The sequence below is a fragment of the Ascaphus truei genome, chromosome 3 (genome assembly GCF_040206685.1).
Source record: "Ascaphus truei isolate aAscTru1 chromosome 3, aAscTru1.hap1, whole genome shotgun sequence".
Lineage (NCBI taxonomy): Eukaryota > Metazoa > Chordata > Amphibia > Anura > Ascaphidae > Ascaphus > Ascaphus truei.
In genome coordinates this window covers 208,891,567-209,035,745 of record NC_134485.1, presented here as the reverse complement: position 1 = coordinate 209,035,745, position 144,179 = coordinate 208,891,567, and the positions used below count along the sequence as shown (strand labels likewise).

Sequence of the window (144,179 nt, the reverse complement as noted above, 5' to 3'; positions counted from 1 at the left end):
CTGGGCATTATTGAAATCCCTGCTCTCTGATTGGTTAAAATTCCAGGCATTATTCATTTATTAATGCACGGAATTTTTTGGCAACTTGCCAACTCACCTTTCAGAGATGCAGGGAGAGTGCGCTTAGAATTTGAAATAAAAAAACTGCCAAATTTAAAACTAACAGTAATTACCTTTCCTGGTGCAAGCACCAGCTTCATCTCCGTTCCTCTCCTCTCACACAGCATGGCAGCATATGCAGACTCTCTCTCAAAGTTGCTAGTGCTGTCAGAAGCTGGGGGGTCCCAACATGTAACTTTGTTACTTGCAACAAAGTAATATTTCTTCCACAGCTTGTATAGCTTTTGCTAAGGTAATTTGTATTTGTTTTTTTTATTTAGTTTCTAGTTAAAATCACTGTCCCTCCACTTCTTCCCCCCCTCTCCCCCTCACCTCTTCCCCCCCACTATTCCTCCCACACCTCTCTCTTCTCCCCTCCACCTTTCTCCCCCCTCTCCTCTCTCTTCACCACCATCACCTCTCTCTCTCCCTACCCCCCACCTCTTTCTTCTCCCACCCCCCTCATCTCTCTTCACACCCCCTCACCTCTCTCCCCTCATTTGCTACTTTACATTTTTTTCCTACACAGGTGCATCAGCGTAGTTCCGATGTATATATTTCAATAATAATGCCCTGGCTGGGTTAAAGTCCCTCGGCTTTGCCTCAGGCCTTCAACTCTTCCAGCCAGGGCATTATTGGCCAGTAATGCCCTGTTCAGAGGGGATTATTACTTAACTAATATTTCATATCACTATAAATTCAAAATGATAAACCATCTGGTACTATGATAGAATGTGGGAGCAGACCAAGGGAAAAGACAGAAAAATAAATAAGCATAAAAACAATCATGCCAAAAAACGATACATGCCATATTTAAAACTAGTAGAAAATGTAATTATTAAATCCCATCAATAAACTGCTGAAGTAAATTAAACAAAGTACAACAGAAGTGCTGACCATCATCACTGATGTGCAATACATAGTCCCAAGCGTAAGACCATCGTCCTGCCCCAAGAAGAACAATGTTCCTCAAATAAAATGCAACAAGTTATATTCACTATTAACCCATGTGGATACATGGTTCCAAGTTCCAGTACCTCAAACGCGTCTCTCCTGAGGAATAGCTTGTGATGATTACCATCCCTCCTGAGGAATAGCGTGTGATAATTACCATCCCTCCTGAGGAACAGCGTGTGATGATTACCTTCTCTCCTGAGGAATAGCGTGTGATGATTACCTTCTCCCCTGAGGAATAGCTTGTGATGATTACCTTCTCTCCTGAGGAATAGCTTGTGATGATTACCATCCCTCCTGAGGAATAGCGTGTGATGATTACCTTCTCTCCTGAGGAATAGCTTGTGATGATTACCTTCTCTCCTGAGGAATAGCTTGTGATGATTACCTTCTCTCCTGAGGAATAGCTTGTGATGATTACCTTCTCTCCTGAGGAATAGCTTGTGATGATTACCTTCTCTCCTGAGGAATAGCTTGTGCTGATTACCTTCTCCCCTGAGGAATACTGTAGCTTGTGATGATTACCTTCTCTCCTGAGGAATAGCTTGTGATGATTACCATCCCTCCTGAGGAATAGCGTGTGATGATTACCTTCTCTCCTGAGGAATAGCTTGTGATGATTACCTTCTCTCCTGAGGAATAGCTTGTGATGATTACCATCCCTCCTGAGGAATAGCGTGTGATGATTACCTTCTCTCCTGAGGAATAGCTTGTGATGATTACCATCCCTCCTGAGGAATAGCGTGTGATGATTACCTTCTCTCCTGAGGAATAGCTTGTGATGATTACCTTCTCTCCTGAGGAATAGCTTGTGATGATTACCTTCTCTCCTGAGGAATAGCTTGTGATGATTACCTTCTCTCCTGAGGAATAGCTTGTGATGATTACCTTCTCTCCTGAGGAATAGCTTGTGATGATTACCTTCTCTCCTGAGGAATAGCTTGTGATGATTACCTTCTCTCCTGAGGAATAGCTTGTGATGATTACCTTCTCCCCTGAGGAATAGCTTGTGATGATTACCTTCTCCCCTGAGGAATAGCTTGTGATGATTACCTTCTCCCCTGAGGAATAGCGTGTGATGATTACCTTCTCTCCTGAGGAATAGCTTGTGATGATTACCTTCTCTCCTGAGGAATAGCTTGTGATGATTACCTTCTCCCCTGAGGAATAGCTTGTGATGATTACCTTCTCTCCTGAGGAATAGCTTGTGATGATTACCACCTCTCCTGAGTCTAGGGACCAACTCAGTTACCTGGAACTTCAAATTGATACAATTCATGATCAAGTTCCAAAAAATTTAATTTCAATGGTGTCTCAACACGTTTACATCTAATTAGATCATGTGTTGGCAGATTCGATCTCTAATTCTTCTCGTCATTTCTCCAACATATGCTTTGCCACATGGGCAAGTGATCAGCAAGACCCGCGCCCCCTTCCCCCAAAGAATAAGAATGACAGTTATAGAAATCCTTAATATCATATTTTCTCCCAGTAAGGGGATGGCTAAATATATTGCCTTTTAGGACGTGAGTACATTGTGCACAATTCAAGTAAGTTAACGTGCCATGTTTTGGAGAACCAAGGAAACGTTTCTGTATTCTACCAGAACCCAAACCTGCTCTCACAAGTCTACCAGTCAGATTTTCAAGCCCTATGGTATCAAAGAGAAGAATCACATTGTAACAATGACCAATGTCTATGGAAATATAAGCAATATCCTCGCTGTGTGTGTTATAAGTACGAACAAAGAAACCCTAGTGGGCTATTGTGAACAAAACTTTCCTTGATACAGCATGTATGTTTCCTTATACAGGGCACTGCACATTAATTATATAGATAGGCAGGGCTGCATGCAGCTTTCCTGGGGCCAAGGACTACCATTTCCAAAATTATTATATGAGGTGCAAAGCCAGTCATTTCAAAAAGTAATTATTTCATGGGCAAAAACTAATCAAATAAATCAGCACTCACCTGGGACAATGTTGTTCACCAGTTTGTTCGCAACAAAATATCGGAGGCAATGAAGATGTATAACAAATCATCAGTGAAACTGGTTCAAATTTGTGTGTGTGACCTTGAGCAAGTCACATTATCACCCTGTGCCTCAGGCACCAAAAATTGCATTGCTAAATCTTCAAATCAGGAACTCATTATGCCTGCAAAGTTCTATGTACAAAGTTGTGTAAATCAGTGGTCTCCAACTCCAGTCCTCAAGAACCCAAAACAGGTCAGGTTAAGGGTATCCCTGCTTCAGCACAAGTGACAGTCATTTTGAATGAACCACCTGTGCTGAAGCAGGGATACTCTAAAAACAGGGTTGGTCTGCTCCACCTACAGTATCACATGGTGCAATGAGGAATGGGAGACGCTATCCCTGGTCTGCCTGGCAACACGACAGGGGACATGTGATTGGATGGAATGTTGGAGCGGGCTGTCAGTTTTAAAGACAGAGAAAGTCCAACTGCCATTCTGAAGTAGTGACAGAGACAGACAGAGAGAGACACATCCACGGTGATAGTGAGCGGGGCTTAAGAGACAGTCTGACAAACACAGAGGTGACTTGAGGATGATTGTGAGACTGCTAGCTAAAGAGAGAAAGTCAGAGACAGCCACACAAACATTTTCATACAGAGAGGGGAAGAGAGATTAAGATACTTGCCGGGCTGTCAAAGCTCAACAGGATAAACAGACATCCGGGAAGCCGGTGCCTACTACTTAAGTGTCCTTGTAACACACACACACACGCACTCAACAAGCCTGCAACATGACTACACACCATGTTGAGAGCAGAGCTCCAACACGGTGCTGGAAATACAGCACAGCGCCCCAATTTGTTTATTTACATGTATATATAGTGTTGTTTGTTTTTTTCCTCTCTGAGTAGGGGCCGAATGGTTATGGTTGCCCTAACTATAAAGCACTTGCGAATATAAATATGTAACCCCCTTGTAAATGCAGGCAGCTGACACACATACAGTAAACTGCTCCTTAGCTGCAATAGGAAACTATAACTGCCAGCATGCTGTGCTGCAGCAGGGAGCCACTTCCGGGGCAGGAGGATGTGACTTGTGATGGACAGGGCCTCAGCCAATGAGATTGAACTCAGAAAAACGGGGCTATGGGAGAGTCCTTGAGGAGTCCCAGGCAGGAGCTACAAGGGGATAGCTGCTACAGCAGGTGTGCACGAGCCTAGATGAGTTCAGGCTCGATCAAGTGTAATCCGGGGCCAGTCTGTGTTCCACTAAGAGAGAGCGAGCAATGACTGAAGGGAGCGCAGTACAGCGTGCGGCGGGCCCAGCCACACGGGGTAGCGATCACCGTCGGAAGGGGATCCTCAACGGTTGCAGTTAAACTGGTACAGAAGTATTTTGCAAAGTACAGGGCTGCTGCACTTTGTTACATTAAAGAGCTCCAACGGTGTGTCGGCACCATCACATAGGCCTAGATACCCAGGATTGGGTGGCCGCATTCTCACTGACACACACCCACGCAGCGTTTAAGTGTAATATTATGTTGATGTGCTGTTATACACTGTATGACTGTGGTGATCCTTTTTTAAGGATCAACAGTTTCTCTAGTATCTATCTTAAAGTATTCATAAGATCACACCCATATTTTGTTTGTTTTCCGTTGTCTGACCGCAAGCCACATGTGGCATACCACTTAGACATAAAGGATACCTCAGCAACAGGTCTCTTCTGGTTTTTGTTGTTTGATGGGTCTGACTATGGTGTACTTAGGGAGGATGAACTCAGGTCCCACCCCGACTGTCACGGGAGACCAGGTGTATCAATACCTTTTTATACCGGGATCATTGATTGAGCAAACCAAGGAGGTAAAATAAATTATAATTTATTTCAGGAAAAGACACACACAATGTAACACAATTTACAGGGTTAACACACTTACTCGGAACGGGGCTAACAAATAAAATAGTCCTTTAAACGAAATTCACTAAAATGACCTCTGTAGGAGCCCTTTCCAATGAACGGAAGGTACTCACAAAATCCTGGAACGGATTTCGGCATGCAATGCCAGCTGCTACCGCTACGTTCTCAAAAACAGGACTTAGAAAATGTTCTCACTCAAAATCTTTGAGGCTGGCTCGCGTCTATTCAGCACAAAGCATCTTTGAATTTGCCGCTGATGGTTTGGCTCTTGTAATCTGCTCCTCTGATTGGCTGTAAGGCTCCTTATGGGTTTCAGTGTCCCATTCACAAACCTCTACAGCCTATCAGAGTGTGGGAATTCTCCTGCCAGCCAATCACCGATTTGCCAGCATTGCAAAGGCCGACTGGGCACCTTTTTTCATTCTGCAAAGGGGCATGCGGTAACCTGGCACCTCTACCTCTTTGCATACTGAGCACAACCGCTGTCCAGGCTCCACAGTCTGGGCTCTGGCAAATGGTGGCCGGATAGCCCTGTGTTAGCCCAGGATGCGGGTACTCAAGCAGAACTGCAGTACCCCTCCTGTTCTAACACCTTGGCATTCCTGGGGCTTTCAAGTCAGGACTCCTAACAGACTCATAGGCACCAAGATTGGTAGCCATCTGGTCTCTCAGAATCCAAGACTTGGAAATCCCACAGTTCATTCACAGGTTATCAGTACATATATCTATTAAATATAACGCTTTAATAAAATATACTGTGTCCTGTACTTTTGTGTAATAAAGAGGTGTAAGTCCCTGTTCTGGTGTCAGGGATGGAGTGAGGGTATATATTGCCTACACTCACTAGCCTCATTCTTGGCACACTCTACAAATAACTTTTAAACCTTTTACATACTGTACAAGAAATCACTCTCAGCTTTATCCAATAGCTGGAGCATCCCCTGAACCCCTATACCAGGTTCAGAGTAGCTGGGTGTGTATCTGGGCACCCCTTCTTAGGCCTCGGACATAGTAAGCGCTTAGGTGCTGCTGCTCGCTCTCGCCTGCTGCCGCTCGCTCTACCAGGAGCTTTTTGCTGTCCTGACAGAGGAGACAGCAAGCGCTTGGGAGGCGGGTATCACTGTGTGTGTGTGTCACTTGGTAGCTGTCAGTGTGTGTGTGTCACTTTAAAGTGGTCTGTGTGTTTGTGTGTCACTGGGGAACCTGTGTGTGTGTATATGTGTTTGTGTGTGTGTGTATATTATATAATATTTTAAAAATTAAAAAAAAAGACATGTTGTGAGAATAAATTATTTATTAACATTGTGCAACTTTGATAAATATATTCACACATGCACGCGCACGCACACACGCATACACATGCATACACACACACACATGCATACACATACACACACACAATGCACACACACATATATACACACACACACATGCATGCATGCATACACATACACACACACACACACACACACACCCATGCATACACACACACACACACACACACACACATGCATACACACACACTTACACACACACGCATACACACACATACATACACACACACACACACACACACACAGGAGACATGGATCAGGCCAGAAGGGGGACAGACCGTCAGGGGGCGGGCCGGGGGCGGGCGCGTCACTGGCCGGGGGCGGGCCAGTGACGTCACGGAGCTGGTTCGCCCTCATTGGGCGAACCGCTCACATGACCGGCCTGTCTCGCCGGCAAGCGGAGGAATTTTAAATTCCCCTAAGACCTGCGCTTCCGCAAGCGAGCGGAAGCGCAGGTGAGCCCCTACTAAAGCCGCTCTAATTGCGGCTGTAGGGGCTCAGTGCTGAGCGGGAGCGCGCGTCAGCACGCTTCCGCCAGCAAGCGCCAAACATGGCCAAGGCCTTATACTGGGATCAAGAAGATGTAATCATAGCTCTACCTTAATATTCACATAGTAGGATATATTGGCGGTGCATGGGGAATGAATATGTATTTTTACAAAAAATGACCAGAGAAGCAGTCACAAAAAGAAACCCACTAGTTTGCACACAGCCTTCAGTGAGATAGACAATAGTAGGGAACTGATTAGTCCTAACATACAAGTGATGAATGAAGCAGGGGGGATACTGCACCGACACACTTTATTCGAGCAAATACCCAGTATGTACCTGGCAGATACCTGGAATGCGCCGCTCCTCACCTCTAACAAGCCCCGTTGCATTTGCCTTCCCAGCCTGGGTTCATGCCTGGCTGATGGGCGGCTGATCTGTTAAATGATAATGATTAGGATTTAATAGGCTGCAATGCTTCGCGTGTCTACCAGATGGCATAAATTCATGAATTGTAATGCAGTATATATATATATACTGTGCAGTATTGCAGCCAGTGGGAATAAAATGCTTCAATCCCTGCCTGGAAAATAACTCAATGCACTCGGGCAGAAAACAGTCACAAACCTCAATACACCCGGGTATACCCGAATTCGTGGGACTAGCCGAGCTCGAATAAAGTGTGTCGCCAGTGTATATATAATCCAGAAAAAACAATAACATTTTATTAGTTACTTGTTAACTCTTCTAAGTGAAAATATGATCAAATCAATTAAAAATGAAACCACTAAAGTATGCCTTGAATAGTTAACCTCAGTTGTTTTATATACGAGGGTATTCTTATTCAAAACTAAGCAAGGTCCAATAATATAGAGCTATGCTTGTGGAGAAAGCACTTAAACACGGAGCGTCTATTTATTATAGCTCAGGGGTTACTAGGTTGCCAATACATAGTGTGTATACTCATATATGGTCCTCTTATATACAATGTATACATCAAAACATCTGCAACTCTAATTGTAGCATATTGTCCAAGATGTCAGTGAACAATCAGTTGCATAACATTTCCCATGGTACAATGACCAATAACAATAGCAGTGGACTGTGTAACAGATAATCGTTATAGTTACACAAGGGGTTAATACCCCTATTGGATACAGAACGTTATTGGTAAAGCAACCAACTGTTGCATATATTACATATCTATAACCAACTGTATGTGGCTACAAAGAATCCCTTAGCCTTGCTGTATTAAATTCCAACAACAAAAGTACTTGTGGCTGTGTTAGTGTCTCATTCAGTTTGTAACTCCAGCAACTGACATCAGTCAGTACAACGCTAGACCCATGTATTCAGAGTACTTGCGGCTGCTTGAATGTATTACTCAGCATACAGCATACTGCTGCGACACACTTTATTCGAGCAAATACCCAGTATGTACCTGGCAGATACCTGGAATGCGCCGCTCCTCACCTCTGACAAGCCCCGTTGCATTTGCCTTCCCAGCCTGGGTTCATGCCTGGCTGATGGGCGGCTGATCTCTTAAATGATAATGATTAGGATTTAATAGGCTGCAAGGCTTCGCGTGTCTACCAGATGGCATAAATTCATAAATTGTAATGCAGTATATATATATATATATATATATATACTGTGCAGTATTGCAGCCAGTGGGAATAAAATGCTTCAATCCCTGCCTGGAAAATAACTCAATGCACTCGGGCAGAAAACAGTCACAAACCTCAATACACCCGGGTATACCCGAATTCGTGGGACTAGCCGAGCTCGAATAAAGTGTGTCGCCAGTGTACATCTCCGACGGCTGACGTCATCAGTCGCCTAACCCGATGATCGTTTCGTGCCGTCAACCAGCACTTCTTCAAAGGGGAGGAGTGTGCCTATACTCCTATCAACTGGGTTTATATACCCCTACAGAGAGGTGTGATTGAGGACGTTTGTAATAGACGTCACTAATCCTCTTCATTTAGTTTTTAATAGCCTCATAATCATCCTTAAAGGATGTTAACACAACATTTTAATTCTTAGTTATGTATCATGAATAATGCATGTTTCTGTTTTCTTACAGATATGGAACTACTAGAACGTGAATGAACCAAATAAAAATGAGACAATATTGTAAATGAAACCCATATTTACATCCAATCAAGAGGACCGGCAGAAAGGGACCATTTATCATGCAAATGTGTGATCAAAATGTGACCCATATATAACAAAATAAAAAGAATAAAATGATTGAAATAACGTCTATTTCATGTGTTGGTCCTTGAAATACAGTCAATATCAGCTTATGTTGAGTTTATCCTGAGGTGTACTCCCTAGGTGTACCTAAATTAGTATGATTGTGTAGAAATGTAATCTCTCTACGTGGGCCGCCCCTAGAGGTCAAAACGGTCCTTCTAAGAATTTAACATATTTAAGCTTTCTAAATATAGGATCATCATAGGACATAGGTGAAGATTGCCGAAAACATATATTTTCTGGGGCTAAATGAACGGAGAATAAATAAAACCCTCATTCAGTCCCAGAGGACTTAAGGTCTGTAACTTAAAGATCCACTTACACTCTTTTTGTAGGAGATGTTTGTTCCAATCTCCTTTGCATGGCCCTTGGGGTAGCAGTTCTATCCCTTATACTAGGGATACCCTGTATGGTTGCAGGTATACATTAACCCCTTCATGTCCGTTTACCTTGTCTGGATGATGCTGCAGCAGGAATCCTGGCGGTAAGTCGTAAGAATGTTTTCAGAGTCAGAGTTCGCCCAGAGCAATGTGCTTGGCTGTATCCAAGAATCTCACTCGATTCCCGGATCCAATTTTTGGGGTATCCGAGAACTCCGATACATAGACACATTCTGTAAAGACTTTCTCCGGCAAACCCACCCTGAAAAACTTACAGCCTAGAAATCTCCCGGTCCCAGCATCTCAAGAAAAGCAAAACACAAATAAATCTTTAATGTCACATAATTTGCACACAGTCATAGTACTGCATTTCTGACATCTGGATCCAAGAGCTGACACTCTAGGACCTCAACACACAGATCAGGGGTAACCAAGTGGGCTTAACCTTTATTAGTGAGCCTGGTTAACCCCTTCACCATTACACCTCCCCCCGTAAGATGGCGGTTGTGTTACGACCGCCTAGCCTGGCAGTTTAACTGGCCGGACACGTCTTGAGGTTGTTGACCGACTGGGACTGTCCTGGCGTGAAAGTCCATCGGCATTGCCGTGTTCACTGCCTTTCTTATGCTGAATGGAAAAGTCAAATTCTTGCAGGGCAAGACTCCAACGAAGGAGCTTGCCATTTTCCCCAGACACCCTTTGCAGCCAGCTCAAGGGGTTGTGATCCGTGATCACGGTGAAGGTACAACCATACAGATAGGGCTGCAGCTTTCTCAGAGCTCACACAATAGCCAAACATTCCTTTTTAATTGTGGCATAAGCCACTTCCCTGGGCAGTAACTTTCTGCTCGGGTATACCACAGGATGCTCTCCCCCCTCCTCCCCACTTGACTGAGTACAGCACCGATACCGTAATTGGAGGCATTGGTCTGCACCAAAATTTCTTGGAATAGTCAGGGGCTGCCAGGATGGGTGCACTGGCCAGCGCTGTCTTGAGTGCCCGAAACGCTGTTTCACAGGCAGGAGACCAGGCTACCAGAACTGGGAGTCACTTCTGTGTCAGATCTGTCAAGGGTTTAGCCACGGTGCTGTTCTGTGGGACAAACTTCCTATAGTACCCAGCGGTGCCTAGAAAAGCCATAACCTGCTTCTTAGTCTTGGGGACTGGCCACTGCACTATAGCCTCAACCTTAGCAGGTTCAGGCTTGAGGTGCCCCCCAACCACCCTGTGCCCTAGCTACAAAACCTACCTACTAAACACTTGGTGGGTTTTAGTGTGAGCCCTGCTTCCCTAATTCTGCTCAGCACCGCTGCTACATGAGCTAGGTGACGTCCCGCTAAACACTGCGATGTTGTCCAGGTATGCCCGTGCAAAACCCTGCATCCCTTCCAGTAATTGGGGAAACTTTCCTGAGGGTAGCTATGGATATAGTGGGACCCCTCATGATCCCCAGTTGGTCTGGCAAGCGTTACATACGGTGGTGGACTTTGCCATCAGGTACCCTGTACCTGTACCACTTGCCACCATCGATGCTAGGGCAGTGGTAAAAGCATTGCTAGTTATATTCACTAATGAGATTCTAACCGATCAAGGGTCGCAATTCATGAGTGAATTGCAACAGTGTCTCTGGGATGCGTGTGGGGTGAAGCATCAGCGTATGACCCCTTACCACCCCCAGACCAACGGGTTGAGCTGCCGGTAGTTCTCACAGAAGCGGGTGCTCCCGTCCTTCTTAGGTACTAGGACTACCGGACAAGCCCAAGGGCTCTGGGATGGTACAATTACCCCTAGAGCCAGCATCTCCTCCACTTCCCTCTCTATACTATCCTTCACTTCTGCTGATACCCGATAGGCATGCTTATGCAGAGGTCTCAGCTCACCGGTGAGCACTAGGTTATCGGTGATGTGTGTTCTGCCCGGCTTCTCGTGAACAGAACCCTATACTGCTCAAGTATAGACCTCACCTGTACCTACTGCTGTGCGCTGAGCTGGGACCCTATCTCTACCTGCGCTAGAGTGCTACGGTGCCCCCCTTCCTGGATTCCCCTAGGAGGTCAGGCAGAGCATTGCTTGCCGGTCCCCCATCGGTGGGCTACAAATAGCTAGCACTGAGCCACACTCGGTACAAAATACTCCGTAAGCATATTGAAGTGATAGGTCCTATTTCTTCCTGTCTCTTCATCTAACTGTACAACATAATTGGACTCATTCATCTTTGAGAACCGTGTACGGTCCAAACCAGGCAGCTATTCATTTTTTCTGCCGAGTGGGCTTTAGAACAAGTGCTTGCTGTCCTGGGATGAATGACCAACTACGGGCATTCTGATCAAACCAAGCTTTCTGCTTGGTCTGAGCCTCCCTGAGAGATCTGATAACCATTATCAAAAAGGATGGAAATGGGGTTCGAATAAGAAGATTTATAATAAACAGATTAATTACCAACCAATAAGAAAAGAGGAGATCCCAAAAAAAGAGAATCTCAACCCAACAAAAAAAGTGGAAAGAAAATTAGAACCAAAAGGTGGATTAGAAAAGTCACCTCCCAAGGATGAGCAAGAAGCCTCAACCTCCAAAAAAGATATACAATATCAGACGCAAATTAAGGAATGGGAGAAATGTTGTTCAAATGATTCCCCTGCACAAGAGGGAGCATGTGGAGGTACTAAGAGAAAAACTACTTTTTTTAGACGGGAAGAAGTCCCCCAATACATGGGAGACCAAAAACAGATATGCCCCATTAGCAGAGAAGGATTCGAATCCAAAATTAAGAAGGGAAAGAGATTTAGGGGAAGTAGAGGAGGAAGAAAGAGCGAAGGTATCAAGAACAAATCATCATTGAAAATATTTAATATCAGTAATAAAGTATTAGATGAGGCTCAATTAAGAGTAATAAGTAAGGGTCTGACTTTCGCACCCACCGCAAGACCAAGTAGTTCTAATTTATTCATTGATGCTAATAAATTTTTACCTAACTTGACTCTGAAGAAGTTCTTTTTAATGAAAAATTCTGATAATGCAATTTTAAAAAATAGTACTATTATCGATCCACCAAATATCGATAAATATTAACATACAGATTTGAAACCAAGGTCTAAGTTTTACCCTAGTTTTATTAAAGGTCATCATTTGGAAGTTTTTTACCAAATGTTAAACAAAGAATTTGATACAATCGCCAATAGTAATAAATCTTTTAAAAATAATTTAACAAAAAAAGAAAGAGAAGCATTGGAAACACTCATCGATGATGAAGAATTGGTTATTAAACAAGCCGATAAAGGCGGAGGAGTTGTGGTAATGAGTAGAGAATATTACATTAATGAATCTAATAGGATATTGGGAGATGTTAAGACATAAAAAAAAAATAAAACAAGATCCAATCACGACTTTTCATAAAGATTTGGAAACATTACTCTTAAAAGGAAAAAACAAAGGTATCCTCAGAGAGGAAGAATTTAAATATTTATGGGTAGAAAAACCAAAAATCCCTATATTTTATTTTTTACCGAAAATCCACAAGGACATACAAAACCCACCAGGAAGACCTATAATTTCCGGTATAGATTCTATGAGCTCCAACCTGTCAGAATATATTGACAAATTTTTACAAAAATATTTTATTACTGGCAAATCCCATCTTAAAGACACAGCACAAATGTTATCAATTTTAGAAGAAATACAATGGGAAGACAATTATATACTTGTGACATGTGATGTTTCATCTTTGTATACATCCATAGATCACACACAAGGGTTCGAAGTGATCAATAGAATTTTAACTGAGGTTAAAAATTTGGATACGGAACAAATAGATTTTATTGTAGAAGGGATACATTTGATATTGTCAAAAAATTAATTTAGGTTCAATCAAGAATTCTTTTTACAACTTTGTGGTACCGCAAAGGGGACCAGGTTTGCGCCAAGCTATGCGAACTTGTTTATGACCATCTGGGAAAACGATCACATTTGGTCTTAGCATGAGTTTGGCGCAAACCTGGTCCTCTGGAAGAGATACATCGATGATGTGTTTTTAATCTGGAATGGCGATGAAGTTTTATTAAAACAATTTTTAGAGTATATCAATATTAACAATTTGAATCTTACATTTTTATCCAATTTTAGTAAGACTAATGTGGAATTTTTAGACCTTGTTATAATGCTATACTGTATTGACTAAAACATTTATCAAATCTGTAGACAGCATTTTTATTGTAATACTGATTTTGATTTTTTTTGCTCTTTTTCTCCCTTCATTCTCCTTTATCCTTTTTCCCATGTCCATTTGAGTGTTAATACCCTAATCACCCAGCCACCAGTCACATAGAAGTATTGCAACTAGTTTATATATGTATTAGCTGGTATTAGGTATTAGATATAGTTTTTATGTATTTTTTATGGAATATTGTATTTTAAATATGTTATTAAAGTTATTATATTATGTATTGTTAAAACATGTTAGCTGTTATGGATCGAGTGATAGTCCCGCCCACTGGCCAATCACAAGTGTAATAGCCCAACCAATGGGAAACTGAAAATGATTTCCTCATCCAATCAGAACCCTATAGGGTTATATATATATATATATATATATATTTAGATGTATGACGCAACAGATACGACTCCTGATGAAGCTTAGAGACAAGCGAAACGCGTAGAGTTGAACTGCAGCAGTCTACGAGTGTACCCAGTACCTTCCTGATCAGTTTGTCCCATTTCTGCGATCGATTCCAACCGTAAGTGACGTTACGTGATTCCAACAGCAGGGCTGGCGGTGAACACACGAGCTGCGCATCATTATTTTTATGTGTCTATGCACATAGTGCAAAATGTAAGTGCAATACTTATTGCCTCAAAATATATATACATACTGAACATGCAATGTTGCACTAAGTGTGTCATCTTTGTCATTGAGGGCTTATCCTGCCGAGACCTGGTACTTCCAATTGAGAGAATCTTCAATTCAACACGATTATACCCACTGCTGATATTTCATTGGGAAATTGTGAGTCCCCAACTGTGATTTATTTAGCTGTCTTTTCTGTAGAACATACTACACTATATTATTATTTATCTGCCCACATATGGTGATATCTGCGCTCCCCACTAGCTCCTTTTCTACAATCAACGACAGGAGAAATTGGATCTTCTCCGTAGAGAGTTGAGCTGCGACGTTCACTATATTTTATATTATTCACTTATACACACAAGAGCACTTTAATCACCTTTATTATAAGGTTTTAATATATTATATAATCACTTATTTGACCCCTCTATAAGAAGCGCCTCATACACCTTTTTTTGCACTCCTCCCTGAAATTAGCCTGTGCCAACCCCATAAGCATTACTAGCTGGTCTCTGAGATCTATTACATAATGAAGCGCAGAAGCCTCAGTATTAATAGTTTCCCTTTCCCATCCCTCCTGGAAAAAGTCAAGAGGCCCTCGTACCCTGCGACCATATTGCAACTCAAAGGGAGAGAACCCAGTAGATTCCTTCGATACCTCTCGGAATGCAAAGAGCAAATGCTGTAGGTGAATCTCCCAGTCCTTCCCTTCAGCCTCTATAAAAGCTCGCAGCATCTGCTTCAGGGTACCATTGAACCTCTCACATAAACCGTTGGTCTGGTGGTGGTAAGGGGTCGTACGCTGATGCTTCACCCCGCACGCATCCCAGAGACACTGTAGCAATTCACTCATGAATTGCGACCCTTGATCGGTTAGAATCTCACTAGGGAAACCTACTCTAGTGAATATAACTAGTAATGCTTTTGCCACTGCCCTAGCAGCGATGGTGGCAAGTGCTACAGCCTCAGTGTACCTGGTGGCAAAGTCCACCACTGTATGTAACGCTTGCCAGACCAACTAGGGATCATGAGGGGTCCCACTATATCCATAGCTACCCTCAGGAAAGGTTCCCCAATTACCGGTAATGGGTTCAGGGGTACCCTCACATGATCACCCGCCTTACCTACATGCTAGCAGGCACCACAGGTGCGGCAGAAATCTGACACAACCCCTGGTGCACCCGGCCAGTAGTAACACTGCAACAGTGGTATGGAGTGGGCTACCTTTAACAACTGTTGCCTATACTCCCTCGATACCACTAACGGTCGCCTACCGGTCCAGACCCCATCTAGAGCCATAGCCGTCTGCACTCTATATAAGAGCCCGTGGTGCCACGAGAAATGTTCTGACCCATCGCCCGAGTTAGGCTTGGATGCCTGGAGCCTCATGCACTCCAAGCTGGGGTCAGACCTCACTGCATCCTTAAACTGTGTCCCTAATTTTGGCCACCCCTCCTTATTCTCTAAGTCAGTGAAACAGGTAAAGGGGAAGGTAAGTCAGTACACTGTCTAAACCAGGTTAATAATGATGATGAGGTCCTACGACTCAATGAAGAGATAAGAGCCATGAGAGATTGTATGGATGACCTGGAGAACATGGAACGCAGGCAGAACCTTCAAATTCGCCACATTCCAGATACGGTGTCCGCGGATGCCCTGCAACCGTATTGCAAAAGACTTTTCTTGTCAATTGAACCCCAACTACAAAATAGTTGATGGACAGAGCTCAGAGCGTTGGGTCCGAGATTTGATGACCCCAGAAGAAGTAGAGATATGGTGCTGAGGCTGCATCAATAAGCAACTAAGGAAAAGATTATAAGGGGGTGCAGAAATGGAGGTTCAATCAAATTCAAAAATGTCCCCATTCAGATCTTCCAGGAGCTGTCCAGGCTGACAATAGAAAGGCAAAGACTACTACTACCGGTGACAGCGAATCCCTTTTTCCTGGAGATTCGCTATCGGTGGGCCTCCCGTTCCACCTAATAGTTAGCCATGGATGGAGGTTTCGCTCCGCTATCCTGAGGAATCAAAATCTTTTCTGTCAGCGCTAGGACTGGACCCCAAGACAGATCAGGTCAGCAGCGAGGATCTCAAGGTGGCAACACAGAGGATGAGCGACTGGCTAAAGGGGCGATGGACCAAGGAGCAAAGTCCTCTTAGTGTTCACCATATTTTGGAAGATTCAGTGTGAATCCGTGGTGGACTCTGACCAACGAGTCTGCATTCCATGGCGGATTTGTATAAGAACTATATTGATAAATCCAAGGCACTTTGTGAGGAAGGGTTTACATCACACAACTAGAGCTGCTACACAGAATAGCAGAGGCTGTGGGTTCTGATGTCTGACACCAATACTCCCTTCCTCACAAAGTGCCTTGGATTTATCAATATAGTTCTTATACAAATCATTTCAGATCCTATGCTTTCAATTAAGTGAAGCAGGAAGCATCATCATTGAGGCTGCTGTGCTGGCAAGCAGGAGAGTGTGGAGTTCCCTTATTCGGCGTCCATCTTGGAGAGTGTTCCGAAGCTAGAGGGAAAGAAATTACACATCAGGGAGCCCGTGAGGACCCCCACTGCTGCCGGTGTCTGCCCCACTTGGTCACACATGCTTATTTATTCCAGTCCAGCTGTAAGTAGGGTTTTGGGTTTTAACCCCTTGATGACCCGCTGCAGCAGGCTCCATTTGTTTTATTAAATAGTTATTTTTCTTTCAGCTTGATTGTTTTATGTTTGACTTCTGTTAAGTGTTTCATGTTTGTCCCATTTTAACATTACGTATTACACTATTATTTTTCTTTGTTTCTGTCCCTATGTCACGGACCCCCGAATTGGAGATCTTCAAGTGATTGGACCATCTGGATTATCTTCCCTTCCATCTGTTTGGACTCTATTAGGGACTTTGGACTCTTTTTTGGGCGCTGGTCTGTATATGTTCCTTCTGCGGGGTATACAGTATGTGGTGGAAGGGAGGCCTGCATGCCCAACGCCAGGACACCCCTAGAAGGGCCATATCCCCGCCAGGCCACATAGGGACGAGTGGCTGGGAATACTCATCTTACCTTACAATTTAATTTTTGTTTTTCTCCAAGTTCCTGATATGGGAAAGTCCCATCCATATTTTTTCTCCCCTTGTCTACCACAACCATCCAAATTTTTAGAGCACAACTTCGCAAGAGATAGACACGAAATCGGGAATGACTAGTCATTGAAGTTGAAGTTGAAGTTAGTGTCTATGACTGTTAAGTTCTGAATACTAATGGTAAGCGTAGACTGGCCCTAAAAGAATTTAGCAAACTGAAAGCAGATAGTTTTTCTGCAAGAGACGCACTTTGACACGCAGGAGCCCCTAAACACTTTTAGCAGGACATACCCTGTAGCGTTCTATTCGTCTTTCTCCAGCAAAAAAAAAAGGGGGGTCGCGATCCTGATAAAACATAACATGCTGTTCCAGACAGTGGAGGTTAAAAGAGAACAAGAAGGGAGGTCCCTTGTGGTCCATGGCCTTCTTTCAGACCTACGGATCACACTAGTGAATGTCTATACGCCTAACGAGGGCAAATTGATTTTTTAAGGGAGATATTGGAGTATATGGGAGATAGCCGAGAATATTCATGGATCCTGGGAGACGACTTTAACATGGTCCCGGATCCGGATAAATCCACACATCCAGGACAGTCACATTCTGCAATGACATATAGTGAAGCAAAAAAATAAAAACGCTATATAAAGAATTTGGTTTGCTTAATGCCTGGCGTCATTCACATAAAGGGCAGAGAGATTATTCATTTCCCCACATGATTCGTACTCTAGAATCGATAATGTATTGGTAACTCCCAATATCCTGGAAGTATTGGCTCACTCAGATTTAGGGCCTATTACGTGGTTAGATCATGTTCCGGTTGCAATTATGTTTGACCCCCCATTTGCCAAGATTCAAATCATTCCACTGGAGGATGAATGATTCATTACTAAATCACCCGGAGATTAGCTCACAAATTGGAGACTCACTTAAAAACGATTTACAGATTAAATATGGGTCTGTAGAATTGATAAATAAACAGTAATGTGCTGCACACCATTAGATGTATAAACAAAAAGTATTATCAGTGCTGCTGGTTCAAGGATACCCGTCAAATCATCCGCTTTGAACAATGAAAAGGAAGGATCTAGCGCTCCACGGATTTTGCAAAAATATCAAATTTTATTGCGCCATACACAACGACCGTTTCGACCTTAGTAGGAATTTTCACATGAAAAGACCTACTAAGGTTGAAACGGTCGTTGTGTATGGCACAATAAAATGTGATATTTTTGCAAGGTCCGTGGAGCGCTGGATCCTTCCTTTTCATAGTTTTGTAGAATTGATAGCAATATTATGGGAGGCATATAAGGCCACGATTAGAGGACAGCTTATCTCATTAGCATCATACAGAAAGAGAATGAAAATGGAAAAACAAAAATATTCAACGGAAACATTTTTGGGTCAGGCAAGGGGGGAACTCAGGAGGTTGCAGCTGGAGGATGTAGAGAAGACCCTTAAGTGGACTAAGCAGGCGTACTACAACAAAGGGGATAAGGCAGACCGTATTTTGGCAAACAAGCTTAGAGGGATCAAGTCGAGGGTATCGGTCTCCGCCATTAAGATAAAAGGGGGAGAAGTGACATACAATCTCTCAAAGATTGCAGAGGAATTTGCTAAGTTTTATACAGAACTTTACAGTTTTTGATAATTCAATCCTGAATGCTAAAATCTCTGGCTTGAGGATTATTTGAGAGATTGTAACCTCCCAAAATTGACAGAGGCAGACCATAAAATTTAAAATGCAAAAATAACTCAGGTAAAGCTTGGGAGGGCAGTTAACTCACCGAAGCCAAAGGCACCTGGCCCAGATGGTTTTACAAATTTGTATTATAACATTTTTATAGAAATTCTGGGGCCTTGTCTGTTGGATTTATTTAATGGTTTCCTTAGCGGAAAACAAATCCCCCCACAGATGACGAAGGCCAATATAATGGTAATCCCTAAAGAGGGAAAGGACCCTTTATGTTGTGGCAGTTCTAGGCCAATTTCACTGCTACATACGGATTAGAAAGTGTATAGTAACATTCTGGCTAACAGGTTGAATCCAATACTTCCCAGATTAATCCATTATGATCAGGTGGGAATTGTGAGTGAACGCCAGGCGGCGGATAACACAAGAAAAATGATTAATGTTATTGACCAGATACACAAGTCTAAACCTCAAAGCTGTCTTGTTGAGCCTGGATGCGGAGAAGGCGTTGGGATTTCCTGGATAAAAAACGGTAGAGGCATTTGGATTCTCTGGGGTTTTTCTACAGGAGGGTTTGTTCCCTCTATCAGTCTCCAAAGCCACCCTGAAGATTCCAGGTGGGGACAGGAATCTGATAACAATTAAGAATGGGACCAGGCAGGGGTGCCCCCTTTCTCCCCTTCTTTTTGCCTTAACAATCGAACCCCTCGCGGCTCTATCAGAGCCTACCCCAATAAACAAGGTATTAACAAAGGATATGCTACAAAATATCACTGTTTGCAGATGATATTATTCTCACTATATCTAATCTACGGACAGCTCTCCCGAATTTACAATCCACCCTCCGGGGATTTAGTGAGCTTCTGGGTATTAAGTTAATATGGGAAAGTCGAAGGCCCTAATTTTAACGCTATCTGAAAAAGGAGGTCGAGGTCCTTAAACGGCACTGACTATAAATGGAAAAAGACCCATTTGAAGTATTTGGGGATATATCTTACTAGGGATTATCACTCATTATACAAGTATAATTATCCTGATGTTTTCTCAAAGATAAAAAATGATCTACAAGTCTGGAATTCTCATATCTCCTGGATAGGGCGTATAACTGCGGTTAAGATGAATATCTTCCCTAGACTTCTGTTTTATTTTCAGACGTTGACGAGATCTATTCCCATACACAAGTATAAAAGAGATTCAAAATCAAATTATACAATTTAGTTGGAAACAAAAACAACCGAGAATAGCCAGGTCAATTATATTAGAGGCTAAGGAAGGAGGTGGTATGACAGTCCCAAATATTCTATGGCCTCTCATATGAAACAAATTGTTTATTGGCACTATCCGAGAGGGGTCTATGCTTTGGTGGACATGGAGAGCTCACGCAAAAAACAAACAAAAACACGGTTGGGCTGCCCTCGTTATGGTCAGGCTCTGGGACTGGGTGACAGTCTGAACCAGCAGTAATCGGGTTTACCTTGAAAATTTGGCAGATGGCAAAAAAAAGAAGTATAGGGTGGTGTCAGTCCCTTCCAGGCTCTAACCCTTGTTTGGTAATCCAGGGTTTCTCCAAAGGTTTTCAGGGACTGGGTTTTGATACTTGGAGACAGAGGGATTTTGGAGGTGGGAGATTTGTTGGCAAAAGACAAGCTAATGTTGTTTGAGGAACTGAAGGGAAAGTATGATCTACCCCAAACTGAGCTGTTTAAGTAAATGCAGGTCTGACATTTTGTTTAGCAAGGTTTTTATGGTGAGGAATTCCCTAGATCCACATGATTTGAAGATCTATGCATAACAAAGGTATATCAAAAGGGGCCAATATCATCCTGGTACCAGGGCTTAATCCCCAAAAAGGATACCCTGGCCCATAAATATTATATATGGATCAGTGGGCACTTGATTTCCAGACAGAGATAACAAGGGAGGACTGGGAAGATATATGGGAGAATGCGGGTAAAACATCTATTTGTACGGTAACAAAAGAGAATATATATAAAATTTTGTTACACTGGTATTACCCCCCCAAAAGATTAAAGCAGATGTTACCGGAGGCCTCTGATAGATGCTGGAGGGGATGTGGACAGACAGGAGACCAAGCACATATCTGGTGGTATTGTCCAGTAATGCAGACATACTGAAGGACATTTGTGAAATTAATAAAATATGTGACTGGTATTACGATCCCACTAGATGCAACCCTAATTATTCTAGCCAAGCCCATGGAAAGTGTGAATCCCTACACACTTAAACTGATCTTGCATATACTAACGGAAGCTAGGTGTAGCAGCAGGTGGAAGAAGACACTCCCGCCCTCCAGAAGAGAGCTTATTCGAAGGGTTAACTATGTTCAATTAATGGAGAAACCCCCCTCCTTTCTGAATCATACTACAAGGAAGTATTATAGGGTCTGGGACCCCTGGGATGCTGGGAATGAACCTGGAAGTGGGGAGGGTTCGGGAGTGTTGAGTGTAGAATGTGTCATCTATAAAATGTTGTACGATATGTAATGTGATATGATTGTTGATGCTTGTAAAAATTCTGATACAGAATGGTTGTTTCCTCTTCCCCCCCCCCCTCCCCAACCCCCCCTTTCTCTTTGTACCCCTTCCCCTCCCATTTATGTTTGAAAACCTTAATAAAAATACAAGTTTAAATTAGATACGTACCATTTACTGAACAAGGCCTAGTGCTACATCCAACTTGACATCTATTTAACTATATAATTTGTCAGGTTGGATGTAGCACTGGGACTTTTGTTGTATGCATTACAGCTGCAGCGGCCGTTATTCAAACAAATCACGCGTTGTGTACATCGGAATATCGATGTCGTGACGCTGGATGTCTTCCAAACTTACCTCCTTAACACGCGAGTGCAGAAAATGGCATTTTAGAGTTCTGGTTTTTAGACACCTGAAATTGACACAGTAGCACAGTACTGTACACATTACAATTCCTTCATTTCATTGCACCCAAAGAAACAGAATCCATGAAATTCAACAAAGCAATGGCGACAAGCGCGGGTGCCTGGGGCGATTGGCCGCCATCATGCTGCATGAAGTACAGCCGAGCACACAAAAACGGCGCCGTGATTTGTTTGAATAACGGCCGCTGCATCTGTAAGTCACAATCTCAGCACCACTCCGTTTGACACAAATATTTATGATGTGGTGGATTTGGGTTCTGAGTTAACAGGGGCTGTGTGTGTTTATACCATTTTCTCCGTGCGCTCCCCTGACTGCTCTCCTCTGCAGCTTGCGCCCCCCCCCCCCCCGGCATCAAGTGACACGTGAGATCATGTGACAACACGGTGCCATGGTAACGTGACCCCGAGGCGGACCCCAGGTTACCATGACGACGCGATGCTGAAAAGGTAAGGCAAGTGTGTTATAGGGACCTCGCGTGTTCCCCCCCCCCCCCCTGCATTTAATTTAAATGCGTTGGGGGAGAGCATGGGACCTCAATAACTGCCGCACTTCCCCCACAAAATCTTGCGCACCCCTTCCATACACCACCTAAATCAGCATCATCCCATGTAAAGGGAGCCAACGGTAGTAACATAATTAAAGCAATAAATCGGTTTATTTGTTTATTTTTGGTTTAAGTCTGTAATGAGCCGACTCGTAGGCAGAACCGTATTTCTCATAGCCCGCGTTACCTCCACTCCGGGTTTGACTCGGAGACTACGGCTTTCGGCCACGTATTTCCGGCCACCGGGTTCACCTCGTAAATCTCGTTTTTCGGGCATCTTTCCGGCATCTCCCCCTGCAAATCAAGTTAACATGGTTGCACGACGTCAAATGGCGCTGCGTTGCCATGACAATTGGACGCTACATGATGCCGGTTGCCATGACAACGAGACGCTCTGTGACATCACCATGACAATGTGGCGTCACCCGATGCCTCGGCACCATAAGGTGTCCCATTGTCATGGCAAATTGATGCCGCTTGATGTCACGGAGCACCTCGTCGTCATGGCAACGGGTGTCTCGTGACGTCGCACGGCCATGTTGACGGGATTTGGAGGGGAGGATACAGAGAGATGCTGCTGCAGTCAAAGCCAAGATAAATAAATATATAAGAAAAAGATAAATCTAAAAAAAAAAAAAATGTTCACCGGGCTAGCCTTCAATAGAAAGCTTATAGCCACCAAAAAGTGAACCTGTTAATTGCCAAAGAAATTGCAGTAAACTTTTTGCTTTAAGCACGATTACCATTTGTTTGAGGAAGTGAAGTATACAGTTAAGTGGTTTACACAATGCATCAGCTAAAAGGGATTGTACAATTATTACTCATCTGTATTTTCAGATTTTAAATCAGAAAATGTGTTGGAGCAACGTGGAGAAGAGGTGCTTGCAACAGCAATACCTGTAAGATTATTGGGAAGGCCTTCACCCAGCAGCAGATCGACAAGGGATGAAGAAGATGATGGATGGATGACAAATCAAGAAAACGAAACTGTTGCATTCACTTATTTTATTTAGTGATTTTTTTTTTTTTACAATATATTTCTCTTAATTTGCACATTATACTCAGATCGTATCTATAACTTTTTTTACATATGAAATTCATATGCTATATTTTTCTTTACAACCAAAATAAGAAAAAAGTATTAACCCCATAACAAAAGAAATTAAAACCTATTTAAAACATGGAAAGAAAATAACTCAGAAAAACAATGTTAAGTACAGTGTGTGTGTTTACATAATAAATTGTATATTATTAGGCACATTTTGTAAGCATACCATTAAGCAAGTAATGTATTATTAAATGGTAATAGCCACGTCGGAGCATTTGATGCTTCAGACGCATTATTGAACAGTCGTTTCATTTTGTATCATATACTGGAAGCCATGATGTGAATGGCTCTGAAAATCATTGTGAATACAAGTTTACAGGCAGAACAAGGCATACATTACCAACATTTCAGTGCAAGAAGAGTGCAAACCCAATCTATCCTACGATGGATACTGGATGCTACCCGCCAGCAAGCTCTGGAACACCAGCAACAATAACTACAAGCCTCAATAGTCATTCTGAATACAGTATGCAAAAGCAGCATTCTTGGCTAATTATTGCCCATCCATAATCCCTATATACTATATATGCTATAATCATATAGAAATGAATCTGTGGAAGAAAATGGAAGAAAAAGCACAGACCAATCAAGTTTAGATGTGTGGTTCTGGAAAAGGCACAGAAAATACTGTATAGTACTCTATATACTTACAGTATCACGCACCCAAAACACAAGGAGTCACGAGTAAAGCTCCTCCATCTATTTCCATCTGGGGTCAAAATAAACCTAAAAAATTTAGTTACTTCTGTGCTATAACAATTTCAAAGAATCAGGCTGTCAAATAACGCACAATGCAGTCTCTCAGCCAACCATCTATGATTCATGTTTGGTACACACCAAAGCAAACTTTTAGTATAAGCCAGTCCTGAGTAATAGCTATTGTACCAAAAAGAATGAGTAGTTTGCAGTGAGCCTCACCGTATAGCCAACCAGTCACGTTCACCGTTGTCTGGGAAAGGAACAAAACCTCTTATTTTAAGAAAATCTCACTTGGCATTACCGGCTTCATCTAAGACAGTAACCACGTAGAGTACAGAGAAACCAGTTTGGGTGTATTTCTAATACGAGAGCATCTTAAACTCCTCAAGTGTAAAGCTTCATATTCTCCCCAACTCCAAAAATGATAAAAAGCCAGAATCTGTAACATCTCACAATGTTTCTTTTGTAGCACTGGGCTTCAAGAGAGAGCCTCCTAATCCGCTGGTAACATTTTCCAGGAACCATATGTCCCATCTCTCCTAGTACAGTACCAGTTGTTACCAACCCCCATGCTCCGCACGATTCAAGCATTTCTCCAAAACCTGGGCACAGTGTAGTGCCAAAGTTATGTGCACAATTAATAGAATAGCTATGCATACTGCCATCTGCTTTTGATAAATCGAGCAACTGTCTATTTGCACTTGGTTGTAATGCATGCTTTGAACCACCATTAAAACAGATTTCGACCAAACAATCAGGACTAAAATTAGATATACAAACAGAGAATGTGTCTTATCCACATTGACATGGGCGGTGGTATGGCGAATGATTCTTATGTAGCTTCTCGTTGAACTATTTTGAAATTCGGGTTAACCGAGTCATTGCTCTATACTACAGATAGCTCTAACAGGCCTAAGGAAATCGGTTCAGCTGCAAAAAATTCTGGATAGTAATATTAATTAGAATTTTCTCTTAAGATATTATCCAGTGTATAATCCACTTAGGAAGCAATATTGTCTAAAAAGGTGCAGTCCCTCCAAAATAATTTTCTGTACAAAAACAGAAGAATTTATATATTTTCCCATCGGCAATGGGTAACAAGGCCTTTAGTCATACATGATTTTATATATAAGGGAGTGGTGTAACCATGTTAAAAGTAGCCATGAACCTTCAAATAAACAAGCCAATATCTCCAGAGTGAGTCAGATAAAACAAAAGGCTTTTGAAATTTTGAATAGGATTGTTAAAAGGCAACGTAAACCAAAAAAAATGTATTTTAAAACCGAGTATGAGGGACTACTCAATGCTTGGACACATTTGTCATACAGGAATGATACAGAACAATCTGGTCAACCCATATAGAACCTTCAAATCATGCAAGAGCCTGTTTCTCTAACCCTTTCCTCAATGTACAATTTTCAAAGCTGCCAGTCTCCTTTAGACATTAAATCTAAAACGTAGAAGCCACAAGGCAGATTACTCAATATCCTGTTGTGCGTTCAAGCGGATGCCTTAATTGCCTGGGAGCAAGCACTACAGGCAAGGATATCCCAGTCGTTGCACTAAAAATGTTCACCTTTGTTTCCTTTGTGTTCTAATGGACGCTCCTCTTCCTCAGTAACAGGCTACACAATATTCAAATGCGTGTGTGATAAGTGGCAGGTGGACAGTCTTCGATATACTTGTCCTAAGTGGTGCGCTTTTACTGGGCTTATTTTACAGCGAAGTGAGAATCCACAAAGCATGCTGCATCAGCTTGGACGTGAACTTGTTTCCAGACCAACGAAAGTTAGTTACCAAAAATTCAGACAGTCCAGGCACTTGTTGATTTGTTTGGATAGTTAATGGCGAAGCTTATAGCAGCAATGTTTTTCAGTGCCTAAAAAAGTAAAGGGATGTTAGGACAGTCACAATGATTTGTTTCCAGCACTCCTTTGCCAATTGTAGAAAGGACTACACCACAATTTTAATGCAGCAATGAACACAATTCCATTTAACGTTCTGTAGCTGCAGCATGTACTGATAATTAACTAAATGTCTTTGTGCACACAATAATAAATCAAGTCTCTCTAAGCTTAGATATACAATAAAGAGTGAATGTGAAAATATAAGTGAGTGAGTGAAATTAAATATTAAACAATTTAAACCAGTAAGTGCAGGGCTGTTTAGTGAATAAAGCTAAATAGCACTGCACTTATTTGTTTAAATTGCTTAATATTCAATTTCACTCACTCACTTGCGCTTGTATTATCACATTCACCGATCCATACAGTTCTAGAAACTGTTCATTTAAGCAGCACTGAGGGGCACTTATGTTCATGCATTTTTATTCGTTGTATCATACAATAAAGAGTGGCTGGGCGTATCAGAGCTACAAATTGTTGACCTGTGGCAAGCAGGTAAAAGTGAAGATGAAATACTGAAAAGAAGGGGACAATCCCCTTGGAATGCTATAACAAACAAGGAAAAAAGTGAGAAGCAGGGGGTCTCTGGAGCTGAAATGACCGTGATTCAGTGCCAGAGACCCCAGCTTCCCACCTTTGCTAAAACAAACAAAAAAAAAACAATTGAAGGCGGATCCATAACTTTTAAGATGGCCCTCTATTGTACTTTCAGTTACCCAATAAAACCTTTGTTTCTTTTGTGTTTTTTTCTTCAATTGATTGGCAGCCAGTGCTCTGAATGTGGGTTGCATGGTCTCTCTCCGGATTGTTTGTTAATGCACAGAACTTTCTGCTTTACAGAGCAGTACGGTAGTGTGTTCTTTCAATATACTTTAAACTACTGATATTGAATGTATGTACAAAACAATGCATCATTTCTGTCAGATGGAATTGAAGAATGTGCCATCACTCCAATCTGTGCTAATCTAGGTAGATTTATTATACACAATTATATTAACACCAACTAAATGCTCTGAACAGACGCAGACGACAACACAATGGGACTGTCTGATTGTAACATTGCACGCGGACAGAAAAAGAACATGCAATGGCACTGCATATACAATGTATCTCCACTCATTATCAATGATAAGTAGTAGGACTGAAAATGGTATGAGGTAATGCAGAGTACCACTACTTTATAATTTACAGCTTCAGGAATTCCAACTACTTTTTTAAAATTGACTCATGGTTCAACATTTCACTTAAAGACGAGTGGATTTAGTTCTGGAAGCATCTCTCCATTTCTTCTTTTTTGGCATACATACTGTACAATTAGCTCTCAAATATGGGCAGAATAGCTTTTCCTCCATGCCTTTTCCACTTTTGCCACTATCAGCGATGGGGTCCGGTCCAGACGGATTTTGAAGTGAATAATAGTTGACAAAGATAATTTGCCATTTTATAACCTGTGTGTGCACTTTAGACAAGTATAATTTGTGTTGAGATATGGGAATGCTAAAATAATAATGACAAGTAGGTGAGTAGACTTACCTGTGCTGTGTAATGGCAGAGTTGATCGTCTCTTGCTAAACTGAGGAGATAATCCTGCAAACATCCCAACTCCTGCAGTGAAAGTAACCAAGGGAGAATGCTAGTATTCAACAAGTCATGATGCATCCAAATGTGATCACAACATTAAGTACCAGGGCAGAGATGTGCTGCTGTTTACATGTAATCTATATTTGATCGCAGGGCCAAGCATTATTACATCATCACTACAATAAATGACTACAGATTGCATTTGCAAATAGCTAATCATCAGGCCACAGAATTGTAGGAAACGCCTGATCTCCAGGCTGGCTTCAAACCTGGGGTTTCAACCCTCTACAAAGGGAACTCCCAGAAAAGCCCCGCACATCGTCCTACCCATTGAAGATGTTTATCTTTTCAATGGAGGCTCTTGTGAATGTGTACCACAGCCCAAATTAGGCTTACCCCTTTGTGTTTTTAGCAGCATACTACACACTCACATTTGCTCTGTTCTCTGCGATGAAGAAGAGTTCAGTGAGTGCCCGGTGTAAGGGCTGGAGGACACCGGAGCTGCTCGTGTCTTGACCAGCAGTGCTCTCCATTTGGGTGAAAAGTGGCCACAACGGCCTCAACAGTCTGAGGTCACAGTCCCTAAACCGAGACAAATATGAAGGCAACATCAGCATGATCTCAAGAACTACACTGTGGATTTAGACTTAACACAGCATGGATCAACATTTGGAAGGAGCTGTAGTGCAAGGATTTTTAGAGCTAATCTCTGAGACGGAGAAAACATTTTTCACGATTGGGAAACACACCCTTTGAATCATGATGAGTCTAATGCACCTAAATGATAATACAGATTGCCCTCTATTCCCAGGACCACTTTGGTTACTGCATGTAATATGCTTTCTTTGCTGTGATATGATTTTACTGCACAGTTTCTTCCCATACAAATATAACTCTTTAAAGTACTAAGAAGCACGAGCTGCTGTCTGTCATTCACATACAGTATACTGTATGATATAAGTGATCTTGTAGTTTGTATTGATTTGGGGCATATCCATTGTAATGGTTGAAATCCCTGTTTCTTCAAAGGTTTCCGTGCAATGAAAACTGGAGTAACAGGCACAACAGACTGTTTACAAATGCTCCACAAGTAACGATGACATCCGATATTCCTGCATGGATCAGGAAGGCTGATTTAGACTGAAAAACAGACCAGTGAGCAGAGAGAGTGGCATTGGCACAACATGGCCGGCAGGTAGAAGCAAGAGGAAAGGCCAAGGCGGCCACCTGGAACACAACCAACGGACGAATGAACTCCATAGCATCTTAAAGCTGCAGACCAAGCAATATCCTATATGTGTGTTTTTTTTTAAATAAATCAGTTCTGTGCTATGAGAAAATACTTGTAGCATAAAAAAAAAAAAGCTCTGAATGAGATTTTTAATGTATTATAATGTAACAAGCATTTTTTGTTTCTATAGCAACCATTTACAAAGTCACATCCCCTTCCTCTTCTGAAACAGGTTCTGGTGCACCCCCTTTTGAGCCCTACCCTCTCTCTAGCAGTGCACCAATTGTATCTATTGACTGCCTAGTCACATGATCTTCCTCACATAACTTTGCATCTTTGGTCCTCTTCTGCAACACTGACAACCATTTAGTGAACCCGCGAGCCGAATCTTCTCAGATCGATCACAGGAGAACGGATTGATCTGCAAGTTAGCTAATTACTTATCATTGTGTGAAAAGGGAAAAAAAGAAATAGATAATTAAAAATAAAAAAAAACAGCAGCTTCGGCTGCTGCATTAACTCACTCAAGAAGATTAACAAACTATACTTTTGCAAATTGAAACATTGTAAGTGCATCTTTGTTACTTTGTTCCCCATAATTGTACAGAACATCACTATGAGATCTTTGCTGCCTGGGGGGAATATTTATCTGATTCACAGGGATTTAACCCACTTGACCAGGTTCCAATTTCAGAATATACTTTAGCACTGCCTGCAAAGGGGGGGGGGGGGCGGGAATAATTAATCCCAAACATTTCAGGACACACTCTTTTAGGATAGGTACAGCAATAGCCGCGGAAGAACAAGGTTTGCAGGCAGAGCAGATCAAGGGATTAGAGAGATGGAAATCTAACTCATACAGAATATACATTAGATCAAGACAGGAAAGTAAATGAAGGGAGCAGTTCAAACATGTTTTCTGTCTAGATAAGCCAAGTAAAGCGCACAAAGTTTGGCTGATAGGCCACGCTTATTCACTGGGCCCAGGAACAGGCACAGAACAGACTGTGCGGTCTGGCACTAGGCATATTGCGAGAGAGAATGAACATACTATGGCTTGGCAAGAGGTATGCGCTGGGTTGATTTGTTACCAACCATGGCAAAAGCTCTGGCAGACAATAGTAAGGCCGATATAATCTTAATCCATCTAGGCAAGAACGATCTGGGCACAACGCTAGACCTAATTTTCCTGATGCAGACAGACTGCGAAAGGATAAAGGCCCTATGGAATAACATAATTTGGTCAGAGATTATCCAAATATTAGCAGGAGGGGGGCATACAGCTGGGAAGGCAAAATCCATCCTCTCCTGCAAAGTTCTAAAAAACGGTGAGATACAGATTTTGAGGACCCGAGGGGTAATTAGGAGAACACAGAAGGGATGAGGTGCACCTTTCAGACGAGGGTCTGGATATTTTTTTAATCAACATCAGGCAGCCCTTCCGGGCAATAAGCAGTGAGAGTGCAGGGTCGCAGCCTGGGTTGGGTGCTCAGCCCCAGTAAGTGGCCGTAATGGGTCCTACGGGTGGAGGAACCGTCACGCCATCTTAAAGGGTATCGGGAAAATGCGAAGAAGGCGCCGACTGCACGGTTGAGCCTGTGGTTATGTCCCCAGAATAGATTAGGGGGGTTGGAGGAGCCTACTGTGCGGTCGAGCTGGTGCTGACCAAATCAGGTGGAAGAAGCTGGGTGTTAACTGTGCAGTTGGGCCTAGGCAGCCACAGGGAGATTAAGAGTGAAGCATTCCTAAGAGTGGTGAGGATGGGCCACAGTAGTTGGGCAGTTAAGGATCTCCCCCATTCTACTTGCAGAACATATGGGTTCCTCTGCATACGTTGGCTGGCAGACAGTTTTTGACATCTTGTAGTTAAAGCTGTGACCTAATTTTACTTCCACTAACAACTGTGTTGGCTCCATTTTCCATGTGGGGTAAAAGCAAAGAGTATGCATGTTAAACCTTTAAGCATGATCTCAACCATTATCAACAACCCTGCACAGCACAATCTTTAAACTCTATTACTGGCTGCAAACATATGGTGCATTGTCAGGAAATTATAGAAAAAATGATAGAAAAAGCTATTTGCATACCTCACAGGACCAAGTTGTAAAATCTTCAGTAGCAAATGGATTGCCTTTAGCCGCTGATGTCCTGTCTGCCTACAAGCCACACCAACTTGCCAATTCCAGATGCCGGACACCGGGAGATGAGGGACAACTTTTTGATCAGACAGCATCTGCTTCAGAATCTCAAACCCTCGAAGAGAAATGATTCTAAATTAGAGTTCCACATTTTCACACTATGTTGAAACAAACCACTTTAATCTACAGCAGTAATACCTACAGATCATTCTTGTTCAAAAGTTCCAAATTGCTGGAACTACTTTCAGTTATTTTCTAACCAGATGTATTTTGCTGTGGTAAGTTTATGCACTGTAACGGGCTTCCTCATTTCAGCTACATGGGTTTAGTGGAAAAAGCTTCTGAACGGTCTCTCTCCTTAGTGTAAAGGGGCAAAGTGTTACAGTAGTATAGGCCGCAATGCTTTGAAATGGCAAACTAGACTGTTTAGGACAAAACCCAACATTACAATAAGTGTGTATGTTAACTGCAGATGGTATGACCTACCGGGCACCTACTATAGCAATGGAAAATAAATCAATTTCAGGCCAAGCCAGGAAGACAATATTTTTTCATTTGTGACACAGACACAGACACAGACACACACACACACACACGTCCAGCAATTTTTTTAGGGGGATGGGGGGGGTTTGGGGTTTCCGCTCTCAAACACTAGTAGTTTTAGCGTTTTAGAAGGGAAGGAGACAATATTTACAATTTTTTTTTTTAAAACACATACATACAGTAGTAGTTGTATATATAACTGTAATGGAATGAGAGGGAGCATTCATCAGTAAACTCGATGAAGCCATCTTTAGAAACATCAACAGCAAAATCACTGGTACAAACTAAATTATTTTGTCCTATGTGACTAGAAAATGCACCGATGTATGACCAACATGGTACAAAATAAAATTGAACAAACATGGTGCAGCAATTCCTTATGCGTGGGGAAAAAAACACTTGTCCTGAGAATTACCTAGTAAATGATACTTTAAATAAAATTTTGTCAACTTTAGATCAACAGGTCTTTGATGTGAATATTTAACCAAATAAAAGGTGTAGGATTATTAATAATACCCCCATCTATTTTCCAATACACATGTTGGAATCATAGATTTATTTCTCTCCATAAATGGATTTCACAACAGATGCCACAACCCCACTAGCACGAGATTATACGATAATCTGTTTTAAAATCGATCTATGAAACATTCACGGATTTAGAATTTAAAGATAATAATGTGGCTGCTCAGGTATCAGTTTGATTAGCTTTGCAATAATACATCTGTGGAAAAAAAACAAACACAAAATTGCATCTAAGAACACGGAGAAAAAAAGAAGAAGTCATAAAATAGCTATCCTTCTAAAAAAGAAGTCATAAAATAGCTATCCTTCTAAAAATGAAGTCATAAAATAGCTATCCTTCTAGTTTGAAAGCAATTGCAAGCTGAAATAGAGCTGACACCCGATTGAGCAAAAAGGTTATTTTTTGTCTAATGTATATTTATGCAAGTAAAATATATACCCTAAGATAGTCCTAGGCCCGTTCTATAGAGCCTGTGCTTGCTGCGCCATGCGGGCACGCGGCATTTATAGTTGGCTGACGTTAGTCAGCCTTTCTATAATGGCGCCGCTCGCGCACGGCAAGGAGAGTGGAACCGGCCGACAGGGGAGAAGTTGAGAAAAAGAAAGAATTTGCGCCGCTGAAAATGTAAGTATATGTGTGTGTGTGTGTGTATGTATGTACAATGTTATTAAAAAAATTATTAAAGGATTTATATATTTATTTGAAAACACACACTCGCACATAGTATACACACAAAACGTGTGCGGCACGTGCACGTGCCTTCGCACAGGCACGCGTGCGCACGGCGCACACACTATATAACAGCCCTTTAACTGGCTACTCCATTATTTCCAGACTTCAACAACAACAACAACTAAATCTGTGTGCTAATCTTCATTAAAGGCTTGGTCAGCGTTGAGTAAAATGTAATACAAAAGCACGCAGTGTGGATTCTCACAGAAGCTGACCGATACAGACCACTAGACCTGGCTGTTTGTACCAAAAAAAACAAAAAACAACATGGCCAGCATCCTATTCCATTTTCTAATCTCATCACTCAAGCACTTAACCTCTATTCTACATGCAGTGAACACATCTTCCCTGCTGGAGAAAAGTTAAACTCTACTCTTGGGAAGCCATCTTCACAACCTACTGCCTAACATGCGCATAACAAAATGGGAATTTTCTAAAATAACTCAACTGCATCTGTTTAACAAAATGACCCGCATCCAGGTGGTATTTAATGGTACTCAAAGGCATGGACGTAAAAAAACAAATACAAGTTAATGAAGTTGGATCTTCACTTGCACTTACCTGTCTGAAACCTCCCACGGTGTCCCGCACTCACAGTGAACTTGTAACCCCATTCAGTACAACTCATGTCCGATGTAAAACGATAGAACAACGTGTCTCCTATTTGGCAAAATTGATAAAATACATTCATTTTTCATAAAACATAAATATGTGCTTTTATGTGGGACTGTCTTTTAGCTCACAGGTACTTATGGGAAAGATTTAGAGTCACCCTGTAAGTGAACTGCCAATATAAAGCAGACCTTTACATTGAAAATATTGGAATTGTCCAAAAAAGAATTAGTAATATTAAAATGCTGTAAAAGGAAACCACCTGGAATGTAAAAATGAAGAAAAAAACACCAATGCAGGACAGCTTACATTGAGACTTGAAATAGAATGAATGAAAAACAGAAGTTGATTCACCATAATAAAAAATACAAATACACATACACACACAAAAAACAACTCAAACATATATTCAAGGCATGTTTTCAAATTAATTCGGTGCAACAGTCAGTGCCGACATGCCATGGGTCATTTTGGTATGATGCATGGAGATGTTGGTATGCCGTTACCCATGAAATAAAAAGACAATCTATACAGTTTAGTTGCTTTATTTCTGTGGCCAGTGGCATGGGCATGTCTGATTATATAATAAGACACTCACAATAAATCCAGGCCCCTCAAAAGGTTGGTACTGTACTATTTATGGTATCCAAGACAGAAGGGATAAAGCAACATGCTCAGTCACCCAGAGCTGGCAGATGGTCATAAACCAACGTCTCCCACTTGATAGGCAGTGCATTACCAAGGCAACCTCTTCGCCCTCATCCATGTCACCAGCACTATTATATATTATCATCTGAACATACCTGGAAGTTCAAAGTCTATCCATTTCTGTGGTGATCCACTAAACCTGTGCTCGTCTTGCTTGAAGTCGGAGGAGCTAGAGATAACCAACTCATCACAGCCCTCCTCTGTGTTGCACTGTGGGTCAAACTTGATTGAGAAATAAATGGCACCAGGAATGTGGACTTTGTCCTATACCAAAAAAAAAGTTTACAAGTACAAGCTAAAAGAAGTATTTTGATTTTCTTGGTCCACTTTATATACACTTATGTAAACATGGTGTACTCACTAGTTAGGAGCCACCAAAATGTTGAATGTAATCCGCAAATGCATTAGTTTACCATTAAACAGGAAATGCATGTGCTACACAGAACAAAATACACACTACCATTTATACTGTAATGCACATTTTGGACTGTATTCCTCAGGAAGACAAATGAACTTCATACAAAAGAATGTATTCTTATCTATGTGTGCCTTGTGTTCGTTTGACCCTCTTTACTTTGAACGGTCTCACCATCCATTGTCTTGTTCAGAGCTAAATCGTAAAGCATTACAATCTGAAGAGTGAACCTACCTGTTGCCCTTAATAAAACCAGAGACGTGTTTACCAAGAAGCGCTAGTCCATATGACACTTTCCATTCAAGCAAATGGGTCATATCTACTAAGACATAATGGAAGATATCTTACGAAGTAGCACTGCTTCGTAAATATGGACCAATACGAAAAAGTAGGAGAGGGAAATAAGGTGCAATTGATTAAACCAATACAGCAGCCAATTAAATGTTTTTAACGTACACAAATAAAGAAAAATGTGTCAATACTTTAATTAACCTGTGCTTACTGCGCTGGAATTGAAGCAGTTAGAATTCTGCATACACACACTGTGAAATCAGAACATTCGTGTCTATTATTCTACCGTGCCTCCTATTACTGTTCTGTATATTAAGGTTGGAGAGCAATGCTCTTTATTCACAATTTCTACATTATAGTCATGAGTGAGTTGTGCTAAAGGAGGCGTGTTGGTTTGGGAGAAAATATTGGAGACTGCCAAATACACTGTTACGATTTTTGTGACATGATCAGTGCTGGTGAGGCCTGAGCACTGAACTACAATTCCCTCTCGTACAATCCTTCAATTCTAAATAGTGAAGACTCGAAGTACCTCAAAGTTGGTATTGTTGTTGTACGGGTGTTTGGATTCGCAGACTTTAACGGCCGTCCCACGCTCTTCCATAAACTGACACGCTGTGAGAGCCACTGTACCCAGTATACTCCCACTGCAGCCACCAAGCACTTTCTGCAAGATCTACCAACACAATAGGAATTAAACGTTTTGTAACAATTAATATATACCAGCATTGCCCGTTTAAAAGTGTACTGTCTTACAAACAGAAAATTATAATGGAGAAAGTTTCCAGTGTCAACCTATTTTCCTTTAAAGTGGCATCTTCTGTCTGGGTGGGAGTGAGTGTGAAAAAACCCCTTCCTCCCTGAAATCAAAATTGTATACACACCCCCAACAAGCACCCACTGCCGGGAATGTTTATTTTGTATGTTGTTTATCCGCTATGTCCTGTAACTCACCGTAAAAAATAAGCATCGCAGATTCTTCTATTGGGGTGTAAAATGGATTTGAGAACACTGGGGGGGTAGAGAGACTGGGCTAATTGTATGTTAAATATATAGGCAATTCCAAAAAAAAATGTTTGGGTTATTGTTCTCTAGAGAAACTTTGAAAGGAAATTCAAACTTATTTCATTATCTTAATATATAAAATTGAAATTTGTGGGGTTGTTGCTAGATGTGGTGAATCTGATTGGTCTGTGGGTCTGTCACTCAGCCTCTGGCCAATCAGATTGGTCTGTATCCCTGCCCCGCCCCGCCCGCCTCTCATTGGCCTGCGTGGCTCTATGACGTCACCCAACTGCCACTCTCTTCTCCTCCTCACCTGCCCACAACCACCCGCCACTAACACTAACAGCCGCTCCGGCGCAGGCCTTACCTCTCCCCCACCACAAACCCACCTCCCCCAGTCACAACACTAACAGCCGCTCCGGCGCAGGCCTCACCTCTCCCCCACCACAAACCCCCCTCCCCCCGGTCACAACACTAACAGCCGCTCCTACCGAGCATACTCCCCCCCTGGCTTCCCCGCTTGCAGCCAGCGGTGTGGGGGCGGGAGGCGGCGCCACTGGGGAGACCAACTGGAATCCCGGCACTCTCTCGCTCCTGCCCAGCCACCGATCGCTCCATGCTAAACTACGGCCGCAGATGGAGGACGGGGCCGGCCACACCACACCACGGGAGTGCCTCTCCTCCCTGAATCCCTTACCTTACATTTCGAGGAGAGGGACATCTGAAACCGCTGCTAGCGAGGACCGGGGGGTCATGCATGGGGGGGGGGGGGGGGAGACAATGATGTGCAGTTCAGGGGGGAGAATAATGTGAGGTGCAGGGGGGGAGAGAGATGTGGGGTGCAGGGGGGAGAGACAGATGTGGGGTGCAAGGGGGAGAGTGATGTGGGGTGCAGGGGGGAGAGTGATGTGGGGTGCAGGGGGGAGAGTGATGTGGGGTGCAGGGGGGAGAGTGATGTGGGGTGCAGGGGGGCAGTTTTGTGGGGTGCAGGGGGTTGGACAGTCATGTGGGGTGCAGGGTGGGGAGACCGCAGCTGTGAAGGAGGGGGGGACGACCATCTGTGAAGGGGGTTAAATTCCGGGCAACGCCGGGTATATCAGCTAGTAATCACATAAGAAAGATGCATGTTCCACTCCAGTCGTAGAACCGAGTAGAACATGGGACTGCATAACACAAGCGTTATGAGCTAAAGGAAGTGAAACATCTCCTAGGTTTCAGGTCATCATGAGAGAAACGCAACACTAAAATGAAAAATGACTAGAGCTATCACATTGGAACAAAAAGTACCACTTACCAAGTGTTGGCCCCTTAAACATACACACTGTATGGTATCTTGCCATTGGTGCACGGGGTTCTGAACTTCAGCTAGCTATACAGTCATATTTAGCCTTGCTTTGTATTTCACAATGTTAGACAATTACCCTTTTAGGGGTTTAAATAACAAATATCTGAATTGCTATTACGAAAACGATGTTCTGAAAACATCAAAATTTGACATCACCACTTGTTCCGGATGTTAGCAAAAGAATAGTAGGGAAATTGTAGCTGTGTGTCATTAAAATGACTCTGGAGTCATGTAAACCCTATATTGGTACTTATATTTATTGAGCTAAGAAAATTCAGAAATCTTTAAGTGCGCCTGATTAAGGTCTTATTTTATCTTCTAAGGTCACACATATGCAATGGAGAAAATGTCTTAATCTGAGAGCCGGTGAAACAGCAGAGAATAAGCATTAACACTTGGGAGAAATTAGGTCAAGAAGGATGAAATCCCACAACAGGAACAGCACAGTGAACTTTGCGTTCATACACTGCATGAGCTTTGTCGGCCTTTGCAAGCAGTTCAACTCGTTTTTCCCCTAAGGCCTAGCCCTTCTTGACAAACACACTTTCTCCAGATCAATATACGTCAGGCATGTTCAGCAACAGCATGGATAAGAGTATTTTATGAACAGGGCTTTTTGGTCAAAAACAGTACTATTACCTTCTCCCATAGTTGCTTCTCTTCCAGGTGCATCAGCATGTTCAAAATGTATGTTATGTCAGCTGGTCCACTAAGCTCCAGGATGTCCTCATTTAATTGAACTCCATCAGGCCATTCAGCCAACAGGGATGCCAGCACATGACGAGAATAAACCACAGCTGTGGCCTCATTAACGTGGTACAGGCAATCCCGTATTGCAATTTTGCTGCGCGAGTCCAGCTTCTTGCGCAGGAGGATGGAGCTCTTTGTGCGCCGTTGCTTGGCAAAGCTGAGCTGAAGATCATTTTCGCTGGTTACGATAAGTTTCTGGCTGACTGGATTGGTCTCCTCGGTTGCTTTTTCCCAGTGCACTGGCTTTGGCTGCAAGATGGATAATTACAGGTTTCGAGAGAGAAGCTTTCCGCTTTAAAGACTGTGTAGGTGCGTTCAATTTAAAGCGTGGGAAGCAATCATTTTTTATACATGGTGCTCAGAGAATCACTCACCGAGTTTAGCTTGATATTTTCCTTAGGTAAAACGCTTACCATGCTTTCTGCATTTTCTCTTCACAGCATACTGATATACTGTATATCATATATAGTGTGTGTGTATAATATATATATATGTATATATGTATATATATATGTATATATATATATATATCCAAACAAGAGTGACCTAGGCGCAAGTAAAAACAAGAAAAACAATTATTACCCTATGTTTGTTTTTCTTGTTTTTACTTGCGCCTAGGTCACTCTTGTTTGGATATCCTTATATACCAGCCCGTGGAGCGGTAGACCTTTTGGCTGCAGACTTAATCAGGGAAAGTTAGATTGTGAGGTAGTATACCCTCCTATATATGTGGTAAATATCATTATTAGTCTAATTGTGATTGCGCTTATTGTAGTTTTTTGTTATATATATATATATATATATATATATATATATATATATATATATATATATATATATATATATATATATATATATACAGTGGTCGACAAATCCCCAAAAAATCTACTCGCCACCTAGTACCACACATGTGCTGCTTGGGCCAATAGGCGCTCGCCACAATGTTAAATCCACTCGCCCGGGGCGTGCAAATGTATAGGTTTGTCAAACACTGTATATATACATATATATATTATACACATCAAATAGAACATAAATGCATATCAACGCGTTACACAATCCTTCAAATATATTCAATTAGATGCTTTTATTAAGTATGATAGCTTTTTTTCTTCAAGCAGGGCAAAGAGGGCACATCCTAAACTCAAGGCAAATCTGCGTGCAAGATTTTTCATTGTTGGAGCATTGTATTCAACACATTGCTATATTTAAGAAGCACACATACTGCAGCCCGACCACTGCTGCATGGAAATCTATTGCTTCTTTCCTACTTGCATATTTCATGGAAAAGATACAAATCTATAATAGTGTTTTGAACAGGGATTCCAAGGAACCCTTGGGTACCGCAGGCATCCCTAAAGGGTTCCCTGCAATTTTCAGATCATTTGAAAATTGTACCAAATACAGATGAATTCACAATGCATCCGATCTCAGACGCGCTATTAGAGAGGGTTGGGGTTCCTTACAATAAATCCGATCTCAGACACGCTATTAGAGAGGGTTGGGGTTCCTTACAATGCATCTGGTATCAGGCACGCTATTAGAGAGGGGTGGGGTTCCTTACAATGCATCTGATCTAAGACGCGCTATTAGAGAGGGTTGGGGTTCCTTACAATGCATCTGATCTCATACGCGCTATTAGAGAGGGTTGGGGTTCCTTACAATGCATCTGGTATCAGGCACGCTATTTGAGAGGGTTGGGGTTCCTCAAAATTTTACAATATAATTATAGGGTTCCGTAAACAATATAATTCTTGAAAAACACTGATCTACGATAGCAAATGCCTTTTTCACAGCTGCGGCAGATGACGTGCACCAAGGGAATTAAGACATTGGCTAACACACCAACCTACTGGAAGAGGTCAGAAGTCACTGAATGGGGGCTCAGCTACTCCACTGCAAAATAATATCATGCTTGTACAGTCAATAAAATAAATGTATAAAATTATACGGACATACTAAAAATTGTGTCATACATACCGTGCAAGGGGAAACGACCCCCTTCACGCTCTGCTCCTCTGATACCAAAGACTTACGGGCTTGCCATTTCTGAGCTATTTTCTTGACTTTCTCATCTACACCCGAGTTTCCATCAAATCTTTGGGAAAGGAAAGACGCAGAGATTGCAGTCAGTGCTCATATGTTTTGCAAATCTCAGCACACACAGATCCTTATCTCCTACTCTGTTTTGTGGCTCTATTTTAATCTTTCAACAAATTCCCTACATAGCTTGGGTGTGCTTTACAGAAATGGTGTCATGCGCGGTTGTGCTGAATCGGCTGCCGAGAAAAGCCAGAGCACACTATAAAAAGGTGACGTTTAGTAACACCCCAAACTTGAGGAGAGCCCGTGGAGACTACAGGAGGCAGCAGCAGAGAACAGCGTGGTAACACGCATCGTCCAGCTCCTCCCAGGGAGCAACAAACGTGCCGCCATCAGCAGCTCTGAGACACGGCACATCTCGGGGACTGTTGGGCTGAACCGTAACAGATGAGAGGGGATACTCTCTTTAATTATCCACCGCGCATATCCTACCTGCGTCTAGCAAGTAGGGCATCTACTTATTGCAGCGGATTGCCATTGGAAGTCATTACTATAATATATATTATTGTGGTTATTTTGTATTTTTATATTGTTTTATACTACTTTTAATAAATGTACAATCCCTTTTGTCACTTACCTGTCATTTTCACTTATTACCTCTGAGGCTATCTTCCAGTGCTAAATGCTGTGCTGTCATATACACCAAACAGTATTAAGCGTTACTTTTTTTATTTTTTTATTGCATGCACTGGATTTCCATCTGCATTGAAATTCGATTGAAGCAACTAGGACATTTGTCTTCTACCAAACAGCTTACGGTTGTATTTTACATTGGTGTGATTTGTCACACTACACCGTGACTTTAATATCCGGTGCCGAATACATTTCCTTTTTGTTTTGTTTAGCAACACCTCATCACATCAGCTTATTAGATTCATAGAGAGTGCTGAAGGTGAAGCAGAACAGAATATCAGCTAAACAGGCATGGACATTTCCTCTTCAAGCCCAAGAACACTTAAGTCAGAGAGAAAACATGGAGAGCCTGCAGCATTGTTACAAGCCCGCCAGCGCCATACAAAAAGTTTAATATTTTACCTCTCCTGAACCTCCAAGAAGAAGGAGTCTATTTGTTTCATTTGCATTTCATATATCGCACGAAGAATGTGTAAAGGTGCATGGAAAGTGTCACGAGTCATCTGAAACAATATTGGCAGAACATAAAGTTAACACATACACTTGGGGCCAACAAAGTCCTGGTGGACACACACAGCGATGCCAATACGTTTTAGAGCAACATATTCTAAAGACATTAAAAATCTATTAGAAGCTAAATCCCATGTGAAGCTGGTGTTTTTCTGGAAGCTTTTTGGTATTGAAGAGGCTCAGTTTTGCAAGTCGGGGATGTTTAGCTCGGTGAGAAGAGGAACGATCTTTGCCAAAGGGGCATGAAACACACTGCAGATCAAGACACCGCAGAGCAATTCAACGCAGAGCATTGATCTCAAATATGCAGCTCTCCTCTCCAAAGTACAAAACATGCTTATTTAGCAAACAAGCTAGTTTCAGTTTTCACTGTTAAGCACAATTTTACAAGATTTTTTTTTAAATAGCTTGTATTAAAATGAAAAAATTACCTCTAGGCATATTTTGGTAGCTTCATCAAGACCCTGTAACGGATCTGGTTCGATTGGACCCAAATCAATGTTGCGGTCAAAATCAATGGCGAGGTCCAAATCATAATCTTGCTTTTCGCCGCGTGATTCTGCTCTCTCAGGCAGGGCGCTCGTCTCTTTCTTTGAGGAATACAGCATAATAGACAAGATCTGTGGAAAACACCAGGGCAGAGTTATTGCAGATCTACTGGAGCCGTCATTGATCATCAGAACCAGGTCAAAATTTACTATTAAATAAAACAATGCTGTATGCCATGACGTCTCAGGAGATGTGAATCCATAACAATAATGTCCAAAACAGCATGGCGCCCATCTCAAATGTCACAGCACAAAATAGTAGAAGCAAGAACGAGGGCTCTTTAACTGGCCTAGATGTGGCCCTCAGGCGCTCAGCTGACCAAGCAACTACTGTAATATGGAATTAGCCGGAGCAAAGTGCCGTTATTTTTACTCTAAAATGCAATTGAAAATAAAAGTAAATATATGGTACAGATGTTAAACAGGCTTTCAAAATATTGCAAACGGTCTTCAAATGTCTCTAAAAATTACATTATAATAAACTTGTGGTCCTAAATGTTTTCTAATCTGGCCCCTTTGTAGAACTGGTTGAAGAGCTCCGGTATATAGTACATTACCGGTATATAGTACACTACCGGTATATTGTACACTACCGGTATATTGTACACTACCGGTATATAGTACACTACCGGTATATTGTACACTACAAATAAGGCTCTTTTTTTTTTTTTACTTCTATGCTTTTAATATACAAAAGGAAAATGCGCCCCGTCTCCCTCTATTCTGATGATGGGAAAAGCCTAGCTCCCCAAAGCTTGTCCATGTAACAATTGTAATGTTTTTTTATTTTTGATCAGACAACAAAATAGTTGATAACTTTCGCTGTATACATTGGATTGCACTGGTACGGCTACAGCTGTTTTTGTCCCTCTTCCAGCATTTAAGGCATCACAAATACAGTGGGTTCAATTAGGAACTCTGCACACAACAAAAAAGGGGGTGCTCAGGTCCCGCGGCGTTACCTCCAAGTCTCGAAGCAGCCATGTTTTACTGAAGCCAGTCCCTTTACGGCATTTCCTCACCAACAACTTAAGTAAACCAGAGTGAACGAAAGCAGTCTGAAGCTCTTCAAAGCCGTGATTCTGCAAGAAAAAAACCCAGCACAGGTATTTTTATACCCCACACAAAAAATAGAAAAAAATGCACTACCAACAAAGCAGTATTTTATTTCGAGGCAATTCAAGAAGCATTCCACTTGGAAAGTCTTGCAAAAACAGCAGTGATGTTTCAGGAGAAACAAACCCAGATAGTGTATACTGTGGAAAACGGTTTTCCTTTTTTGGTTTTGACCACATTGTAAAGCAAAAGCAGGGGTTTCACTGGGAGGATATCTGGGATGCCGCAACAAAAACCTCAATTTGTACCCCCATTAAGGAAAACATCTAGAAAATTTTATTCCACTGGTACCTCACCCCGAGTAGGCTGAGCCAGGCCTTCCCTGGCCTGTCACACCTCTGTTGGAGGGGATGCGGCCAGCAGGGAGACCTGGTACACATACTGTGGACCTGTCCCGTGTTGGGCCCTTTTTGGGATATGATCCGAGCCATGGTGGAGGAGATAAGTGAGGTGGAGGTCCCACATCCGGTGTCGTTTCTGCTGGGTAAACCAATAGAAGGCCTCCCCCCTCAGACCAAAAAATTTATATCATTTGTACTAACTGCAGCCCACCGCTCAATAGCGGCAAAATGGAAAAAAACTAGACCACCCCAACAGGGAGATGGTCCTCATCAGAATCAGGGAAGTCCGTCTGATGGAACTCCTATCAGCTCGATTACAACAACAACTAGACAAATTCAACAAAGTCTGGGAAGCTTGGTCATATGACTAAACCCCCTTAAACTACTCAAAATCTGTTTTAGAGCTTGGTAGGCGTCGGACCCTGGGCGGGGTTGAGGGGGTGCCCCGTCTCCCCTTCCCCCCCCATCCCTCTCCCCCCTCTTTCTTCCTCTCCATGACTTTTGTACCAGCTTGCTGTGATATGATATTCTGTACCCTACCCTCTGAAAAACCCAATAAAAAATTCGAAGAAAAAAAAAAGCAGGGGTTTCCAGAGCAAATCTACTGTATCGGCCCTCGAGATCACACGAGATTAAACGGGATATCAGCCCCCAGGTTTAGCCACCAACTAACGAACGTGGAAATGATCTTGGTAAACGGGGGTCCCGGAGCTGGAGAAGGCATGCTTCAGCTCCGGAGGCCCCCGCTGCCAACTATCTAAAAAGAATAAACCATTTTACAAATCCCAGGTGTTGCTGCTACTTTAAGAAGGGAATAATGTTCCAAAAAAATTCATGAGGTACATAAATAACTATGAATCAGTCACCTGAAATAGATCAAGAGAATTAAATGTGTAACGATGTAAAGAAATTAAATAGGCGATTCCTGTCACTCAAGATAATATATTTTGCTACCAAGACAAGAAAATAATTTCACATTCATTTATACAGCTAAGTATAATCATAGATACGCAAGTGAATGGAAGTCATACAAAATGAAGATTCAGAACTGAATATCCATATGTATGAGAAAGATTTTTTCCCCCCCCATGTGTGTAGAAATTGTTTTTACATATAAAGATACATATAAAGATACATATATTAAGAAAAAATGAAATATGTAAGATAGTGTGGCCCATTAATACTCTGTATTGTTACTGTACATAAATTCACCTGCAGTATCTTTGGGATAAGTGTACACAAACCTCTACTTATTTACATGTTCGTAAAGAGGAAATCCAAGCAGCTTAAATTTAAAAAATATATATTTTTGGTTTTAATATATGCAGCCTTTGATTACCTTTATTGAAAACATATTACCTAATCTGCCAATCGAATCGTTCACCGGAGACCAATCAGCAGAAATCTGCTTCCCAGGCTTCACTAAATGGCTGCCTTTTAGTTTCAATCAATCCTTCAGACAGGGTAAGGCCTGAGACATAGTGCCCCAAACAGTGTGGAGGCCGTCAGGGGGCGGGCCAGTGACGTCACGGAGCTGGTTCGCCCTCATGGGCGAACCGCTCACGTGACCGGCCCTGCGCTCCGGCGAGCGCCAAATTTCAAAACTGCGTGAGGCACACGCTTCCGCAAGCGTGCGAGAGCCCCTGCAAAAAGCCGCTCTCATTGCGGCTGCAGGGGCTCAGTTTCGAGCAGCAGCGCGCCTCAGCACGGGTCAGCGCATAAGCACTGACCATGCCCGAGGCCTTACTCAGCAGCTACAATGTATTCTTATATCACTAATGTAACATTATCTATTGTTACAGCTTACAGCTCAAACTGCTGGGAATACTGGCAAGAAATTATCACAAACAGGAAAGTGTTACAAAGATCTTGCACTGCTTGGGAGGTGTCCTAAATCCTGCTATAGAAATCAAAGAATGCTCTGTATATTAACTCATTACAAAATGGCAGAGTTTAATTTAAAAAAGCGGTAGTATTATCTAATACTACAGAACTAATTTATTTTAAAAAACACACATTAGGATATTGCTTGGATGGCTCCTTTAAGAAATTCACCCCAGACATTGAGTATACATTTTGGGTCTAAGGCTGAAAAGCTACTAAATGCATATTAATTAATGGAAATGTTACAAATTGTGCCGTTTTAGTTTTTTAGTTGACTGTCAAGTTACTAAACAAAAGTTAAAAAAGCACAAGTGCTATTAAATTAGTTGAATCTTGTCACCTTAAATTATTTTCATGTACCTTAAGAACCAATGCACACGCGAACTCAAATGAGCAGGAATCAGAAGACAAACACACTTATTACCTTAAGTGTTTTATATAATCCTTTAAGAGCAAGTGATAGGACCCATGCAGCCTCTACTGCTTCTGCACAGCTGCTGTCCAAGGTGGATTGAAAAAGGTGATTTATCATGAAAGCAAAATGCTGAAGATACTTCTTGAGCTGGTCTTGCAAGCCTTGGCTTTCAGATTCACTCTGATGCATCAACTGGTAATCTTTCACTAAGAGGAGAAATAAACAGTTAATGCCGACAATATATACCAGTGTTTTTCAACAGGGGTTCTGGGAACCCTTGGGTTCCCTGTGCGTCTCTAAAGGGTTCCCGGAAAAATGTAGGTAATTTGAAAATTATACCAAATACATAAGTATTGACTATGCATCTGATCTCAGTCGCGCTATTACAGAGGGTTGGGGTTCCTTACAATGCATCTGATCTCAGACGCGCTATTAGAGAGGGTTGGGGTTCCTTACAATGCACCTGATCTCAGACACGCTATTAGAGAGGGTTGGGTTCCTTACAATGCATCTGATCTCAGACACACTATTAGAGAGGGTTGGGGTTCCTTACAATGCATCTGATCTCAGATGCGCTATTAGAGAGGGTTGGGGTTCCTTACAATGCATCTGATATCAGACGCGCTATTAGAGAGGGATGGGGTTCCGCAGAATTTCACAATATAATTATAGGCTTCCTTAACCAAAAAAAACAATATTAAAAAACACTGGTATACACCCTCACTATATTCAACTCTCAGCATGTTGCTCTGTCAGTGGGGAGTTGGACTGTCCGATCTCGGGAATGTGGAAATAAATATTTATATGCTGGGAAGAAGCTGGAGAGGTACAGCAAGCAGTAGAATAAAGGACTGAATCAAAAACGCTTACATGTTTCTTCATTTTTAATGAAATTGGAATAATAGGAAGACATTAAATTCACCTTTTACTGTTTAAAACCCCTTATACTTTACAAGAACTTTAAAACATGTATAAACAAAATGGAAAATAAAAAAGCATTTGCTGGAAGACCTTTAAGCTAATAACATTACTAAAAATGTAACTAGTTTAACAAAAATTACCCGTTTTCCTCTTTCGGGTTTTGATGTCAACAACAACAGCTCGGTTTTTTTCAGTGAAGTGCTTTAATAGGATGACATCATGCGGCTCTTTGGCGTTGTCTATATACACAGACCGTGCTCCCATACACAGAACCTGCAGGAAGACGCAACACAAACATGATTGCAATTGAGTAGATGTGATGCACTGATTTAATTGCTTACAAAGATATATATATATATATATATATATTTTTTTAACTATCCAAAGGATAAAGAGTGCCTGCTCATAAAACACAGTATTCAGGAAACGTTTTTTTTTGTTGCCACTATTACAACAGCTATAAACAAGAGTAATCAGGACTAGTGTCATATGTGAATTAACAGCACAACAACGGAGCAGGCTACAGTATGTTAGAAAAGTCACAACTTGGAATCAGTAACATACAGCCATTCACCTGCTCATGTATTGGAAGCTGTATGCAAAGAAGAGCAGAGGTACCCTGCCTGGGGTACCCCACAGAGTACACAACGAACAATGCACAGCTTGCCTTTTGTATATTAGCTATGCAAGTAACACATATCAAATACCAAGTTATCACAGACAAATGTTCTTCTAATATACAAATTGAGTATTTGGATATTTATTTTAAGTAGCCATTACAAATGTATAGATGGACATGGACATTAAAGCTGCATTTCAGTCTTTTTTTTTTAATTTATTTTTTTACTTCAATAGTTTCATGTGTGCAATCTCTAATTACCTAAAGAACTGTATAGCTGCCGGTCAATTCGTTCTCCATGTATTGATCGGCGAAATTTGGTGACATCATTAGTGAAGGGATCTGTTTATATTCTGCTTCTTTCTCTCAGTGGAAGCTCATGAATATTCATGAGCACTCCTGCACTGACATGTGCAAGAGGGAGGGCGTGGCTGACAAAGGGGTGTGCCAGGGCTTGTGACAGGACATGAAGGGGCAGTGCCTTAGCAAATGGTTGTTAAAATAGAATACAAGAAAATTGGTCTTTCAAAATTGTTTTTTTAAAAACAGAAAATGCTAAAAGTATTTTTTCTTACTACAGAATGATTTATTAAAGAAAACCACACATGCAGGATATTGACTGAACTGCAGCTTTAACGTTTTTCATATGTAATCAAAGAAGAAAGCGTTGATCAAATTATTATTTTATTTTACTTAACATTATTTTAACACTTTCTAAAACGTCGTTTTAGAATGTTCATTTTGCGGAGTGAAAATGATGGAATTAGCATAGTAGATAGCGTAGCCAAAAGACTAACCACAGAATGAAAATACTTCCATCCTGATAAAAATATTACCAGTAGAATTTGGATATAAATAACACAAAATGTTTTTTTTTTATTTATTTTTGTTTACTTTTGCTTAGTCCTGGCTGGTCCAGGTTCAGTCCTCATAGCATTTTAACCAGACAGGCGTTTCAGGGAAGCAACTTGCTTTTTTAGCGAATCAGAGCTAGGTTATCCTATTAATTATGTGTTACAGGAACCTTGAAAGTCTGTCTGTCTGTCTGTCTGCCTGCCTGCCTGCCTGCCTGCCTGTCTTTATACAGATGCAGCCACCAGTATTAGATCACTTGCCATGAAAAAATCTGGGGCAATCTCCCAATAAACTGCAACATTTCTGTGAGATTTCTGCAACCAGACTAATGGCCCATCGGATTAACACAGCGGCGGGTCCCTGCAGTCCCATTCAACCTGACCAGGGACCCCTGCTGTGTTAATCCTATGGGTCATTAGTTTGGCAGCAGAATCTCACAAAAATGTTGAGGCATTTCATGCGAGATGCCTTCGTTTTTACCCAGGCAAGTGATCCGATACTGGTGGCTGCATCTGTATAGCGCCAAAAGTGTACTCACTTTACTTACAGATTTTCTTTGATATGTACACAAACCCCTTCACCAGCTGAGAGGGTCGCATGATCAAACTAGAGTATTCTGATAAAAAATCTATGTATACGCTATTCATTAAAAAGTGGCTATATACTTATTGCAAAGTCACAAAGACAATATAATACAGGGAATTATAATAATACAATAAGCGCAGCAAAGTCAGACAATAGGAAAGGAAATCCTTGACCCGTAGAGCTTACAATCTAAGTGATATGATGGGAGACTTACAGAGACAGAAGGTGAGGGAATAAGTGCAGTAGAGGGAATAAGTGTAGTAGATGGCAGGGCTTGGCCACAATGGTTGATAGGCGCAACTGACTGTTGGATAGTAGCTATGAGTCCAGGCTATTGGGACGCTTATTTTGCGATGTGAGTTTTAAGGTTGGTCGGTAGTAAATGAGATGGGTTAATACCATTAGCAGGGAAAGAAGTGTCATGGAGTCGTGAGTGAGAGTACATATGTATATGGCTGGGTCCAGGATTAGGAGAGATATCCCCAGCACCAAGAAGCACTGGGGATATCTCTCTTGTTGCAAATCAGAAATTTGCCTGGGTCCGTTTTAAATGATGTCCTATGATTCTGGTCTTCTACAGTACGTTCTTAACTAGAAAGCCCTCATTTCTTATGGACAATTATCCGCACTACATTGAATTAATTTCTTCTTAATCAAGGACTTCTATATTATGTATTGGTCGACACATTATATGCATTAGGCAATATGCAAATAAAGTTTGCACCTGGTTAGATTTGTGAATGAATGAATAGGTTCTCACTGCTTTCAATGCCATCTTGGTTTCACTAAAAAGGCGCAAATGAAACAAAGATATTTTACCTCTGGAAACCCAACCAGGACCAGCAATGTAAAGATGTTGGTGTTCTTTAGCTGGAAAGGCAGCTTTTTTATACAGCAGTCTGTATAAGCTGCTATCACATTGTGCCATTGAGGGGAGTCATTTAATTCTCTCAGAATATCGGTCACTGTACATGCCCAGTCCAGGCCCACTTTGCTGCAAGAAAAACCAAACACATATGTAATTTAGGAGAAAATAGAACAGTCAAGTAAAGGTTAGCTTCAACACCAATTGGAAACACCAATGCGTTCACTCTAGTAATGAACAGCTAAATGGAATATACATTTAAATATATTGAAACGGGCTGACAGAGTACATAGTCACTCTACAACACACACACACAAATAATGAATAAACAATAATGATAAATAAAGAATGAAGAATAAGTAAATGAATGATAAATACAAATAAATGAATGGAAAACAATGTTAAGTACTAGGTAATCGTGCCTACGTAGTGCTCCCTGAAGAAGCAAGCTGCTGTCGTGCAAATAACGTAGGAGGAAAGGACTTCACCGCCATCCATAGTAGTCGCGCCACTTGTGATGTTACCCAAGGTCCAAACTACAAACCGGGACACCGTGGGAGGGGGGGAGAAGATGTTGGCAGGAAGTACTAGGGAGCTTAACATCTGAGGACTGAAAGGGAGGTCCGTGCACTACTGGATCGGCTCGAACTACTAATGCCGATGACCTAAGCATTACTTTCTACTTTTGTTTAATGAAAAATGTTCAATACTTCCCCATTGCAGGCTTCTGTTAGCGGCCCACTGTTTCTGATAATAAATGTTAGCTTTCCCTGCTAAACTGTGATTGCAGATGCAAGCTCTGAACACCTTTTTATGTCCTTGATGGGAGAAATTACAATACTTGGTGACTTTACAGGTGAACGCAGCGTGATCTTCTCAAACAACCCACTGCATGCTGGTAAATGCAACGGATTGAAGTGTCATACAGTATACCATTGTCTGTGTTCTGGGATTCTAAGCAATGGCTCTGTATTTCCTTATCGAATTAGGAAGGGTAGAAGTATGCCGCTGATGAGACAGATACCACTTCAGACGTGTGTTAAGATCTGAGATTGTGGCAAAAGGTCTGATACAAACAATGTGTTGAACTCTTCACAATAAATCTCAGAAGAGGGAAATTCCACTAGAGATACACACACACACACACACACACTAGAAACAAAAGGCGACACAAGCGTATGAAATTCAAGTCGTTACCTGGCACACTCATATATAGAAGACAAAAACAGCACATACTGTACCATTTTTGGATACTTTTTTTAAGTCTTACATACTGTATATTTTTCACCCCGTTTTAGTGCCAATAATAATGTTGAGATTTAAAAATGATCCGAAAAAGAAAAATGGATACCGACACCCACAGATCTTGGCGATCAGTTTGTTCTGAGGTTATGGACTGTCCAGGGGAAGCAGACAATGGAATAATGGAATTACATTGGACACCATTTATTTATATTAAAGTTAATTGATGGTAAAGCAGCACCACAGATTTGAAGGGATTTTATCTACACATGGATAGTGAATGTGGTGCATTATATAATAATTATTAATAGCGCCAAGCAATTCCAATTCTCTAGAAGAAGCAAACCTATATTAATTGACGTGGCATGCAGGCTTACAAATGCTTTGGCCAAAGGGTTTAACCAAATACCCTTTTTCATGAGAATATTATGTTATCTTAGCCTAATTGGTAGGAGCGCAGGAATGGTTCTTTTTGTTTTTCTATATGTAAGGCTTATCTTTTTACCTGCAGCAAACATCTATAGGGAGGAGCGCGGTATCGTACAGTAAACCTACATTAATATCTGCAAAGCATTGCCATGGCTGAAATTATTTTGTTCCGTGTCCTGATAGATATTTAAAAGGTGGTTACATTTCATGCAGTTTCATGGAACATGAGAGTTCAGAGACCAGTGGATGTTTGTATGGGAAGAGATTAACTCTCCAGGTAGTCTTCCAGTGTGGTGTTGAGCAGACTATAACAAATGTTAAGAAGCCAAGTGTAAGAGATGTCCGTTACATTGAGTGGTGGGGCTCTAACAGGAGCTCTTCGCGTGACCATCATCCAGCAGCAACACGGCAACTGCTGGGACAGTGCAACGGCGTCCCAGGGGAGCGGCAGCCATCGTCATTTGTGGTCAACCGGGAAATCGCATGGAGTGGAGGACCTACCAGATGAGTGCTCTTTCAAGCAGTGCCTTTGGGGGTGCACTAATTAACGTCAGTTACATCTATTTGAATAAAGGGTATTACACGAAAACATATATTTGCTGGATGAGCCTGCAATGTATGTTTTTATGTATTTATTAAAAAGGTTAGGAAGAAATGCACAAAAAACAAAACCACAAAAGAAGTTTCACCAATTGTCAGATCTGATAGTAATATAATAAAAAATAAACAACCTGTCCAGACATACGGCTCCTAAACTGAACAGCAGCTGTGTAGTAATCCAACCGTCTGGCATAGTGTCGCCATCAGCTGCAGCCAACACACTGAGCTGAGAAGATAGGACCTCGCGCACTGCGGCGTCTACCTCTGCTGGAGGCAATCTCAGGATCAGCTGCCCCAGAAGACCCAATGTTAAGTGGTAGGATTCATTTAGGTGACCGGCATTGGAAATAACAACTTGAAACATCAGTGGGAGGATCTGCTCTAGGTTTACTATGGGGACCAAGGAGTCCTGGAAAAGAAAAATATAAATATCAATTTGGCAACCTGCATATTACCGGTCTAATCACAACTCCACTGTGACAACGTAGAAGTTAAAATGCAGACTGTCTGCACATAATACAAAAGCTCCTAATAGCAAGAATCCACAAAGTCCAGGCATACAGTGACAAGGAGGCTGAACCGCAGCTAACAGAACCGGGAATAATGTACTAATGCTTTCCTCTAGCAGCAAATAAAATAACTCTTACACAATGCCAATATGATTAGGAGACGTTTACAAAATGGAGAGATTACTTTACACACGTTGCATTACCTATGCAGTGCGTAGTAATATGTTTCTTTCAATTGAGTTTTTCATGTTCTCCTCCTCAATACAACAGAAACGTGTTAAACAAAACTAGAGACTTTCCCTGTTTTATATTTGATATACTGTATAGGCTGTGTGCTTAATCAGTGCAGTTCCGTTTGGAACGATTCACTTCAGTAGCAGATAATGCATTGTTTCAGACCCTTCTGGCAAAAGCAGGAGTACATATGTAATAATAAACGCTTACTGGTTTTAATGGAGGTAACATGGCAGCTATCAATCCCAGAATTCTTTCCTGGGAGCACTCTGCAAAGACTTGCTCCTGGCTTGGAATTATAGCCTTGTCGACGATGTGTTTTTTCAAAAAATCTTCAGTACCTAGAGAGAGAGGGGAGAAAAAAACCCAGCAAAAACAATTTACTTAAGGCCGCTTATGTGGAGGAGACAGTGTGGCATTGTACACACACACACTTCAAACAATATTTAGATGATAAGCTTACTCGTTATCAACTATTTAAGGCTCAAAGACAGACAAATATTGCACTTGATCTGGTGCTGGGTGATTGATTTAGAAACAGGAGTGTCATTTTTTGAATCATTAGTTGTAAATGCTCTAGGCATTCGGACATGTTTTAATAGATTTGAATACAGTATGTGCTGGAAATGCAATAAACATAAATGCTTTCATTTAACGATATATTCTGAATTTGAGTCCCTGCTGTAGGTACAGAGCAGCGTATTAATGTATTATAGATCTGTATTACATATATATCGATCTGCTGAGAGGTTTAGTTCAAAGTCATCCCCCTCATCATCTGGCCGGGCCTTGACGGATGCCTCTTTCTTTACAGAATCCTCTTGGGATGAATCCATTGACTCCACTGGACACTGTTCTTTTGGGGGAGGATTTATAATGTCCCCGGCAACACCTTTACCCTGGAGGTCACAGAAGCAAAGGACAATAAGTTATTAGGAGAGACAGAAAGAGGGGGGGGGGGGTTACTCCTGCTACTGCCTAGTTTTAAATAGCGGGGAACAGTGCACCCCACGTCTATGGGGTTTGATAGAGTATGTAATTTAAGCAAAATGTATGCACTCAATGTCTTGGAAGGTAAAATATAATAATAATTCAACAGCGGTGTGCAATTAAATTACTGTCCGGCAGTACGGTTTTCATTAAATATATCCAGGAGCAATTTCTCTATAATTAATTACAATACTCCGAACAACAAGTTAGATATCCCACTGCAGAGCTTTGAGGAATACTTTCCTAAAAGGAACAGATCCAAAAGCTGCACGGGAAATTCGGATCGGGGTTAAGCTTCTCGGCTTTTGCAATGTGAACATCACAGACTAAAGAAGGACTGCTGAGTTTTTGGTGCACTGTGAGGAAGTATCTGCAAAGGACTGAGTCCTTCCTACCCTGCAAACTCCATTGTGGTTGGCCGCCACGGGTGGCTCCCCAGAGAAGGAGGGAGTGCTCGACATTCATCGTTATCTGAGCCGGTGTGGTCCCAATGCTTGCACCCAACTTATGTTTGTGAGTTTTACTTTTTAAAAATATATATTTTGTCATAAAGCGATCTGCACTATTTCCGGTGTCCTCTATTTTTCCATGTCACGTTCCTGACGGACATTATCATCTAATCATCATCTGGGGTGGCCACTCCGAATAACCACACGGCTTATATTGCTCACAGTAAATGTGAGTGAAATATATATATATATATGTAAATCAATCTACTGTCATCATAATCTGTTGGACTATATGTGTATTTCTCCCCTTTTTTATATACCCTTGGATGTGAGTGCGCTCCTGACCTTCTGCTCTCATTACTCTTATGGACCTGGATTGAATCCATCCTAGGAGCAGCACCGATCAAACGACTGGATTTATATATATTTTTTCTTCCTTTCACCATCACCAGTGTGTTCACTTGGTTTTATTTTATTTGAAACGCTATTTCCTCTTGTCCTCTCTCCTAAAAGATTCCATAACATGTGGGATCCTTGGTGTACACAAGAACACTCCAAAACAAATACCGTTTCTTTAAACACCTCATTAATAAACTCACTTTGTACTTTCACAAGTCTGGATTGTCTAAGAATGCAACATGTACATGTGTTACTGTCTTTATATTTACTTTGCATTTACTTATAATCATATAAATCCCATCCACCCCCCCCCCCCCCCGCTTTCATTCCTGCACATTTATTATCCATGACCAACCTTAATGCACTTGTTTTGTTTTAGTTTTGGTTTAGTTTGTTTTTTAAAACTGCCAAATTCTCTTTATTTGGTAGAAAACATGTTTGAAAAGGTCAAGGAGTACCGTATTTGCCAAATTATAAGGCGACACCAAATATAAGGCGACCCTCTAATTTCAGAAGCTGCTAGTTTTTGGGACAAGTGAAAATTCTCATTACTTCAAAATGCCCGATATGTTTCTTTTAATTTCACTGTATCCACCTGTGGCAGGACGGCCTGTAGCCGAGGTCAGACAATAGTCCACACGTGTATTTTCAGGTTTAGAGCAAATGTTGAATGGCTTTTTTGCTCCACAGCATAACTAAACATGTGGGCACACTGTCCCCTTAAGGCATAAAGAAAACATTGCAACAAAATAAATACTGCTCCACATTGGGAGAGCTTACCAACACTGCAAGCCTATCTATCAGGCTGGCTGCCTAATCCATAACCAAACCGTTAACATACAACAAACAGTCCGAAAACAATATGAACAGTTCTTACTGTGGGTTAGAGTGGTACTTGTGAATCCATCTGCATAGCAGCTTGTCTAGGATCTTGTCTGAGAGCCACCTACTACAAGCAACAACTTCCTTATATGCCCTGCTGGTTATCAGGTGTCTGCTTACTTCCTGATTGTTCAGCTTTTCCTCCTGAGTTAACCCTCTGAGTGCTGGATGAAGCACTCAGACGTATGTCTCCCAGGCATATCTGTTAGTGGCTGACTTCACCCCGTCACCCCCCCCCCCCCCCCCCCATCTCTCTCTCTGTACCACTCCCACCTCCCCGCAGTAAGTGCAGGTGGCTGCTGTGTTGGTAGCACCCACCAAAATGGGACAGGCACAATGAGGAGAGTATGGGTTTTTCAACATAACTATATAAACGTATAAATCGGACCAATATGGTAGCTCCTTTGTTAAAAAAAATTATGTCTAATCATTTCAAGAGCCCCAGTAATATTGAACAGAAGTATAAGGGTGAAACTACTACTTACATTGACTGAAATAGTATTTATTGCCAGGATATCACCAGTGTGAACAGCCTTATTCATAACCACATCTTGATCACTCTCAGTAATGCCATCAGTGGAAGAGCTGACAGCGGAAGCCTCACTTTCAGAGCAGGATTCGCTGTTGTTCCACATGGAGAGTAAAGCCGAAACTCTAAGTCCTATGGAAACAACATCATCCTAAAATAAGGACACTACGAAAGTGACATGAACCATCAACATGTGTCATAACACTGGGCCAATTAAAGGAATTTGGCAACTAATACCAACAAAACTCCGGGAGTGATGTATACATGTGTGTATATGTATACATGTACATAGGTGTGTATATACGTATACATAGGTATGTATATTATGTATATAGGTGTGTATATGTATATAGGTGTGTGTGTGTGTGTTTATGTATGTATGTAGGTGTATAGGTGTGTATATATATATATATATATATATATATATATATATATATATATATATATATATATATATATATATATATATACATATATACATATAAATATACAGTGTGTTTGTGTGTGTGTGTGTGTGTGTGTGTGTGTGTGTGTGTGTGTGTGTGTGTGTGTGTGTTTTATTTGGACTAACAATTTATGTCATAGGACAAGCTTTCGAGAGTTCTCTCTTCCCCAGGTCAGCAGTACTGGTTTACAGAGAAATCTATGGCTAAAACAGAGGTTTGGAAACCTGAAAAAAACTGAGATTTAGATAAGGTACTGTAGGTGAGAAAGGGATGTTTGAAGGTGACAAGTAATAGCATGGAGGAGGAAGGAGATACAGTTAGAGTATATTCAACACCATATGATTCAGGCAACTAGATAAGATTCTAAGCTCTCCAGATCAGGCATTCATTGTACCAGCTCCGCCAGGTACAATTCTGCATATGGGTGTGAGCATGAGGACGTGGAAAAGTTAAAAATAAAAAATTACAAAAAGCAATCCAATAAAACCTCACCTTTTCCTTTCTGTGCTTTCATCAGACAGCTGGCAACTAGATCTGTGCAATTGGCCTGAAGGACCCGGGCACTGGACACAACACTGGGGTCAAGCTTTTCCCCCTCCACCTGTCCTTCACTAGCCAAGTCAGAGCAGTAGAGAGCCAGGGCAGTGAAGAGCAGCCAAGAATAGTTGTGTATGTACGGCTGGATTAGCCGCTGGCGGTCGCTAATTCGGCTTGTAACCATCGGATAAACTGTGATGCTGTGGGTTGGCAAATGGCTAAAAGAAGTGGAACAAATAAATGCTTTATGAAATGGTGTTTGTGTAGTACCATTTTAGCAAGAAAGGTACACTGAACATAGCCAACTCATTTTATGTATAAAAAGCTTAGTCAGACCATAATCTTTAATGTAAAGTTAAGTTAAAAGGGCAACTCATTTGAAAATAAGCAATTCAAGCTTGCGCACCTACAATAAAAATAACCAGTAATATTGACTACACCGTTCAAATGAACAGGTAAAGCACCGTGGTACTTAATGGAGAATAAAAACAAAATTCTGGTTTCTGTCAAAAATGACATGACTGCCTACTGCACCATTTAAACACCCCCAGAGATTTAACCACTGCTGTGAGTAAGAACCCTGATGGTTTTTTCACGTGGGATTGAGAACAGACGGGCCAGTTAGAATGTCGTACTAAGGACCATTACACAGGACACAATTCTGGGGGGTTTCTACATTTCTCCACAAAAATCAGCAAAAAATAAACTTATTTAAAAAAAAAAATTGCCTGTAAATTCCCCATTCAACATTTAAATAAATTAAAAAAAAGGGGGGGGGGAGATAAGACGTTAGTGATTTTATTCCCTACTATTTCGAAAATCTGGGAGTGAAGCAGAAGATTCAAACATCTTTATTTGCATATCACACAGCTTTTTGTACACACGCACAAACAGAAATAGAGGCTGTGACCATGTTTCCCTTCTCTCTTCAGGTTTCCTTACGCTATGTACTGTAAATAGCTTGTAGAGTGGAACCCTGGTTGATATCAATGTGGTTTATTTAGATAGGAGTGCAGAGTTTGACTGGAATAAGCGGTTACATTCATTTATAGTAATGCAAGTGGCTCATTAAATACTCACTACAAAAACATTTCAGGCCACAGTAATGCCTCTTCCAGCCATCCTCTCATAAAGGAGTTTGCTTGTAACCGGGAAATATCACGTTTTATGATTTTCAGACAGGAGTCAAAGGGAGCCATCACTGTGCCACCATAATTCATCATGCATAGTACAGTTTATAAATCAAGTAAAGCATTACATTAATGTAAAAAACTGTATATCTATGTATATATATGTACAGTATGTGCACTTCACTGTGTGTGTGTGTGTGTGTGTGGTGTGTGTGTGGTGTGTATATGTACACACACACACACACACATACACACACACACACACATAGATACATACCCACTAAACTTGTTCGGGTGATCATAAAAATCAACAACAAAAAACACGGGTAATACAAATAGTAATAGAGATTAAGGTTTAAATAAAGATACAAAAAAGTTTATTACAAAAGTGTCATATCACTCTCGCTGTATACTGTAGCGCACACACACATAATATAGATGGATACAATATATAGGTAGATGGTTACATATAGATGTGGAGGAGGGAATTTGTTTCTCCGCAAATATTAATGGCCGCTTTACATTGCACATAAAAATAAAAGGTAGCCCCCCAGTACCTGTCAGAGTGTCGCATTGCAACGAAACATCCGTAGCACAGGTCAAAGTCATCACACACATTGCAGTTAATTCTGTGCCCTATAATCAGGCCTTGGCAATGGTCACATGCATACTCCATATTAACCATTTCATGGTCATCTCCATGTCCCTCAGGCTTCACTCCACCTGCGAGAGACACAAGATCCTGCTGTAAAATCACGATGCCCAGTTTCATGCCATACATTTCTCTCACATTCCCAAATGACAGACGTGTCTTTCTGCTTCAGAGCATTTCTATGTAACCGCTGACAAAGCCATGGTGTACGAATGGCTTTAGTACAGGAGGCCACAGCAATTCTTTGTAGTGCGATGTGTGAAAGCTCTTCCGTCAACATGAACCATCTAGGACAAATATCACTTCATCTTTTCAGTGCCCAAAAGGTGTACATCCGGAAAAGAGCCACCCTCGGGGCTCTCTACGCTGTACGTCATTGCCTTTTGTAAAGTTTTCAGGGGCTGATCGCAGGCCAGACTGAAGGGCAGACCCTCCCATTCCTCTTCACTTACGGCCCGGACCCCAGAGCCCGAAAGCGATCACTCGGAAGAATGGTCATGAGATCCGTCAGTGCCACAGAGGTGGCTGGACGCTCTGGCGCTGAAGAGCTTAATCAATAACAATGGCTTTGCAATAGGTCAGTGGATATTTTCAAATAGAGTACACTTTGTGTTATCCTGTAATTAGTAATAAAGCAGATAACGTGTCTTTCATCAGGTCTATTTGGTATGCTTGGTACATAAAACAAAAATATATAATCAAAAGCACAGTGGAAATGACATTTTTGCATTGCTTTTTACCTTTAAGATGAATAACCACTATTCAGTTAAATGGGGATTTCTAAACCTTTGTGAGAAATAGATCAGTGAATATTTCGTTTTTCTTTGAGCTCTGCGCCCCTTACCCAGGAAGCAGGTTTTACATAGGTCCATGTCATTGCACTGCAGGCACCTGTAGCGATGCCAAGGTGCAATCTTATCACACCCATCGCAAGAGATTTCTACATTCAACAGGTCGCAGTAACGGGCAATAAACATGTGCATCTGTAACAGGAAGAAAGAAGACAGGGGCATCAATGTGTAACATGTCCCAACAATCCTACGACACAACAGTAACTTAGAACTTGCACTTTACGTGGAATTGTTTTTAATGGAAAAATGGAAGTTTGTGACAATCACATTACACGTATAAAAAAAAAATAGTTTAAGAACAAACTATCAAAAAGCGTGGAGAGAAGGTAGAGCACTGCTGAAAAAAGTAGGGCTGGAGGCTGAGTAGTGAAAATGAAAAATGCTTTAATAGAGATGCATGGTAGCAAAAGCTACATAAAAAGGGTCCTCTAATGCATTTAGCGCGAAATGCATTAGAGGACCCTTTTATGTAGCTTTTGCTACCATGCATCTCTATTAAAGCATTTTTAATTTTCACTACTCAGCCTCCAGCCCTACTTTTTTCAGCAGTGCTCTACCTTCTCTCCACGCATATTTGATCTACACAACGGACGGATGCACGCGTATATGGAGCATAAGGGGTCTATCATGTGAGTCATTTATCTGTATTTCTTACATTGTGACTGTGACTATAGGGTATTTGCATGGCTCCAGCCTTTGGTTCAGGACACCATCCCTCTCTATAGTGAATGCACTGGGAGTCCTTTTATATAGGGGCTGTTTTGTGATTTCATTTTGAGGGTGGTTATATGCTTTCTGTCCATATCAGGCTTTATTTGGTGAGCTATATACCCTGTCACATATATACATTTTTTCATTGATTTGACTCAACCCTTGACTCCTGGGCTATATTGCCTTAATTGCACTATTCTGGGAATTAGAAGCACCATACAGAGATTCATTTCTCATCCTTTGCTGAAACTATCAAAAAGGTTTTATTGCAAATGACGAAGCCTATTTTTGGGGGGAGAAAACACATTTCAAGCATTTGTTCTTGGAAGCCTTAAGCACAAATGTGTAAAAGTGGAGCCGTCATCTGTCAAAACGAGGAGTCCGTCTCTATGTGCCTTTAGCATGCCACATAGGTTCCACTGACATCTAAGTGAATGAGGTCTAGCTCAATAACAGACAAGCAGATCATTTTTACAATGAAACGTCAAAATCATCACAGGGGAGATCTACTGCGTTTTTGGCTAAGAAAATAAAGTACAAATCACTCCATAAGAACAGGGTAAAAAAAAGTCTTGTTAACGAATTAGATTAATATAAGTGTGTGCTTTGAAATCAAACCAGCACACACAGTGGATTAACCCCATCAAAGAAGGGTTTAACCCTTCCGTAGCCGGAGAGCCCAGCAATGCATGCTGCAGAAGGGTTAAAGTAGAGGCATCACAGGGTCTGAAAGCTGCAAGGTTAGGAGTTACAGCCATTCAGTGTTCTTTCCCCTCCGCCTGGCGCCAGGAAGTAAACTAGGCACCAGAGTATTACATTACTTGCGTGCAATCAAGTAACCGGTCACTCTAGGGCACTGCAAGTCTGCGTGGTCACTTACTCATCATTAATTTGATATAAAAGAGCTCCTCGTTAGGTTGCAGAGTATATTTGGACAGGCGATACTGCAGCACTGATGTTATTATAGAAATAGAGAAACACCAGGGGGCAAGGCGTTGCACCATTAGCAGAGGCATGGAAAACCTCTTAGTGGTAGCAAGGCGGAGAAGGAATTGCTTTATGTTTTACTTCCAGGCGCACGTGCCATTATCGAATGTATCTCATCCTAAAAACGGATGGGAAATAGATCTAAGCAACAAACAACAGTGTGATAAATAGGCACTCCCACAGAAACAAAGTATTGAGTGTTAAAAGAATCAGTGAACCAAGTGAAGAATAGTGATAAGACAATAATATTGTGTTGCTTCTGTGACTGTCTATATTTTTAAATAAAATAGTGCATACAGTGAATGTGAAGTCATTCAGTTGTAACCCCTTGCTCAAACCCGATGGTAGGCGTCATCGTCACTGGTCCCTAATAAGATAAAACGGTCTTCAATAGATTTGGAAGACCAAAAAGATGTACAGTAGGCATACATCATGAACAGTACAAAGATGGAAAGGGAATGGTTATTTACAAATTGACAAATATTAGGAGAAGGTGTCACCCACTGAACGCTAAAAGGTAAAGCATCAAAAAAATAAATCTAAACATTTAATCTGCACACAACTAACGTGTGGATCTCAATACCGCTGGATGTTGCTGCAAAGAGTAGTCAATGGGAGTAGAAGAGAAAAACATGCAGGCATGTCCATAAAACCCTTAGCACGATAGAGAAAATATAAACCTTAATGCTTGAAGTCTAGGAACACTTACAAATGCTGGAAACATGAAGTAGACTAGAGATGGTTGTTCTCTACTCTGCCTAAAGTAGTCCAGTGCTTCCACTATTTCAGAAAGGACACTAGGTTTGACAGACTACTTTTCTTGCTCAGGATTGGCAAGCCTACGGTTCTTAATAGCCCCAGTGAGTCCAAACATGTAAACACAGCGTTTCCAATGTGTAAGGGCAGCTTTATATACTCAGCACAGATGCACATTTTCTAGCATGTCTTGCAGTGGAGAGTTAAAGAGAAATACAACTCAGGGCACTTCAGATTTTAAACTAAATTATTAAGTCATTGGGTTCGACATTTCGATCGTCACAGCGACCTTTTTTAAGAGTGACTGGCAGTCACTCTTTATCTCATCTTGGATAACGGACAGTTAATCCCTGAACTAGGAGCCCCTGTAATTGTATGGTTTTTATATATACTTTTTGGTGTGCAGCATTGTTTATAGAATTTGTATTTGCAGTGGAGAATGGCACTGCCCAGTGATCTATAATAAACCCCATAGTAGCAGTAAATAAATGAGCCATTGTCATCACAAACTATGAACGATGAATCCTCACCTTCCTTTTAATGTCTGGATCAGCTGCAGCTAGCTTTTCATACCAGGTTTCAAACATGCCGTCTTTGCATTCCTCCATCCACACAAGGTTCTGTCTATAGTCTGTTCTTTCGTCCGCTTCTTCCCACTGACTGAAAAGAGAACAATCTGTAAACCTACATTGAATATGACCGGTCTACCAGCTGACAGACCAGTCATTCCATTTTCTGCATTTTTGTCCGACAGTTCAGTTGTTTTCCTTATACTTTGTTTCGTGTTGGAGGGGCCATCAACAATATGCATAGCAGAATCTGCAACTAAAAGGCTAAAAAGCCATGAACAGGTGGCATTAGGAGGTGTAGTAGAATTCAATCCTGAGGGTAGCAGTGTATTTTCCACTTTTTTAAAGCAGAGCGTTCATTTTCTGAGAGGACTCTGAGAGATGTTCTTTATTTGTATTTCCTACAGTGATCGGATTTATGCTGGTCTTCTATATCGGAGAACCAATTGTTTGATTATTTTTTTAAAGCATCAAATCAACAAGATTTAACCCATTCCGGATATCACTGTTTCTTGTTCATATCTGGATTGCACCATTCATTTGTTAAGTAAATCACTGTAATAGACTTCCTTTGGTAAATGCAAAAATCAGCATTGTACATTCTTTCTATTTCACCTTTATAGTGTGCTGCCACTGAATGCAAGGTTTACGCAAAGTCTTGACATCTAATTTGTTGCTGGTCAAGGTTACACAACACCGCAAGATCTCTGAATTCACGGTCTACTGATCAACGGTCAATATTTACTAAGCTGGCTTAAGCAGTGTCCCCCAACTCACCAGGACCATTGTTTAACCTCTTCCTTATTAAAAGGTGTTACATTTGTGCACAGAACTCTCACGTACTGGACTAGACGATACGTTAACTTTGCATCACCTTCGAGATCATCTTCAGTAAACATCACAGACTGGGAATGGGACTATTTTCTGCCATAGAGAACTAGTTCATACGTTCTAGTTTTGTAGCTCGTGAAAATGAATGATGAAACCGCACGTACCCCAGAACGCTGTCATGGGTGCTTATATTCTCCTGCGACATGGTTAGGAGAAGGTGTGGGAGGTCTATACTGACAAAGAAGAAGAGATCCTCCGGTTCCCAGCTCATATCAATCATGTGGAGGAGAGACGTCTGCACACAAGATAGGCCTGGGAGCAGTGAACTGCGGGAAGATAAATGAAATCATTTATACAACTAGCCCAAAACAACTCTGTCTACTTGTTAAAATGGCTAGAAGTCAGAGGACAATGTTAGGAGCCCATTCACAATTAAGGACCAACATGCATTATACAGATGTAACCTATGATATATCCCAATAGAAATTAAATTATCACAGAGATTGGCACAGTATATATCACACAAGAGAGAACCATAAAATGAAGCCTTCTATATCTGTAGTTCAGCCCCCTTAAAAACGCTTTCGAGGACTGCTGTTGGTCCAATAGTGGTTTTTGTTTGGTGCTATTTTCAACCTACGTAATTTATATAAAGGACCAAAAATGTTGTTAGTTATGCATATACCAGATATGGATGTCCTATGTGTAGGGAACAATATAACGTTTGTGCCTCCTTATTGGTCACTGTAGGGGGACAAAATAATATTATCTTCTATATAGTTATGGAATAAATGGAAGGCATTCAAAGTTGCCGAGGTAAGACTTTGAAGACGCTGAACAGTAGGTTATGCACAGATCTCACCTACATTGCCATTTGTCATTATATAGCTTAAAGCCCCCGGAGTCTGAATCTCCTAGCTCACACTTGGCTTACTTTATCATCAAGTCTTAACTGAACATTCACCTTTGTGTGGAAGCATATTAATAACCTCTGAGCATTAAATACACCACACGCTTGCCTTACACACACCCCTTTTCTGCAACATAAAAAGATCCCTTATACATCGTCAATAATTGATTTCCAACCTGCCGATTAGAAATCAATTCTAGATTATTTCCCCCCTTGTTACTGGACATCTTGCAGAATGTTGGTTAAAACATATTTCATGTACAACACATACCGGTCATTAAGGCTGCTGAAACTCTTCACAGCATTAACGAGGAGCCCAACAAGTCGGTAGTAGGATTTGCGAATCTCCCGCTGCAGCTCAGCCCCACAGCCTTCTAAGTGACCGAAATAGCTAAAACATAGAAAAAAATCAAGCTGCTGATGGCACAAACTTCTATTGTGCTGTATTTCTACTTGTACAGTACCAGTTAGTGCATGCAGGGCTTCACATAGATATTATACAAGACATGATAGAAGAATAAACCAATTAGGGATATATATAATAACGCATACAAGTAATCACTGGGAGAAAGGAGTCCTTGTGTCAAAAATCTAACAACCGTACTGGTTTATTGGGAGACATACAGACAGGAGAACATAAGGCTACGTTAAGAGAGCAAGTGAGTGGATAATTTACAACAGAGACTGTAAACAAAGTACCAGAGACACAATTACTAATATATGGGTTTTCAATACACTGAAATGGGAAGTGGGTTTTTTAACACCAACACAATATATCAGTACATTTTAGTTAATGCCACCAGAAACCGACTCAGAAGTTCCACTAGGAAGGCCAGGTCCATATTAGCAACGTGCTCGCAAGACAGCGCATGGCGTCACGTGCGACTGTACTTGCAGCGATCCGTGGCCTGCAGGGTTGCGCTACGGGGGGCGTGGCGAGGGTGTACTGAAGGCGTGCCAGGAGGCATGGCCGTGACGTCACCTGAGCAATTCACCCTCATAGGCTGAATCATGCACGTGACCCGGCCATCGCGTGGCAAATTCAAACAAATTTGTCTCGCCACCCCTCAGCGCTCATGTGCAAGCGCAGTCTATGGCCATGCATATTGCCCTTAGTTTATGGCGTGAGCGATGTCACTCGCGCCGCAGCTCTAACTATGACCGCAGCCTTAGCCATGTTCAAAAAGCTCCATGCCGGCCTAACTTTAGCACGACTACCAAGCAGCAGTCAGTAAACTATTGCTATTCAGTAAACTATTCTCATCTGGGCAAAGGATACATAGGACACATGCAGACTGTCCGTTCTAAAACCCTACTCATTTCAACGGATCCCCTTAAAGTGGTCAAGGAAGCAGCACTGCTGCCATAAAATTTTCTAAATGTTTACTCCACTATTCCCTTCACTTAAATAAATAGTCTTACATTTCTCCCCCCCTCCCACTCAAGTTAAACAAACCTATTATAAATATCTGGGCTACACTTACTTTGTGAAATCTGTCTGACAGGAAAGCAGCTCCAATAAAAACAGCACACAGGGGGGCTGGAAAAAGTGAGGCTGTCCCAACGTCTCCAAACACGCCTGGATTGTCTGTAATACTTTGAGGATGCTTTCGGCCTGGGCTTTCCGTAAGGACAGGACCTGTAAAATGCTACAGAAAGAAAAAAGTACATTTTGGCCACGGATCAAAAGACAAAAATATATCGTACCAACTCTGCTAATTAGAGAACGGTTTCACTTTAAGGAGGTACAGTAGTTGTATATTGCCCAAGTATTCTCTTACAGAAAATTATTTGGTGTACTATGTACCATAATTTCTTCAACATTTCTTCATAACCGTTAGATTTTTGCTCCAAAGTATAATTAGAATTCATGTAAGTTTAAATAAGAGATATGATTGAGGATTATAAGATGGCATTGTTCTGAATACTTTTTGCTAAAGTCATTCAAATCTAAAAATAAACGACACAAAAAAAGCTTTTTGCAGTTTGTCACCTTTCATGGGAAACGGTTGGATCCTTGACAAAGTCCAAGACGCTCCTCAGCATGGGGTATTTTTCCTTTACCGTTGGCACCACCTTGGCCTCTTCCATTGAGCGGAAAGAAAGCAGCCTAAGTCTTGCCCGGTTAAAGGGGGTTTTACGTGTTGGAGTGGGAGGTGGGGATGAAGGATCCTCCACGTTCTCAGTGTTTTTAGATTGAGACCCTGCTGGTGTGTCATATCGGAAGAGATCTGGTTCCTGTCTTTTTTGAGAGCTGGGGTCAGGTATTTGAGACTTCCCGGTGGAAGCAGGCTGAGGTGTTTCAGGAGAGTCAGTCGCAGCTTGAAAATCTTCTTCTACAATGGAACTTTTTCTCCGACCTTCTCGACTGTGTAAAAGGCAATTGTCCTCTGCTGAGTGGCAGCTGTCTAATGGCAGCCTTAATCCCGCTGGTAAGAACTTCAGCAACAAGAGGCTCTTCTCAATACACTGTTTTGCTATGGTCACAAAAGAAAAAAAGTTACATTGGCACATTCGACTACATACTGTAATACAGTATAATATTTACATTGAGCTTATTTGCTTATGGCCTTCCAAATTCAGCCACACCTGGTAGTTACAAGTAAAACAAAACTTCTTGTTGGAACTTTATATTGTCTGTTAGTGCAGTCAAGAAGTCTGTTAGGACATCTCCTAGGAGAACTCTACATTAATCTAAGCAGAATACTAGATTGAAATAAATGCAGTATTCTCACGCAATGCATATTTATTGCAAAGGCTGCTGTGTTATGGTAGTGGCAAGATTCCCTAGTGACTGGATCAACATGTATAAATTGCCTGTAACTAATGCTGTTGAATCACAAGTTATAACCTTGAATAACCTTTGGTACACACATTATTTGTACAAAGTTCCAATGATTAAACAAGGGAGTTTTTAACCAGGACTGTATACAAGATCAGTCTATATTACATCACACATCCTATTGGATAAAGGAAGTGACAAAAATGAGAGCTGCCCCAGTATAGAAAAACAGAGCTATAAAATTCACCGATACATATAAGCCAGTCAGACATACACTGCAACTGGTCATTCCACCACTCCTGATCCTTTAAACATAGCTCATAATCATGTTGCCGTATCCCATCTCTTCAAAAGAAAATGTACGGATTTATACCGGCATAACAATGAAGGCACAAGATCAAAGAGCTAGTCTATGACCCAACAGTAGATGCCGTCAATCATGCTTTAAGCTAGAATGCATAGTTCACTCCATTTAGCGAGATCATAAATGCTATGAAAGTCTACAAAAAGGCAATTCGATTGCAGTCCTTAGGAACTGGGAACTTCCTTTCCCTCCCGTCTTAAAAATAAAATCCTGATCATCACAAACTCCCTCTTGTACCACGAGTGGCTCAATACAGGCAGCTTCGTCTTGGAAATTATCTTTGGACAAGATTTGGCAGGTTGGAGAATGATCTAACAACTTTTTATTTAATGGGATTGGCAAACTGAAAAATGTTGGGAACTATTAGATGGATCTTATTTATTTTGGTCTACAAAAGAATGCGCGAGTGGAAGAGAGAGGTATATTCCCAAACTACTCACCCAAGGTCTCTGGGTTAATTTCAGGCATTTCCATACTAAGCTTGTCACTTCCACTGGGGTGGAGAGATTTCTGTTTCATTTCTAACTGTGGAGAAAAACACACATACATTTTACACAAGAACACTTCTTAAAAGAAAGAATGTTGAAAGTCCGATTTGCTTTGCTGGTAGGGATGTGTATTGTAACAAAACAACGCTTTTAAATAATGATATTGCTTTCCTTAGTTGCGTATTGCATTACACTAAATCGACGACATGGTCTGTCTACGCTAAAATGTGAAATCATATATTTAAATGGCTTATCACTTCAAATGTATTTATCATGGGCACGGATTTCATAGGCACAATTTAAATACTACAATATACAATATTTTGTTATGCAGATAACATGCAATTAGAAGGATAGACTTCCTAGACCAAAGTTTCACATCATCCCTTGTGCATTGTGCAAAAACCACTCAACCCTAAAATGCTTTTTTTTACATTTGTATATTTAAAATTGAAATCCATTCTTACCATCCATATTCTAATCCCATCTGCCAATGCATACACCTGTGCAAACTCTTCACACAACGCATGATTTCCTCCACTGAGAACTGTGAAAAGACAAGCACAGGCTAAGGTGTCGGAGTTGAGCTGGTGGTGCGTGGGACTTTTTTCTGTGTCAGAGGTACCGGTGTGGTACACTCCACTGGACATATCCTTTATGTGTTTCTATTTTAGTCATTAAATTGTTTTGTACGTTAGTACATCCTGGTTTGGTTCCTTATCTGGATACATATGCCTGTGTAAAAGCCATTGGGGCGGTGTGCTGTCTCGGGAGACCATTATTATAGGAGGATCTCATTGGTGTGATACGTTTGGCAGATGAGTCCTGCTGATACCTGAAGGAGGGGTTCTCGGGCCAGTTCATCTGAGTTTATGATCACTGCCCATATTGATCTTTTATTCTGTAAGTGTAGACCTTTATTTAGCAGGGTTTTCTATACCAAAAGAGATTACACTATGTTTTGTTTTTTGTCTTTTCTCTCCTGAGCGCTTTAGGTCCTTTTCTGGCGTGTGCTCAATAATGTAAGACTTGATCGAAGTCATTTTGATCTGGCGAGATTAGAAAATTGACATTGTGCGACCATTATGATCATATTTGGCTAACTTTGTTGGTGATCGTTTTGTCTCCGATTTTCAAAGGAGTGTGATTATTGGAAAGGTATGCAATGCATAAACAAAATATCTGCCATGGGCACTTCCCATTACCAAACACAGGAGAACATACAAATGAACAAAGACCCCCAACCAGCTTTGTATTTACCGTCCCATCCAGACAATAAATTACTTTAGATCACCATCAGGGTTTAACCAAATGTGACATCTTCTTCCTCCCTGTATCAAATAATGCATCATAATGCAGACTTCAATAAGAACACAAATCAGTGTATTTACCATATTTTTGCACTTTTCCATATAATTCTGGGGTGAGATACACCAGGGCGGCAAAGGTGCAATTCACGGCTTGATCAACCGAAGAACCACCCACTATATCACTCTTTGTCGGCTGTTTCCTAAACGCCTGCGTGAGTCCTTTGAAAAGCTCAGAGTTAAGGCCACAGAAATCCTGGGTAGGATCTGAGTTTGCAAAGTCAAGGAGAAAGTTACGACAGTCATCTGCATGAGAGTTCTTAGTCTGGAAATAAAATAATAATGTAAAAAATCATTTACATAATATCAGGTGCCAACACTTTCAGCTCAACCCTACTCCTGCAGTATTCATATCATTTTCACGCAGGTGCCTGGTAACATGCCCTAATAATGAATTACTTGGAGCTTCTTCACTCGCATTTAGTATTCACCTTCCTTTCCAGGTATAAACGATGAACTACATAACGTGGGCAACGAAAATTACAACTCTTCATTGATACGGAGCAAGAGGGGTACATGCACAGCTATAATAGCAGTACCTTTACCAATACTGTTCTAATATGATGGTAACGAGAACCCAAAGAATGAAAAAAAAAAAATCAAATCTAAAGTCAGGTACAAGCCGATCTGCTATATTGTGCATATCTGCCAATACACAGCATATAATGTCAAACTTTTGGCAGAGCCTGCTATCCATGGCTAAGTTCACTGACATAGTAATTATAAAATGGACTACACATTCCCACACCTTATCCTATTTTCAATATGTCACATACATGGAGCACTTACTGTAGTGCCGACGAGTATTCTAAAACATATCTGGGGCTATCACCAACAAGACCCAGGTACATGCTGGGTACATGCTGCAACATTTCAGTAACATTTCTGCACAGACTAATGGCCCATCAGATTAACAGCGGGGGTCCCTGGCAGTTTGAATGGGACTGCCAGGGACCCCTGCTGTGTTAATCCGTTGGGCCATTAGTCTCTGCAGAAATGTCACTGAAATGTTGCAGCATGTACCCAGCATGTACCTGGGACTTGTTGGTGATAGCCCCAGATTTTCCAAGGCAAGTTTTAGAATACTCGTCGGCGCACCTGTAAATATAACCATTTTGCTAACAAGAGGCCTGCAACGAAAGGGTCATTAAAAAAAATAAAAAAATAAAACTCCCACACATTTTCCTTAGTTACATACATACATATATATATATTTGCTCACATGGATAAATATACATATGGGAAAATTTGGCTTGATTAAAAAGTATTTTCCTCCAGACCACCATGGCAGAACACAACAGGGGGGCGGGTAAGCCCTGCCTCCCGAGATAGGACAGAAATCTTTGTCTGGGATAGGGTTAGGCAAGAACCATTTCCAACAATAACACTATTAAGCAATGCATCATGATAATATTGACTGTCAAATATCTGTTGAATAGGAGGCATAGAAAACAACACTAAAAACAGAATAAAAACAAAGCCTCCGTAACAGTTTTAAAAACATTTTTTCGTAATCAACGGCAAATATTATTTAGAAGGTACAGTATTTCGTTTTCACATTACAAATTTAAATAAACTACATTTTAAAATAAATGAAACACCCTTACCCCCATCCCTCCACATCGGAATAAAGTTAGGAGAATGTGTTAAAAACTGGGCAAACCTCTCCTTGAGGTAAGGCAATAGTACGTCTTCGTCTCATGTGGGTGGCTGATATATTAGCATCATTTTCTCCTGCACATCTGATTACCCTCAAAGCTTCTCTAACTGCTGGGCTTTTCGGCCCACCGTGTCGATTGAGATGTCCCACGCGCGTTTCGTGGAACCGGTCAACTTCACCAGGGTGTGGGACATCTGTTCCTTGATCTTGATCGACTTCTTTCTCTCTCACTCTCTGCTCCTATTTGCCATAACTGAGACCTGGCTCACTCAGTCTGACTCTGCTCTGGAAGCTGCCCTCTCCTATGGTGGCCTTTCCTTCTCCCACACTCCGCACCCTGATGGCAGGGGTGGAGGCGTGGGGCTCCTGCTCTCCTCTCTCTGCCGCTACCGAACCGTTCCTATTCCTCCCTCTCTTGCTTTTCCCTCCTTTGAGGTTCACACAGTCCAGATCTTCTCTCCTCTCCCGGTCCATGTGGTGGTCATCAATCGCCCACCTTCCTCTACTCATCCCCCTTCTGCCTTTCTCTCTCACTTTGAATCCTGGCTCTCTTTCTTTTTCTCCTCAGACTCCCCTGTTCTTCTCCTTGGGGACTTCAATTGCCACATTGATGACCCCTCTCTCCCTTGGGCTTCCCGCTTTCTTTCTCTAACCTCTTCTTTTGGCCTTCAACAGTAAACTGAAGCCAGCACCCACAAGGATGGACACTACCTAGACCTGGTTTTCACTAAAAACTTCTCTCTCTCCGATTTCTCCATTTCCCCTTTTCCTCTCTCTGACCATCACCTCATCTCATTTTCGCTCTCTCGCTTCTGTCCATCTCCATCTCGCCTTCGTTTTTGCAGAAACCTGCACTCTATTAACCTACCAGCTCTTGATTCCACTCTACGCTCCTCCCTCTCCTCTCTCAGTTCTGCTTCAGACCCTGACAACCTGGTCAGGAACTACAACTCTGCCTTATCTTCCTCTCTTGATCTTCATGCCCCGCTTTCTCTCTGCCGTCCTCGCCCTTCTAACCCCAGACCCTGGCTAAACTCCCACACACGCATGCTGCGTTCCTCCACTCGTTCCTCTGAACGCCTCTGGAGGAAATCTCATACGCTCGCAGACTTCATTCACTACAAATTTATGCTATCCTGTTTCAACTCTGCCCTCTCTCAGGCTAAACAAACCTACTTTTCATCACTAATCAACATGCACAAGTCTAACCCACGCCGTCTCTTTTCTGTCTTTGACTCTCTACTCAGACCACCCTCAGCTGCCTCCTCTTCCTCCTCCATCTCACTTCAGGACTTTGCTGACTTTTTTAAGGAAAAGGTGGAATCCATCTGTTGCCTCCTTCCATCCCACAATGCTTCCCAACTCGCCTCCTGCCTTTCTTGACTCTTTTTCCGCTATCTCGGAGGAGGATGTGTCACTGCTGATCTCCTCTTCTCCCTCTACCACTTGCCCTCTTGATCCCATTCCCTCCCATCTCCTAAAACCTCTTGATCCTTCTATAATCCCTATGCTCACACAGATCTTTAACTCTTCCCTCTACTCTGGTACCTTTCCATCCTCCTTCAAGCATGCAACCGTTATACCATTACTCAAAAACAGCAAGCTTGACCCTACCTGTCCTTCTAACTATCGACCTGTCTTCCTCCTGCCTTTTGCCTCCAAACTCCTTGAACGTCTTGTATTCTCTTGATTGCTACACTTTCTCAACACCTATTCTCTCCTAGACCCTCTACAATCTGGCTTCCGCACTGCTCACTCTACTGAAACAGCCCTCACTAAAATAACTGACGCCCTCCATGCTGCCAAAGACAGAGGTCATTACACTCTGCTCATATTACTCGACCTCTCTGCAGCATTCGACACCATGGACCACCCTCTTCTCCTTCACATTCTCCATACTCTTGGAATTCAGAATACAGCTCTATCCTGGATCTCATCCTACCTCTCCCATCGTACTTTCAGTGTCTCTTTTGCCAACACCTCCTCCTCCTCTATTGATCTCTCTGTGGGGGTATCCCAGGGCTCTGTCCTGGGACCCATTCTCTTTTCTCTGTACACACTCTCTCTAGGTGACCTAATCACATCTTTTGGGTTTAAATATCACCTCTATGCTGACGACACACAAATTTACCTTTCAACCCCTGACCTTACACCTGCTATACAGACCAAAGTTTCTGAATGCCTCTCTGGAATATCATCCTGGATGGCCATCCGCCGACTGAAATTTAACATGGCAAAAACAGAGCTCCTTATTCTTCCTCCCAAACCTGGCCCTACTACCTCCTTCCACATTGCTATTGGAAATACGATCATTCACCCAGCAGCCCAAGCACGCTGCCTAGGGGTTACACTTGATTCCTCTCTCTCATTCTCCTCTCATATTCAAAACGTTTCTAAAACTTGTCGCTTTTTCCTCCGCAATATCACAAAGATACGCCCTTTCCTCTGTTGCTCGACTGCTAAAACTCAGTCCCTCATTCTCTCACGTCTCGATTACTGCAACCTCCTGCTGTCCGGACTTCCTGCCTCTCACCTGTCTCCCCTACAATCTATCCTAAACGCTGCTGCCAGAATCACTCTACTCTTTCCTAAATCTGTCTCCGCATCTCCCCTCCCGAAATCCCTCTTCTGGCTTCCGATTAAATCCCGTATCTCACACTCAATTCTCCTGCTCACTTTTAAAGCTTTACATTCTTCTGCCCGTCCTTACATCTCAGCCCTAATTTCTCGCTATGCACCATCCCGACTCTTGCGTTCTTCTCAAGGATGTCTTCTTTCTACCCCCTTTGTATCTAAAGCTCTCTCCCGCCTTAAACCTTTCTCACTTTCTGCCCCACACCTCTGGAATGCCCTTCCCCTCAGTACCCGACTAGCACCCTCTCTATCCACCTTTAAGACTCACCTTAAGACACATCTGCTTAAAGAAGCATATGAATAGCACTGGATAATCATGGACACATGATGCATAACGCTTGGCCCCCTGCAGACGCACTTACTAGAATTCCCTCCTACTGTCTCTGTACGTTCTCCCTACCTACCAATTAGATTGTAAGCTCCTCGGAGCAGGGACTCCTTCCTTAATGTTACTTTTACAGTATGTCTGAAGCACTTATTCCCATGATCTGTTATTTATATTATTTGTTATTTATATGATATGTATTACTACTGTGAAGCGTTATGTACATTTATGGCGCTATATAAATAAAGACATACAATACAATACAATCTTTACCCGAGACTCTCCTGGACTGCACTTGCAGTAACACAGTAGCTACAGATACAGTATGTGCTATCTGTGAAGCTCAGTCTTGGTCTGGCTGTGATAAGTGTAACTCCCTTAAGAGATTTATTTAGGACCAATAGCCACCCCCCCCCACCCCCCAAGTTGACCATGGGTACCACATCCCCTAACAGTGAGACGCGGAGTATGGATACAGAATACGGCTCCCCATCTTTTCCCGCGTGGAGGATTAAAAAAAATTCCCCAGCTGCTCTGACGCCTGTGGTCAGACATGCTTGACAGACGCTGAGCAGAGGAATCTCGACCAGCACCGGATCCGTGGGATCTGGGTGAACTGGCTTAAAAGATATTTTTTCATGTAAGGGCATTACTGATCTAATGTTATGTGTTTTACCAGCAAGCTTTAATACACCGTGTCCCTGCGCTTCTCTTTTCTTTCCCATGATTGCACCTAGCTATTGAGCCATCCAACAGCTGCGGGACACTTCTCTACAGGGGAACTTTATCTGAGCAAGTAGGCTCGTGAAAGAGAAGATCCTTTTATTGACACCAAGTCACTTTTTGTATCTTTGATACAGTATCACAATAGGACTGTTTTTTCCCTACAATGTTTATATATTCTCTTAGTGAATATATGGACACTTTTTGAGTATTCTATTGCGGGACGGACAAATCAGGATGTGTATTTAAGCATCGTACAGATTTGCTGCCACAATGTAACCACCAGGATCACAAAAATTTACTACAACGTGGATAATGTCATCTTGAAATGTTCTCTTTTTATGAAATAGCTGGTAACGGTCATGTCCAAACAGCCCTAAAGCTGTCATTTGCATTTCAGATAATAGAATAAGTGTTTATTTCCATTTTTTATTGGTTCTTACATTATCACTGTTGCTTGGTTGAAGGGGGTATACTGCTTTGTCCAAGGCCATCTTTTTAGAGGACATAGAGGCAATGGAGTCACAGTTAAACTTTTGAGGATCAAGTCGAAATCTCTACAAAGTCGTCTCTTTCTACCAGATGATCGAACGCACGGTTGGAAGTTGTATGCAATTGATGAATTGTGTGGCTTACGTGACATTCCCCGTTGCCATCAATTTCCTTCTTAATGAGCACACTGCGCTTTTGTCCTTCGGCTCTAATAATCTGGACCATGGATGATGGGCTGCATGTTTTGATACCCTGGAACCCACCAAATCAACCATGGCAGGATTTTCCTAGGGCTGCTGATCAAAGTGATGCAATAAAACCTACTCAATACGATTAGTTTTATTATTCGATTGCTGCCTTTTACAGTACTCGTTCAATTAATATAACCGCTATCACTGCATTAACCAACTTAACTGGAAAATTTGAATATTGTGCTCCAATGTTTCCCACTGCATTGGATAGAGTCTAAATTCACTCTCCATGGAAAAATCCACATCAGAATCAGCGGACTCCGAGTCTGGAAAGTGCCACTCTCTAGAGCAGTGTTTTAAACCAGGGTACCCAGGAACCTCGGGCCTCTCTAAAGGGTTTTCCTGCAATTTTCTGGTCATTTGAAAATTGTATCAAATACAGAAGAATGTACAATGCATCTGATTACAGAGTTGCTATTAGAGATGGTTGGGGTTCCTCAGAATTTCACTTAGGGTTCATTAACCAAAAAAAGGTTGGAAACCACTGGTCTAGGGGCAGACGGAATCCCCAATGCATAGTTTTTGATATTAGAACCTTGGAGACTTGCAGACTAAAAAATTACATTACCGAGTCAAACCATGCTAAATCCTTAGAGTTAGATGAGATGGCCTTCATTGCCATCTGGATAAACCTTTTTACCAGCCTCCTGCAGGTAAGAGAGGCATTCTGCCACTCTGCATAACTAACGTCCACATCCCAAAGAGCTGGACACCAAATGGAAAGAAAAAAAAAACGTTTCTCCTAACTCCCGGTTAACCAGCCTATAAGAAACAAATATATATTTATTATACAGGGTGATGAGCTATCTCCAAGTAGAACCGCAAAAAAAAAAATATGCGAGCTGGGAAGGAGGAGGATACTCCTTCATACAGTACAACGCCTTGCTCAAGATTCTAGTCCTACCTCAGGAGATAAAGCCTATTTAGTCACTGGTGTTTTCTGCTGGGTGGATATGAAGGAAAAAACACATACTGTACCTATAGTCATTGTAGAGGTCAAACTCATTAAGTACATTTTTGGCAAAAACTCATGGAATGCCCTCCTTGACTTGGAATTTCTTGATATTGCTATTGAAAAACTCATTAGACACCTACTTTTCAGAACTTGTCATATCAAATTACCTTTCCTTTTCAATACAGAATTTTTCCGGTCAAAAGGAACATTTAAATCGCCTTTTCCTCAGTACTCAAAGAATGTAGTTAATGGCTTTTACCTCTACGACGACGATTTACAAGTCAAACTGTACATCTAACGAATAGAAAAATACTGCCAAACCGAAGAGAATTGTACTTAAGTACCTATAGGTTGTCAGTTAGCATCAGGACATCGAATGAGGACCAGAAGTTATAAAAGGTGGGCTTGTTTGAAGATATATTTTAGATGGTTATAAAATTGCAGCTTTACTCCATATAGCTTTATAGCCTATTTTCAAGTTCCAATAAAAGTAAAGTGAAATACCTCTTTACTTCCTTGGTGCGGACACAAAGATAATGTTGTGTTTGAATCAATATCTGCGCACATTTGATGTCTGAAGACGGGTTTCCATAATGGAGATGCAACAACAGATGTCACCTTGGTCGGGGACAGATAGGCTATCGGTCCCAGCTCTAGAAAAGACGTTTGCAATTAGATTTTGGCTTCCGATCCAGGATTTAACATGCCTCCCCACAATGCATTACAATAGTTTTAAACCTTTTAAGAACGGTGAAACCTTTAAAGTATTTAAACCTTTAAACCCTTTATAAATATAGAGTTTCTTTCAGGAACTGAAGCCAGTTCATCCTATATATGTAAAGATAATATTTATGTGGTATGGGGCTTTTATTAATAGCTTTCTATAGTATGGTTTATTACATTATAAAATTTGAAAACATTTTTGGAATCATTCAATTGAAAAGAATTAAAAATAAAATTAATGGGTCTTGAGTTAAATATCCAGCATTTCAAAATGTGCCTCATGGAACTCCTGCTAATCTGCGAATCCCAGCGTGCCACGAACCCCAGACTGGAAGCGTTATTAGAACATTTGTAAATAATTAATAAAACCTGTCTAGTCAAACCCCAATAGGTATTAGTTTTTCCTGTATGCTTTATTCGTTTTTGCATACAAAAGAAACACTCATCCAAATACAAAATAGCAGAATGCTCATCTTTTTGTAGCTGCAATTAAATAGATCATGCAAGGTCAGAATATTGGTAATCCGCTACTAGTTAACTGATGAGGCAATTCTATAGCACATTTGCTATATTTTCAGAACAGTCTTTACCGCAAAGCTCAGGGATTAGTATTTCACTCAATGCACCTCAGGCACAGAAAATTGTTGGCAAGATTCACCCGGTGACATAAGCAGCACTGTCAAATGCTATAGCCGCTCAGCCCTCCATTCTAATGGCAAGAACACAAGCAAAACTGCTGCAAGGCTTGATCGGGTTCGCTCAGAAAAATGTTCATTAATTATTCATCTCTAAAGGCTTCACATTTACTGAGCAACTAAACTTACACTTTAAAATAGGAATACACTATTTTTTTCCCACTTTCATATTACACACACACACACACACACACACACACACACACACACACACACACACACACACACACACACACACACACACACACACACACACACACACACACACACACCTCCCAAACAAGAGCCGCTTGCATCACTTACCCCTAATGTGATGTGATTCAATGTGTGTAACCAAATACAATGAGAAGGCTGGGCTGCATGCAGTCTTCCAGTACTTATAAGAGACATTTTAATACAATAGTCTGTAAATCTTCAGATAAACGTGGGTCTTAAAACTGTGACTTTCAGACAACACAATGATTGTGTTGTTGTTGTGTGTGTGTTTGCTAAACAAGCAAAATAGTGGTAAACAAAAACGGAAATAAAAAATAATAACTTGCCACATGTGGATTTTAAGGCCATACAACGGGAAGCCAGGCGGCCCATCAACCTAGCTACAAGGAGCTGTAGATCGGAGCCCCAGGAGAGGGCAATGTCCGGTAGGCCATAAGCGGTGACGGTGAACTTGTAGCCCCATTCGTTATTGCTGCTGTCAGAGTGAAACACAAACTGCAGCTGCGGGCCCGCCTTGAAAGTTACTTTCTGTAGGATGTCAAGATGAAGACAGTTAGTCCCTTCAGAATCCGGTCATTGAAGGGTGCTAATAGCCATATTGGTCCCAGAAAGAGTAAGATACTTTGTGGGCTGTTATACCTTTAAATGAACCAACATATCAATCTTACCAAAGCACATTTGATGACAATCTTACTTTGTACAATTGTTATGTTGGTCCAAAAGGCGTCATAGCCCACAAAGTTGATGGGACTTTTTATTTTAATTCATTTTGCTGTTTAGGCCTGTTTTTAATTGATGTATTAAAACCAAATTATGTTTTAATTGCTTGGTTGTGCTGGGACAATATTGGTCTGTATTATAGCTCACAAAGTATCTTTCAGATTTCCTTCAATGGACCCTACAAAAATGTAAGGTTTTAAAGGTTTAGTTCTAGGCGGTTGTAAAAGGGTCTCAACACTATCAGCTTTCCACTTACCTTTGGCCATTGATCACTGCCAACTTTATGATCATAGCGAACTTTACCACCTCTAGCATCCGTAAATTCCAAATAGTCATACCTAGAGAAAACAAAGAGTTCATGCATTGCAGACGTCAAGGTAGTGTTTTGAACAAGACTGATTTTGTATTGGGCAGCCTGTGGCCACCGAAGGGCTCTTCTTCAGTCTGTGTAACATTACCTCTTTTCTGTTTCACACTTGTCGTCAAACTCCACCTCAAAATTGGTTGCCCCAGGACAACGGAAAATGGTCTTGTCGCGGCAATTGTTCTCATAGTTATGTGGCGATTCCATGTTCCATACCTGGAGCACCACAGGCTGCTGAGCCTGGTTCCAACTTTCCATCTCTACCTACCCAGTAGAGAACATATTTTTATTACAAATACAGGAGGCGCAACCTCAAATGTCCTATCATTGATAATAACGAAGGATGCTATGAAATATATTCCGAAGCAGCTAATTGCACTACGATCTGCTGCACTGGAGTATATTGACTAATACCCTAAATGAAGTTAGTACATGATCTGCTGTGTGTTGCTGATACAGCAATCCGTAACTAGATTTGTAATTGTGCAGTTCAATCTAGTTTGTAAACAGGGCATTGGCTTACAAATCTGATGTAATGTAATGTAAGGTTTCATCTGATGAAACCCGCCATGATGTTGTGATGCACATGGAAGGTGATAGCAACGGGTTGTACACAAATCTGTTGCAGATCTGTCCGGCCCCCAAAATCACTTTAATAAACCCCATGGTCACGAAAGCCAAGAATGAAGTACCTTGTTGGCACTCTCTCCAAGCTCTCCACAGAGGATTTTCATAAGTTCAGTTAGGTTGCTGAAACTCTGGAGCAGTGAACAGTGCGGGATGTCAAGAGCGCACAACTCCAACATAAACGTCATCTGCCCAAAGAGAAACAATATTTTAGATGGGTGCAAAAAACAAAAATAAAGCTACAGCCTGTCTCTACCCTCCTGCCCGTCTCACCATTTGACGCGTTGCCATGGCAAACACAGAGTTGCTTAATTTTTCAATGATTTCCTTTCCATTGCACTGGCACAGCAGAGATTCCAAAACAGTTCTAGTGTTTAACAGAAAAAGTTCAACATCTAAAAAAGGAGTTGGAGAAAAAGGAAAGAAAGACATCATTACCAGTGTTACGCACCTACAGTAAATGTATGCGATATGAGGCTTGGTGGACTGATCCAATGACATTTTTGTAGGAAAGTTCTGACGTCAATGAGCGAGCGGCTATTGGAGCCTTAAGGATTCGTGGTGTTAAAAATCCAAGTGTCAATGTTAAGCTCTTGCACGGATTAGAACATACTCACACTTCACAAGCAGTTCTCGGGCCTTAGGCAGGGATACGGGATCACTGCCTTTCAACTGACAGTAGCACCATGACAGCAAACTTCCCTGCACGGCCCAAAATAATGAATGGAGGATCGCACCGCACTCTCCCTCGGAAGCATCTAGAACTATCATTTTACACTGCAACACAAAACCACAGGGGGGCACAATTAGCAGCTTTTAGGGAACAGATACAAATACAGATACTTAACTTTAGCAGCACTGCAAAGAAAGATTGCAAGTAAATATTAAAGATGACAAATACACTCACTGGGATTAACTAAATGCCATTGAAGGGTATCGCAGCCCGACCCGACGTTGACTATCATGGTCATTAAATGCAGTTAACGCCAGGACAGGGTGCGATATGCCGCATTGGCTCTTGGCAAATCTTCTTCAATGCATCTTGCGGGGTATGTAATGGAGAACCACTGTTACCTTGCACAGGTCTCCGCTTATCGAATACTAGTGTTACTTCTGTGTTACTGTACACCTAGTACATACTACACTTCGGTATTTCCAACAAGACCGTATGAGGTTGCAATACATTTATTGCCGTTACCTCTCTCACTGCCATCGAAAGGAGTGTGTCCATGACAGAAAGAACTTGGCTGATATCGAAGTCTGCGGGAGCCCCCATATCCGGTAACAATAAAAGTCCACTTGGGTCTTGATCACTGTAAAGAATGTTTAAAAATGTTTTTAATAATCCTGGATTTTAGAAAACCGCAATTTTTTAAATTATTTTTATTTTTTAAGTACATTGACGGCACGGGATGGGGGAAGTGGGGAGGAAACCCTTTCAAAACTGCCAGAGAAAGCGTTACCAAACCAGATTTCAACCAAATACAATTTGTGAGTGCTAATCTGAATATTTAATGGAAACTGCAAGTAAACATATAAATCATTACAGCAACACCTACTCCAGGATGATCTCACAGTGAAAGGACATTGTCTTGCAAGGCATTGTCTTGCAGAGTGGAATCAGCTACACCTACCTGAAATAAGCGCACAGGGATCGGAAGGTGGTGTGTGCAGACTGCGGCTGGTCCTCAGTGATGTTCTTCTATTAAACATATTGGATAGGATTAGAACATTTTATTTACCAATGTAACAAAACACTGCTGCCAATGCGATGCCAAAACTGGATTTACTGATCCTTAATTCAACTAGCAAAAAACAGATATGTCCACATGTAGAATGAATGCTCTCAATTAGAGATGGAACTTTTACTAAAGTGTGAATGCGCTGACAAAAACGGGGTTTCTTCACAAGGCAACTTTTCATAAGCTCATCCGAAGTTGAAATAAGTCACCTATTTTTTTTTTATTATTTGATTGCGCAAAAATGGGATTAAGCAAAAGCAAAAATTTGATTAAAAATTATAAACACAAACTTTAAATAAAACTTTGCAGCAGCAAAATAGAGACTTGGGCAAAATTGCATACTGTACTTTCACATGGTTTTTGAAACGCAAAATATTTTTATGAACAGCTTTGCAGAGAAATAGAAAAGTTAGTGGGTCGAACTTCAACAACCACTACTCAATGCTACTAGACCCCTTGCAGAAACAGATTATTATTTACTGCGGTGTATTCACTCACGGTCTAAAAGTTTTCTATGGGTCTCGCGTCATACACCACTTAATGGAGTGACCCATTTGATGTTATAGCGTCTTTGCTTTCCCATATACCTACTATCAGTGAGAAGAGACGCTCTCTTCTGGTCAGGCGATCAGGAAAAAAGATGGCTGCTCCATTCAATAAGGTGTTGGTAATTTGTTGCTTGAGTGCTTTTGAAGGTATAGAAGTGCTGTCCATGTTGTCCATGGCTGCATGAACAAGGAACAAAAAGTAAGGAAACACTGCAGCGTTCCTAGAAACACACAGTGTCCGTGTGCTCAACTCAAGTCCTCAAGCCCCCTCCCCCCCCCCCCCCCCAACGTTGGGGGGTGGGGGGGGAGACTTGCGGACTGGAGTTGAGCACCCCTGATCTAAACAACTCGAGTAGATATAACAAGCACTTGGGCTACCATGAAACCTCAGCTCGTCAAGAGAATTATTTCATTATAGTCACATCTCCAAAAGAAGAAGAAAGTTCACATGAGGAGTGGGAGGGGAGGAGGAGATGGGGAGGCTCACAAGGCTGCCATGGGGGGGGGAGAGGCGGCAGTAGCAGATTTAAAAAATGTTGCCGCCACAGCCAACAAGCAGGGCTTCTACCAGAGAGAGTGCGCAAATCTCTCCCCAGACAACACCAGGCATGCAGCCTCCTGAACACTCCATTCTATAGGTGTCTGGGTTCCATTCAGGAGCATTCAGTTCAACTGTGATTCTATCAGCTCTGGCAACTAAATCTGGTACGCTGAATTCCGGGAATCCCATGGTTAGCCTAATTCCCAGTCGGGACTATATACAGGTGCCAGGATCTGAGGTAGTTATAGGTGACTGGTAACCGTTTCCTGTCACACACATCCAGTCGACACATGATGAATTAATATGTATGGTCTTAATGTGCTGTGCAGTTTTTTATGTTCATGCAAGAAATGGTGTCAAGACCTGTAAAGAAAAAGCTGAAAACCGAGTGGCTATTTTAGACAAGGATCGCCATATTTTTTCCCTGCCTAACACCACCTCTTAACAAGATCTTGTATTCAGCTTCCCCCACATTATTGCTCTGCATGGTTCATGGTTTGACCATCAGAGGCTAAACATATCCAAGTATAAAGAAAGAGAGCTCCTCATGATCGAAGCCGACCACTTTCCCGGGATTACGGACTAGCGTTCCCACCGGGGACGGCTGTTTTTCTATTTTTCCCCGTTTGCCGCCCTCTTCCTGGAGCGTCGTGGCCTCAAATTACACCGCTTTTCCATGACAACGTGGTGCCATGTGATGTCAAGTTGTAATGACAGCGGGCCGCCATGTGACGCCACGATGCTACAGAAGGAGGAGGAGTAAGACCTTTACAGAGGCCCCACGTTCTCCCTTTTCAGCTTTTTCTTTACAGGTCTTGACACCCTTTCTTGCATGAACATAAAAAACTGCACAGCACATTAAGACCATACATATTAATTCATCATGTGTCAACTGGATGTGTGTGACAGGAAACGGTTACCAGTCACCTATAACTACCTCAGATCCTGGCACCTGCATATAGTCCCGACTGGGAATTAGGCTAACCATGTGATTCCCGGAATTCAGCGTACCAGATTTAGTTGCCAGGGCTGATTGAATCACAGTTGAACTGAATGCTCCTGAATGGAACCCAGACCCCTATAGAATGGAGTGTTCAGGGGGCTGCATGCCTGGTGTTGTCTGGGGAGAGATTTGCGCACTCTCTCTGGTAGAAGCCCTGCTTGCTGCCTGTGAGCCTCCCGTGTGGAGAGACGTGCTGCCCTGTCTGCAACTTGCTGGCTGTTTCCCGTGCTGACAGGGACTTTCGCACTGCTGTCTGTTTAGGATGCCAGTGATGGAACAGACCCTACTGAGGGACTATTATTTTTGTTTGTTCCCAGTTTTATGTTCTTTTTTTTTTTTTTAATTTTAAGCTGCTCCATTTCAAGCTTTGTGTTCAGCCTCCCACACCGTGATACAGTACAAACTAAAATAAACTCACGCACACACACACCTTCCAGTTAAGTTTCTAATACTGGCTCTGTGAAAACTGGCTAAAGCCAATATGCCACCGATGAGCCCTGGTTTAAGTGAGGGACAAATTAAAGTTCCAAAATGTATAGCATACTTCTAAGGCAGGGAAGTTGATACAGTGCTTTAAGCACAAAACACATGATTGAGTAACCTAACAACAGCAATGGCCTACCTACCGTCACACAGATGTTTGTACAGCTCCTGGGCAGACTGGACTTGGTTCGAAGGTTTGCCTTGCGCTGCAGTCCCTGCACTCAGTACACTGGAACAGCTCTGGAGCAGCTGCAGCAAAATAGTCTGGGCATAGATACATTCCTCTCTAGGTCTGGAAGTGACAAATAAAAACAGGTACAGCAATTCATATAGACAAATGGAAATGCTGAGCTAAGCAAGATTGCAGATCAGCAAAAAATAGACAAGTCATACATTGGCCGTATATATTGGAGACACAAAACCAAATAAAACCACGACCCGTCGGCTCATGCTTGCAGCAGAATCAAAATATAATGCAGGATCATCCGCACCATAGAAATCGAAAACAATAGCAGAGATTAGTCCCAAAAAAGCAGTGTGATGTTCAAAGGGTTACATGTGACGGCATCTCAAACGTAATAAAAACAAACATACCTTGTAACAAAAATAATAAAAAGGCACCAAAGAAATGTGAATGATTGTGACCGTGTGAAGTTGTGTGTGCCAGCAGATATACAAGGGAGTGTAATCCAAATAAAGAAATGTGAATGATTGTGACCGTGTGAAGTTGTGTGTGCCAGCAGATATACAAGGGAGTGTAATCCAAATTAAGAAATGTGAATGATTGTGACCGTGTGAAGTTGTGTGTGCCAGCAGATATACAAGGTAGTGTAATCCAAATAAAGAAACCGTCTATGATGCACCTAGTAAATAAAAGCTCCCAAGAAACCTCTATAAGGCTAAGGCCCCGCTCCCAGAGTCAGCGCACCCGCACTGCAGACAGGCGGTGCGCTGACATACACAGACCGCGATATGCGGTCTGTAGGGAGCGGGAGTGGGAGGATTGACAGGGAGGGGGGGCGTGGCTTGAGCGGAGGGACCCGCTACTCTCCCCCCCCCCTCCCTCCACGGACTCGGGCTGGAGCTTCTGAGGGTAAGTTTAAACACACACACGCAGGCACTCATACATACACACACACACACACACACACACACACACACACACACACACACACACAGAGGCAGGCACGCACGCACTCATACACACACACACACACACACACACAGACACACAGCCAGAAGCAGGCACTCACGCACTCAGGCACACACATACACACACAGACAGGCACGCACGCACTCAGACACACACACAGACAGGCACTCACCTGCTTTCACTCCACACTCCTCCCCGCTCCCCGAAGCCTCTCCTCCTCCCGAAGCCTCCCCTCCCCATTGGCTCACAGCCACACCACGTGACGCGTCAACGCTAGGAAACACCATTGTCTTGTGTCTCCTAGCGGCTGACGTGCCACAGCGTGTAGTCAGCTGTGCCGCCAGGGGGGACCGGGACCGGCTCGCGAGGATTCCCCTGCTGGTGGGGAACTCGCGACATGGCCGCCCGCGCCAACGAGCGCAGCGGGACCGAGGCCTAATCACATGTGGGCAACAAGGGGCTCCTCAACAGCCGTTATCCTCAGTGCAGAGGGAGTGGAGATGTTGCTGGTGTGAATCGTGGCTTCTTCCTGCTCCCTCAGTTGCCTAATGACCGTGCTAATCACTAGTTCCCAGTGTAAGGAGAGGAATGGGACCGTATTCATCACTGCACCGTTATTAAGGTGACAGGAGGGGACAGGGAGACGCTCCAGGCCATGGCAGCAACACCCCTGCCTGTGCACCATATCGTTATATGTGGGTAAGGTGGGGTCCTTTGGACGGCTTTGAGGTACAGCATGTTGCTTACCACTGCTATATATGTCCAATTCTATATCCAAAAGACAAGGGTGCACGGATACGGATTGCGGAGAAGCGCAGTATATCGAGGTGCAAATTCTTTTATAGTCACTTCATTAAATTCTTCTCATGTGCTTAAACGAAGAACAGAAGAAATGGAAAGGAGATGTATTGTGTAGTACAGGCATACCCCGGTTTAAGGACACTCACTTTAAGTACACTCACGAGTAAGTACATATCGCCCAATAGGCAAACGGCAGCTCACGCATGCGCCGGTCAGCACGTCCTGAACAGCAATACCGGCTCCCTACCTGTACCGAAGCTGTGCGCAAGCGGGGAGACTATAGAGCCTGTTACAAATGTGTTATTTACATCAGTTATGCACGTATATGACGATTGCAGTACAGTACATGCATCGATAAGTGGGAAAAAGGTAGTGCTTCACTTTAAGTACATTTTTGCTTTACATACATGCTCCGGCCCCATTGCGTATGTTAATGCGGGGTATGCCTGTATATAGCAGATCAGCCGTTGGGTGTAAAACACAAAGTACTCAACAATATATTCATTTGCAGCGTGGGGAGCGTCTGTTCTTTGTCTGAGCATGAGAAGAATTTAAAGCTGCAGACCAAGCAATATCCTACGTGTGTTTTTGTAAATAAATCAGTTCTGTACTATGAGAAAATATTGTACCTTTTTTTTTTTAAAACAACAACTCTGAATGACATTTTTAATATATAATAATGTAACACGCCTTTTTTGTTTCCATAGCAACCATTTACAAAGTCACATCTCCTTCCTCTCCTGAACCAGGCTCTGGCACACCCCTTTTTGAGCCCTGCCCTCTCTCTAGCAGTGCACCAATTGTATCTAGTGGCTTCCTGGTCACATGATCTTCCCCACAGAACTTGGCATCTTTTCTTCTGCTGCCCTGACAGCCATTTAGTGAACCCCTGAGCCAAATCTCAGGATCACAGGAGAACGGATTGATCAGCAATTTAGCCAATTACTTGTGTGGATTGTATTAATGCACATATTAAAGGGAAAAATAAAATACAAAAAACGGCCGCTTTAGGTGAAGGTCCCGCTGGAGGCTGTGTGCGCACAACGGAAAACCGTGCTCTGCTATCTGTAAGGCGCGATCGATGGCGCGGGGGTGGGGGTGGGGCGGGGGGTGGTGGTTCTTCCACACCGTCATAATTTTTTGATTTTGCTCTGACAGAAAAGCTTGAGAGAAACATGTTTTACGCCGACTAATAGCTATTTTCCATTGAACACCTTGCAGCTCAGGAGAAAAGCAAGACTCCTGCGATCTCCCCTCTTGATTGGCCCACACCGCACCATGTGACGCGTCACCGCACAGAAACACAATCTTGTTGTATCCCCTGCTGGCTGACGCGCCACAGCGTGAAGTGGAACAACAGGCAAGGAGATACCGGGGCCTGTTAGAAAGGAGGTGCGGGACTGGTACGTTATTGCACGCGCTGCCGTCAGCAGCAGGAACTTGGCATGCATTGCTAGACCATAAGAGGGAACTCGGACCTTGAAATACTGCTCTTCCCTACATCCCACTTCACCAAGCCACAGCAAAAACACAATGTAACAACTTCTTCTAATGCAATAGTTGTCGGAAATATTATAGAAATTGACTGACTTACTGGTCATGCAACTTGTTGTAGAAATTCCAAAGAAGCTGCAAATCCAGGCCAGAAAAGTCCAGGAGTGACCTATGTTTTGATCGGCTATCTTTCTCCTGCACAAAGATACAATATATACAGGATGTTGTGCAAGATAAATAAATGCAATGCAAAATACATTACTGACAGAAGACACACACATTTTAGCAATACCACATTTATTGAATCTTTACCAAATCAGAAAACTACAAACCAAACGGCAAATAAAAACCTTCTCTCCAAAGTCATTTCTATGGCCTACAATGTAATTGTTAAATAAATGTAACTTATTCGGTACGAGTGGGCTACTATGCATTGCTACACCAGTGAGCGGTAAGGTGCTTGCACCTTCAACACCAGGAGACAATGTATTTAGTGAAGATTAAAACTGCCTGTAATCAGAGAGACCGTGTGTTAGTAATTTTCAGTTGTGAAAATGAGCATGATATAGTGTGAACTATAATAATGTTGTTTGTTGCAACCCTCAGCTTAATTATACGAGTCCTTTTTTGTACCAGATATTACAGTTATAGCTTCTACCTGGATTAATCTTAACGTTTGCCCTTTGACTTCATTAACTCTGTATGCCTCTAAAAAAACAGGGTACCATATTTGAAAAAGTGGGGGTAGCAGCAGCAGCAGAAATGATCCGTCTGTATTCTAGGACTGTAAACCCAGCATGATATAGTCCTTATTGTAGTCCTTCAGTATAGTAGACTACCTATTCAGATGTTATACAGTATATACATCTCCAATACACCAAACGTATCATGGTAAAACAATGTAACTGCATTTAATAGGCTGGAGGGTGCCAACAACACACAAAGCTAGAACACATCCCTATTCTGCTGTGCCACAATTACCCATCTCCTACAGGTTAGTTAATTTTTTTTTTTTAAACACAATATAGAGGCAGACATTTGGACAAGTTAGATCACAGGTTTTTAACCTTTTTTAGATTAAGGAACCATATAATTATATAAATCTAAGGAATTCCAACCCTTTCTAATAGTGCGCCTGAAATCAGATGCATTGTAAGGAACCCCAACCCTCTCTAATAGTGCGTCTGAGATCAGATGCATTGTAAGGAACCCCAACCCTCTCTAATAGCGCGTCTGAGATCAGATGTATGTAAGGAACCCCAACCCTCTCTAATAGCGCGTCTGAGATCAGACGTATTGCAACTTCTTCTGTATTTGGTAACATTTTAATGGCCTGAAAATTGCAGGGAACACTTTAGGGATGCCCAGGAAACCCAGAGTTAGATGGAAACATGTTACAGTGTTTTAATTTGCCAAGGGACTGCACATTTAAATACTTTGTAATTGGAAGGCACCATGTAAATACCAGGGATTGGTATGTGGAAATAGCAATTGGGTACAACTTACCATGTCGTGTGCAAGCTGCTGGATAAACAGCAAGGTTTTGAGAAGCAGAGTCATTCCACAAACATCATCTCCTTCCGTCTCTTTGCACTTCAGACAAGTCATGTTTGTATTTGTCTCCTCTTCCAGAGGTCTCCGGTATCCAAAAGCACTGAGGCCTTGGACCCCCAAACGTTCGGCTGCCTCTTCCCGGGTGCACAGAAACTTTACCATCCAATACTAGGGAGAAGGTGTTTGTTATTTTAGGAGGGTAAATGGTGTGGCCCACGCAATGAAAACGCTACATGTGCAATTGTGCGTACAATCATATTATATCCTACGTTGGCAATTCAAGGTAAGTGAAAGACTTCTAATGCAATGCAAAGAGGAAGATCATCATCAAGGAGTCTTCGGTTTTAGCAATTGATTTTAAGGCAGTTTACCTATCCACGGGGGTGGCTCCCGCACCGACTAAAAAGTGGGTCATAGAATTACAAAGACCTAGGGAGGGAGTCAGAGTGGAAAAAAGTAATTTCACTGCATTAATAAACTAACTAATGGAGGTGCTCACGTTCAGTCCTCGAGGACTGACAACACCAGGTTTGTAGGCTCTCTCTAAAAAAACTACCTATAAGCCCAGCCTTAATGATCATGAAGACAACTTACTTGGGTATCTATTTCCCTGAATATGTGACCTTCTGGTAGCCATTTAGGACTGAACAAACACCACATTTTAGGATCATTTTAGGAGGCCCAAACGGAAAAGATTTTGAGGGAGTCTGGTGTAAACAAAATGGGAACTACGGTCAATTAAAAAAAAGTGGGGTCTTCCCATCAGATTGAATGTAGAAGCTCACTAAACAAGGTGCCAGCGTCCAGAGCTTACCAATTAAGAGCATAAGTACAGTTCAGATCTATATATTGTTTTACTACGTTTACATTTTGCACAGTTGCTGCTGCAGCATCCACACTCACCTTGGCAATTTGACATGGCTGCATTTGGATGTCCACTTCATCCCACTCCTCTTCAAGCTCAAACCAGCCTATAGGATCATCTTCTCCCAATTCAGCGCACTGCTTTTTACGTCTGCAAAAAAGAGAAATACGTTTGCAACTTTCCCCACATTTACTTAAAAATATATATCTGGCTGCTGGACCAATTTTGATAGTATTTGGAGAGAGCATTTGTAATTGCAATTAGCTTCTCTGCAATCTTATCCGGTTCCCTTTTCTCAGCAGGGGACAATGGGACACATACATAGTGCCCCGGTGCCCCTAGTCTCACTATCTACAGATGTAGTAAGACTTATGGTTTGTGTTGTCGCGGCCGCTAGTAACCATCGCGGCCCAAACGGATGAACGCTACAGGGGGATTCAACTCGGAAACATGGCGTGTGCGCCCCCCCCCCCCCCCCAAATCACGGAAGGCACCGTCCCCAGCGCAGAGGCTTTTTGCATTTATTGGCCGTGACACTGGGGACAGTAAGTCTTGCTAAATCTGGATGTAGAAACACAACTTTAGACATTATAAATCCCAAACAAAGCACACCAAGTAACAACGAGAAGTAGCCCTCTGAACAAGGTCATGAAAAACCAACATTTGAAACGGTTCACGAGAGACTCTGCATTGGTACAACTACTGAGAAGTACAATTACTGCCAACATACGAATGAATAAAGTGCGTGAAGACAGGCAGTCAAGGCTTTATCTCGGGATAACAGGTTGCAAAAGATGTGGAGAAAAGTAAATACCACAGCTATTTAAGTGATGCCAACACACAATGAATTGGCCAATCCCATTCCAAAGTGATCTCTGATCACATGGAAAACCTATAGAGCTGTTATGGTTTTATTCTCATCACAGGCAACTGATGTGGTGCAAAAGTCTTTGCAACAAACCTCCATTACAAACACAGTTGCTAACCAACAAAACATTTCCAGTCTATCCCAAAAGCTTCAGGTTGTTACCATGGGAATCAAGAACAGGGACTGGTGTCCGCTGAAGACGGCTGGAAACAAGACGTGGAAAAGAAAAGCAACATGTTTACCTCTCTTTCACAAACTCTCTGAATTCGGGGAGCTTCCACGTGTCAAATTTTTCAAATCTTCTGAAGTGCTCCTCCGCATGGAATTTTTCAGGAGAATTGTAAGCAAACACCAAGCCACATTTGGCACCGATGGCTCCTCTGCGGACCTATGGGACACGACATATGAAAACAATTAGCCCAGGTTGCAAATGTAACTAAATAATAATTTTAAAAAAACAACAACAAAAAAACACACACATTCAAGAACGTATTAAGGGATTTATTTTGGGAGGAGGAGGGGAGGAGGAAGAGAGGAAATACTGGTGGGCCTCGCTATATGACGTTGAACCAAAACAAAAAAACATTTAGAAATGGTTTCCAAATATGATCTCCATGTGCAGTGCAACTCCTTATTTTCCATGGTAAATAAATGACACAGATAACACAATGAAAATATGGAAACAAATGAAAGCTAGAAAAATGTTCCTGGATCTAGGTACAGTACATTACCTGTGCCCTGCCAGGGATACCTTCACGGCTATGACAGCAGGCAAAAAACTATTACTGAATGCTGCACTCGTTTTAGTGACGGGTTCAATTACCATAACACATTAGAACAGAGAATTAAGGAAATGTTTTGGTTTATACAGAATGAGAATACAGTATTTCATGATCAGAACAACAGGAGAAAACTCACCCTGATCCTCATCTGTGTAACTTGGAAGGCGGATTCAGATCCTGAAGAGAGAATAATGCTCGCCCTGGTCTTCCCAGTCTCCGTGAGGAAGCCTAAGGGGCGAGATACGTAGCAAACATTCAAAATCACGTGTAGCGCCGGCTGATTCACATATATACGTTAAGCAATGTCATTGCACATACCATCTCCCGTCCACGGCTTCACTAGTACGTTTTCTGGTCCAGACTTATCTTCCTTGCCTTTGACATCACAGGCAATCAGACTAAACTGCAGTGGCCTTCCTACAAAAAAAAAAGGAGAGGACTATCACGACTACAGAAAAGCATGTAATGTGTAAATGGTAATGTTGCTGTATATGAATGGTGAGAGCACTGGCCTTACTTTTGCTGCAATGCATGTTTAAAAAAAAAAAAAAAAAAAAAAGGCATACCAGTAAGATTTATTGCAAGACCATAACAAAAAAACAAACAAAAAACAAACAAACAAAAAAAAGGTGTGTGTGGGGGCCCTATACAGAGTTGAGATGATACTGTATGACAAAATGTCAAATCTTAAGTAGCAAATCACTACTGGCTGCTCACACAACCTATACTGTAGGTGATCAATATTTGTGCACAGAATATAAAACCGGATGAACGTCATTTTTTAAAACTCTTGTTCAATACCTGCATAACCTTAGAAACATACCAAATTTCTAAAAAAAAAATACTCTAAGATTAAAATGAAAGGCGCATACTTTTCAAACTGCACTTCTACCTTTCTGTTTTAACATCATAAACAAAGAATTGAGCTCACTTGTTAGTGTATTGTACTCTTTGATAAAGCGCGGGTAAGCCGCGTGAAACGCGTAAGAGGTCACTCTTGCTGTCTCTTTAATGTCCCATTAAAGTCATTTTTGTACCAAGAAGATAGCAGTCCGGCTTACATGTTTCTCCGAGGCAGCTGCACCGCCTCACTACCCCATTCCTTTATTTTAACATCATGCCGAGGGGACAATCAACAATATTTCTGTCACAAAAAGGGACCACGTTTCATTAAAATTATGGTTTATTGTCGGAGCAATAGCAGACTGCTCTGTGCGCTTAGTTTTCCAACTAAACAGTTTGTTTACTGTGCAACCATGCACGTGTGCTAGTGATGAAATAACCCAAAGGATGACAAGGGAAGAGAAAATCAGATGACATGTAGACACAAACACAACGGCCGGACATTGTTACACGAGAGGATGGTCCTTGATGTGTGTTAAATTGCTAGTACAAATCCCACACAGCTCACTTTATGGGCTGCAGCATTACCATATTTATAGAGAAGACACATCCGAACAGATGCCATGGAAGAGACGAGAGAGGATGCTTTGTATTGCACATCTAGGTGTTCCATGATGGTGCACAGCGAGGTGATCACTTTAGAAACGCTTCCTCTGGCCAAAGCAAAAGCCAGTAGGTTCAAGTCAACCTCTGGTGCAGAACAGCAACTTAAAAACAAAAAGGAACAATTAACACCAGCATGTCAAAACACAGGAAATTCGGAAAATAAATCAGTTTGTTATTGCATGGTCCAGAGAATATTTTTGGGGGGCTTAAAATTTAAATCAAAGAATGTTGAGCACAGTGAATATTGAATGCATCATTTTTATTATATGCTGTAAATACTCCTCGTCATACAAGCGAGTGCCCATAATGCTCCATTTATCTGTATTACTTATTTGTACCGATAAATGTAAAAATTTATTAAGCCAATGTATATTTAGTTTAAACAGGGGAACCCCTGCCCCTTGCAAACCAAAGATAAGTCTCCTAAAATGGTTTAGATTTACGGTGTTACTTAAAGTTACTCAAGTCTTTCAGCTTTTATTTGTGCTGTGTACAACACTATATGGTGTAGGGTTTGCAACCAACAAATGATCTAAAAGAAAAACACCCGGGAGACGTAAGCTAAAGGAAAAACACTATAGTTAGCTAGTTAACCACTGCCACCAACACACTTTATTTTGGATGCTGTAATACATTTCTAGATAACGCCTCTGTTCTCGTTTAGTATGTATTGAAGTATGTATTGAACGGTTTTGTATTCAAGAACAACAAAAACATGCAAGTACTGTTCATGTGACGGTTACATGGCTATAGACAATGCCCCAGATGTACTGTACGAACCTCCCAGATTGCACATTAAGAACACTCCATACATCCCTTGTGCTGGACTCTACATGGATTCTAGCAACGGTACACAAGAAGTGATATGTATCTAAAATTAAGTTTAAAAAAGTTTCCCACATAGGGTACACAATTCAGAGGTTTGACGATGGCAAAATAACCAATAATGCTCGATATATATATTTGTATAAATCAATGCCCGTGTAGGTAGTTCTGCAAGAAGCAGTTTACACACACAATGAACCTTACACTCACATTTTACATTTCTGAGGCATAATTGAGGAATTTATGACTTGCACAATGTCTTCTAGAGCTTGTAGTGGAATTAAAAGTCCCCCCCATTCTCACGCTTCAAATACCAGTGTGACTAGACAACTCCCTCTCACTAACAGCAGAATAATGCAGTTGGTGCTGCTGAAGGAATGCTTACTTTGCTGTCCTCACTAGGAAGCCGTTGACCTCCTCCAACACATTTGGCGATAAGAAGTTGGGGAACTCTGTAGCACCTAGAGTCAAGGACAGTGGTGGCATGTGCTGCAGGGCTTTCCTGAAAGACAGAAGAATCAGCTCAACAAATGCTATGTGGATCTCTGTAACAAAGCAGGACAGGAATACTCTGGTATGTTTTACAGCCAACAGACTTAGACTTGCACCTTGTGTGTGGTGATGGGTCAAACCTCTATACATGTTCATGAATTTTGGGCCTTGCTTTCAAGAAGGTTGCCAAAGTGGCAAAAGTATAACACACGTTGTCAAAGGGTGACAATATACGCCTACGTGTACACCATAGTGTGCAACGATTTAGTAACATTTCACAAAAATATTGAATTATGCCAAGGCTTCTAGTAATTTTGCTGTAAATGTATGATGAGGCATAAAAATTGGAGTACTTTTTGTTACCGTGCAAACTTCAAACCAAAAGAAAAAACTAAAAAAGGTGAAGAGACAGCACAGAGAGCAAAAGTAGTTCTTGGTTATGTGAAGAAGTTCACCATACTGTGTATGTTGCTGGACAGCTTGTGCAAGTGCTGGGTTGGTCTCCATGGAAGTCGTTACGAGCGATGTCATCAGCGACAGGTACCAAATTGTAGACGCATCAGATATGGACACGGCAGACTTCTTTATCTTTTGATAGCCAACTGCCCTGAGGCCATGTATTCTGGTATCACAACCATCACTCAAGCAGCGCTTAATATTGATCTGCACACCTACATAAAAATAAATAGTTGCAGTGTTATCTACACATATTGCTGATTAGTACTTGTAGACAAAAGAGAATAGAAGCTGTATTTGTCCGTTATTTCATTGGGGAATTAGGTCGCATCAAGCCTTTTATGAGACTAAACGGTTAAAGGGATATAAACATCACGGGGTAAAGAACCCTAGATTTAAAAAGCGTGTACAACGCAAACTATTTGTTGGTCCAATAAAAAGATATCATACGGACTTTCTTTTTAACATTAGTACACAAAAAGGAAGGGTACAGTATTCTTCCCCCCCCCCCCCCCCCCCCCGAGCCTCAGGATGTCATTCTACACCAATGCAGGCATAGAAGAGAAGACTCAAATACATCTACAATATGCCTGTTTTGTCCTTTGGAGGCAGCCATCGGTGATGTCATTAAGTGTTCAATAGTAATGCACCTTGATTATGCTTCTTCTGTGATAGCACAAACCTACTGTATCCTTTCCTCTCCAGTACATATTCCAGACTGCAGCAGCAAGGAAAGACAAGTCTGTGCTATTTCATGGCAGAACCTCAATGCACTGCAGCTTCTCTTATACTTCTAGTCATAAATCACAACACTAACGGCGTCCAGAAAAAGTACACACCAACACACACACACCCCGATTGTAAGCTTTCCGGGGCAGGGATTTACTTTGCCATCGTGCGATTTTGTGTGTTGCACTTATTGTATTATAATAATTCGCTGTTCTGTAGCATCTCTTTTGTAAAGTGCTCAGTACAGCTGTGGGCGCGCGACATCGGAATAGAATGTTAACCGCCTGAAACCAATTCGCTTTCTGAGGTCAATCGTAAGAACTGAAGCTGTGTTCAAAATGTGATTTAAAGAATTAAGGATTGAAATCAATACATAACCTTTTAGCCCTGCTTTCTTACAGTACACATACATATTACTGCATTAAAGAGCACTGGCAACAATATGGTCCGCCAGAGACAATTATGATTGGTCTTATTCAAGTTTAAGAGGTCATGTGTGGCAGAAATTGTAACAAGACTGGATTAGCTCATCCCGCTGCAGAGGATATATCCCCATGTGGACAAATTAGACAGCCTTCTAGCAGAAAGAACACTTAGAAAGAGCGGAGGCTTGGCAGCAACATCACATACATTTGCAAGGATTTAACACATTGACACTACTATATCTATTTAGCATGTTTCACATACAGAACTTTGGACTCTGTAGTTCTGAAAGGTCTAGGACGACTTGCCGAAGCCACTCCTCTGCAGCCAACTCACCGCCGACCGTCTCGCCGCGAGGGTAACCCCCCTATCTTACCCCAAAAGACCCCAATGTTAAGTCCTTACCCTAACCTGTTAGTCCCTTCCCTAGATCCCCAACCTAAATCCCTAATGCCAACACTAATCTAAGCCCTAAAAAACTTTAACCCTAAAACCACTAGCCTTACCCCCTTACCCTAAACCCCCTTACCCTAAAACCCCAAAATAACCCCTTAACGTAGCGGTGAGCTGGCTGCAGAGAGATGGCCAGCGGGGAGTTGGTTGCGGGACGCTATCCCATACTGGTCCTGAAACTGATGGTTTAAGCAGAGGTTTCCCTTCTGTTTTGGCAAGGTACTGAAAATGTGAAACATGTTCATTATGCAAAAAAAAAAAGTATAACTAAAGAACTGAGCCAAAGCATGTGCATCAGATGATCCAAATCTTCTGACCCAACTGCAGGAAGCAGTTGCTTAACCGTGCCATATAGTTAAGCAAAGAAACACCGGTGTTATCTTTATTGACTCACACAGCTGACTAATGTTAGCGTTTTCCAGCAATGTCACGTAGCCTGTGATATGGCTGGGAATGTGAACCTCTCGAACCTCCTGGAGGTTGCTGGGACTCGTGCCGACAGCGACTGCCACCTGCTGGGGCATGTAACTCTGGTCTGTGGCAGACACGGCGACTGACAGGTGCTTCAGTACCACTTCCGGCTTCATCCTAAACCTGAGCAGACAAGGGAGAAAAACAAGAACATCAACAGATCTGGTGAAAAAAGATTTCCCGTACTCCAAATTTCACAATCCTATTAGAAACACACACACACACACACACACACACACACACACAGATCTGGTGAAGTATCATGGCGATAAATATTACGGTAATAATAATGCAAGGATAACAGTAAATGGTGATATTAACTAGTTTTAGTGCTACATCTCCCCCGTTTCATTAGCACCACCATTTGTATGCAACTAAAACATAGGGTGGAGTCTTCACATATACTGGTGCTTAACGAATCATGCTCTTATTCCAGTACCGTGTAGTATATTAGCCTGAAATAAGACTGAGAGTTAACTAATTTTAGAATCCAAATTAGTCATACCATTTCATTTATTTGTGGGACCATTCTTTTGAGTAAGAAAAGCTTCTGTTATGACATGCAGAAGAGAACACACAAAGAAACCCTGATGAGATTGGCTCACACTTGCCCGTGTGAGTAGACCTGGCATCAGCCTTTTTGATATAGTCTACCATCCTTTCCCTGTGTATGTAAATGTATATGTGTTGCATTTAGTGGGTTAACATTTACCCTGTGTTTATCCTCTCTCTCATCTCCATGCGCTCACCATTACTACAAGAAAACAGATTGCATTTTCTCCCCCCAACCTCCCTATATAGAGCTGCAGTGTACGCAGAGAGGTACATAGAATATTTCAAGCATAAGCCTTGGCACCAAGCACTTCTGCATAAGGTGTATATGTATACTCACACATTTCAGTTCTGTGCCTACATGCGGAAAAAACACTATGCAATGCGTTTGACATCAAAGCACATCTTCGAAACCATGGGGTGATTCACCAAGGATCTTGTGGCAGGATAAAGAACACGATCTGGCGTTAACTGCCAATCAAGTCAATGGTATTTAACACCGGATCAGATACATTATCCCCCAACAAGCCTTTGTAATTCACCCCCCAAGAACGCAAGTCACTGCTGGTGGGCTATGTGCACAAGAGGGGAGAAAAGTGCGCACACACACACACACGATTTCCAAAGAAAGAGGAAGGTAGAATTTTCATGCAGAAGCAACGTCTAAACTATTGCAGTCATCATCTAGGAAGAGGTTGAAAGCTAATAAGTGAAAGAAAACAAAGACTGCGTCGCTATGAAGTTACAAAGACATAATTATCTGGGGCTGCTACTATAAGCTAGAAATTGGAAAGCATGAGGATTGCGCTGCCTAAATATTAAAGAGAGAGAGATCGGACCTCTAAACCCTACAAATAAGGGGTGCACCCACAGAGACAAACACACTGAGTCAGGAAAAAGGACATTAAACCCACAAAAGAAGAGGGTTAAGAAATCTCCACACATGCAGGCACTATAAGATGTATGCAAAATCACAAAAAAAAGTGTTCAAGAACTTATGAAAGATAACGAGCGTGCATACAAACGTCTAAAAAACCCTATAAAGTGCAAATGACAGTAATATCCCCCTTAATATCATAAACACATGCTGAAGCATTCAGAGAAATTCAAATAAATTATGGAGATCTCAAGTATTTTATTTATTTATTTATTTATTTATAAAATATTTTACCAGGAAGTAATACATTGAGAGTTACCTCTCGTTTTCAAGTATGTCCTGGGATCCACCAGGAGCCTCATAAGAGACCTAGTACCCAGGTATTTCGATGGGAACAACCCCCCTAAGAAATGCTGATACGGGTCGCAGCAAAGGGTAAAAGCTCCCTAGTGTAGTTAGGTATATTCTTATAGCAGAGCGGGTGCTTCCCATTGGTCTACATGCCTGGGGCATACAAACATTTCCCATGGTAACAGGGGCGGTGATTTGGAAAAGTGCCCATTCTACCAGAAAACTAGATGGTTTTATGTATCTTGGTTCCCTTGCATAAGTTGTTTGTTTTTTTTATTAAACATTTTGTGGTTTTTGCATAGATTTTATAGTGCTCACATTTGTGGAGATTTCTTAACCCACTTCTTTAATGCATCTTTTTCCTGACTATAAAGCTTAAAATGCTGTATGAAATCAAAATAAATATGTTTTTTTTTCTTTAATGCTTCATTTTATCCTTCAATTGAGATACTCAAGTTCCTAAAGTCTATGTTTTATTGTGTTATAGTGTTATAAGAGATCTCTTTGATAAAGCGCCACCGGGCACGAAACGCGTTAGAGAGTGTTTTTATCCACTATGTGCCAATAAATATTTCTTCTAACTACATTTGCCTGCCCTCGTGGAGTTCTTCCTGGCTGTGCACCGCCATTCGCTTCCATTTCCTCCCACCAAATTAGAGACTTTCTTCATGGTGGGACACTTCAGCGGGAGTCCACCCCACGCAGAGGCTTAGCTGACGACGTTGCTGGATCAGCAGATCCCCGTTTGCTCTTCGGCCATACCCTGGTGCTGGAGCACCTGGGCAGGTACCTCAACAAGCGCACCAACAACAACAACACTCTTACTGTGGGCAGCGCTGTCACACACACATTGGGTGGGTTGGCTCCTGTGGACACCGGGTGGTTAGGTGCCCAGGGCACCTCAGTACTTTGGGGGAAACTCCACCAAGGTGTGGACAAGGCGGTTGGGGGAACTGTGGGGTTACAGCCGTGCGAGGCATGCAGTACATATGTTATTCAGTTATATATCTGTTCTTATCTGATGTTCAGTAAACACACACACACAGGGGTGGAGGGATCTTTTTCTACTTGCTGTTCTAGCTTCCCTGACCCACTACAAACCCTTACTAAATATACAACATGCCTCATCTCCTTTGTTTTTTCACTGTGTAGCTTTTCGACTTCAAATGAATCCCCATCATCTATATAATCTACAACTCTCTGGATAACTGCCCCAACCTGGAGGAAAAACCTTATATGGGTGTACCGCCTGTATGTGGCAAATTATTTGCTGGTCCGATAAAAGGAAATAAAACCGCCTATTGTATCTTTGGAAAGTTCCTACGGAGCCTCTGGAATGTTTCATCTGAAGATCTGGAAGTAATCTAGACTGAAGATCTCCAGCAGTTCATATGAAGAGATAAGAAACAAAATGCAGGAGTAACATACAAAAAAATAAAAATTTACTTTTCTGTTTTGGGTCAATGTTTTAATACGCTGTACTGATGTTCTAAGAGGGTGAATATTTCTGATCAGGAAAGAGTCCTCCTCCTTATCCATTCAGTCGAGTAAGACTCTCTGCCACTCTATGGATCAATGTTCTCCATGTCTTCCGATCTCTCACGGCTTCTTTCAATTGTGCCATGTTCAGTCTAGTATCTTTCCTGATGGTATCTAGCCAGCGAGCTCTTGGGCGGCCTCTTCCTCTTTTGTCACTGATCATTCCAAGCATGACGTCCTCCTCAAGCGACTTACTTCGCATGATGTGACCAAAGTAGGAGAGCTTTTGCTTTGTTATCTTGGCCTCCAGTGAGATTTTCGGTTTGATCCGTTACATAACTGCTTGGTTCGTTATTCTGGCTGTCCACGGAATGCGTAGCAGAAGTCTCCACAGTTCAAATGCATCAATCTTTCGCCTGTCTCCTTTCTCAGAGTCCGGGTTTCGCAGCCATATGTTTCTATTAGGAAAACGATTGCACTGATCAATCAGCATTTGGTTGCCAGGCTGATGTCTTTACTATACCAGATGTTGTTCATACTGACCACCGCACTTCTTCAAAGTGTCAGTCGTCTCTTGATCTCAGGGGTGCAGTCGCCATCAATTTTGGAGCCAAGAAAGATGAAATATTTAACCACTTCAATTTCTTCATGTTGATCTTGATATTAACTTTCGGATTGTTTGCTGTTGTCATGATCTTTGTCTTCTTAATGTTCAGACGCAGTCCAACCTTCTCACCTTCTTCTTTAACTTTCATGATCAGATGTTCGAGATCCTTCTTGTTTTCAGCCAGCAGGGTGGTATCGTTGGCATATCAGAGGTTGTTGATGTTTCTGACACCTATTTTCATGCCAATCTTGGGCTCATCCAGGCCTGCTCGCTGCAAGACAGCTTCTGCATACATGTTGAAAGCTGCTGGTGATATGATGCATCCTTGGCGTGTGCCCTTTCCGATCTTGAACCAATCCGTGTCTCCGTATGGCGTACGGACTGTAGCTTCTTGATAGAGTGATCTTATGAGTTCGGTCAGGTGTGGTGGTGTGTTAATTTCCTTCAGGCAGGTCCAGAGCTTGTTGTTCTCAATTACATCGAACGCCTTCGAATTATCGATGAAACACATGCAGAGATCTTTCTGATACTCCCTGTTTTTTTCCATAATCCATCGAAGGTTGGCAATGTGATCACGAGTGCCTCTACCTTTCCTGAAGCCAGCTTACACATCTGGCATTTCCCCATCAACAGTTGTACTCAAGCGTTGTCGGATAATCTTTAGAAGGATTTTGCTTGCTTGTGGAATCAAGGCTATGGTGCGGTAATTCGAGCAATCCTCCGGGTCACCCTTCTTCGGAATTGGGATGAATACTGCTCTTTTCCATTCTTTCGGCCACTCACACGTGCTCCATATGCGTTGACATAACGCTGTTAATGCTGCCGCTGATATGGGCAGGAAAGAATAGGTGGCATATTAAAAGACGTACTCCCAATTAGAAGGTAGCACAATCTATATTTATTTACTTTACACTGCCTTTCCCTTTTCAGGTTTTATCCCCAAATATTTTATTGTCAAATCCTGCAGATGCGTTTAATCTTAGAGAAATATGGAAGTGACAATATTTGTATGACCACGAAGAAATCGTCTGTAAGAGTCGAGATAATGGCAGTTTTCAAATGACTGCAGTGTTCCTAACTAATGTAGGTACAATTCATTAACTAGCCCTTATAAAAGCAGTACGAGTGTATGTATTCTGGTCTTTGCAGTTAAGATATAGGGATTGAAGAATGCGATTCCTTCTATAGACAAAATTAGAAACAGAATTTGGTTAATTTGCCGAATGGAGAAGTTAACGAGTTTAGTTAACGATTCGGCCGATAAATTCGAAAAAGTCTGGTCATTATGGTTGGCGCAGACTGATATCCAGGGGATGAATGATGCCACAATATGGCTTTGATAGATTTAGGTGAGTTCTCCTTGGATGGGTGGCTGGGAGCTAGATATGACGATCTGACAGCAGGGTTCCCCCAGGGTTTTAGCGATATTCCAAATAGATAGAAGCCGAAAAGCTGAAGTGGATCTGGCCCAGGGACCTCAGAGGTGGACAGGAGCAGGGCGTCAGTAGTGGTGGTGCAGGACACCTGATAACACGTGGAAAGTGATTCTTCTATGCCGTTCCCCCTCCCCTTCCCTACCCCCCCACCTTCCCTTCCCTTTTTCTTTCTCCTTTGTTGATGTTGGTCTGTCAATGTCTTGTCCTGTGGTCCCCCATCGTGCGTCCGTTTTTTTGTAGTTTGTCCCTGTAAGTTAGGTGTATACTTGGAACAATTATCAATATCCTGTATTCTCCTGTCTGTACGCACAAAAAACTAATAAAAACAAAGTTGGAAAAAAAAAAAAAGATATAGGGATTGAGTCTGCAAAGATGTTAAAGCAAAGCAATCGCTTCCTAAAACGTATTATTTTAAAACCTCACTACAACCTGGGGGTCCAGAGTACAACCGTGATGCTCCCAGTCTGTTAGTAACATCGACTTTACATTTTTTACAGTTTCTCTCAGAAAACTACAAATATGACCATCTTTGCCACTCAGAAGCAGAGGAGTTCCCAGAGGGCAGGGGACATCTGAAGCCAAGTAACATCCCCCACCCAAACAAATGATCAGGCTGTTGTTCTGATTTAAACACATTCACAATAGTATTAACATTTTTTTTTACTTAACATTTCAATAGATTTCAAAAGGTTTTACAATCTACCTAATATCTTTGTGATCAGGTTATCAATCCCCCGATGTGCAGGTAAATCGTTTTTGTTTGCATATTCATTTTGTTGCAAATCACTATTGAAACATCCAATGCATGAGCATATCCCATGCTACCCTTACTGCAATTACTCACACATTGGACATTATATTTAACCCTGACTAAGGAGGCTGTTTTTCACATACATATATACATACACATATACACACACATTATGATACCAATTATAATTATATACAGCTACTCTCAACATAAGTTTTCGAGCACCTATTACTTGTATACACACACACATACACACACACACACCTTTTTAAATGTTTTGATCTGCGAATCAGAACTACCTCCAGCACTCTAAGTTCCCCATCACACAGCCAATATAGCACTCTATGGGCTCCATTATGTAGTAGCTATATCAAGGGCTTTCTATTTGTTGTCTCAGGGAGACCTCGTTCTACATGGTTTGTTCGGGAGAGGACTCTGCTCTTCTGTTCACTTCAGTGTCACTGTAGTCACATACAGTAATTGTGATGTGCAGGACATGCTCAGGAGCCAAAATGAATATCATTATATGAGTTACACTCATATAGGCTTCTGGAGAGGGGAGAGGGGTTGCTTTAACCTGTTGAGTGCCGGAGGGGTCATGAAGCCAGAGCGCCACAGCCCATCTCCCGCGTTACGCTGGCCAATAGAAAGCCACAACGTCAGCCGTCATGGCAACTTAGTGGCCCATGTGACGTGGGCATTTAAAACAACCATTTAGTAACTGGCCGCACCTTCCTGGGCAAGTATCTCGGGACCTATTGGGTTCCCGAATCTGCAATATTAGCGCTTCAGCTCTGGGAAGCTTTGCTTCCCACCCCTATAAAAATGTTAAAAAGGGAATCCAATGGGAACTGCTCCTTTAATACAAACAGCAATATAAAGTCTTTATAGAGACATAACGCAGTGTGAATATCAGCATGTCTGTCTCTCCCACCACAATGAATCACAAAGGCATGCAGGCAGCTGCCCTAATAGAAGCTTAACTGGATTCACATGTTACTTGGATTAGGACTGCAATCCCTGCAACGCTCAACAGTATCTCACAGACAACTGTATGGGATGCGAAGGAATAGGCAGATGAACCCTTCCATGTCTGCTCCAAACATGGTTTCCTGTAACACATAACACTCACTTCACTACTCATACCAACAACACACAGTAAAGTAGCAGCTACCCCACAAATGGACATACATTTTTCAATCTTCTGAACTATGGGATCCCCTGGGGCTGCTCCATGCCCCCCCCCCCGCCCCTGCCCCCCCCCCCCCCGACATCTAGGGTACGTCGGGTTCCCCAAATATTTGCAGGGATTTTTTTATGCCGATTTAAACATTTCTTTTAAAATAATACGGTAAATATGGTCACTGGACTATAAACATGACAGCAGGGTGCCCGATATAAAGCAGGGACATCATTTCTATTGGGCTGAGGGGCCTTGTCCTGACCCCGGCATTTTGTGTACAGCGGGAACATGTGTGGGGGAATAAGAGGATCTCCGGATGTCGCAAGACCACAGTTCAGGTTAAATAAAAAAAATAATTGTAGAATGTGGCTTTCAAGTCCAATTCTCACTTAGAAAGTACTGTATTACTGCAGCTGCAATATTGTGATAGCGATTTCCTGATTTTTTTTCACCTTTAGATCAGAATGAATGCACCAAACAGCACACGGACATACGTAGCACTAAACATCTGTGCTGTTTTAGATAGAAGTTTCTCCATAAAATAGTAATGTTAGACAAAGTGGAGAAGAGGTGAAGGGGGCAATATCCTTGGGAATGAGATAGGGACGACTATGTCTCTTACCGTATCCAGTGCGAGCGGGCACTCCCGTCCGACTGCCAGTATGAGGTTGTCTCCCCGTTTGTCATCTTGTCGATATCGGAAGAGTTGGACGAGGTTTCTATGTTGTTATAGCACTTTGTTATGGTTTTGTATTGCAGGGATTCCTCGTCACTGCTAGGAACTATTGGACATTCTGTAAGGGAGGGAACGGCAAAAAATACATACTGCATTCTTTAGTGGCAGCAGCAGGCAAGATATAACTCTCTGCATATCAGCCGGGGCCGCAAAACATCAGTGAGGCTGCGGAGCATTGAGATTCATTATAATCTTTCTGGGTTTATTTTCTTCGGGAAAAGCACAAGCCTGTCTTTGTCCTTAAGGGTGTGTAAAGCTGTAAAACACCAGGAAAGGAGAATGCACAGGTTTCTGCTAACCCAGAAAATAAAAAACAATGTCGTTTTAGATTAGTAATGAATCAAAAAGTAGGATCACTTCACTTCACTTTCCACAGGACTTCACAAATAGACATACATATATCTTTACTCGGCGCTTTACAAAGACAATACAGTACAGGGAATTATAAGACAATACAGTACAGGGAATTATAATACAATAAGCGCAGTAAAGTCAGACAATAGGAAAGGAAATCACTGCCCTAGAGAGCTTACAATCTAAGCGGCATGTTGGGAGACAGTGCTTCGCCACATAGGTTGGTAGGAGCGACACTACGTGTGGGACAATAGCCACGAGTCCAGGATATTGAGATGCTTCATTTAAGGAGGTATTAAATTAGATGGGTTAAAACCCTTAGCAGGGAGAGAGGAGGAGGCGTGGATGAGAGCAGGTGTACAAGGATATGCTTACCATTTTATCTGAGATTTCAATATGCATCTCACATATAAACAAGAACATGTTTTTGAGGTTACTGTGTAAAACGGATGGTGACTGCACAGAAATACTCTGCTTACCCTTCTCTTTCTTCAGAAGCCGTTCTAGGTAGTCCTTCAGGACAGAAGAGCGCATGGTGCAAAGGTTATTGCAGCACTCCAGCATCGGGAAAGGGATCACAGTGCTGGGCACGCGGTTCCGATGCAAGAATCGCAGGGTCTTCGAAGCATGTAAACTGAGGCGCTCCTTCGATTTTGAGAATATGTCAATGAAACCTAAGGGACAATAAATGTGGCATTTAGTCATTGGGGAGTATTTAGCACTAGTTTATGAGATGTATACAAAATTAAAATCCCTTGTACCATTAGCATATATGGCAGTTAAATGTTAGGGGAAAAAAAACCATCCTATTAAATTAGGATTATTTTTTATTATTCCGAGCAATGGAAAGAATTCACGATAAAGCCGTGTAAGAGTTAAAGCTTGTGCACCAAAGTGAGGACCGCTCACTTCCAAAAACTCACCGCACAGAAAAAATATTAAAAATACATTTTAAAAAATTTAAATGAAAAAAAGTGATCCTCCTAGAAGAAATCTCAGCAGAACAAGTTGCACATATCAGCACCTGTCACAGACTGAGACGCCCCCTAAACCTTAAATACAGTTGTAATCGTTAACCTTGTCAATATTGTAACCTGCCCCATTCTACATGCACTCGCAACATCAAAATCTCATCCGGTCATAAATACAGCTGAACCCCGTTATAACGTGGTCCTCGGGGGTCACCCGATCAGACCGTGTTATACCCGGGGTAGCGCTAATTTTATTAAATGGCAGCCGCGCGCCCGATCGGAACAAGGGAGGAGGCAGTAGTGAGGCGCCGGCAGCCCCAGCACGTTCCCCCAGAAGCTCCAGCACTTCCCCCCCAGCAGCCCCACCCCCATCCCCCAGCCAGCACTCCCCCCAACAGCCCCACCACCATCCCCCAGCAGCCCCACCACCATCCCCCAGCCAGCACTTCCCCCCAGCACGATCCCCCAGCCAGCACTTCCCCCCAGCACGATCCCCCAGCCAGCACTTCCCCCCAGCACGATCCCCCATCAAGCACTTCCCCCAGCAGGCCCACCACCATCCCCCAGACAGCACTTCCCCCAGCAGCCCCACCACCATCCCCCAGCGTGTGTGTGTGTGTGTGTGTGTGTGTGTGTGTGTGTGTGTGTGTGTGTGTGTGTGTGTGTGTGTAAAGTTTGTAATAAAAAATAAATATTCGGGGTCCACGCTCACACCGCGTTATAGCGGCTCGCACTTTGAGGCACCACTATAACAAGACAGGCAGTCACCGAAAAGACAGAGGGGGCAGAGACAGGCAGTCACCGAAAAGACAGAGGGGGCAGAGACAGTCACAGAAGAGGCACACACAAGACAGGACAAATACACACAGGACTGACGCACAGAGCCTAAATTCTCTACTGCCCATGCGGCTTCCTCCTGCTTGGCCACACTCCCAGCCTCCTGATTGGCTGCTGCTGCTGCTGGGTAATGCTGCTAATCTGGTGGAACAAATTGCCCAGCCCCTAGCAACTGCCTTGCTCTGGGAGATCAGCGTCACCCTTTTTGCTCCTCTCACGGAACCCCTGAGAACCGCGGAACCCTGCTTGGGAAACACCACTGCTCTAATACCTATATTTATCACCCTGTCCATGTTCTGCTTTTAAATAACTATTGTCACTCCCAACATTCCTTTCCCAGAACCTCTGCTTGTACCTCTGGGAAATTACATATTCCAATTGTAATTAGCAAGTTAATACCACATACAAGTTCTAATACAAAATGGAGTTTAAATCACAGGGGTCATTCTACAGCCATGTTTTCACTGAACATAAAACATATCTACGTGTAGTGTGGACATTGCTTTATACTGTGTGCATCCTAACAACGTCACTTTAGCAATTATGGAATTTGTGAAGATAAGAAATTTGAAATATGTTTTAGTTGCTTTAAAACTGCACTGGTTCGTTTTTTATTTAGGATTTAGATAAAAGTAACTGAATGTGAATGAGACACAAGTGGAATTTGTGTATAATAAAATTTTAACACACTAATGCTAACAAAAAAACATGCAAGTAAAATTAGAAATGGCATTTAAAATGCAAAATACTGTAAATGTATTCAAATAGATCAAAGGGAAAAGTCTATCATAAAGAAAAACAAACTGAGAATCACCAAATGGCAACAATATAAATAATTGTATACGGAAATAAACAGTGTATTTGCTGTCAGCTGCACTGCTCCACATGTTCACTAATACGGGTTCCAGACTGGACTTTTCATCCGTAAGCAGAGGGGCGCAGCGTAAAGCCCGGCCCATAACCTAGAGGTCGATGGTTTGAAACCGTCCTCAGCTGTTTTTTGGTTTATTAAATTTTTTTATTAAAATGTAATTTTATTTTATTCTCTATAGTTTAACAATATATGAAAATGTATTAATAAGCGGAAGTTACTTAAGTAATAATCCCCTCAGAACAGGTCATTACTGGACAATAATCATAAATCATTATTGGCTCGTAATGCCCGGTTCTGAGGGGATTATTACTATTATAGGCTAAATGCATGGTTTTTTTTTTAATTTTTAATTAAAAAAAAAAAAAAGCTGTGTGTGCTGAGCACGCGCATAGTAAGTGAAACTTCGTGTGATTTCGTAGCTCTAGTACGAGCACGATACTCATGCACTCTCGGTGTTAGTCTTAGCCATTTTTATTTTTGAGATTATTTTGAACGTAATTTTATTTCTGCGCATAACTGAATTCCGTGTGTGTGTGTGTGTGTGTGTGTGTGTGTGTGTGTGTGTGTGTATGTGTGTGTATGTGACTGTTGTGACTGTGTGTGATAGTGAGTGTGTGATAGTGAGTGTGTGTATGAGAGACTGTGTGTGTGTCTGTGTGTGACTGTGTGGCTGTGTGACTGTGTGTGACACAAGGGGTGTGGGTGGGTGGTCAGCGCTCCGTGTCCTCTTCTCCTCTGGTGCTGCTGCTGCCCATGCGCGACTCCTGCACATCACCCCTCCCACATATCCCCCTGCACCTCACATCACCCCCCTGCACCTCCTCACCGCACCTCCCCTACACCTCCCCTACACCTCCCCTCACATCACGGCACAGAGCTTGGCGGCAGCTGAGCAGCGCCCCTTGCTGCCTGTCCTCGTGTGAGCCCAGCGGCGCATGCGCAGTGTAACCACGAAACCCCACCTGAGGCCGCAGCCAATCATTGCTCAGCCGGGGGAGTGGGCGGAAGAGAAGCTGAAGCTGGCATGACGTGTACTCTCCGGAAGTTGTGTCAGTGGCGGAAGCAGGGGAGAGTTCCCGGTGCTGGTGTGTGTGTGTAGAGTCAGCGAGAGGTATGGACACGGCGGGCGTGTGGGGGGAATGGCGCCGCTGCCAACCGGTTCTGCGCATGCATGGCGTCCGTCAGCGGCGCCATCACAACTGCGCATGCGTGGCATGGCTCCGGTCGCGGGCAACGGGCGGGGAACGGCGACCGTTAGGAGCGGCCGTGTGGGAGGAGCAGCAGCCGTTACGTGATGTCACTTCCGTTTCACATTTCGTCTCCATCTCTCCAGTTTTGTCCTATCATGACTAGGTGCCACTAAAGAAGTTTCACTTAAAAAAAAATATATATATAAACACTTTTGTAGTTAAATTGATGTTTCGAAACATTCTACATTTTCTTGTGCTTTTTCTATAATTGTTTATTAAAATGAAATTATAAATACACACACACACGAGACGGGGGGGGTGAGAGTCACCAGGGGGGCCGAGAAACACAAGAGACAGACCCACCCAACCCAAAGGCAGATACGTGTGCGTGGATCTCATTTTCAGGACCCCTTAAAAGGACATTTCTATGGTAGTGTAGCTTTTAAATGTATCAACTGTAACCCGATATTCTGCGTGTTAGTTTGTAATCCTCTCTGTAACAAGTGTAGCCGAACTTCCCTTTTACCTCCGTGCCGGGCGGGGGAGGCTGCGGGCTAGTCCATCGGAGCCCCGTGGCGTACCCGGCAAGTGGGGGGCCATCTTGGGAATCGCGTGTGCGCGATTGAAGGCATGCGCAAGGTCACGTTCTCTCGAAGAGTAGTCGATTTGCTGGGATGCCAATCCAAGGCACTCCCTGCCACCCCGACAGCATGTACATCACCCAAGATACCATCATAAGGTTGAAAGAATTGGTGGTGTACCAGATGCGAGACCTGGTGGCTAGAGCGATACGCCCGGCCACTCAACAGAACAACCCTTCCTTGGTGAAGCGTGCTCCTCCTGACAAAGTCGCTGTCATCATGAGGGAATGGGACAAGTTCCACCTGGAGTGTGGCCTCCTCTACAGGATCGACTCCTATCACAACCATTCCGATAGGAGACAACTAGTAGCGCCCCGATGCCTGCAGTACCATGTGCTACGATCTCTGCATGCACGATCATGGATATCTGGGCGTAGACAAAACCTTAAGCCTAGTGCGAGACAGGGTCTTCTGGCCCAGAATGCGGGAATCAGTAGAGCGCCATTGTAGAAAGTGCCTGCGGTGTATACAGCAGAAAAACACTGCCCACACGCGCAGCCCTAATGGGTGACTTAAAGAGCTCCGGTCCTATGGATCTTAGTCTGCATGGACTTTCTCTGTGTTGAGGGAGACTCAAAGGGCATCGGGAACATCCTGGTAGTGACCGATCACTACACCCGATACGCCCAAGCGTTCACAACCAAGGATCAGAAAGCTCTCACAGTAGCCAAAGTGCTGTGGGAGAAGTATTTCATCCACTATGGCTTGCCGAATCGGATGCACTACGATCAAGGGAGAGACTTCGAGAGCAAGTTGATCAAAGAGCTTCTCAACATCAAGAAATCTCGTACCACTCCATACCACCCTGAAGGAGATACCCTGCTGGAAAGGTTCAACCGAACCCTACTCAAAATTGCTAGGCACCCTAAAGGTCTCCCAGAAAACCGAATGGAGCAAGCACGTCGAACCGCTGGTGCATGCGTACAACTGCACTAGGCATGACTCCACGGGACATACCCCCTACTTCATGATGTTTGAGCGAGGGTGGAATAAATGGGAGGCAAGTTCTTGTTCACCCCTTAAGCGCATGCACACTGGTAAGCATGCACGGGAATGTAGCTTAAAAACATTTCCTAAAATTGGTTAGACAAAACGGCGCATCCCGGATATGACGCAATAGTGTTGGATCTGTGAATCTTGTTGAGCGACACTCATGGTTATAACCGAAGGCCGTAAGTAATAGAACCAACGTATCATAATGCTTGTACCCATGCAGTAACAACAACCACTCAATGTTCACATTAGATTTACCAATATGTCCAGTACCATTATGCCTTGAAGATATGGTTGTGATGTACCCCGCCCCACCATCCCCTAATCCACTTTTGCTTTCTGTACCCCTCTACGTTCCAGCCTTATATTTGATTGCAAATTTATTCTGACAAAATAAAAAAGTTAAAAAAAACCTATTCTTAAAAACGCTCTATGGTTTAGAACGCACAGCAAGATTCAGCCCATTAATAGCTGGTGTGTGCGTATATATTTCTCAACAAGTTATTACAATCAAGAATGTTTAATCCAATCTGATGTAGATGTACTGAAGTATACTACCCCTATGAAATAGGGTGCTTTGAATAGCTGGACATTTATTGGGACTACTTTCTTTGTGCAAACAACCCAATACATCTACTTCTAAATTGCATTAAACATGCTTGATTATAATGGACTATTTTTTGCAAGCGTTTCCGATGCAAGAATCGTAGGATCTTAAAAGCATGTAAATGGAGGTGCTCCTTCGATTTTTAGGATTTATCAATGAAACCTAAGGGACAATAAATGTGGCATTTGGTCATTGGGGAGTATTTAGCACTAGTTTATAATGTGATGCACTCAAAATTAAATCACGTGTACCATTAGCATATATAGGCGTTCAACGTTAGTAAAAAATGTCATGATAAAGCCGTGAAAGAGTTAAAGCTTGTGCTCCAAAGTGAGGACCGCTCACTTCCAAAAACTCACCGCACAGGCCCAAAAAATGAACAAATAAAAAAAAATTAAAAAATAAAGTGTGTGCCGAGCACGCGCATAGAAATTTTCATACTACCACTTGAAACACATGATATAATTAATTTATGATAACTAAAGTAAGATACATATATTTTGGGTTGTAAAGTATCTAAATGACGTTGAAAGACAATCAATGGTGGAACCTGATGTAGTTGGAATCCTGGATTGGTGTTGAGAGTTAAAGGTCCTTTTTGTTGCATGAATGTAATGAGCGGCAGTGCTTCTTCAGAGTTAAAGTCACCACTTAAAATTATGGGTATTGTATGATAATGTGTCTTCAATAAGGCTGCACCTTCAATAGAGTACGGTAGCAGAATGAAATGAAGTTGATGATATACTTGTCTCCAAATGAAACAGTCAACAATATCACGGTGGCGAGTATAAGTTGGTAATATGCATTGTGCTGCACGTGTCTCCAACCGGTTTAACAGTGACAATAGTCTGGCATGCAATTATGTCTAAATCAGGCGTAATAATATATGAGTGTCGTTTTGCGTCTTATAGTACATTGCAACTCCCCCGGCTATACAATTTTGCTGCTTAAACTGAACCACACAATGAAAGTTAGGAATATTAACTTCTTCGTTATTGTCCAAAGTAATTTCGGAGTAACATATTACATTGTTGTGTGACCGAGTCAGTGAGGTCTCCGTGGTGAGCTCTAAAGCTCTGGCAGTTGAGTGATAGAACGGATCTTTCTGTTCTATCATGGACGAAATGGAGCAAAGCGTCTTGCTTTGTCTGTAGTATTCTAGTTTTGCAAATTCATTTTGCAGTTCTATTATGGACGTAGCGTTTTTAAGGCCATTAGAATGTTTTTTGACCGTTTGCGAGACAAGACCATTGATGTCGGTCACCCGCGACAAAGCAACGTAAACCAACTGCTGCTCATGTCCCTTTTCATAATCGTATACGACTGCATTGAATGTTACTCCTTGTGATGTAATAGCATGAGCCGGTATCAATGGAAAATGATTTTGTTTAGCCGTAATTGTTCCGTTTAGCGATATACTGGAAGTGCGTCTGGCTAGTGGCACGGCCAACGGGTTGATGTTGTGGGCTTGTATGCAAGCAGTTAATTTTTTGCCGAGCCATTTTTCCAACTTTGGGCGATGTAAGTATAACGCGTAGCTCACCACAAATGAAGCGCGACCGTGGTGCTGAGGTAGGGAATTGGTTAACGCCGACTCACAGCCACGCGGGCGCGCCTAGGATGTAGAGTAGTCGTTCAAGCCAGGTCAGGATTACAGATAGGAGAATAGTCAAAGTACTTGCCAGATTCAGGAGTGGAGAGTTTGGGATCATCAGAGTGCGTAGCCAAGTTCGGGATTGAAGAGTAGCGGATTGTCAGGGTACATAGCAAGGTTCAGGATTGGAGAATATCGGATCGTTGGAGTACTTAGCCAAGGTCAGGACTGGAGACAGGAGATTGGTCGTACGAAGCCGGATCAGGAGAGAAGTGCGGAATCCAGGAGACAAGCAAGGTCAGGCAACAAGAGGTTAATCGGCAAGGAAAGGTAAGGTCTGGAGCTAGAATGCAGCAAGGCACGGCGTCCCACTAGACTATGCTCAGCAAGGAGAGAGAGCAGACTGACGGTATATATAGGAGGAGCCTCCAATAGCCAGCCAGGGCGGAACCAGGAAGTAAGCACCGATAGGCTGCTGGTGCACACAGGTGTGCCCTATGACACAGCCTAAATCAGGGATGGGGGCGGAACTGCTCACGCGCGTCACGGATGTCAGGGGCAGAGCTTGGAGCGCGCGTCACTCCCACGCCGATACGGAGTGTCTTTAGAGCAAGAGGGGGCAGGACCAATCACGCGCCGACCCGCGCGCATCACGGAGGTCCAGGGGTGGAGCCGAGAGCGTGCGTCACTCCCACGCCGGTCCTGTCCATCACCAGTGCGGGGGCGGGGCTTATACCGCACGTCAGCAGGGAGCCTGGCCGAACACACCCGTTGTGCGTCAGAGCGAGGGTCGGGGTCAGAATCCGCGGAAGGGGGATCAGCCCGCGCAAGTTCCGCGAGCGAGTACTGGGACCACGAGACCGCGCCTCCTGAGTGTCCGTCACGGAAGGCATGTTGGGGTGAGGAGACGGTTTGCGACCACCAGGATGGCGAATCCTAACAGTAAGACACTCAAGCCATGGGCGTTGAACTTGACCACCCATGTTGCATTGTATGTGAGCTAATGCACCTAAGGTGCCATTTGCAAGCCCGTCACATAGATCCACATTAGTATTGACGAGGCAGGGCTTTCCAATGACCTGGGGAATTCGTACAGTAATCCTCCGGTATCAAGTACAGACATTTTATATAGTTTTTGGCGAACGTGTGCTTCTTGCTATGCGTTTCTACAACAAACAAAGATATCTTGGGCGGTAAAAAGCACTTTGTCCATGGCAGCATTCAAAATAAATTGGTTGTAGGTGTTGACCGGATTATTGCGAGGCGTATTCCGTTGGGACATACAGTCAGCTTCTTCCTTGGTGAAGAAACGCAATTCAATTAGTTGTTGCACATCCATTTTCTGATTCCATTACCAATTTTAGTTAGAACTGTTGAAAAGGCAACGTTTGATTGACGCATACTGTAGCTTTATCTTAGCTCATAATATTTAAGTCCATGCCATAGAGTGTGACCCGCAATACGCCGTTTTATCTGCTTATATATGGGGGTTGCGCGAACCGGAGGTAACTGACGCAAGTCACCAATTAGAAAGACGCTTTCACCACCACTGTTGGTTTCAACATCTCCAGTTCTGTGTTAGTCGGCCATTTAATTGAGACAATAACTCGGCACCTATCATACCGACTTAAATCGATGATGACTCGCACGTATTTGAAGAGCATTCGATATTGTTGATAAACTTCAATGGACAGTGACAACATTTCGAGAAATAGATATCTTGAGAGCGGTGTGCACAGTAGTACCATCAATCGCCACGGCAGCTTTACCGGACGTGGCACGTAACGTAAGAATTGCAATATCCGTATGTGTTAGTGAAGCGATTGTAGATGTCCATCAAAATGCATATTACAAAAGTTTTACCACAGCCCGGATTCAGTTAGAAATATTTGAAGCGGTTCCTGATCTGTAGATAGTAGGCTCCAAATTGCATGCATTAATAGCCCTTTCTGTTTTTCATTTGCCATTTGCATTAGTTAGCATAATTCTCACTATTTTTTTTTTGCAATAGCACCAAGTTTGTCCAGCGTGGTGAGCTTAAGACTGGCATTCATTTCACTTTTTGGATGATCATAAAACTGTTGGAATGCATTGTGTTCTTGTTGTAATCTAGTGACTAAGTTCTGCAAGTCACCTCCGCATGCCTCGTCGGGATCGGCATTGCCGTCATCGCGGCACATCTCTTTGCAGATGTCCATTGTTTTGCAAATGTCTAAGTCCGATTCGTAGAGCTTGCGGTGCCCTAAAATGAGCTCTTTATTCTCATCGTAGATTGATAGAAATGTCATCTCTGATAGAATCTCCGTCTCCTCCTTTCTAAATGGTATGTGTAGAGTGACCATTTCGCGCTTGTATTCGTCGAGATCTACATCAGCCAAATAGCAAAGATAAAATAAAAAATATTCTACAATAGCGTATTATGCGTGGATACTGTAGTTTCTTATATAGTCCTTTGACTGTACATATGTAATTGTCAACAAAATATCAAAGAGGTATCGTCTAAATTTTCCGGCATTTTATCATACTGGTCAACCAGTTCTCTTTCCAAATGTCGGCGGATTCAGAGAAGTTCTCCTCGTTCATCTCGTCGGATTTACTCACTCGCTATCGCTCGATGGGCCGCACAGTGGGAATGTAAACGACGACCACTGAGACATGGGTTGGCGCAGCAAATACCAGGCGGCTTCTTGGCTTGTGATTTCAATGGTGTTTAGCATATCAATGCTTAGCTTCCTTTTGATTTCATTGAAATCTGGATGTTCGTTCATGATCGTAATGATGTGTCATAAGTTACTAATACCTCAGTTTGTCTTGTTAACATATTCAACAACATATGCAGAACAAGAGTATTCCTCCGTTATAAAAATCGGCTGTCAGTGTTTGATTTTAGAAACTTAAAGACGAAGGTATTGAATGGATTATGCCACTTATCATTTGGTTGCTGTAAGAAATTGGGGAACACATCCTTTGCGACATGTTCCTTCCTTACCTGCATTACCGCAGACCTCTGCTCTGGCACCAGTGCGTGTGTGCAACCCCGCTCTGTTTACAGAGCACGCAGCTCTTCTAATGTGCCACGGAGCTTGGCTCCGCCCCCTCAGATGCACCGCCATGAAGATGTGCACCGCTCCCCAGCTGCGAGTCAAGTGTTCTATTAGAGCACTTGTCTCCTAGACTATCCGTGTCTCCACAGAGGCCGCACCTCCGTTCCGCCTCTTGTCTCTGATATCCTTTATATGCCTTGCTCATTCACTCCTGCTTTGCTGAGCATAACTGGTTGTAGCCTTGAGCTCCTGCGTTTTGTTGTGCCTTGCTTCCTTGTTCTGTGTTTTTCCCTGCAGCTTGATTCTTTGTGTACCGACCTGGCTTGAACTTGGAACCTCCTTGGATACTGACCCCGGCTACCTTCTACCCTGCGGACCTCTCTAACCCAGACCAAGGCTATATGGATCAAGACTACGCATACCTCTCCAACCCAGACCACGGCTATACAGATAACTACAATTCTAATCTCTCCAGCTCCAGATCACGGCTAACGGACTTTACTACTCTAACTTCTCCAACCCAAGACTCTGGCAAGTATCTGATAAACCCAATCCAGATCCGGCTACACTGACAATTCGCCTGCAGGCACGCTTCCGCTGCTGTGAGTGCGTGGTTTAATACCTTCCCACCTCAGTACTGGGGTCGTGTATTGCTCGTGGGCAGCGCAAGCATTACAGTTGTCTTTTTAGGAAAACTTTTGGTCGTTTAATGGCTGCTCTCAGTACATCCAAATAATACTCGTATGACTGAATATAATTTGTCTTAAAGAAGGTTTCTGTTGGTGCGATTGTTGAGCTCTAGATGTTGCCAATTTTTTTTTGTAATGGAGCTGCGTATTTAGTTTGGCATCCGTCCGTCTTGAGCATTGGCAGTAATATAGTTGAAGTTGTATCCTGATGCATTGCTTGCTGTTGCAGGGTACATGCAACCACACGCAGGGTTTCTTGATAAGGCTTATTTATTGAGCCTTTAAAAATACAGCACACAAAAACAAAATAGCTTCTTTTCAGCATTCAAAAACAAAACAGCTCAAACATGTATCTTGAAAACAGACCTTAAATCAAGCTGTTCTCTCTCCAGAGTGTCAGGGTATCTCCCTGCTTCAGACAGAAAAAGACAGACCTTATAGCAGTAATCTACTTCAGCAGTTCAGTCCTCTTTCTTGACCAGCTAGGCTGCATTTGTGTACAGCCTGGGGGTTTTAAAATACCTTGATGAGGCAGCTGGTATCAGTCTAATTAAGCAGCCCTCTCACCTGAAACGTAACCTCGTCACTGCTGCACTGCAAAACTAAAACATAGGCCTGCCAGGTATATGGCTGGTGACGTCTATTCACCCTGTCACACTTGCCGATATAGAAATGAGCTGGTCTATCATGGCAATGGTGTCTGCTTTGTTGGCACCGAGTGGGTCTTTTGGAGCGTTATTTAGTCAAAGTAGAATGTGAGCATGTGGACTGCCACGATGTTGAAATTCTACAGTATACTTTTAAAAGTAGTTAACCATATGGAAATGTCCAAAGGGGCTCGTAACATGGACGTATACCTGTTTAAATAAAGCTGCATCAGAGCTCTGAGGAATCCAGCAGGGAGCTGGTTAATTGCAGCCAGTCAATTAACCAGGCTCCACCTGGCTAATCAGAGCTCTAGAAATGCCTCCTGTGGGAAACTGCAGAGAGAGAATCCTTAGCACACAACAGGGTTGACACGAGGAGAAGATGATGTCTTGAGCACAAAGGCTGTGCTGACAACAAGACACACTAAGAACAGACTTATGTTCCTGAGAGCAGCAGGACTGCAACAACTGCATCTGGAGGAATCAGAGACGCCGCAACAGCACAGCCAGATAAGACTTTCTTATGTATTGTTCCCGGATAAATATATTATATATGTTTTTTGACTTGGAACTGGCTTATCCAGGCAGTCATTGATAGGGCATATACTGTCTATTTAGTCTCCAAAGTGGAGTAGGTGTTTGTTTATTTTTGTATGCTGCACAGTGTTTAAAGGGACAGGCTCAAGAAAGGCAGGTTTTAATTTCACCCAAATCGGTCCCCATTAGTGTACCTCTGCACACATCTTTTTGACTGCAGAATGTTCATAATGACAAAGAAGTTTATTGAAGTACATAGCACAAATGACTTCAAAAAATAAGGAAGCCTTCGGCATGAAATGTAAATTAGCTGCGATGTCCTCGCTAATTTCGATACCGTTATTCTGGAACTTGTACAGCATTTGAAGTAAGAGAGGCCAGCCAATTTCATTTGCGCTTAGAGTCAAAAACATTGTTGGTTTACCGAGTTGTCTTATCATAGCGAACAGATCCCGCTTCCGTTGAGCCCAGTAGTAGGCCGAGTTTGGAATGGTGTGTAGAAAGGCAACGTTGTTTTCGATGCAGCTGTTGATGTATTCTTTTGATTGAACTTGGGTTAGCTTAGTGTCTTTACCAATGTATTTAAATGCAACGGTAAGAGTCTTGGAGTTCTTAATCTTGTCATTTTCATAGCTACATAAAGCAGAGTATATGGAGTGACGGGGCGTCTATCCAAATGTCTCAGTCCGCTTGTTGCCATCATGAATGGTGTTAAACGTAAATTGTCATGAACATTTCGGAAATGGCCAAGACAAATGCTTGGAAAGGATAGTTCCTTGGCGTGTTCGCAAACAACAAACTCAGTGGTGTGTTCATTTCTCCAGGTGTAATGCGGAAATACTTGTCGCCGCTCCATAACAACAATCTGCTGTTGTGCAACAAGACTTTCTTCGATTGGTATACTTTCACTCATTTTGTCTTTGTGTATTTCAAATCTCTATTTCATTGTGATTGAAGGATTGATCTATTGTAATTTCATAGAGACGATAAAGTGGGGTTTGTAGCAGATACTCTAGCCAAATTATAACTACTCGTTTTTGAACCAACCCCATCAAGTAGCTTGACTTGTGTATTTTCTTACGCTTGATGTGAACGTTAACGCAGAGGTCGTCATCAATATTTCTTGGCAAACGATTTACCATGGTACTCTCTAAGACAGGAACATGTATTATTTGCCCTAGAATACCATACTGGCCATATGCGTGTCTGAAGCATCTGATCTGCATAATGGTATACGTGGTGATATGTCTCTCTGTTACGAAGTCCAATTTGAGTAAATGCACTGGCACCTGTGGGTAAACAAAGCCATTTGACGTGAATAATGGCTTGTATATTGTATATTGAAATTGTAAGGGATCGGGGGGCACGCCTGCACAACGTGCCCCCTCCTCACTCACCCCTGTCCCCGCAGTTGTCGCTGCCTCGGTTCTCCATCCTGCTCCGGCACTGGCAGGTCCCTCCTTCCCCATGTCGGCCGGGTCCCGCTTGGGCCTCGCATGCCAGCCCAACAGCATTACAGAGCGCTCGCGGACCCGCCCTTGTGGGCGGTCTCCTGCTCCTGTCCCCGCCCCCAGCCATCGCGGGACGCCGTGCAACATGCTCAAGCAGCGCAACCACCCCTAAGCCTCCCCCTTGGTCCTTCTCCGTATCCCTGCAGCTCTGGGGACGCATCTCCACTCCTCCCCTTCTCCCATTGGCCTTTGCTCTGCATTTAGTCCCTGTCCCCGCATTCAGTCAGTGCTCAGCATAATCATCTATAGCTTTGTGCTGTCTGGTTCTGTGCTTGGCTCTTTTGTGTTTTCCAGTCTCCTTGTTCCTGACCTGGCCTGGCTACGTACCCTCTCTGGACCTTGACCCCTGGCTTCGGACTCGACTACGCTTCCCTCTCTTCTCCTCGGACTCAGCAAACAGACACTCACTATGTGGCTCTCTCTACTCCCAGACCATTGGCTTACGGGCTCGACTTCGCTTCCTCTGGAACCCAGGGTCCGGCAAGTACCCGACTAACCTTTCTCTACAGCCCAAGACCCGGTTACGCTCAATACCACACTCCGGGCACGCCCCCGCTGCTGCGGGTATGTGGGTTCTCCCTTCTCCACTTCAGTACCGGGTTCTCGTCAGGTTTGCGGGCAGCACGAGCGTTACAGAAATCCATAAAAGATGGCAAATAACAGAGCCAAAGTTGGTCAAGAATGTTCGTTCAACTGTTCGACAATGCGAATTGCGATGTAAATTGTAATCGACGTAAGGCAATGTATCGTCTGGTTCTGTTTCATCCATTACGGACATTATAACCTTTTGGCCAAAGGGTTTAACTAAATGACCCTTACTCATGAGCAGATAAGCACTGAAGTATTGTGCTATATGTTGTGTCATTTTGTATGTTGCGCTGGCCTTTCTGTTTTTATCGTCTGGTTTGGTTTCATCCATTACTGATGGATTAGTGGTGGTACTGGTGGATGGAGCACAGCTAGTAGAAGGCATACACGAATGTAATGGTCCATGCTGTTCCAATGGTAGGTGTATTTGTTTATTGCGTTGTCTCCATTCTCTGTTACGTTGTAGTTGAGTTTTAGGTGGTTTACATGCTTTCATTTGTGCTCGATACTCTCTAGCTCTTTCAGCGTTTGTCTTAGTTATTATGAAGTATGATATTTATGTATCTGTATATTTCTTTTGGCGCAATTGTTGTTTGTATTTGTGTTATTCTGCTTGCACGTAATGAGCAAATGAAAAATAATGGTACTGTGGTATTTTTGCATATAAAAGTACAAATAGTCTGTTAGCTTTGCTTATGAAAGAACAGGTACTGTGGCAGGTTTCTATATCAAAGTAGTGTGTTTCAGATTTTGATATAAAAGTAGTGGTACTGTGTTAGGTTTTTGTAAGAAAATTGCTGCCATTGTGTCAGGTTTGGATATAAAAGTTGTTGTACTGTGTGAGGTTTCAATACCTTATAAAATGACAGGTACTGTGGCAGGTTTATATATCCAAGTAGGGTTACTGTGTGAGATGTTGATATAAAAGTAGTAGTACGGTGTAAGCTTTATGAAAGTACTGTTACTGTGACAGTTTGACTTCTAAAAGTACAGCTTCTGTGTCAGGTCAATAGTTGGGTCTTTGAAGATGTGTGTGTTTGTTCCATGTGATTTCTAAGTAGTTAAATACTGGGCCCAGAGTAATGCTTGACCCAAACTAAACACAATATACTTTTTAAGGTAATAGTAAGTGCAGAAATAGGTGTCCAATGTTGTGCTATTGTATGTCACATTTATATATTGTAACACATAGGCTACAAATCAGCCGCGAGGGTGTAGCTCTGAAGGTCAGAGGCCGTGCCCCGAGCTCTCCCTCTTCACTCTGCTGTGTGGGACGACAGTAACCACCTGATTGTTATGAAACTCAAGTGGGGGTGTGGCTATCGCAGGCACCGGAGCCCGAGTGTCTATATGTGGGTACAGTGACTCAGACTGTATATTGAGTTGCGGTGGAGGAGCACCGAGCCCGAACACTGAAACCCCAGAGCCGACTTTCTCCGGATTGAAATCAGTGTTGACGGTGACCAGAAGGGACTCCTGCAGTTACGTCAAGCGTGATGACTTAATGTGGGGGCGTGGCTAGGTCAGAGCCCGAGTATGTGAATACAGCAGTGATTCCAAACTTTTTTTTGTTTGGAGCAACACTTGGAACTATTTTGAAAAATCTCGGCTGATACATATTAGGGTCGACAGGAGAAAATCACAACATTTCACACCTCACGAGCCCCCACTATTTCCCACCCTCTACCCATGTATTTCTCTCCCCTCCGTCTCACCCACTCTCCTCCCCCTCCCGCCTCGCATGTATTTCTTCCCTGCATCTCACTCTTACTCCCTCACTCACTCCTACCTTCCGTCAATTACACCACTCTCACTCAATCTCCCCATCACGGGAGACCAGGCAATTACATCTTTATACCGGGATCATATCAGTGAGCAAAACAAGATGAAATAAATTGTACTTTTATTCACTTAAAATAGGCAAACACACAATGTTACACAAAATACAGGCAAAAAGCACACTTACGTTGGACTGGGGTAACAAAATTACACTCTACTAGGTGCAGGGACTTCAACATCCAGAAGTTTACCCTCAATAGTCATGGAACTGCAAAGATTCCAGGCAGATTTTGCTGAAGCAGAGCCTTGCCTCATTCTTGCTGGAAACTGGAAAAACTTTAGATTCTTGAGAGAATCTAAAAAACTTGGGAGAAATCTGAGAACTTGGGAACTGCCAAATCTGAGCTGCGTAAGAGTTTTTAAAACCTCTCAGTTTCATTCACAGAATTCAGGAGCGTGTGAAATTTCTCAAGCAACCAATCTGAGAAAACCCAGTATCAAAAAACAGGGTTTCTTAAACATCTGACTGAACCCAGGGGCAGGTGAAATATGGCCTCTGCCCTTGGTTCCCTTCCTGCCACCCGCGGTGACAGGTCTCCGGCCCGGCTGGGGAAACAGCTTGAAATGTAAATCGTGTCTCTTGATCTGAGGATGTGGACACTACTTAGCTATCCTGCCCAAATGGTCCTCACACCTCCAAGTGAGACAGAGTGGCACCAGCTTGGTACAATGCAAAAGCATATGTTTCAATACACTTTGCTAATAACATATACCTTACACTCTGCAAAACCTGACTTACATTTAAATAAAAACCTCTCAACTTTAGTACCTAGCTGGAGTACCCCTTGAACCCCTATGTTACCTAGGGATCCCCGCAGCTACAGGAACACTTTTATATCCCTGTGTACAAAGCATACATGTACTTAACACACATAATAAAATATACGCTATAACAATCCCAAGTCTTTCTGGTTATGGGGAATCGAAGAAGAAACTGCACGTCATTTCCCCCTAGCCATATTCTCCCCACACACACACTTTATAATAAACTTTGTACTGATTCTAAGAATCCCCTCACAACCTTAGATGATTGGAGTACCTCAGAACCCCTATACCAGGTTCAGGGTGACCTGGGCATTAAAGGAGTATCCCCCTTAACCTAGGGACCTCCTGACTGTGTCAGGGACACCTCACATTCCTATGCCCCTTTTACCTTTCTCATCTGTGCTGAAGCAGGGAAACCCTGTGGTGAGTCGCACAAGTGTTTTCAAGGGGGGATATTACAGGGAAGATGTGTCTACATGCATTCGACCTGATTCCTGGGTATATTTTTAGGGGAACCAACCATTCTGGGCCCTGTTTAGATAGACAATCTGCCAACACTTTCCCCGCAAACCCTCTCCTTGAAACTCATACCACAGCCATCTCTGCTTGCTGGCACTCTTGGAAAGGTAAAAACACATAAAATACTTTAATACCACACAATTACAGGTTATACATATACAACACTGGGTTCAAGAGTTGACCCTCTATAAACCCAATACACTGATCAGGGGTAGCCAAACGGGCCCCTGACGAAGCCGTAAAGGAGAAAAGCGTAGGGCGTGTTGATTTTAGTGTACGAGAGTCTGCAGGAGTGAGAAGACACACTTCTATCTTGTGTGTACTACCGGCACCTGTGACGTCACGAGCAGGAGTGCGGGACGGAGTCACGTCATCAAACCGCACAGAAACATCGGAGGTGCACTGTAACGGGAGCTTTGTGACAGGCTATTAATAATACACAAATATATATATATATATCTGGGTTGAACTGGGACGAGACTTAGATATGATAAAATGTAATTTATTCCTTGATAAAGGTGAACACACAAAATATACAAATAACAGGCAAAATATGGACACTTACTTAAAGATGGAAATGATGAAACAGTCACATCTGGACTGGCAGTTCATACAGCAATCTTCATCATCCCAAGACACGAAAAGCCATGAAAAGACCTTGCATGCAGACATTGCATAGCATTTCTCTCAGCAATCAAGATGGTATAGAAGAACACAGGATAAAGGGTGGACAACCGTTTATAAACCTTTTGTAACCCTATCCTTAACATTAAGTACAGGTGATTGGTTTTCAATTACCTGTAGCCACTCACTAACATGGGAACACATTTTGATACATGCCCCCAGATAGTTGGCACATGCTCAGTTGGGCTCTGGGGTCTCATTTCTGCAGCCCCACATTTGCATCAGGAATGCCAGCCAGTCTACTAAATGGAAATTCTGGCAGGATACCCTTTGTTGTGAGGTGTTAAATGGGACACTTATAGACTGCTCTGGTTTGAGTAATCTCCGCCCTCCTGTAAACAGTGTAGGTGATAAACTCCTTTGAACAGCACTTAAATTCTAGACATTGGGGCGCTTTCCTTGACCATCTGCTACAATATGGCCAAAGGAATTCCCTCTGGTTTCTGTCCCTACCTTGGGACACAGTATTAAAGCTAAAACACAAACGTATTAAAATATCCGGTTCCGTTGGGTCCAGCAGGTCCAAACTTCCCAGTTTTCAATGCCGGAACTGGGACACCCTATGGTCCAATTTGCGACTTGCTACGACCTTCGGAACCGGAGTTACACAAATACACTTTAAACCGTTTTTCATTTTTATACAAAAATTCCTCTGTAAATTAAATCACAGTTTTTCACTAAATCCCCATTGAAAACAACGGTCTTCGCCGCCATAGACTTTCAATGGCAAACCGCCGCCGCTGGCGTCAATGGGATTTTTCCGCCATTGAAGTCTATGGGAAAAGTCCCGAACTTTCAAGGGGGTCCATACTCCGTCGGGTTGGTCCAAGAGGGTCAAGGATGGTTCTGCGGCGATGCCGCAGCAGTGACTACAGGTACCCCAAACCCTGGCCCTCTGGATCCTCCGGAACCGGAGATATGGATTCTTACTTTTCAGCTTTTCACACTTAGACGTTTTCTTGAGCTGTTATAACCCCACACCGCAATACATAAAAAATACCCCGCCCCCGCCTCATCATCCTCATATGTCCACCCCCCTGCATCTCAAATTACTACACACACCCCCCTAGATCTCACATCTCCCTCCCCTGGAACTGCTCCACGGTTGGGAATCACCGGGATACAGTGAGTCACATTTTTTTGCTGCGTAGCCTGTGTGAGATCTGTTTATTCAAAGGGAGGGAGTGGAGTTTCAGTGTAGTGAGGAATGTTTTGGTGACGGGGGGTTCGGGTCATAATAGATCGCTGTTGGCAGGTTGTGATGGGGAAGGCAGGCTAATTTTTGGTGCTTTTGGAGCGACCGTGGTTGCGCGCGTGCGCGAACATGCGTGGGACGTTGAGTGGGAATGTAGGCTAGGCATGAGAAATGCTATGGTTTCACTTATGAGGAAGTGTGGGCGTGTGGCAAGCGTGAGCGGTCACGTGCAATATTGTAATGCCATCTATATGAGCGATGTTACTGCTGTAACATTAGGCAACATGCGAGAGCGCGAGTACATGTGCATGCGTGTCTACTTGTGCAGGCGCCAGCGCACGCATGATGACATTTTCATCTCCCCCAACTAGCAAAGAATGAGAAATGAATCTCTTTATGGTGCTTCTAAATCCAGGATTGTACAATGATGGCAATATAGCCTAGGAGTCTGGGGTATAGTAGGTCAATGAAAAAATGTGTGTATATGTGACAGGGTATATAGCTCACCATATAAAGCCCAACATGGACAGAAAAAATGTAACCACTCTTAAAAATGAAACCACATGGAAGCCCTTATATAAAGGGACTCCCAGTGCAATCACTATGTGGAGGGAAAGTATCCTGAACCATAGGCTGGAGCCCTGCAAATACCCTATAGTCACAGTCACAATAAACATATTAAAGAGTAAATAACTCACATTGTAGACCCCTTCTGCTCCATAACAGCGTGCATCCGTTCCGTTTTGTAGATAAAGTATGCGTGGAAAGATGGTGGAGCACTGCAAAAAATAGGGCTGGAGGCCGATCCGTGAGAAATAAAAATGCTTTAATCAAAATGCATGGTAGCAAAAGCTTTTTTGCAGTGCTCCACCATCTTTCCACGCATACTTTATCTCCCCCAACTAGTTTAGCAGGCAGCTGGTGCGCGCGTTGTCGTGTGCGCCCTACTTCCATTTTTTCGTCTCCATCAAGGAGATTTGTTCCATCAAAATTCACTTGGTGCCACCAAAGAAGTTTCATTTCAAAAAGCGATCCTCCTAGGAGAAGAAATCTCAGCAGAACAAGCTGCACATATCAGCACCTGCCACAGACTGAGACGCCCCCTAAACCTCACATACAGTTGTAATCGTTAACCTTGTAAATATTGTAACCTGCCCCATTATACATGCACTCGCAACATCAAAATCTCATTCAGTCATAAATGTGTGTAGTATGGCAGCAGAGAGGTTAACCTCCTTTCTAAAAGAACTTTTTATTTCTGGCAATGCAGGCCGGTGTTATAAAACGTTACGTGTCCATACCTTAAAGCAGCGGTATGCAACCTTTTTTCCCCTCTTGGTGCGCCCCTAATCACAGTGCTCAGTTGACGAAGCACCATTATAACAGGACAGGCAGTCACAGAAGAGACAGCCACAGAAGAGGCACACACAAGACAGGACAAATACACACAGGACAGACGCACAGAGCTTAAACTCTCTACTGCCCATGCGGCTTCCTCCTGCTTGGCCACACTCCCAGCCTCCTGATTGGCTGCTGCTGCTGGGTAATGCAGCCAAATAGGGGGGAGGAAACTGCTCAGCCCCCCTAGCAACTTCCCTGCTCTGAGAGATCAGGGAAATCCAGTGGAACCCTTCTGCTCCTCTCACGGAACCCCTTGGTACCGCTGAACCCGGTTGGGAAACACCACTACTCTAATACCTATATTTATCACCCTGTCCATGTTCTGCTTTTAAATAACTATTGTCACTCCCAACATCCCTTTCCCAGAACCTCTGCTTGTACCTCTGGGAAATTACATATTCTAATTAGCAAGTTAATACCACATACAAGTTCTAATACAAAATGGAGTTTAAATCACAGGAGTCATTCTACAGCCATGTTTTTACTGAACATAAAATATATCTACGTGTAGTGTGGACATTGCTTTATACTGTGTGCATCCTAACAACATCACTTTAACAATTATGGAATTTGTGAAGTTAAGACATTTGAAATATATTTTAGTTGCTTTAAAACTGCAGTGGTTCATTTTTTATTTGGGATATAGATTAAAGTAACTGAATGTGAATGAAACACGTGTGGAATTTATGCATATTAAAATGTAAAAACATCAATGCTAACAAAAAAACATGCAAGTTAAATTACAAATGGTATTTAAAATGCTAAATAAATGTATTCAAATAGATTAAAAGGAAGTCTATAAAAAAGGAAAACAAACTGAGAATCACCAAATGGCAACAATATAAATAATTGTATGCGGAAATAAACAGTGTATTTGCGGTCAGCTGCACTGCTCCACATGTTCACTAATATGGGTTCCGGACTGGAATTTCCATCCGTAAGCAGAGGGGCGCAGCGTAAAGCCCGGCCCATAACCTAGAGGTCGATGGTTTGAAACCGTCCTCAGCTGTTTTTTGCTTTATTAAATTTTTTTTAATTAAAATGTTATCTATTTTATTCACTATAGTTTAACAATACATGAAAGAATGCATTAATAAGGGCCAGTTATTTAAGTAATAATCCCAAAAGAATAGGGCATTACTGGCCAATAATGCCCTGGCCGGAAGAATTTAAGGCTCGAGGCGCAGCCGAGGGACTTTAACCCAGCCAGGGCATTATTGGCCAGTAATGCCCTGTACTGAGGGGATATTACTATTAAAGGCTAAATGTAGGCTTTTGTTCATAAAAATAGACACTTTTGTATAGTTATATAGATTTTTTTATTAAAATAAAATGGTAAATACATTAAAGCACCTCTATATACACTTACACTGCAGCTATCTATATCCACACACTGCCGAGGCCCCCTGTGTACACACACACACAAACACCACAACTGCTGCTACTACACACAAACTCTGTAGCTACATCCAAACTCTGCTACACACAACACAACAGCACCACACACACACTGCAGCTCTACAAACACACACAAGCTGCTGCCACACATTCACACAAATTATGCAGCCACACACACACACTAGGCACAAACTGCAGCTACAAACACACTCAACTGTGTCTGTGGAGCTGTGTTCACGAAGGGAGGGGGAGGAGTCACTGCCTGGCTGCTGCTTCCTGACCAATCCCCTGCCCTGTCTCAGAGCTGTTCTAACAAAAGAAAAGCTGACTGGCTAGAAATTCCAGGCATTACTAAATGAATAATGCCCGGAATTGTAACCAATCAATCAGAGAGCAGGAATTTCAATAATGCCCGGAATTTTACAGCTTTAACCTATTATGACCCATAATGCCCGGTTCTGAGGGGATTATTACTATTATAGCTCAAATGCATACATGTGGGTTTTTTTTGTTTTGTTTTTTTGCAACACATTTTTCATTAAAAAAAAATTAGATACACTTCTGTAATTATATTGATGGTTAGAAACATACTCTACATTTTCTTGTGCTTTTACTATACTTGTTTATTGAAAGGAAATTGTAAATACACTGGACACACACACAGGAGACAGGGGGGGGGGGGCAGTCAGTCACAAGAGAGAGGTGGGCAGACAGGCACAGGAGACAGAGGGGGGGGGGTGTCATCACAGAGTCACAGGAGACAGACCCCCCACCCCAAAGGCAGATACACCTAGAGGAACATAATGTGTTCTTGGATCTCATTTTCATGACCCCTCAAAAGGACATTTCTATGGTAGTGTAGCTTATATATTTCAAATATGACCTACGCTGTCAAGCTGCACCAACATTTGGGGTTTCCCCCCCTATCCCCCACTCTCCCCCCCTCCACAAACCGGAACTAAACACCAGTAACTAAAAGGATAATAAGTATCTGAACCGGGCGACCCCTAGAAGTAAAGATAGCACCAATCAGGTGCGCAGTATTTTAAAAAAAATTTAAAGCACTGCTTATTGTGAGTAGCAGCAGCTTTGTTTCATTTTCTTACGGTAACAACTGAACTGTTTTTTGGGCTTGGTTTCAAACAGCAAAAGTACAAAAGCACCAATAGAATTAAAGCTGCAGTTCAGTCAATATCCTGCATGTGTGTTTTTTTTAATAAATCAGTTCTGTAGTAAGAAAAAATACTTTTAGCATTTTCTGTTTTTAAAAAAACAACTTTGAAAGACCAATTTTCTTGTATTCTATTTTAACAGCCATTTGCTAAGGCACTGCCCCTTCATGTCCTGTCACAAGCCCTGGCACACCCCTTTGTCAGCCCTGCCCTCCCTCTAGCACGTGTCAGTGCAGGAGTGCTCATGAATATTCATGAGCTTCCACTGACAGACAAGCAGATTATAAACAAATCCCAGCTTTTAATATGTCACCAAATTTCGACCTATCAATACATGGAGAACGAATTGACCGGCAGCTATACAGTTCTTTAGGTAATTAGAGATTGCCCACATGAAACTATTGAAGTAAAAAAAAAAATGTAAAAAAAAAAAAAAAAAAAAAAAAAAAAAAAGACTGAACTGCAGCTTTAACACCTTCAGCACCAGAGTGAACTGCCATGCATTGCATAGCTTGCAAAATCACCTGCATAGCGGCATCTAAAACTTTTGCTTCCAAAGCAATGAGTGGCCCCTATGGCAACAAAAAGGGGGTTTATTGCTTAGTCACCACTAACATATGTTTCCCCTGGTTAGCAAAACTGGTTCTGGTTACAGGAGTGGCGTGGTCAGAGGGTGTAACTAGACAAGCACATTAATAAGTTATCACTGTGACAAGTGACAGGACAATATGTTGGCCAGAGCTCATAGCAACAAAATGCCAAACCAAGCACACTGCACAGACCTAGAAACGCGCCAGGATACGGATACCGTTGCCATTTTACTGCAGAATAAACCAGAGACAGTTTGGCAGGGGGAGGGTGAGGAATGGCACACTGTATATAGGTGTATTTTGCTGCCAAACACAAATCGAGAAAAAGATGGACGCAGTTAAAAAGGGAAATAACTGCCAAAGTAAATGAGAATATGTCTTTCTAAACTTCTCCGTAGATTGCACATTACACACGTTTAAAATCAGTAAGCACTGAAACCATCATTGTACAGGGAAGGAGTTGAATATTTGTGAAAAGTTAGCAAAAAGTACATTTTACTAACAAAATAACAGAGAAAGGGCGATTTTGCTAAAATGAGTATATTTACTTAGAGCAGCTTTAACTCCATGCTTCATAAAAAAATTGCCTAAAATGGTCCCCCCCCCCTCCGTCCCCCCCGGGGTGTGCCGTGGTCTAGCAGGTACGCCCTCCATATTTTCTATGCTCCGGCAACAGGTAAAATAAGTACCCGAGTAACAGGATGGTGATGGTGGCGGGGCCAGCACTCGGCCCAGCAACCAGCAGAAGAGCTGAAACATCATCGGGAGACGTCACAGCTTTGCATTGGTGACCCTGCAGCCATATCTGTGGTCCCGCAACCAGACAACCAGACAACTCATTCAGATTAGTATGATATATTTTGTATAATTTGATATGCTGCACATTTGTTTTGTACTGCACATATGGATCACTTGCTGTTTCTTTCACTTTTGTTTTCAGCAGTGTCTTGGTCTCTATCGATTGTGTTGTCTTGAAACTGCAGTGACAGCACAAGTTTCTTCCGTCATCACAATAGCATCTTTTTTGCACCCTTAGTGTTTTTGAGTAGGTAGTTTGTTTCGTGATTTTAATCCTTGAGAAATGTTTCGGTGGGAACCAAAATATCGGTCCAAATAAAAGGTTTTCACTTTGCCATTAAGGAATGTCTATACTTTGTTATACATTATGGACTGATCTGTTAGAGGGGTCAAGTAGAGTATTTGTGCACCCGCACGATTAGTTTTTGACTGCTTGAAGCGACATTGTGTCTACACAAACAGTATAATTGTTTTGGGGTTTTTTTGTTTTTGTTGTTTTATTTACAGTGACTAGCTCTTTAAATGAGCAATGCCCCCAAACGTTTGCCAATACTTGCAAGGAAACACAAAGATGGCTGCGTGGTCACCCAAACGGAAGCTGCAATGTCATCTCACGATGTCACAGATTTCTTCTGGTTGTCGGAGTGAACCTGACCCCAAGGACCATATTGTTTCTCCTGCACAGAACCCAGTGGGTCCTGATCACGTGGAGTGCCACAGTACAGCTCTAATGGACTAGTTTCAAATAATGTGTGTGACGGTGAAGGGGTTAACCAGGCTCACTAATAAAGATCAAGCCCACTTGGTTACCCCTGATCCATGTTTTGAAGTCCTAGAGTGTCAGCTCCTGGACCTGACTGTCGTACATGCATTGCTGTGACTGTGTGCAAATTATGCAACAATAAAGATTTTTTATGTTTGTTCCTTTCCCAAGGTGCTAGGACCAGGAGATTTCTAGGCGGGAAGTTTCAGGGTGAGTTTGTCAGAGAAAGTCTTTACAGAATGTGGCTATGTATCGGGGGTCCAGAGTTATTGGATACCCCAAAAACCTATCCAGGAATCAAGTGAGATTCTCGGGTATATTAAAGCACATTGCTTCGGTCAAACTCTAATCCTGGGAACGTTATTGCAGCTCACCACCAGGGTTCCTGCTTCAGCACAGACGGGACAGGTAAATGGGACATGAGGGGTTAATGTATCCCTGCAACCTACACAGGGTCTCGAGTATAAAGGGGGGTTGCCCGGGTAGATGCCCAGCTATGTTATAACGCTATAAGGGCTAGTGTGGCCAGATATAAGGTTAATAGGGAGTATATTCATCTTATTCTATCCCTGACACCAGAGAGAGAAACTTCTACAGTTTTACACAAAACAGACGCAGGGAAAAGTAAATTTTATTAAAGGTTTACATTAATACGTATATATGCTGTAACCTGATAATGAACTGTGGAGTAAATATGAAAGTCCCCAAGGTTTATATTTTTATTAAAGTAATGTTCAGAGGGGGTCATCCAGTATGGATACAAATCCAATTGCATGGGAGACAGAGTGGCTACTCCGCCTACTAAGTTTCAAAGGCAATCGAGGATATGGAAGTGTTAAACCATTTGTTAGCAAGGAGGGGTAAAGGAAGAGCCATCCTGGCATGTCACTTGCCCCAGACTTTAGTGCATTGAGCCTGCGGGGGGCTTAGAATAGTATGTGAGCCCGCCCCCCCAACAAAAAATGAGAAATGCTTTATTGGATTCAATGACTGTATTCTATGTGTTTTGCGCATTCGTACTCAATGTATCTGTATATGTCCCCTGTTTGTTTCCAATAAAGGAAAAAGATAGTTAAAAAAAAAAAAAAAAAAAAAGAATAGTATGTGAGCAAGATGGCGATCTGCGTACATGCCCTCTTACTTTTCTGAAGCCATAGGTGCCAGCTTTCACAAACCTGGCAAAAAGTGTAATTAGTCAGTGATGAAATTCCCACGCCAGGGGTTGGTGGGACTGCCTGTCACAAAGTGTGTAAGACAGCTAGCCACCATCCCAGAGGTGGGTTTCAATGTGTTTATATGTGTGTTCCAAGAATTCCAAGCTCTGAGTAAGTCATCTAAGTTTCTCAGAGGCCAAGTGTCCAGTTACAGGTCTCCAGCAGGAAGAGGCTACTTGAAGAAAAAGATGCCTGGATTATTTTGCTGTTTGTTTTGCAACTAGGAAAGGTAGTTGTGTTACCCCAGATTCCGAAAGTAAGTGTGTCTTTCATCTGTATTTTGTGAAATATTGTGTGTTTGCCTATTTAAGTGAATAAATTACAATTTATTTCATCACTTGTTTTGCTCAATGAAATGATCCGGGTAAAAGGGTGTATTTTGCCATGTCTCCCGTGACAATGTGGGAAAATAAATATATGCCATACAAAAATCGAGCATCACTGCTGCTTCAATACACCATTTCAATGAAATTTTACACAGCTGCAGAGACAAATAACTTCTCATGATCACCAACTTATACCACGGTATGAAAATAAAAAGAGAGAGCGTGCGGCGTACCTGGGGTGAGAGAGCAAGCCTGCAGCTGTCGGATAACGTGACTCAGCTCTCCTTGAAGATTTGCACCGCTGGAGGTCTTGATGGCTTCCAACATGCTCTCCAAGTCTACCACCTCGTCTCCTTCAACATCAAACTGTGCAAAGGCCTGAAAATCATGCCAGTGGTTATTCCCAGGGGGAAATGTGTGACAGCGCAAGGAAAAAAATCAATAAGTATATGAACTAAGCACATGAGCACACTTAGTGCATCACATTTTAGCTGCCAAGATTCCTTTTCAGTCTGTCTAGTTTGTAACTGAACACCGGCTTCAAAATGTAGAATCACTGGCCGAGCTCAAACGGATGAACTCCAAAAAAATAAAGTTGGGCTGGAACATGCTTGGGGAACATGAGATGTGTGGATGCACTTTTGAGAGCTTTGTGCGCTGGTGTTTCTGGTCCATTTGGGGAAATCAATATGGCGCCATCCAAGCCTTCCTCCCACTGGCCAATAGGAAGCTACAATGTAATCAAAGTATGACATTGCAGTTCCCGAGCGGATTCCCCCAGCAGCCATCTTCGATTTGATTTTAACAGCACATTAAAAAAAAAAATTTTTGGACCATTTCATATTGTAAGCTTTACTCTATGTATGAATTCTTATGGGGCTTTTGAACCAAAATATGACACTGGCTTTGCAGGAACTTATTTTTGTAGGTTTTAATTCATATTAAAGCAGTTCTCTGGCACTTGAGGGGCCCCATGATGTAGGGGGGGGGGTTCTACTATATGTGCTTTCTGCACATTTTCCACGGGATATTGTGAGAAAGCGATCTGTTCACCTCATCAAGGATGTCGCGATCACATACAATGTTATATAGAAAGAAGTCCTCCTTGGCGCTGGAATCCTGGTGTTGCTGGCGTTATTCTCCGATGGGTATATGGAACAAACAACAACAAGAGTGCATATCAATAAATATATGATGTGTATATTCACCTCTATGTGCACTTCTGGGCGTGATGCTTACACCCTATAGGTGAAGATGTTAACCTTTAAGATCTTTTGTGGGTGTTAAGACCAATGTGCACACCTACACCAAAGTGCAGAGATGACTATAGATAGTGAATGATGGATTATAATTTAGCTTCTGAATAATTCAGATCTTCTTCTGTAGGGATACAGCAACCTCACAAGCCCTATAATAAAACAATAGAAAAGACCATAGGGCAATATCGTTGGAACAACTTTGCTATAAAACATATATAAAAACTGTTGGAATATCACTCACGAATTCCCTGTGTAGTTGAAGCGGTGTGAACATTCAGGCCGTCACCAGCCCCTTTTATCTCCGCTCTCCAGGTGCTATGTACCCTCTGCTAGGTGTCCCGTCTCATCCGTCTCACCAGGTGTAGTTTTGGGGATAATGGTATACTAGCGGTGGAGCAAACACACTGTACTTCCGTGATCACACTCGGGCTACAACGCTGACAGTCACGTGGTCCACGTGCGCGCTCCTAGGTTCCGCCTTCTATTCCCTTCTGCTCCGTGTATGTCCGCTATGACGCGGATCTCGCTGAGGGAACTTGCTGAGGGCTCCTTACCAACTCCTGGCTGATGCAGTCAGTTGAATGTTATTCCTGCACATGCGCAATCCATGCCCCTGACGAAGATAACAGGAGTGTTTGAAACGCGTAGAGCGGAGTGCGCATGTGCGGGAATAACATTCAACTGACTGCATCAGCCAGGAGTTGGTAAGGAGCCATCCGCAAGTTCCCTCAGCGAGATCCGCGTCATAGCGGACATTCACAGAGCGGAAGGGAATAGAAGGAGGAACCTAGGAGCGTGCACGTGGACCACGAGACTGTCAGCGTTGTAGCCCGAGCGCGATCACGGAAGTACAGTGTGTTTGCTCCACCGCTAGTATACCATTATCCCCAAAACTACACCTGGTGAGACGGATGAGACGGGACACCTAGCAGAGGGTACATACCACCTGGAGAGCGGAGATAAAAGGGGCTGGTGACGGCCTAAATGTTCACACCGCTTCAACTACACAGGGAATTCGTGAGTGATATTCCAACAGTTTTGATATATGTTTTATAGCAAAGTTGTTCCAACGATATTGCCCTATGGTCTTTTCTATTGTTTTATTATAGGGCTTGTGAGGTTGCTGTATCCCTACAGAAGAAGATCTGAATTATTCAGAAGCTAAATTATAATCCATCATTCACTATCTATACTATAGTCATCTCTGCACTTTGGTGTAGGTGTGCACATTGGTCTTAACACCCACAAAAGATCTTAAAGGTTAACATCTTCACCTATAGGGTGTAAGCATCACGCCCAGAAGTGCACAGAGAGGTGAATATACGCATCATATATGTAGTCATTGATATGCACTCTTGTTGTTGTTTGTTCCATATACCCATCGGAGAGTAACGCCAGCAACACCAGGATTCCAGCGCCAAGGAGGACTTTTTTCTATATAACATTTCAGAAGGTCATCTTTGAACTGACCTTCAAGTCATCTGGGCTGCAGGACTCTGGGCAATATATATATTTGGTATTGTATCCAATATTGTGATATACTGCAAGGAATTTACTTTTGAGCACTAACGTGGTGTTTAACATTACACATAAAATTTCATGATGTGCTCTGATGCCACGTCCCCACTGGCACTCAAACGGATTAAACAGATCATTTGTTTACTGCGATGCAAAGTGAGACTGCACCTTTAATATTATCTTATAATAATATAGCCTATCCACTGCAAAAATAGGCGATTGATATCCACATGACTACATCCAATGGACTACATGCCAGGTGCAATCAAGGTTGATCCTCATGCACACTGAAAAGCAAATGTTACCTATACCAGACGTGCCAAAGGCAAAGTTTAAAGTACAGGGCAGGGTCGACTCTGGATTATCTTTATAATGTCGTGCAAATGATTTTTTATCAACGGGTCTTCCTGTTCATTCCCAGCCATATAATGAACTGAACTTGAAACAGGAGTAGACCTGTGGGGTTAAAGGACTTCATTTGGAAGTAGAGAGAGAATTCAGAAAGAGGAAATATGTATTCGGCTTTGACCGGAAAAAAATTTAAATAAACAAAGAGTAGGAGTGTGCCGAGATTAAACTCCGTCATCCTTACAGTGTTTCCCAAATATAAAAAAAGCTTTACATGACTTACAAGGGTGTAATTATTTTGCAGTGGTTTATTATTCAGGTGGATAATGTTATATCTACAAGCAAAAATGCCATAAATAGGGTCTGTCTGATATTTTGCATCCTTCATTTTGAACAATACTTTCAATATTCGCTGGATAATCTTTCACGTTGAGATACACTATTCTCTGGACTACTTTTCTTGAAACTGCTGCTTCACAGGTTTGGAAGTCTTTAAGACCTTTTTCCATGGCCCAATTACAGTAGCTACACTGTTCACAATGAAACTGATCAGGTGTATTTATACATGACACTTAATGATTGTTATGTGCATTTAAAAAAAAAAAACAGATTAAAATAGAAGGCTGTTCTACCATACTTTAGCGTTGCAAAATGCTCATCTCCAACCAGAAGTTACAGGCATACCCCGCTTTAAGTACACTCACTTTAAGTACACTCGCGAGTAAGTACATATCGCCCAATAGGCAAACGGCAGCTCACGCATGCGCCGGTCATCACGTCCTTAACAGCAATACCGGCTCCCTACCTGTACCGAAGCTGTGCGCAAGCAGGGAGACTATAGAGCCTGTTACAAATGCGTTATTTACATCAGTTATGCATGTATATAACGATTGCAGTACAGTACATGCATCAATAAGTGGGGAAAAGGTAGTTCTTCACTTTAAGTACATTTTCGCTTTACATACATGCTCCGGTCCCATTGCGTATGTTAATGCGGGGTATGCCTGTATACATTGTTCTACCCAAGTGTGCTTGATGACCAGCTAAACATTTGTTGTTCAATCAACAGCCAAAGAGAGATTTAGGACAAAGCCAATACTTTTAATTTAACCACTTTGTTGGGGCCTCAGACAGGACGGGGTTAAAAAGGTGCACCCATAACTTATTCTTGCCAAGATTTCCTATACTGCAAAAACAAGGACAATTCAAAGCAGCCTGAGGCGCTGAGTGACTAGGAATGTACATTTCCGGGTCGGTGCTAGTTTTAGTTTTATGCTGGGTAATGAAGAGAATTTACTGTTTTTGAAAAGGCAGCAGGTGTTTTGTCGTCATTGCTTCAGTTGTTTTAATAGTGTGTGGATAATAAGAGATAGGCTTCTCTCTGTAATGACTGGGGGGGGGGGTAATTAATTATTATAATGATCTAAATCAGTGTTTCCCAACCCTTTTTACTTTGTGCACCCGGTTACAAAAATATTTGTTACACTAACCCAATGAATAAATCTTATTGCCTACTCGTCAGACTGTAATTAAAAAAAACTTTGTGACCGATCCCAGGCAGTATCCGGAGCTCATGAGGGGAACACGCTTAATAAGGCCCCAAACTACACCTCAGTGTGTGCAGACAGTGTGGGTGGTATAGCTGTCAATCACAGCAGGGGCTTCCAAAGTCATGTCCCACAATGCCAAAGTGCACATTGGGGCCTTTCTAATGGCAGTCCCCACACAGACTCAGGAACTCACTGTTACCTGGGATCCACCAATACATGGTTTTTTTTTGGTGGACACCTTGCAAACCTTTAGGGGGTCCCAGAACCCCCGGTTGGGAATCACCGATCTACATAATGAGTGATGGTCTGTAAAGAGCGTATCAGATGGTCACTAGGTTTGCAAGTCAGGCTCATTGTGATAATTATGAAGGTTCCCTTTGACAAAACTGTACAAGGATCCGCAGCAATGATGTTCCCAGAAATGCATTTAAAAATGATGCTTGTAAGATAAGCTTGTGATGACCATGTAGTATGTTTTTGGCATGTGTCCGCGCAGCATTAGGTGGGATGGTCCTAGTACTGTGGTACCCAGAACAACGTTTGCTTCTATAATGTCACCAATAATTGTGGTTTCCAGTATTAGAGTTGTGATGCTCCCAATATTATTAGCTCGTGAGAAGCTCCCAGTAACAAAATCAATGAAACCATTTAAAATACAGTTATTTTACACTACCAGTAATATTTTATGATCTAAAACTAAATTTAGTCCAGACCTAAATTTTAGATTAGAACATCAGTATTATTATTGATAAGGTCACAAGTAATTATATCCCCATATTATTAGTCTGTAATATACCACCCCGGTGTAATAATTCTATATATAGAGACACACACACACGTATACAGAGACAGACACACAGAGACACAGGCACCCCGGTGGGTAGGTTACCTCCTCGCACTCCTCCCGGCCGCTGGACTTGCTCTCCAGCATCTCTATGAACTGCTCCCGGCTCAGCACCTCCTCCCCGCGGCTCAGCCTCTCCTCCAGCCAGCGCAGCAGGGCGGTGTGGTGCCGGGACACCACCGACTCCAGGGCCCCGACCTCCCGCAGCCGGGCCGCCGCCTCCCGCAGCCGGGCATGCTCCAGCAGCACCCCGGCGCAGGGCGGCAGCAGCGGCGGCGGCGGGGAGGAGGAGGAGGCCGGTCCGGGGGCTCCGGGCTGTGCCGGGCCTGGAGGTGTCCCCGCCGGCTCCGCTGCCCCGGGCTCCTGCTCCATCGCCGGCTGCTCCTCGTCGTCCTCTTCCCCGCTGCCCAGCACGTTCCCCATGATGATGGCGGCGGCGGCGCAGAGCAGCGCTGAGTGTCCGGGGGCCTGTGTGCCCCGGCCGCCCTGTCCTACCCCAGCTAAGGCCCGCCCCGGGTACAGCACCGCCCCTCACTGACACAGCTCACTATCCCCCTCACACTGACACCTGCTGTCACACCGACACATCGCCACACCCGCTACCGCCTCTCACACAACTGAACTCACACTCATACTGTACATCTGCACTCACACTCATCTGCTACCACCTCTCACACTCGTCTACTACCACCTCTCACACTCATCTGCTACCACCTCTCACTCGTCTGCACTCACTCATCTGCTATCACCTCACACATCTGCACTCACACTCATCTGCTACCACCTCTCACTCATCTGCACTCACACACATCTGCTATCACCTCTCACACATCTGCACTCACACTCATCTGCTACCACCTCTCACACATCTGCACTCACACTCATCTGCTACCACCTCTCACACATCTGCACTCACCCTCATCTGCTATCACCTCTTACATATCTGCACTCACACTCATCTGCTACCACCTCTCACACATCTGCACTCACACTTATCTGCTACCACCTCTCACACATCTGCACTCACACTCATCTGCTACCACCTCTCACACATCTGCTACCACCTCTCACACATCTGCACTCACACTCATCTGCTACCACCTCTCACACATCTGCACTCACACTCATCTGCTACCACCTCACACATCTGCACTCACTCATCTGCTACCACCTCTCACACATCTGCATTAGGACTCATCTGCTACCACCTCTCACTCATCTGCACTCACACATCTGCTATCACCTCACACATCTGCACTCACACTCATCTGCTACCACCTCACACTCATCTGCACTCACACTCATCTGCTACCACCTCTCACACATCTGCACTCACACTCATCTGCTACCACCTCTCACACTCATCTACTACCACATCTCACTCATCTGCTACCATCTCTCACACATCTGCACTAGGACTCATCTACTACCACCTCACACTCATCTGCACTCACACTCATCTGCTATCACCTCTCACATATCTGCACTCACACTCATCTGCTACCACCTCTCACACATCTGCACTCACACTCATCTGCTACCACCTCTCACACATCTGCACTCACACTCATCTGCTACCACCTCTCACTCATCTGCACTCACTCATCTGCTACCACCTCTCACTCATCTGCTATCACCTCACATATCTGCACTCACACTCATCTGCTACCACCTCTCACACATCTGCATTAGGACTCATCTGTACTCACACTCATCTGCCACCTCTCACACATCTGCACTCACACTCATCTGCTACCACCTTTCACACTCATGTACTACCACCTCTCACTCATCTGCTACCATCTCTCACACATCTGCACTAGGACTCATCTACTACCACCTCACACTCATCTGCACTCACATTCATCTGCTATCACCTCTCACATATCTGCACTCACACTCATCTGCTACCACCTCTCACACATCTGCACTCACTCATCTGCTACCACCTCTCACTCATCTGCACTCACACACATTTGCTATCACCTCTCACACATCTGCACTCACACTCATCTGCTACCACCTCTCACACATCTGCACTCACACTCATCTGCTACCACCTCTCACACATCTGCACTCACCCTCATCTGCTACCACCTCACACATCTGCACTCACTCATCTGCTACCACCTCTCACACATCTGCATTAGGACTCATCTGCTACCACCTCTCACTCATCTGCACTCACACATCTGCTATCACCTCTCACACATCTGCACTCACACTCATCTGCTACCACCTCACACTCATCTGCACTCACACTCATCTGCTACCACCTCTCACACATCTGCACTCACACTCATCTGCTACCACCTCTCACACTCATCTACTACCACATCTCACTCATCTGCTACCATCTCTCACACATCTGCACTAGGACTCATCTACTACCACCTCTCACACATCTGCATTAGGACTCATCTGCTACCACCTCTCACTCATCTGCACTCACACATCTGCTATCACCTCTCACACATCTACACTCATCTGCTACCACCTCACACTCATCTGCACTCACACTCATCTGCTATCACCTCTCACATATCTGCACTCACACTCATCTGCTACCACCTTTCACACATCTGCACTCACACTCATCTGCTACCACCTCTCACACATCTTCACTCACTCATCTGCTACCACCTCTCACTCATCTGCACTCACTCATCTGCTATCACCTCTCACATATCTGCACTCACACTCATCTGCTACCACCTCTCACACATCTGCACTCACACTCATCTGCTACCACCTCTCACACATCTGCACTCACACATCTGCTATCACCTCTCACACATCTGCACTCACTCATCTGCTACCACCTCTCAAACATCTGCACTCACACTCATCTGCTACCACCTCTCACACTCATCTACTACCACCTCTCACTCATCTGCACTAGGACTCATCTACTACCACCTCACACATCTGCACTGGGACTCATCTGCTACCACCTCTCAAACATCTGCACTCACACTCATCTGCTACCACCTCTCACACTCATCTGCTACCACCTCTCACACATCTGCACTGGGACTCATCTGCACTCACGCTCATCTACTACCACCTCTCACTCATCTGCTACTACCTGTCACTCATCTGCACTCACACTCATCTGCTACCACCTCAAACTGCACTCACTTATCTGCTGCTACCTCACATTAATCTGGATTCACACCAATCTGTACTCTCACTGATCTGCGGTTACCTCACACTTATCTGGAGTCAAACAAATCTGCAGTCACACCCATCACCTGAACCCTCACTGATCAAGAGTTAGACTAACGGAATTGGAGTCACTCATCTGGAGTCAGTCTCATTTGCAGACAGTCTTACTTATTTGGAGTACTTTCCGCTCATTCGGAGTCAGTCTCACTCATTTTGTGTCTGTCTCATTGATTTGCAGTTTCTCACTCATTTGCAGTCACTTTCACTTAACTTGAAGTCAGTCTCACTTATTTGGAGTCTTAGGCTATGATTATACACAAAAACATGCGTGGCGGCGGCGGCAAAACAAGGTAGCTTGCATCCAATGCAAGTGGTTGTACTGCAAGCGACGGTCGCGGCCCGCCGTACTGCAATGCGTACAGCTGGGGAAGAGACAGAGAAATGTGTTTTTACCTTGCGTCGGGCGTGTCACGTGAACGGTTCAGCCAATGAGGGCGAACCGCTCACAGCCACGTGTCCTCTGCTCTCCCTCCCCTGAATAATCAAGATGCTGCTCCGCGGCAGCGCATGGTGGCTCACAGAATAGCGCTGCCGCCTTCCAGCACTTGGTATAATCAAGGCCTTAGGCTGAGGCCCTAGTGGTCCCTCTATGGGGCAGGCCTGTGTGCGTGTAGGCGCGCAAAGCGCTGTGACGTATACGCTCCCAGGAAAGACAAGAATTTTGACGTGACGCGATCACGTGGTCGGCGCGCAGCCAATGGCAGGACAGATATGCCTTGTCATGTCTCCGCCACTCCCCCCTGCTCCCCTAGAGACTGCCGATCGCGGCTTTAGTCTCTGCATACGCCGCCAGGCGCGCGTGCAGCAGGGAGGACTGGGGCTGTAGCCTTACTGATCTTTAGCAGCAGCATCTCATTGACCAATAACATTTCAGTGATAGAAATCAGTCCTCGTCCATTACAAATGCAATTGTATTGCCTCTCACACCACCAAATCACACTGATTATGGTCTTGGAAGGCTGATGTCCCGTGCATTAGGGGGTATTTTTTAACGGCTCCCAGACTGCACATCTGGACAAAACCCATGCAAAAAAACACTGCACCAGATTTATAAAAGTAAAGAAAAATCCCATTGGTGTCAATGGTAAAATGTATTGGACTGGATGACTAGAAATGTGAGGATATCTGGCAGAGTGCTGCCAAAAGCTCTATTTGCACTCTTATAAAATAAAAAAGCTACAAGATTCTCTACACAGTAGGTGGTATCTTACGCCTGACTGTCTCCATTCTATCTATCACTCTTCCTCATCGAGCTGTTGAAGGAACTGTCAAGGGGGAGACTCCTGGAGTGGGTAGGACCTCAGTGGCCGGAACGGGGAGCAGGCAAGGATTGTTGTCGTCACAAGCAGGGTTCGTTGGCAGGCAGCAATCAGGATCGTCGTGGTCACGGGCAGGGTCGGCAGCAGGGGAGCAGGAACTGAGACTAGGGAGCAGGAACAGGACTGGGACTTGTTAGCAGGAAACAGACTGGGGCAATCTAATTCAATAGCAAGGGCCTTTAATATGAACAGGACTCAAAACAGGAACAAGCAGAAACGGATCAGGGCAGGAGTCTGAACACAAAACAAAGGCAAGGGAGGAACAAGAAACAGGAAACTATAAGGACTGAGGACAGAAGCAACAAGAGGAGACAGACAGACAGAGGAACCCCAGAGCAGACAGAAACCAGCAGCACACCCAGTGGACAGAGAAAGGAACTATGGCTAGGAGCTGGATGTCTAAGAGACCCTGACAGGAACAATGGTCAGATATTTGGAGGTTTGTTCCCAAGATCAGACCCTCCTGGTTGAAAATCGAGAGACTCATCTCCCAAATACTCAATATTTAAGTTTCCTTAGACTTTTTGTTCTTTCTGCTCCAGGAACCCCCCAGAGGTTAGCTTTTCACGTAATTTCGGTGGCCGGCTGTGCTCTTTCCACGGTATGGAAGCAAGAATTTCCTCCACGGCTGCAACAAGTAATGTCCCATATTTGGTTTGTAGCTCAGATGGAACGCTTAACTTCTCTATAGAAGCAAACAATTCACAAGAGTGTGGGTTCCGTGGTTTTCCTTTACAAAACAGTAACTGTCTCCTCAGTATTATTTTGTTCCTATCTTCTGGTCCTTCCCATCTGGAGCAATATGCAGGAGAAGCTTTCTCCACTCATGTACATACAGTACACTCTAGATCAGGACTGGACAACTCCAGTCTTCAAGGGCCACCAATAAGTCAAGTTTTCAGGATATCCCTGATTCAGCACTGGTGGCTCAGTCGAAGACTCCACCACCTGTGCTGAAGCAGGGATATTGTTGGCCACCCCTGCTCTAGATTGTAAGCCCTCAGCAGCAGAGCCCTCATTACCTCCGGTATCTGTTTGCGCTGGTCTGTCCTTGTATGTCATTCAGTTTATGTAATTGATGTCACTCTGTACCCCCCGCTGTACTGCGCTGCGGAATATGTAGGCACTTTACAAATAAATAACACTAATACACACAATAGGACTATTCTCTAGTCAAATGCATGCATTCCTTTTGACCATAGAATGTTAATAGCACAATCCTTTAGACAGGGATGTGTAGAGACGCATTGTGGCTGTTCCTGATTGCATCCACCTCCCCATATGTTGTAACCTTCCCCCTTTTTCCCCCCACAAATTTGGAATAATCTTAATAAAATACTTAATAAATTTGGTGCAGCTGGGAGACATTGATAACATATTATTAATCATACATAACGGTGGGTTATCTTATAAGGCACTGACGATATATGCAGTGCTGCATATAGGCAAAATAAGACCCTATCCCAAGTGGCGGATTTGGAAAGGCAGGTTTGCAGACCTTCCTGAAAGATGCGAATGTACCCAAAAGTGGTGTTTCTATTTGCTATTGGGTTGAGGGAACTTCTTTCAGGGAAAAGTAGAAACTATCATTTTTCCTGTGAATTATAAGGCAGTCTCACTCATAAATAGGGCGGCGATAGCCAGAATGGAGAGCAGACTCCCTGCAGGTTAATGCCAGCACAGGTATGAGGAAGAATGATCAGCTTGTGG

At 42.7% G+C, this 144,179-nt stretch overlaps 1 protein-coding gene across 2 annotated transcripts; it reads right to left on the bottom strand.

Moving 5' to 3' along the window:
- Positions 1 to 23,476: 23,476 nt before the first annotated feature.
- ZZEF1 (zinc finger ZZ-type and EF-hand domain containing 1) lies at positions 23,477 to 138,447 on the bottom strand. Of its 2 annotated transcripts, XM_075589988.1 has the most exons (55): positions 137,968 to 138,447; positions 132,637 to 132,781; positions 105,496 to 105,690; positions 104,549 to 104,720; positions 96,614 to 96,813; positions 94,619 to 94,829; positions 94,052 to 94,168; positions 92,764 to 92,942; positions 91,651 to 91,749; positions 91,469 to 91,560; positions 90,793 to 90,938; positions 89,721 to 89,832; positions 88,770 to 88,985; positions 87,364 to 87,458; positions 83,959 to 84,107; positions 81,832 to 81,965; positions 81,133 to 81,200; positions 80,697 to 80,811; positions 80,116 to 80,275; positions 79,772 to 79,893; positions 79,564 to 79,686; positions 78,966 to 79,135; positions 78,764 to 78,845; positions 78,114 to 78,315; positions 76,658 to 76,806; positions 69,138 to 69,378; positions 68,214 to 68,293; positions 67,699 to 67,783; positions 66,106 to 66,589; positions 65,597 to 65,761; positions 64,384 to 64,503; positions 63,367 to 63,528; positions 62,333 to 62,462; positions 59,342 to 59,480; positions 58,403 to 58,568; positions 56,671 to 56,933; positions 55,689 to 55,864; positions 53,211 to 53,382; positions 52,694 to 52,824; positions 51,872 to 52,149; positions 49,424 to 49,598; positions 46,686 to 46,818; positions 45,634 to 45,830; positions 42,831 to 42,950; positions 41,752 to 41,940; positions 41,213 to 41,313; positions 40,055 to 40,172; positions 37,964 to 38,323; positions 35,507 to 35,650; positions 34,364 to 34,532; positions 33,510 to 33,608; positions 31,097 to 31,262; positions 28,210 to 28,360; positions 27,731 to 27,802; positions 23,477 to 26,172 (listed from the first exon to the last, which is right to left on the bottom strand). In XM_075589988.1, exons 1-55 carry the CDS (start codon positions 138,343 to 138,345, stop codon positions 26,098 to 26,100), a joined length of 8,892 nt encoding a protein of 2,963 aa, XP_075446103.1. In that variant the 5' UTR covers positions 138,346 to 138,447; the 3' UTR covers positions 23,477 to 26,097. The 2 variants fall into 2 exon arrangements, with proteins under 2 accessions (XP_075446103.1, XP_075446104.1); XM_075589989.1 differs by lacking the exons at positions 23,477 to 26,172; positions 27,731 to 27,802; positions 28,210 to 28,360 and having other exon boundaries at positions 31,103 to 31,279.
- Positions 138,448 to 144,179: the final 5,732 nt, after the last annotated feature.

Excerpts from the sequence above, each read along its gene's own strand:
- ZZEF1 (XM_075589988.1), bottom strand. The coding sequence starts at position 138,345 with ATGGGGAACGTGCTGGGCAGCGGGGAAGAGGACGACGAGGAGCAGCCG. Across the intron at positions 56,934-58,402 it reads GCAATGCGACACTCTGACAG|CCATTTGCCAACCCACAGCA; the intron begins GTACTGGGGGGC and ends CACTTCTTTTAG. Across the intron at positions 52,825-53,210 it reads CTCAGCAGATCGATATATAT|GTACTGAAGATTTTTTGAAA; the intron begins GTAATACAGATC and ends CTCTCTCTCTAG.